Source organism: Lipophrys pholis, assembly GCF_963383615.2.
Source record: "Lipophrys pholis genome assembly, chromosome: 16".
Lineage (NCBI taxonomy): Eukaryota > Metazoa > Chordata > Actinopteri > Blenniiformes > Blenniidae > Lipophrys > Lipophrys pholis.
Window position 1 is genome coordinate 22,672,539 of NC_137634.1, and position 107,500 is coordinate 22,780,038.

At 44.9% G+C, this 107,500-nt stretch overlaps 8 protein-coding genes across 14 annotated transcripts in view; 6 read left to right on the top strand and 2 right to left on the bottom strand.

Annotated features, from left to right (window-relative positions):
- Positions 1 to 8,229: 8,229 nt before the first annotated feature.
- On the top strand, positions 8,230 to 40,647 carry LOC308121901 (glutamate receptor 1-like; the record flags this gene model as incomplete). The annotated part of the gene is made up of 18 exons (XM_080483427.1): positions 8,230 to 8,290; positions 11,633 to 11,767; positions 17,459 to 17,698; positions 20,408 to 20,592; positions 21,158 to 21,211; positions 21,398 to 21,556; positions 21,704 to 21,871; positions 22,058 to 22,162; positions 23,959 to 24,069; positions 24,142 to 24,348; positions 24,445 to 24,660; positions 24,827 to 24,950; positions 25,105 to 25,228; positions 26,296 to 26,494; positions 26,887 to 27,134; positions 32,867 to 32,981; positions 38,439 to 38,573; positions 40,438 to 40,647. Exons 2-18 carry the CDS (start codon positions 11,728 to 11,730, stop codon positions 40,645 to 40,647), a joined length of 2,640 nt encoding a protein of 879 aa, XP_080339553.1. The 5' UTR covers positions 8,230 to 8,290; positions 11,633 to 11,727.
- A 1,575-nt stretch (positions 40,648 to 42,222) lies between these two features.
- LOC308121995 (GTPase IMAP family member 4-like) lies at positions 42,223 to 49,089 on the bottom strand. Its single transcript, XM_080483575.1, has 3 exons — positions 49,050 to 49,089; positions 44,448 to 44,990; positions 42,223 to 44,140 (listed from the first exon to the last, which is right to left on the bottom strand). The coding sequence occupies exons 2-3, from the start codon at positions 44,977 to 44,979 to the stop codon at positions 43,344 to 43,346; spliced, it is 1,329 nt and encodes a 442-aa protein (XP_080339701.1). The 5' UTR covers positions 44,980 to 44,990; positions 49,050 to 49,089; the 3' UTR covers positions 42,223 to 43,343.
- A 269-nt stretch (positions 49,090 to 49,358) lies between these two features.
- LOC308122306 (GTPase IMAP family member 4-like) lies at positions 49,359 to 52,400 on the top strand. 2 transcript variants are annotated; one of them, XM_080484056.1, is made up of 4 exons: positions 49,359 to 49,418; positions 49,802 to 49,843; positions 50,456 to 50,560; positions 50,639 to 52,400. In XM_080484056.1, exons 1-4 carry the CDS (start codon positions 49,397 to 49,399, stop codon positions 51,400 to 51,402), a joined length of 933 nt encoding a protein of 310 aa, XP_080340182.1. In that variant the 5' UTR covers positions 49,359 to 49,396; the 3' UTR covers positions 51,403 to 52,400. The 2 variants fall into 2 exon arrangements, with proteins under 2 accessions (XP_080340182.1, XP_080340183.1); XM_080484057.1 differs by lacking the exon at positions 49,802 to 49,843 and having other exon boundaries at positions 49,365 to 49,418.
- Positions 52,401 to 53,271: 871 nt separating this feature from the next.
- On the top strand, positions 53,272 to 56,688 carry LOC308122309 (uncharacterized protein). The gene is made up of 6 exons (XM_080484063.1): positions 53,272 to 53,547; positions 54,365 to 54,460; positions 55,172 to 55,453; positions 55,528 to 55,656; positions 55,729 to 55,797; positions 56,065 to 56,688. The coding sequence occupies exons 2-6, from the start codon at positions 54,391 to 54,393 to the stop codon at positions 56,109 to 56,111; spliced, it is 597 nt and encodes a 198-aa protein (XP_080340189.1). The 5' UTR covers positions 53,272 to 53,547; positions 54,365 to 54,390; the 3' UTR covers positions 56,112 to 56,688.
- On the bottom strand, positions 56,376 to 69,801 carry LOC308122296 (arf-GAP with Rho-GAP domain, ANK repeat and PH domain-containing protein 1). Of its 3 annotated transcripts, XM_080484044.1 has the most exons (25): positions 69,549 to 69,697; positions 68,469 to 68,566; positions 68,319 to 68,377; positions 63,600 to 64,127; positions 63,293 to 63,470; positions 62,967 to 63,065; positions 62,742 to 62,846; positions 62,061 to 62,121; positions 61,816 to 61,936; positions 61,470 to 61,734; positions 61,033 to 61,318; positions 60,709 to 60,891; positions 60,546 to 60,614; positions 60,334 to 60,433; positions 60,094 to 60,150; positions 59,880 to 60,006; positions 59,567 to 59,666; positions 59,289 to 59,490; positions 59,162 to 59,207; positions 58,784 to 59,070; positions 57,943 to 58,152; positions 57,635 to 57,740; positions 57,397 to 57,442; positions 57,301 to 57,354; positions 56,764 to 57,194 (listed from the first exon to the last, which is right to left on the bottom strand). In XM_080484044.1, the coding sequence occupies exons 2-25, from the start codon at positions 68,564 to 68,566 to the stop codon at positions 57,117 to 57,119; spliced, it is 3,465 nt and encodes a 1,154-aa protein (XP_080340170.1). In that variant the 5' UTR covers positions 69,549 to 69,697; the 3' UTR covers positions 56,764 to 57,116. The 3 variants fall into 3 exon arrangements, with proteins under 3 accessions (XP_080340169.1, XP_080340168.1, XP_080340170.1); XM_080484043.1 differs by having other exon boundaries at positions 56,376 to 57,194; positions 57,301 to 57,442; positions 69,549 to 69,801; XM_080484042.1 differs by having other exon boundaries at positions 56,376 to 57,194; positions 57,301 to 57,442; positions 61,024 to 61,318; positions 69,549 to 69,682.
- A 4,643-nt stretch (positions 69,802 to 74,444) lies between these two features.
- On the top strand, positions 74,445 to 76,890 carry LOC308122304 (GTPase IMAP family member 9-like). Of its 2 annotated transcripts, XR_013936135.1 has the most exons (3): positions 74,445 to 74,604; positions 74,849 to 76,227; positions 76,305 to 76,890. XR_013936135.1 is itself a non-coding variant. In XM_080484054.1 (2 exons), the coding sequence occupies exons 1-2, from the start codon at positions 74,553 to 74,555 to the stop codon at positions 75,793 to 75,795; spliced, it is 999 nt and encodes a 332-aa protein (XP_080340180.1). In that variant the 5' UTR covers positions 74,445 to 74,552; the 3' UTR covers positions 75,796 to 76,889. The 2 variants fall into 2 exon arrangements, 1 of the variants encoding a protein (XP_080340180.1); XM_080484054.1 differs by having other exon boundaries at positions 74,849 to 76,889.
- Positions 76,891 to 92,543: 15,653 nt separating this feature from the next.
- Positions 92,544 to 100,624, top strand: LOC308122303 (GTPase IMAP family member 9-like). 3 transcript variants are annotated; one of them, XM_080484053.1, is made up of 5 exons: positions 92,544 to 92,672; positions 92,917 to 93,493; positions 94,028 to 95,139; positions 95,771 to 95,854; positions 96,007 to 96,187. In XM_080484053.1, the coding sequence occupies exons 1-3, from the start codon at positions 92,621 to 92,623 to the stop codon at positions 94,035 to 94,037; spliced, it is 639 nt and encodes a 212-aa protein (XP_080340179.1). In that variant the 5' UTR covers positions 92,544 to 92,620; the 3' UTR covers positions 94,038 to 95,139; positions 95,771 to 95,854; positions 96,007 to 96,187. The 3 variants fall into 3 exon arrangements, with proteins under 3 accessions (XP_080340179.1, XP_080340178.1, XP_080340177.1); XM_080484052.1 differs by lacking the exons at positions 94,028 to 95,139; positions 95,771 to 95,854; positions 96,007 to 96,187 and adding an exon at positions 100,498 to 100,624; XM_080484051.1 differs by lacking the exons at positions 94,028 to 95,139; positions 95,771 to 95,854; positions 96,007 to 96,187 and having other exon boundaries at positions 92,917 to 94,022.
- A 4,736-nt stretch (positions 100,625 to 105,360) lies between these two features.
- Positions 105,361 to 107,500, top strand: part of LOC308122297 (platelet-derived growth factor receptor beta-like) — a 12,543-nt gene continuing 10,403 nt past the window's right edge. The window contains exons 1-2 of the mRNA XM_080484045.1: positions 105,361 to 105,696; positions 106,348 to 106,419. The gene's annotated coding sequence lies outside the window, so the exon portion shown is untranslated. The remainder of the gene's footprint in view (positions 105,697 to 106,347; positions 106,420 to 107,500) is intronic.

The following is a 107,500-nucleotide window of genomic DNA, read 5'->3' on the forward strand; positions in this document are numbered from 1 at the left end:
GGCAGAGCAGGAAGTATGTGTATGTTGTGAATGTGTGTGTTTGTGTGTGTGTGTCGTAATGGGGGGGGGGGGGGGGGGGGGGGGGGGGGGGACACATTCAGACTCACTGAGCTGAAATCATGTCAGAAAAACATGGAATCAACTTTCAATGTAACGTGTGTGTGTGTGTGTGTGTGTGTGTGTGTGTGTGTGTGTGTGTGTGTGTGTGTAATCATCCTCATTTATTTGTGAACATGGCTGTGATCATCAGAGCATTAAAGAAGAAACATGTTCATATGGTACATCACACACACACACACACACACACACACACACACACACGCACACACACACGCACACACACACGCACACACACGCACACAGTAGTGGTTCTGTGTTTTAACGAGCGTGAGGATCGTCTTGTTTGGTGCTTCTGGCTCTGTGAACAGCCTGTGGACCTTCTGATCTTTGATTCCAGTGGAGAAGCTTCCAGCTCTTCAGCCCACAAACCGTTTCATTCGCTCCCCGACCCGTCATCTCCACAGGCTTTGCACAAAGTTTTAGCGAATTGGACATATATAACGACACAAAATCGTTACATTACGTATAAAAGTTTTTTCATGTATAAAAAAAGAAAAGTTAACCTTCAGTTCAAAGAACTGTCCAGAGGCAGCAGACCAATTCCAGAGAGTGAGTGTCAGAGGCCTCCTCCTGCTGTTTCTGGAGATGCACCTGGCTGCAGAGGCCTCTCCCTGTGGTGTCAGCGCCGTGTGGCCATGATGCTGGAGGCTCATCAGTTTGATCTGGCCTCTTCTTTAAACGTTGCGATGTGAAGCGTGACGCTCCGCGGAGCCTCACACCTCATTAACCCCCTCACAGCCTCTAATGGACACCGCTGCACGCTCCCGCGGCGCCGATCAGCCGTGAGGCCTCGCCGCATCACCACCGCCTCCCCTAGGTCACAGACCGCCTGAGGCTCATCAACCAGGAGCCCCCCCCCCCAGGGGGAACGCACACAGCGCCATCAGGACAGGCGATCAGGTGATCGCAAGAAGGAAATGAATAACAAACATGGAAAATATAGATAAAACAAAGAAAATGAAAAACAATGAGAAAAATTCCACAAAACACAAACAATCTTTGACGTGTGTGTGTGTGTGTGTGTGTGTGTGTGTGTGTGTGTGTGTGTGTGTGTGTGTGTGTGTGTGTGTGTGTGTGTGTGTGTGTGTGTGTGTGTGTGTGTGTGTGTGTGTGTGTTTCGTGACAGTGAGGTGAAGTTCCATGAGTCCGTCTCCATGAATAATACAATCAGCATCGTATTTGAGGGCCTTCATCAATATTTCATTCAATAATGCGATGAATAATTTGCACTAATACTGCACCTCTCCTCCTCCTCCTCCTCCTCCTCCTCCTCCTCCTCCTCCTCCTCCTCCTCCTCCTCCTCCTCTTTCTGTTTGAGGTAGATGTTCCCATCTGACACAACATATAAAAAAGTCAACCCAGAATTTAAAGCTCCTCTTTACTTCGCCACACTCTTCAGTCAAGGACTAACAAGAAGTTTTTAAGCTCTTTTGAACTCGATAAACTGTTTTTACTGTCGTTATTCATGGACGGAAATCAATATTTTTCCACAAATAAATGATGGTAAGATCTGACAAAAAGTCAAAACTGCTCCAGGATTTTTCATTGTTAGTGTTTTTGTGGAAACATTTAAAATTTAGTTCTTATCTGAAGTGAACAGTCGCACTACTGGATCACGAAAAGGGTAATAATTCCAGATATTCACAGTTACTGGTCATTTACAGCTGGCTTGAAGTTATTTTAGAGATTTGTCCAGTAAAAACGTTTTCAGAGCAAGGTTTTGGACAGGTTTAATTTTCAACGAGTACATTTTACATATTTCAACAACAGCTTCTATTAAAGCAGCTCAGAAATGCCGTTTTATTTTTAGAAACAGTGACATGTTGGAAATCCAGCCATAGTATTTGGTCATTGTCAGATCATTTCGTTATGATTCATCAGTTAGCAATACTTGCCTCGTAATGACCCGCCCTACTCTTCCTCTGATTGGCTCATCAGCCCTCATGCTGTCCAGTAAACGTTGACATTAACCAATAAAATCTGTGATGTCAGCAAATGCAAGCCAGTCAGAAACAAAGGTGGGCAGGTCATGGCTTCACCATCCTAGGAAAAATAATAGGCAATCTGGCTTGCAGATACAGCTGAGTGATGCATCTTGGGGGATTTGGAAGTTGGCGTATACTGACTGCAAAATAAGTGTGTATGCAGCACATACCCGCGTATACCGAGGAGAAGACCACTGGTCAGAGACATGTTCTCAGGGGACGTTTCTGACGAAGACGTCAAAAAATGTTAAATGTGTGCTGTAACTAACTAACTTTCCAGAGAAGGCGAAATACTAAACTAAAGGCATAATTTATTTAACTGAACTACGATGCCAACATCTACTCTTTTTCCACAAATGTCAGCTTTCCATTAAAGATGACCAGCATGGAGCCATCATGAGGGGAACAGGGGAAAATGGGCACATTGATGGTTGAGAGGTTAAAAAAAGAGAAACATCCGTAAAACTGGGAGAGGAGTTAGTTTGTTGGGTTTCTTCCTGTCATCACCCGCCCCTTCCTCCCCACTCCCCTCCTCTTCCTCAGTCTGATTTCTGTGAAGAGTTCTCCAACTTCCTCTGCCGCTGTGTGGCGGTCCAGCTGCCCCTCTTCACCATGTGAATCAGCAGCCAGCTGCAGCGCCGCCTCGGTCGGAATCCGGCCACGTGTTCAGGACGGGCGCAGACTCATCAGCCCGTCACATTTTCAAAACGCACGCAGGCAGAAATCACAAGCACTGAACACACTGATCACCTTGTCGTGTTTGAGAAAAAGAGAGGGGGGGGGAGAAAAAAGGAAAGGTAAAAGAATTCGTACACACTTCCGGGGGATTGTTCCACGACAACCTGTGGTGCATTTTAGGGAGATGAAACAACATCGGTGTCCAACCCTAAATAACAGAAACCACCAAACAGCATCTGTCGCCATGGCAACTAACTGAAAAACTGTAAAAACAGCAATAAACAACAGCGTGGTGTCTGCATACAGTATGAGCTGATATATACTGACTTGCCATTAACTGTTTAAAGAAAAATCACAAATCTCCTCTGTGTCGCTGCAGAGCGACGCTGAGAAACATTGGAGCACATGAAGGCAGCATCAGAGCAGAATCGCTGGCCCCTCTTCCTCTCTGATTGCTTTTGGTAGCAGATTGAGCTGCTGTGCTCTCAAAGCTGCAGGAAGTCTGCACACGACGTGTTTTTGGCTCCGACGGAGAAACGACTTCAGTTTGTTTCCAACTGTTTTATTTTCCGTTAATGAGCTCCGGTTTCAGCCAGAGGAAGCTGCTCTAATGACGCTTTCACTGACACTCAGAGGGCGGGAAGGATGCCACGCACACGAGTGTGTGTGTGCGTGTGTGTTTGCGTGTGTACTCAGTACAAACCAATGAATAGCTTAGCTTGGGATAGCATCCTGACCAAACACAGCGAGCCTGTCCAGAGGAGAGAAACTCCTCGCCAGGTCGAGGACGGCAGCCTGTTTTATGAGCAGCTCAATAATATCTTCATGAGTCACGATACACTGCAAGTAAAAAAAATAAACTAAACACACACACACACACATCATGTGTCAGCCTGGATCAACGCATCAACCAATGAGAGGAATTCAGACCCTACTGCACCTGTCTGGAGCCAGGAATTCTCTGTATGTTTCCCCCTGGTGGTGGTAATGGAGATGACAGCCACAACGGAGCAAATGTCAGGGGCTGGAGCTGACCATATCCGCAGATTTCTATAAGTTGCTTTTCTCTAAGTTAGGTAAGCAGGTTTTGTGTAAAAGGAAACCATTTGTTTTTTGCCTCACCCAACAGTCTGTATTCGCTGATGTTTCCTGGTGTCTGTTGTATTATCATTTTGCTCTGCCTTTGTCACCTCGCCGGTGTCAAAGGCAATGTTTTCTAGTGAAAACGCAAACATTTCATTGTGTTTTGGGTGTCCGTTCACACGACAACGGAGATTTTAAAACAATCAAAAAACTGCTCGCACGCTCATGTGCACCACGGCCGTAGTAAATAGTTATTTTACTTTCTTTGGCTCCGAAGCTACTTTATTTAGCTGCAAGGTTGCTTCCTATAGCTCCAAGACTACTTTCTATAGCTCCAAGACTACTTCCTATAGCTCCAAGGCTACTTATTTAGCTTCAAGGGTACTTTCTATAGCTCCAACGCTATTTTCTATAACTCCAAGGCTACTTATTTTGCTTCAATGTTACTTTCTTCAGCTCCAAGACTACTCTCTATAGCTCCAACACTACTTATTTATCTTCAAGGTTACATTCTATAGCTCCAAGGCTACTTGTTTAGCTACAAGGTTACTTTTTATAACTCCAAGACGACATTCTATAGCTCCAAGACTACTTATTTAGCTTCAAGGCTACTTTCTATAGCTCCAAGGCTACTTTAAGTTGCTACAATGCTACGTTCTATAGCTTCAAGACTACCTTCTTTAACTCCAAAGCTACTTTCTTTAGCTTCAATGCTACATTAAGTAGCTACAAGGCTACTTTCTATTTGTGAAGGGTCATCTCCACTATTGAGACCCCATTTTCACTACAACGCTCTTCGTGACAACACCATGTCCTTTAAAGAAAAGTGTTGCATTTACATGACAGCAGCAGACACACTGACAATGATGTAGTTAGTATGTCAGGTCACGGGAGGGCGCTGTTGCTTGTTTTTGTAATGAAAGCAAACACGTGTGCAGACAAACAATGACTGTAAACCTAGAACACGGACTGGGAGTCATGACACTACAGAGGCCGCGACTCACGCAAAAGCAGAAGAAATATTTTCCACAGCAGTGTCACCGGCTGTCTCTGCGGTGGATCATCACAAGCGTGAAAGAAAACTTACACCTTGCTAAATAAGCTAAATAAGTAGCCTTGGAGCTATAGGAAGTAGTCTTGGAGCTATAGAAAGTAGTCTTGGAGCTATAGGAAGCAACCTTGCAGCTAAATAAAGTAGCTTCGGAGCCAAAGAAAGTAAAATAACTATTTACTACGGCCGTGGTGCACATGAGCGTGCGAGCAGTTTTTTGATTGTTTTAAAATCTCCGTTGTCGTGTGAACGGACACCCAAAACACAATGAAATTTTTCCGTTTTCACTTGACAACATTGTGTAAACGGGTCCCTAAATATGACGAGAAACACCAGGCAATGATCAAGAGCAACAAGAGGAGCGCCGACACCGGCGAGGTGACAAAGGCAGAGCAAAATGATAATACAACAGACACCAGGAAACATCAGCGAATACAGACTGTTGGGTGAGGCAAAAAACAAATGGTTTCCTTTTACACAAAACCTGCTTGCCTAACTTAGAGAAAAGCAATTTACAGAAATCTGCGGATATGGTCAGCTCCAGCCCCTGACATTTGCTCCATTGTGGCTGTCATCTCCTTTACCACCACCAGGGGGAAACATACAGAGAATTCCTGTGGTGTCAGATTTCACGTTGTACCTGAGTAGCGCTCCATCCAATCACTGCATGGAAAACACGAGGTAACAAACTATACAGCTTTTTGGCTGTTGAACATGTGGTAGAACATGTTTGAGCACTTGTAGAGCATGTTGGACAAGATGAACATGTAGAACATGTTGTAGAACATGACTGAGGACATGAAGTATAATATAGAACATGTCTCGGAACACGTATGTGCAGATGCTGGGCTGTGCTGTGAGCTGAGACGTGATGAGCGCAGAGGAGGAAGTGACCCAGATTTCTCAGTAAAAGAAGCTGCAACACAATCAAAGAGGGGCTCGTTCTGCCCTGCAGAGTCACTTTGCAGTGAGAACAACGTCTCCTCCGGTCACTGAGCTTCACAGAACGACCGCAGCTGCCTCTGAGCCAGGCAGCACAACCAACAGCTCTCGCTCTTCTCCGGCTAATTAGCAGGCCGCCGTCTTACCTTCCAACGACCAGGCGGAGTCTGATCCCCATCGCTCCCAGCACTGCTATCCGCTAACGCTCACGCTGCTAACACCCACAGTGCTAACAGACACTGCTAATGCTAACACTGCGAAATTCAAGACACTTTATTTATCCCCTAGGGCGCATGTGTTTAAATGGCTTAAAGGTCTGATTGTCTTAAAATAAATACCGTATTGTTCCAAATAGGCGTGCAGTACACGAGTGCAAGCCTTGGGTTGCGTGTCTATTGAGAACGTGTGAGCGCAGGTTCAAATATTCTACAAAACACGGTAATTACATGTGCCTTTGTTGACATGGAAGTAGTTCTGCACTTGTGCAGATCCAGATTAAGGGGTCCCCCCGCGCCGACCCGACGGCGGACAACCCCCCCGCGAGACACCGCACGTGGTGGCGAACAATAAATACATAAATAAATATTATATGACCCGTGTAGAGTGCAGTGTATAAACATCAATGCAATTTTCAACAAGTAAAATTGAGAAGTACAAACGATCCCAAAATGTCCAGGAAAAAAATATATATATTCTGATAAAAGGCTGTTTAATGAACGATGGGAAGGTGAAGACATGTTTGTGCTTCGAGGAGAAAAAATGGTTTGTCTTTTGTGTTCTGAGGCGTGTCGGTTGTCAAAGAGTAAAATATAAGTCCACATTTTGACACCAAGCACGGAGCTAAGTCTGCCAAAGTTGCTCTGTTAAGTCTAACGACTTACAGTTACATTTGGCCCTATGCTCACGCTGGTGAGGCTTACACGCTGCTAATGTTTAAGCTGCCGATGCTACTAACACTCACAGTGGTATTGGTCACAGTTCCAATGCTGAGAATGCCAATACTCACAGTGCTATCCATCACACTGCTAACACTCACAGTGCTAATGCTCATACTTCAAATAATGGCATTGCTAATGCTTACGTTACTAATGCTGCAAACACAGTGCCAACAGTGACACTGCTAATGCTCACAGTGCTAGTGCTCATAATGTAAATGCACACGCTGCTAACGCACACGCTGCTAACGCACACGCTGCTAATGCACACGCTGCTAACGCATACACTGCTAACACTAAAACTGCGAACGCTTACGCTGCATATGCTAATGATGCTAACACTCAACACTACTGATGCTTATGCTGCAAATGCTGCTAACACACAGTGCTAACATTCACATTGCTAATAGTAACGCTGCTATTGCTGACAGTAACGATGACAGAAGCATGAATAAAGGGAAGCAGGAGAGGCTGGAACACCGGGGACCCGGGTTCAATTCCTAGAGACATTAGCAGGAAACAAAACTTGTTCAAGTTCATTATTGTATCTTTAACAAGTTTTCTTGAAACTGATCTGAAACCGTTTTTCTTTGAAAACAAACTTTTTCTTCACAGCAAAATTGAGGTTAAAATAGTTTTTTGTGTTAGCGCAGCCGTGTCACCGCAACCTGGAATAAAAAATAACAAACAAACAAAATAACAAACAAACAGCTCCAATTCCGACCTCGTCGCTTTGGGTTCATAACTTGTCAGTGTATAGACTAACACATATAAACACACTGTGTGTGTGTGTGTGTGTGTGTGTGTGTGTGTGTGTGTGTGTGTGTGTGTGTGTGTGTGTGTGTGTGTGTGTGTGTGTGTGTGTGTGTGTGTGTTGTGCTGACTGCACAAATGTGTCTGTGTCAGTTAGTTTTCAGACGTCTTAACAACCAAGACATATTCACCTACACAATATACACACACACACACACACACACACACACACACACACACACACACACACACACACACACACACACACACACACACACACACACACACAGGTGTGTGTTGTAGGGGGGGAGTCAGAAGGAGTCGGGGAGGAGGAAGGGGGGGGGGGGGGCGCAGCAGCTCCTCTCCGGCCGTCAGTCTGTGTGTGTCGGGACGCGGCGGCGGAGCTCTGCTGCGGCTCTGGACGTTGGATGAGACGGCTCGGCTCGCGCACGCAGCGCACACGCACGGACAGGACCGGAGCGCGCCACCGGTGGATGTGTGAGCGCGTGTCCGGGCTGCGGTGCATCAGTGGCCGCCCCGCCGTGAATGGGATTACTTCGGTGGATCCGCGTCTCCCGTCGGTGCAGCTGCTGCTGGAGGAAACATGCGGAGCCCCCCGGTGCTCCCCCCGGTGCTCCCCCCCGCGCTCCCCCCGGGGCGCCCCCCAGCTCCTGGGCTCCTGCTGCTGCTCCTCCTCACCGGGCTCTGCAGCGGCACAACTTTCCCAAGTAACATCAACATCGGTGAGTGCAGCGCTCCGGTAACCTGCGGGACCCTGCGGGACGCTGTGGGGGAGCCGCGGGGACTCCCCCCACCTGCAGCAGCCCCTCTTAACGTCACTGCTGCCGCCGGTCATCGCGCGCTCCCCGCCGTTATTCAGCTCCGTGCGCTCACGCCTTCACTGCGCCGCGTGTCAACGCCTCGAACTCCGCGAAACTGAGGTTTCCCGCCAGCATACCCCGGTAAAACCCCGGTGCTCGACGTCCCGGTCCCCGGGGCTGTCAGCAGGGGCTTTTATCAGTCTGCAGTCATTTCGAATGTTTTAATGAAGTGTGCGTAAAAACATAACAGACAGAAAAAAAACTTAAAAAAAAAAAAAAAAAAGAAAGAAAAGAAAGAAAACGTAGGATTTATAGTAAAAACAAACATTTAAAAATCGTTTTGTCTTCAAATCTTTTCTCATCATAGAAACAACAAAATGCAATAGAACTTTACATTTTAAACAATGACACCAGAATGTTTGTTCTGTGTTTATTCCTTCGGATCTTCTTCTTCCTTCTTCCTCCTCCTATTTGTTGATCCGCTGGAGCTGAAAATAATAATAATAAGACATATTTAATTCGCTTTTTAAATGAATCAGGAAACTTGAAATGCAATCAAACCAATTCCCTTTCTTTACGTGATGTAGCATTTATTTGGGTAAATTTGTCTGTGAATTAAAAAAAAAAATTGGTTTCCCTGGTGACATTTCATCGAGACATACTGTACATAAAAATCAGTCGTGTTTCATTGCAATTCTTCCAAAAAAAAAGTTCTAATTGTGCGTAATGTTCCATGATTGTGTGTCACGGATAAAGAGAAAATGTTGAGTCATTCTGACAGTAAAGTTAGAAATACTGTGTATTTACCATGTGTTATTTTACTTTCCTGTAACCAAGATTCAGAACTCATTTTTTGTGAGGAAAAGTACTAAAAAATGAGATTGTGTTTCACTGCAAAGAAGAAAAATAAGGAGCTGTTAAATTGACCGTTGGAAAGTTTTCATTAAATCTGAATGACTTCCTCACCTCCTGGAACTGGCAGGGAAGCTCTGTGGCGCCCTCTGGTGGTCAAAGTAGTCGTGACGGCAGCAATGTTGACATTTAACTGTTTGATGTAAAAACGTCAAAGTTTGATTTTTAATTGGGATGCCCCGATCCAATCGGTAGATATCGGATCGGGGCCGATATTGGTGATTTGTGACTGATCGGGAATCGGCAAATCTAAAATCGCCAATCCAAAAAAAACAAAAACAAAAAACTTTTTCACATCAGCTGCCGTAAAGCGAGCCCCGTTTGCGACCTGCCGTAAACTGCCGTTAGCAGCCTAAAGCCATTGAGTGGATAAAATGTCAGCAGTCTGGAGGTATTTTAATATTGACAACGAAACCAGTCCAGCGGCCAGTTGTACTATTTGCTTCGCCACAGTCCCGAGAGGTGGAGCACCAGAGCTTCGTTTAACACAACTAATTTGATAAGACATCTAAAAAGTAAACACAACGCGCAGAGTACGCTCAGCAAAGACGATCATCCGTGGAAAAAGAGATGACGTAATTGCCCCCCTCCCTCCCCCCCACAATTAGGGCACAACGTCACCTAATAACCACAACAATCAGGGACTAGAAGCTCCGGTTGACCTGCAGAAGCTAGAAGCAGGCGGAGCGGGGCCATAGACCTATAAAACTAGAGTTATATATAGTGGTTTATGTGCAGAAGTCTACTTCTAAATTTCTATGTGGTCTGTGTTCTTGTGCATTTTTGTTGTGTTTGGTGAGTCACAGCGCCCCTAAAGGCCTGGCATGTGTACTACATGCCCTGAAGCCTCGTGTTGAGTTGTGTTCATAGTGAGGTGTGGACGGTTTTTTAGGAGAAGGCCAGGGAGGAAAAAGATCGTTTTTTTTGTCGAGTGGATGTACCGTCAGTTTACAACAACAACTAAAGAAAAAGCCGCACAGAAGCAGCAAACTCAGTGCGGCTTTAAAATAAAGGATTTTAAAATAAAGGATAAGTACCCAGAGGGGAGCGATATGGTGGAAAAAATAACCCAGAAGGTTACGATGGTTTGAAGGGAGACTGGGATATTCTGAATAAGTTTTTGAGAGAACTATGTTCAGAGTACTTTTGTCAAACAGGTTTTACCACTTTGAAGTGGAATTAAGTTTTTATAATTCACATTGAAATGTAAAAGTTTTGTGATAATTCAGGTCAAACCTCTCAGACTGTTTTAAGTGAAACTGAAATTTAATACACAAAGAAGTTACATTGGAGCCTAAGAGCATTCATGTTTAAGATTTATTTATTTTTATTATTGTATTTGCACTTTTTTAGGACTTATTGTCAACCCAACCAGTCAAAGACACTTTGAAGTGGAATTGGGTTCTTCTGATTGGTTTTACTGAATACTGTTTATGCTGTAGTTTTTTTATAGTTTCTATGTTAGTCAAACTGATTCACTGGGTTTCATTTTAAAAAAAAAATTATTTGCCACAAAATCCAGGTGAAGTTATTTGAGTTAACATAAATAAGAGATACAAGACTGCAGAGTGTAATTGGTTTTTTGTTGTTGTTATTACTGAATAAACTTTTTCTTAAGTCATTCTGAGAAGAATTTTGATTCAATAAGTGAGTTTTACAATAATTTCTAGCTAAACAAAGCTTCTGCCAATAGTGCTTTTAGCTTCAGACATCTTAGTTGCTCCAAAAATAGACTATTGAGTATCTTTGCAATAGCAATGTGAGTATCGGATCGGGAAAGTACCGGTATCGGCCGATACTTTATTCTGAAAAATCTGATCGGTATCGGGGGCCAAAAAGTGTGATTGGGACATCCCTAATTTTTTATTTCAACCAAAAATAAATCTATTCGATTCGTGAAATCACTTCTGTAAAAAGAAAACTGGAGGAACAAACTCAACAATCATTCAAACATTAAACATCCAGAGTACCCAACATTCATGTGGACAGATGAGTTGGATGCTCTTAGGGGTGAATTTCAACTATAAAACTAGAATATGGACTGGGAGTCACGCCACTCCGGCGGCCGCCATGTTTGTTATTGTCCATTAACTTGCACATAGGCAGAAGAACTATTTACCACAGCGGCGATGTGCAGTAGCGCTTGGATAGTACTTCTGCCGTCTACTCGCGGCGAAGGGTTTCTGCAAAGTTCCACCCAAAGTTCCGCCGTTCTCAAAAAGTTGCCTTTTCCTTTCATCTCAGACTTCCTCTTGAGCCTTTGATGGTTTTTACTTGAAAGGAGATAACTGCCCCCTGTCTGTCTGTGTGTCGTCCCCCCCCCCCCCCTCCCCCCAACCACCACCACCACAGGAGGACTCTTCCCCACCGGCTCCCATGAGTACGAAGTCTTTCGGTTCGCTCTGGCGCAGCATCAGGACGTCCCCAAACTGGTGCCTCAGGTGGACATGGTGGACACCGGGAGCAGCTTCGCCATGACCTACGCTTGTGAGTGAAATTCCTTAGAACAGAAGCAGAAGAGTGTTGTGACGAGCACACAGATGCCACCAGGCAGAACGTCTTTACTTTAACAGTCGCCTTGCCGGCGTTGGGAGTTGCTCGCTGCACTGCGAACGCTCGCTCACAGGTCAGCGCTCCGTTCAGACGCCTTTCAGCAGAGGTGGGATTTGGGGGCTCGCAGCAGTAAATGGAGGCGGACTTTAAAAGAGCAGACAGCAGCACTAAATGGACCGCGGCCCCGGGGAGCGTTCAGAACCGTGCAGGAGGTTCACACTACAATGTGCTGACCTTGTTCTACTGTGAATTTACCAGCCGGCGCTCTTACACCTGAATGCAGCACCGCCGATACAAAGAGTCCCCTCAGCCGCACACGAGGCATTCAAGGGCACTCTGCCACTACGTGCGCACACACACACACACACACACACACACACACACACACACACACACACACACACACACACACACACACATAACATATACATCAAACATAATGTGCACACCAAGCAACAATCACATCACTGCATGCACACACAATGTGCACACACACAGTGTGCACACACACTTCATACACACAAAACAAAACTTGCAGACACAACACGCACACACAATGTGCACACAGAACGCAGCATGTACTCCACTCAACACACACACACACACACACGCACACCTGCACAATGGGCACGCCACACGATGTGGACACCAAACAACGTGCACACCAGATAAGGCAACATGCACAGCAACAAATACAACGTGCACTAAACAACACAACGTGCACTAAACAACACAACGTGCACGCTGAAGCCGCAGCTGGAGATCGTAGGAGCTCCGAGGTCGTGACCTGAGAATCATGTGATTCACTCTCTGCCTTCAAGTGCTCATTCTGAAGCACATCTACTCCCACTTCACTTAACAGACGTTGATAATGGCAACACACACACGCACACACACACACACACACACACACACACACACACACACACACACTGCAGCCCTGCCTTCCCTCAGATTTTCCGAGTCGTTTTGAGTGTAGAAGTTTCTTTGTGTCTGAACCACGACTCAGCAGATTTGAATCAGAAACGAGTGATTTTTCTGGGTCGTGCTCCGCGAACGAGCTTCTCACTCGGAGTCTGAATGCAGCCGTCATGCTGCTGCAGAGCTCTCAGCGCTCCCAACACCTCACATGTCAGGGACGAGAGGATGATGCATTTTTCAGACGTCCTTTGAACGTCTCGTCCGGAGAAACTGCAGCGTTCCATGAACGCCTCTCATTGCAGGCTGCGTGTGTGAGTTGCTGGTGGCGTACGTGTGTTGCGTTGCAAAACAAAACACAGTGCATACGGTACTATTTTGTACTATTTCTACAGTATCTACAGTATGTTCTGTCAGTGCATGCATTCAGAGTTTATCCTGTTTGTGCTGCTGCAGTTCAACTCAGCGTCTCCACAGTCAGACTGCAGAGCTGCAGCAGAAACACACTCCTCTTTTTTTAATGACAGTATTATTGTTATTTCCAGCTGTTACTGGCTGTTACCATGGAAACACTGGTCCACAGGTGTCGTTGGACAGTTGCCATGGAAACACTGTTTAACATTACAGTGAACAAAAATTGAATTTTGGCTCAAAAGCGTCATCTGTTACTCTTGTTATCCTCTGACGCTGACTCTGTTTCCACTGAGCAGTACGTGCCGGTATGGTACGATACGGTTCGGGTTTTCGTGCGTTTCCACACACAAAAGTTGTGGATGGTACCGACAGTACCGTACCTAACCGTTACCATTTTTTAGAACCCCTCCACATCGATACGTTTCCATAAGGAGGAGCTACAACGACCGGTCAGTGACGATCGTCACTCTCGACAATATTTAAATGGCTCATCGGCCTTAGAAACCCTCCCGTTGTTGTTCACATATGATGCTTTATGCAAACTGGTTGTTTCATTAACTCAGTTTATTGAAACGTCGCCGCGCCTGCAGCACCTTGGTCTTCTGACTGAAGGGCTTCTTCTATCAAATACTGAGAAGAAAATGTTAAAATATTAAGTAATTTCAAAGTGTCAGAATATATTTTATATGAATAGAAATGATCTTAACATTTTCAGATTTTACAGAATTTTTCTTATTTTTCAGTGAGAAAATGTTAAAATGAACAAACATTTATATTAAGAACATAAACTTAAGATTCTGATCTGATCTTCTCCTGGTGCTCCTCTTCCTCCTCTTCCCCATTCACCTCGTCCTCTTCCTGCTCCTCCTTCTCCTTCTATGGGTCCTACTCCTTCTCTTCTTTTTTGTCCTCTTCATCCTGCTACTCCTCCTCTTCCTGTTCCATGTGAGGACATGGGCCAGCATGAGGAAAGGTGAGAATGAAAATGAGGAGGAGGAGGAGGAGGAGATGGAGACGCAGCCTCAGCTGTGGACCCAGCGGCGTGTGTTGTGTTTGTCGTCTGAGAGTGGAGTTTAAATAAAACTCGGTCTGGAAGCCCGAGGAGACGAGGAGGAGGTCAGCTGGTCTCCTCCTCACTCAGGTTCACCTCCTGTCACACTCGACAATGACTAACTTTGGATTCAAACTGCCGTCGTGGACACGATTATAACTCTCCGCCCACAAAGTGTCCGTCCCAACATGGACATCTTGTCCTTCTGAGTGCAGAACGGCATAAACCTCCAGTTAACCTGTGTGTCCAACTCCCTGCTGTCAGACTGACGACCAGACAGAGACACTGAAGGACACCAGGACCTCCCACACCAGTTTGTCCTTTTCGTTTTTGCGTAAAATATTTTACATTGTCTCATAGTCTGTCTCCTGTCAAATTCTCCCTTCATATCTACAAACAGTCCCTTATTCTTTACATTTTGTACCTTGGAGCTCCAACAAGTTTAACTTGTTGATGATTCCTGTTTGATTCTTGCTAGAAACTTAAAGTAACATGTCAGTGTTCAGCAGAAGATGGTTTCTCATCTTTCGAAAGAATTGAATAGAAAACGCAGTTCTCATACACAGATTGTCTTTTACAGCCTGATTTTTTGGTCTGCGTCTGTGAATGTTTCCAGAAACGTTTTCATCTCAATTTTAAATTCTTTTTTTTTTTTTAACTGTGTTTAAATTCCGGGTTTCTCAACATAAAGACATTAAAATGACCACTAAAACTAACCTCCGATCAATATTAATATTAACATCGTCTCTCTGTGCAGCAGCAGGACAGACTGCTGGACACGAGGGAGACGTAATGGGCTAGAATTCTCCATGTGCAGCAGATGTAAGTGGATTCGCTCTCGGGGCTCATTGATGACAGAGGCGACAGATGTTCGATTCCCGGGGGTCGCACATCTGGGCCCCACCGCCGTCATGTGTGTGACCTCCACGCTGAGTCCCCGAGCTCCCTGCGTCTGTCACCTCCCGCAGAGGAGCAGCACCTCCTCCGCGCTAATGCTAAGAGACAGACACCTCGTTAGCATGATAGCGTTACCTCCGGGGGCTAGCGACTATTGTTGGCATGATAGCACCACCCGCGGGGGCGGGGTTATTTCTGGCACTTGACTGCGCGTCAGAGTTGCTTGATGGAGTTAAATACAAGCTGCAACAAGGACACACACACACACACACACACACACACACACACACACACACACACAGGAAGACAGGGCTCCACCGCACCATCTACTGGGACAAAGTGGTACTGCAGGACAGAGCAGACTGTGGCTAGTGGTTGAGCTTGTTAGCATCTCTACTTTTCTCTGTTACATTCCGATAATTAATTTTTATGTCGTCTTGGAACGGCTTTGACTTAAGATGTGAATCTTTAAAGTCACGTCTGGTTAATTGACGGATCGACATCATTTTCAAGTGAAAACTTGATTTGTGTTTTGGCAGTCCCGAGAGCCACGGAAAACACGAGTTTTTAAAAATGGTCTCAGCGGAAACGCCCATCCATCCATCCATCCATCCATCCATCCATCCATCCGTCCGTCCATCCATCCACCCATCCGTCCATACATACATCCATCCATCCATCCATCCATCCTTCGCTTTACAGCTCAGCTCCTCTTCACCTCAACTGTCCGGTACAGTGACTGTATTACTGCAGCCGCCTGCCTGAACCTGTGGCCAATGTGAGATCCCTCCTCCCATCACTTGTGAATAAGACCCCGAGATACTTAAACTCCTCCACCTGGGGAAGGTCCAGCTACCTGGAGAGGGCATGCCTTCCTTTTCCATGAGAGGACCATGGACTCAAATTTGGAGGTGCTGATCCAACTCCCATCCACTTCACACTCAGCAGCGAACCGTTCCAGTGACCGCTGGAGGCCCTCATGTGACGCCTCCAGAAGGACAGCATCATTCACAAAGAGCAGCAACGTCCACATGAAGCCCCCCTGCCCCCTGCTGCACCTCGACACCCTGTCCATGAAAATCACGGGGTGACAAGGCGCAGCGGAGTCCAGCACCCACCCTGAACAAGTCTGTCTTAGTGTCGAGTATATGGACGCAGCTCTCATACTGGGAGTACAATGACCAGATTACCCGCAGCAGTGTTCTCCGTACTCCGTACTCCCTCAGCACCTCCCACAAAACACCTGGAGACTGGATTGGCAAACTCCCTGCCCCCTCGATAATCTGTGAGAGTTTGAAGAGCTGGTTTTTCTTGTCCCACAGGCAGGATGGGCAATGTTCCTCCTTTATCTCAGGTTAGACTATTGGTCGGGGGTCTCCTCTCCAGTCCCCCCGCAGAGACTCTCCCAGGGAGGCTGAACAGTGTGATGTCCAGATAATTAGCACACGCTCTCTGGTCACCAAGGCCATGGACAAATAGTTCTTCTACACATGCAACTTGGTCGTCCGTCCACACGACTGTCCATGCACTCCCGTTCTTTATATTTAAAGCATGTTTTTCTCTGCGGGAATGTGTGTGGGGTTTGATTACAACAAAACCAACAGCACCAACTTGTGGCCTGGCATACTAACTACATTGTTTTTGCTGTTTCCGTTTAAACGGATGTCGTTTTCAAAACGTTGCCCTGCAAACATGTAACCTTTCTATTGTGCATTGCGACTATGCATCTTCACTTGAACGTTGTGGTGTGAACGGGGCCTCAGCCAATCACCGCTCCTCCTGTCAGTCACAGCCCGCGGGCGTACCTGAGGATTTCCAGGTGCTGACACGGAGACACGGAGCATGTTCACAGGAGGAGTGCTGCTTCGTCAGCAGAGAGAATTATTCTGTCTTCAGACTTAATCCCGAGCTGTGAAGCAGCGCCGCATGCGGAGTAATTAGATTAGAGCCATTGTGTGAGTGGAGGGATTTACAGCAGCTCCACAGATAAGGACGCCTTATCGTCCGTTAGCTTATTACCGAACGCAGGTTTCTGCTGCTGGCTGGATTAAAAACAAAGACTGAAGCAGATGAAACAATGTCTTTGTGTGACAGATGTGGAGGATTAACAGTGTGAGACATCACAGGCGTGTCACGGGAAGCGGAGACACTTTTATTAATATCCACCAGAAATACACTTCTAATAAAAAAAACAAGCGTCACTCTTCCTCTGACCTGGATTCTTGCGGATTCCGCCAGGACTTGGAGACGCATGCACACGTTCAGCTCCTGCTATCTGTAGAACAGCTGTGAACGTCTCGGTGGAACGTTGTCCACCACTATTAACTCTCTTGCTCCCCCTACAGTCTGCTCCCAGTTCTCCAAGGGCGTGTACGCCATCATGGGGCTGTACGACCGGCGCACCGTCAACATGCTGATGTCCTTCTGCGGCTCGCTGCACGTCTGCTTCGTCACGCCTTCGTTTCCCGTCCACACCAACAACCAGTTCGTGCTGCAGCTGCGGCCCCCGCTGCAGGAGCCCCTCATGGCCCTGCTGGAGCACTTCGACTGGACCCGCTTCGTCTACATGTACAGCTCGGACTCAGGTACGCAGCGCCGTGAGGGGCGGGGTTAATCTGGTGGTTGAGCCGAGGATAACGTGTGTGTGTTTGTGTGTTTGTGTGTGTGTGTGTGTGTGTGTGTGTGTGTGTGTGTGTGTGTGTGTGTGTGTGTGTGTGTGTGTGTGTGTGTGTGTGTGTGTGTGTGTGTGTGTGTGTGTGACCTTTATCCAAACAAAATGACACCCTGACTCGTCCCATAATTATCCCTTTCTCGTGTCACTGAGGAGACAGTACAGTCTCCTCCTCTCCACCTCTTTTCCTCCTTCTCCATCTCTCCTCTTCCCCTGTCCTCCTCCTCATACTTGTCCTCGTCCACCTCTCCTCTTCCTCCTCTGTCAGTGTGTCTGATCTCTCAGTCTAAAGATATATTTGTGTGTGATGTTTGAAGAGTCTTAAAATAAAGTGCTGGATATATTTAGTGGTGTGTTTGTGGTGGCGCGCTCAGTGATGTGGATTATGAATCTCTGCTCACACTCATTGTGTTCACAGCCGGTTTGATTGGACTCTTGTCTTTGTCCCAGTTTACATGAACAGAACTATAATCCTTTTACTGCTGGCATCATGTCTCCTCCGTGACTGTAGGGGGTGATATACACTCTGTCAGACATCTTGGGGGACACGGTCCTAAACCTTTTCCATGTCCACAAAACACATGTAGACTTTTTAAGTTTAGAGTCTCCATTACAGGCCCAGAAGAGACCTTCCGGGGAGGCTGAGAGGTGTGATACTGATGCTTGATACACACACTCAGTCCACCAGCTTGTTCTGTAGGTCTGAAGGTACAGTACCTGAGGTCTATGAGATACTTTAGAGGCATGTCAACAAAGACAGACCATTAACGTCCAGGGCCTGAAGCCTGTCCGGGCATATTTCATCCACTCCTAAACCACCAAGGAGTTCTTTCACAACTTGAATGACCTCCACAAGGGAAACAAATCAAGACCCTCTTGAAGCCTTCAGCCCTACTTCATTCAGATTCTCAAGCTTCTCCCTCTACCTCGCAACACTATCCTCATTGGAGATCAGTGGATGTCCTCTCTTGCTAAGAACAGCTTGAGCAAGAACCGACAACCTTTCCTGATGATTCCCCAGACCCTCATTGGACAAGTCTGTCCATGTGCTGGTATCTGTCTGTGGGTCATGAGTCTTCTGTTCCACCCAGGCAGTGAAGGATTCCTTCAGCTTGACAGCCTATTGAGGCTTCTTGTTTGTCACTTGTTGGTCTGGTGTTAGACGCGTGTTGACCTGGTGTTGGTCTGTTGTTGACCTGGTGTTGGTCTGTTGTTGACCTGGTGTTGGTCTGTTGTTGACCTGTTGTTGACCTGGTGTTGACCACCTCTTTTTGGTCTATTGTTTTTGTTGAGGATCCAATTTCTGACCTCATGTTCATGTGTTGTCTCTTTGTTGTCAGCCTATTGTCCTATGTCTGACCTGTTTAACGTTTGTTGATGTTGTTGTTTGTCTCTTTTTTTAAAAACTGCTGTTGTTGACCTGTTATTGGCTGTTGTCAATTTCTTCTCCAATTGTGTTTTTGTTATTGTGTACTTTCCTCCCACCCACGGTTCACACGGTTTCACATTGTTTAATGGTATTTTCCAGTGTATTAACATTTGCTTTAGCGGTGCTGGAGCTCAGGTGGAGCTCAGGTGTTGTTATTTTCCATCTCTGATCTGCAGTAAACAGCAGTTTTCTCCTTTCTGGACTCCTTGGTTCTTTTCTCAGTGATTTATCCATGTTTTGGTTTTATTTCCTGTCTTTTATTCTCTTGCTCTGTCTCAGTCCTCCTCTCCACTCTCTCCTCCTCTGTTCTCTTTTCTTCCGTTGCCCTTCTCTTCCTCCGTGTCTCCTCCGCTCTCCTCGCTCGCTGCTTTAATCGTAAATAACATGAACTCTGTATGTTTATGGAAATTAGAAGCAGAACAAAGAACAGATTAGTGTCCACATGTATAAAACTCTCTCTGTATATTTCTATTTATATCTCACATCTCTCATTATTACTGCTCTCTTTGTGCCTCTCTCTCTCTCTCTCTCTCTCTCTCTCTCTCTCTCTCTCTCTCTCTCTCTCTCTCTAACATACGCACACACACACACACACACACACACACACACACACACACACACACACACACACACACACACACACACACACACACACACACACACACACACACACAGTAAATCGCTGTGTCTGTAATTGTAGGTTGTACGTTGTCATTAACACACTTGACTGGCCGCTCTGAGCATTAGCAGCAGCTGTAAACAGCATCACAAAGCGGATGCTAACAAGCAGCTGCCTCTCTTTTAAAAGCAGAGACGACGCCTCGACTGTTCTTCTGCCTAACGAGCTGGCATGAGATGATTTCTTTTATTTATTTATTTTTTAATCGTTGCCTAGATAAGAGATGATAAGGCCTAGCTGGACCCTCAGGACACAGAAGGTATAGTGACAGTGTGACACTGATCATCCATGATGAACTGTTTGGAAACAGGTGGAGGGTTCTTGAAAAACAATGAGACTTGGAGTTCCTCAGGGATCAACTCTGGGTCCCGTTTACTTTTCTTCTAGATGAGACCAATGTTGTCAGACTAACGGAATGTGGAATCTGGAAAAGAGGAATAGCTGAAGCAAACCTTAAAAATGACTTTTAATTGATCTTGAAATGACGTGTATCTATTTGCGTGCGTCGTGCGCAGGCCTGTCTGTGCTGCAGAGGATCTTGGACACGGCGGCTGAGCGTACCTGGCAGGTCACCTCCATCAACCTGGACACTCTGACCGAGGCGTCGTTCATCAAGCTGCTGGCAGATCTGGACTACAAGAAGGATTACCAGGTCGTCATCGACTGCGAGCTGGAGCGCCTCAACTCCATCCTCAACCTGGTAAACTGGTTTTAACCTGGTAAACATTTGTCAACAAAGAAAACCTCCTTCATGAACCTGGTAATTCTTTAATACCCGGTGAACCATCCTTAACCTGCCAATCCTTTATTAACGTCATAATCTTCCATCCTGCTTGAGGATGGTTGTCGATGGGTTTTTCTACCAGTTCTCAGTGTGTCTGGTTTCTGTAGTTCCATCCATTCTTTGCTCTCAGATTTATCTTTTTCTGCGTTTTAATTTTCTAAACATGATAAAGAGATGTGGCTTATTTTTTCTCCTGAGTAAAAGACACAAGGTTACCTCTTGCTTTCCATGCTATGGATGAGGTGAAGAGGTTTAAAGGTAGTGAAGAGGAGGTGAACCGGAGGGAGTTTTTGACAGTTTCTCCTCCTCCTCTCTCTCTCCTCAAATCCCCCTCCCATCATCTGTCTGCTGACTCCTGACTTTGATGAGAGACTCTCACGCTTCTTTCTGTCCCTTTTTGAGGCCCACACACACACACACACACACACACACACACACACACACACACACACATTTCTGACTGCATTTCTCTCTGCATCAGATCGCAGCTCAGAAGAGAAACCTGAAGAATTATCACTACCTCCTGGCAAACATGGTGAGTGTGAATCTCTATTTGCCTGTTTTACACACACGCACACACACACACACACACACACACACTAATCTACACAAATAAATTAAAACAAAAAATGTGAATTATTGCAATATTACAATATATCTTGTATAAAAACAATAATCTTGTGTGTGCGTGTGCGTGTGCGTGTGCGTGTGCGTGCGTCAGGGCTTCCTGGACCTGAATATGACAGAGATTCAGAAGTTGGCTCCCAACGTGACGGGTTTCCAGCTGGTCAATCGTTCTGATCCCACTGTGGTGAAGGTCGATCAGGACTGGATGGAGTTTGACAGCAAAGACCTGAAGCTGGCACGCAGGAGGCTACGGGTACCACATTAGTACACTGTACTACACTACTACACAGTACTACACAAAAATAATGTGCTATGGTAGTACTACACAGTACTGCATAGTACGACAGTGATGTGTAGTGGTGACAGTATTACACAGTACTACTTCCTGTCCTGCTCTCAGTACACCGGCGCTCTCACCTACGATGGCGTCACCGTCATGGCGACAGCCTTCCACAACCTGCGGCGGCAGCGGATTGACATCTCTCGCCGCGGAAACGCAGGCGAGTGTCTGGCCAACCCGCCGGCCCCGTGGGGACAAGGCATCGACATCCAGAGAGCGCTGCAGCAGGTACCACACACACACACACACACACACACACACACACACACACACACACACACACACACACACACACACACACACACACACACACACACACGCATGCACACGCACGCACGCATGCACGCACGCACATACACACGTAAATCTAGTACTACCGTGTTTACAACCATATGTGTGTGTGTTTGTGTTCAGGTGCGTGTGCAGGGTCTGACGGGTAACGTACAGTTTGATGAGCGGGGTCAGCGCACCAACTTCACTCTGACTGTGATGGAACTGAGCCTCGACGGTCCCAGAAAGGTGCTGCTTTTGGTTTCTGCTCAAAATGCTTCCTGAAACTTCATGATTTCATTTATATTTTTTATAACGCTTTTAGGACATTCAAACGTTCACAGCTGTTCTACAGGTGTGAAGAGCAGAGCAGAGAGGGTTACCGGAGCAACTTGACCCCTGTAATGATTCAAAAACACAACGTCTCTGGGTCACTGACCACTTACCCGACCTGCTTCTTCTTGTCTCCTACCCAGTCTCTTGTCCCTACATGCTTTAAACGTGTCAATCCCGAAGAACAATATAGTAACTGGTGTATAGATTTCACTTATATAACGCTTTTCAACTTGAGGAGTCCCAAAGCGCTTTGCATTGTTAGTTACATTCCCCCATTAACTCACACATTCACACTCCAATGGAGGCAGTCACCATGCAGGGTGCCTAATCCATCCTTTGGGAGTAATCCAATCCTTCATTAGTGTGTATTAGTGTGTATTAGAGTGTATTAGAGTGTATTAGTGCCCCATAAACCTTCAAGCCTGAATGATTACAGACTTTGTAGCACCGCATTACGTAATAATGTAATACAGTTTCAACTCAATATGTAATAATCTGCCACATTTTGTAATAACTTGTTACATATTGCAACAGTTATTACAAAATGTGGGTTAAGTGATTAAATGCACCCTGTGGCACTTTACAGTCTGGTTTCATTTCTTCAAGAAAAAAGAAATGTCTGGTGGAAACACTAATTGGCTTGTAACTTTAAAACTCTACCAGCCACAACGGCAGCTGATCTGAAATGTTCAACCTGATTTAGAGCCCCGCATTCTACCATTGCTATGTTGGCGGGACATGAGCATGATCTTAATCTTTTTTCTCATTATTAAACATAGAACCATGTATACACATCAATGGCAAAATGTATCACATAATGCACCAAATTACCACATTTTCTTAAAAAAAAAGTGAAACACCCACATTTTGTAAAAACTGTTGCAATAACTAACAAGTTATTACAAAATACGGCAAAGTTTGTTAGAAAATTAGTTTGAGAATTTTATGACAAAGTGTGGGGTTATTATATAATGACTTAAACATTTATTACATTATTACATATTGCACCATTATCACATAGTGCGGTACAGACCTGTTGCACTTCACTTATCTCTGTGGTCATGAAGTTTTGCGAGAGACTCAGAGTATTTGGCGTCATCACAAAGTTCACATGTAGGACAAACAGGTTGACAAATGATGCCGTCCCACATCCGGAACACAACGCTCTGCAGCTACTGGACAGTTCTGTGTGTTGATTACAGCTCGGCCCGCAGCTCTGCTCCCTCTACATGCAAGACTGTGTTTGCCAATGATGCTGTAGTTTTTGTTTTGGTCTCTCACAATGAGAGAGGACACAGGGAGGAGGTGGACAGTTTGGCATCCTGGGGTCATTAGAACCACATACTGATCGTCTGTAAGACTCAGGAGCTTCTTGTGGACAAGATAGAGGCAATAGACCGTCTCCCTGGTCAACATCGTCAGGGTTTTCTACACTGTCACTGTCACTCCACACTTTCTATATTTTGATAGGAGTCTTATTCTTTTGGCCATTTCTATATTTAGTTAAGTTAAGGTTAGTTAAGAGTTTATGTTATATTTTGTACCGAATTCTGTAACTTATCTTTGTTGTCCTCTGCATGCTGCTCCTCTTTTATAAAGCTGCTGGAACTTAAATTTCCCTGAAGGAGTCATCCCAATGGATAAATCAAGTTTAGTCTAAGTCCAAGTCTAAACCGCTTGATTTAAAGTCTGTCCCTGTCTGCGCTCAGATCGGTTTCTGGAACGAGCGCAGGGGTTATGTCAACACTGCATCCTACAGACCCATCCTGGAGGACTTCCACGGCCTCCAAAACAGGACCTACGTCGTCACCACGATATTGGTAAGGAGGTGAGGGGCTGTTTCCATGGTTACCCGGTGAACAGAAGCGTAGTGACGTCCTCTCTGACCGCAGGAAGCTCCTTACATGATGCTGAAGAACAACCACGAGCAGCTGGTTGGAAACGACAAGTACGAAGGTTACTGTGCCGAGCTGGCCTCCGAGATCGCCAAACACGTGGGCTTCACCTACCGCCTGCAGCTGGTGGGCGACGGCAAGTACGGAGCCCGAGACGCCGACAGCAAGATGTGGAATGGCATGGTGGGAGAGCTGGTGTATGGGGTGAGTCTGAGGGAGGGGGTTCTGAGGGGGAGGAGGGGTATACTGTGGGGTTCACGCAGTGACAGTATCCCCCCCCCTCCCCCGACTCTCCTGCAGAAGGCGGATGTGGCGGTGGCTCCGCTCACCATCACCCTGGTGCGAGAGCAGGTGATCGACTTCACCAAACCCTTCATGTCTCTGGGAATCTCCATCATGATCAAGAAGCCCACCAAGTCCAAGCCGGGTGTCTTCTCCTTCCTCGACCCGCTGGCCTACGAGATCTGGATGTGCATCGTCTTCGCCTACATCGGCGTCAGCGTGGTGCTCTTCCTGGTGAGATAGGACGCCATTGTTACCGGTTCTCAGCTGACATCACCACACCTTCCTCCAGGGGAAACGATGGCTCACAGCTGCCCTCTGCTGGAGGAGCAGTGTTGTTGTTGCCCCCTGCTGGGGGAGAAGTGGTATTGCAGGGTAAACCCTCCGCTGTGTCTTGCAGGTGAGCCGTTTCAGTCCGTACGAGTGGAAAGGAGACGAGTCCGACGATGAGGAGGAAACTTTGCCTTCGTCCAACTCCAGAAGAGCTCCGGCCACATCTTCAAATGAAGACCCACACTCCCCAGGTACCTCACCTTCATCATCATCATCGTCATCATCATCGCCGTCGTCATCATCGCCGTCGTCATCACAATCGTCATTATCTTCCTCGTCTTCCTCCTCCTGTTCATCTTTGTCCTCCTCCTTGTCCTCCTCAGTGTGTATCTGGTGTGTCTGCAGGGTTTTCAGAGTCTCAGGTCCAGCAGAAGGAGAATCCAGAACACACCAATGACTTTGGGATCTTTAACTCTCTCTGGTTCTCCCTCGGAGCCTTCATGCAGCAGGGCTGTGACATCTCCCCCAGGTAGAACACACCTGCCCCACACCTGACACACCTGCCCCTGCCAGGGCAACTGGAACACCCTCACTTAGGGCTCAGGAGCTGCTAGTAGAGTCTCTCTCTCTCACACACACACACACACACACACACACACACACACACACAGTGCAGATCCAGAATAGAAACAGCCCCGGGCATCAAATGCAGCACTAACATACAATAAAGCCGGCAGCATGTCACACAGTCTTTGTGTCTGTTAAAGTGTGTGTGTGTGTGTGTGTGTGTGTGTGTGTGTGTGTGTGTGTGTGTGTGTGTGTGTGTGTGTGTGTGTGTGTGTGGTGGGTGGGTGGGTGGGTGGGTGGGTGTGTGTGTGTGTGTGTGTGTGTGTTACATTGTCGGTCCCGTTCCGTCTCCCTCTACAAACACGTCAGAGCCTTCGGAGGAGATCCGGTAAACCCAGAGTCATCATTTTCGATCCAGCTCCTTTAAATAATGGATGCATTAAGAACGAGGGACAGACTCTGATTGGTTGGTTTTTGTGTGACCCCCCCCCCTGCATTAGACATCGGGCCTGATTCTCTCAGATCTTATCTGAAACCTCGTAAATTACACACTCACCCAGATAGATTTTTGTGTGATGAACTAAGAATAAGTATTTAAAAGAGGGTTTTTAAGCACTTCAGACTGTGTTCATGAGCTGTATCCTACCTGTGTTTGATAGCTTGTGTTCTCTGGCAGTGATTGGCCGACGCTCCACGGGCACAAAATGAAATAAAAAAACCGTGTTGGGTGGAGGAAGTCCTCAAACATTCTGAAACATTAATGAAACTGTACTGAAAGAAAAAAAAAGCTATGAGACTGACAAATTTAAGAGTTCCTATCAGTCCTTGCTCCTCCTCTTAGACTCCTCCCCTCTATGCCAAAAGAGAGACAGAAGGTTGTCAGCATAAAAAGACAAATTGTCTCTGGAAAAGAATCTTTGTAAAAAACAAATAAAACACTGACATGAAGGAAAATCCTTTAATGAAATATTATTTCAACGACAATGCCTCCCTCCCTCCCTCCCTCCCTCCCTCCCTCTCTCCCTCTAGGTCTCTCTCTGGCCGGATCGTGGGAGGCGTCTGGTGGTTCTTCACCCTCATCATCATCTCCTCGTACACGGCCAACCTGGCAGCCTTCCTCACCGTGGAGAGGATGGTGTCGCCCATCGAGAGCGCCGAGGATCTGGCCAAACAGACGGAGATCGCCTACGGGACTCTGGACGGAGGCTCCACCAAGGAGTTCTTCAGGGTGAGCGCTTCGCTCGCAGCTGTGATCTTTGTTCCTGTGGTCTTCCTCGCTGGAGGAGAACCTGCAGTGTGGAGGCCACCCGCCTCCTGCAGCACCACAAACTGAAGAAGATGCAAACTTCAGATTTATACACACTGGTTGTTTGTTCTGATGACTTCAGTTGTATAAAACATCACGGTGAACCGAGATGTTTCATTAGTTTAAAAAGCCAAATATGTGTGTCGTCAGCATAAAGGTGTAAGTCTCTGTTGCTTCATACAACTCTTTCTGCAGTAACTTTTTAACTATACAGTGGAGTGCTGATTAATAACGTGAAGGTATCTGAAAGTGTAGAACAATCCATGAAAATTTACACCAGCAAACAAAGACTGTTCTCTGGTTTGGTCCGTCAGCGGTCAAAGATCGCCGTGTTCGAGAAGATGTGGTCGTACATGAAGAGCGCCGACCCGTCTGTGTTCGTGAAGAGCACCACAGAGGGCATGATCCGAGTCAGGAAGGCGAAGGGGAAGTACGCCTACCTGCTGGAGTCGTCCATGAACGAGTACATCGAGCAGAGGAAACCCTGCGACACCATGAAGGTGGGCGGGAACCTGGACTCAAAGGGCTACGGGGTGGCCACGCCCAAAGGATCGCCCCTCAGGTACGGCCCGCGTGTGTGTGTGTGTGTGTGTGTGTGTGTGTGTGTGTGTGTGTGTGTGTGTGTGTGTGTGTGTGTGTGTGTGTGTGTGTGTGTGTGTGTGTGTGTGTGTGTGTGTGTGTGTCCTATCTTTTTGTGGGAAACATGAGCAGAGCCTGTGAATTAGGTTTAATTAGAAACAGGGGTTCTCATGAGTCAAGTGTTTTCAGATCAACCATGAATCGCCTGTTTATCAGTCAACAATCGACTGACTTCCACAGCTCTGCAGCGCCCCCTGCTGTTTACTCTGCATCCAAGGCGAAATCACAGAATAAACCTATGAATTGTCGTGATTTAGTAATTCAATTTGATTTAACTTGTGTTGTTCCACAGGGATTGATTGTGGGACCACTGAAATGGTGATTTGCTTTGCTGAATCAGGTTGAAGCAAAGAACATTTACTTTATTGATCATATAAGAAATTTGAAAATATTCATTTGATATATAGTTTGATCAAATTAAATGATCATTTTGTCAATAAAAAAATTATTACTAAGACGAGAGAAGTGACAGTAGTATTATTTTGTGACTTTTAGATGTGGTGTTCCACATGGAATCATACTGGGACCTATTTAAATCTGATTTAAGATGCGTTTTTACTCTTGAACATCCACAACCTGTCTGCATTTTACACTGTTCACTGTGCCTGTCTGTCTGTATGTCTGTACCTGTCTGTAGCTGTATGTTTGTCTGTTAATCAGTCTCCCTGTCTGTCTCTCTCTCTCTTTGTTTGTCTTTGTTCACACCCGTCTGTGCCTGTCTGTATATGTCTGTCTGTTCCTGTCTCTCTGTACGTGTGGAGCTGTCTGTCTGTACCTGTCTGTCTGTCTGTTTCTGTCTTTTCATTCACCAGCACTCAGAGTCTCCGTCTGTCTGTCTGTAAGTTTTGCTGCTGTCAGGTAAAATCTCGTGATAGTACAAACTTAAAGATGAGGTCTCTCTCTCTCTCTCTCTCTCTCTCTCTCTCCCTCTCTCTCTCTCTCCTTGATGTCTTTTAAACTATTAACCAGGAAGTTAAACAACAAAGTAACAATTAACAAGTAACTGTGCTGTGATGGCGCCACCTGCAGGTCAGACATGGAATTAACACACAGGAGTTCTAAGTAAATGTGTTCATAAGAAAGTATTTTGTTTTGAAAGGACAGTTAGCGAGCAGCCGCATGTTTTCCGTCATCTTTGATGAAGTGAGGAGGAATCGGAGGTGAGGCCGGGCCGAAGCGTCCTGGATGATTTCCGTCCACATTTCACAGTGAGACATGAGGTTAAATGAGAAACGTGCGTTGGTGCTTTACCTGCCAGCAGCACTCAGACTCCTCTTCTCTCTCATCGGTTGCCTAGCAACACAGCCAAATATTGCATCATCAGCTTCGCCTTCGCCAAATGTACCGACGTCATAGCTGCACGATGCTCCGCCCCCATCTGTTGCTGTGGGTCAGTCGAGAGTCCTGTTCCAAGATCTGATTTGTCTTTGTTCTTTGATATATCAAGTATCTGATGGCGGCTCGCTGAGGCTGACCCACAGTCCGTCCTGCACGTCTGCACGCAGGCGCAGGTTGGAACAGGACCGCTGGTCACACACGTCATTGGTTTCCATCCGCCAACATGGCAACTCAGAACTCATGACAGAACTCATCGTCCAGCATGAAACCTTTAACCACTGGCGGACAGAGGTCAAACATACTAGCAGTAGTGCAAACCGGTGATTCTTCCTCTTACGGTAGAAAAAAATGGTTAAATAACAGCAACGACTATAAGAACGTGAATATAGAGAAAATCTGACACAACTGACGTACATCTAAAATGAATCGTTAAGTTTTATTTGTTATTTTTTCTTCTGGGGCGGGATGGGGGGGCTGGGCGTCGGGCCCCGGCTGGGCTGTCGACTGGGGGGAGGTTGGGGGCGGGTTGTCCGGGCCCTGGGGGTGCGGGGCCTCCCCCTTCCCGGTGGGGGTGCCCGCTGCGGCGCTGGGGGTGGGTCCTCCCTCTGGCCCCCTCCCCCGGTGGGGCGGGTTGGCCCCTGCTGCCGCGCTCCGGGTCTGCCTCATTCCCGGATTGGGGGGAGCGGGGTACGGGGGGGGCTCCGGGTTCTGGATGGACGGTTAACTGAGAGTGACCTCCAGGGCCTGATAGGGGTGTGCGTGTGCGTGTGAGTTGGGGTGTGTGAGTTGGGGTGTGTGGGTTGGGGTGTGTGGGTTGGGGTGTGGGGCTGTGTGGAGTGGGCGAATGAGGGGGGGTGCCCTGGCCACTGGCCTCCGGCTGGGCTCGCACTGGGCCCTGCGGGTCTCGGACTCTGCTGTCTGGCCGTTGGGTGGGGTGGGGGCTCCCTGCCCGGGTCCCCTTGCGGCGCCTTGTTTGGGGGGGTGTGGCCCCCCTGGTCCTAGGCCGGCCGCTCGGGGGGTGGGGTGGGGCAGCGCGGGGGGTCCAGCTGGGCCAAGGTCCTAGCGACGGGGGGACCCCCTCCCTCAGAACCCTCCCTGCCTTACCTCACCTTATATTACCCCACAATAGGGAAGAGTGGGGCGGTGCCTAGGTGGGGGGTCCAGGCTACTTAATTGCGGTCTGGGTCCTCCCCCGACTTTGCACCACCCACAATTTTAACCACACTTAGTCATGCAGGGTCTTGAGGGGGTAAGCCGCTTTCGGGGTTCTGCCGCTTGTCAGCGGTAGAACGCCCGGGCCCCGCTACCCCCCAATTTTAAACCGCACCATAGACACACACATCGCATCCACCTTTTCAAAACACAAAAACACACCCTTACATACATCCAACACACATATAGGGCAGGGGAAGGGCGGGAGACGTGGCTCCCCCCAGCACCTCCCGCTGGGGTCCCGCCCCGGCCCGGGGTGAGTGCGGCTGGAGTACAGGGGGCGCGCTCCCTCGGGCGCGGCGCTTGTGGGGGGGCTGGGGTGCGGTGCTCCTTCTCCACTTGCTGTTGGATTGGTGGAGGTTGGGATACCGCGGTGGCTGGGAGGGGGCCCGGCCGGCGGCCTGAGGGCGCGAGAGTCATCACTCCCCCCCCCGTTCCGTGTGTGTGTGTGTGTGTGTGTGTGTGTGTGTGTGTGTGTGTGTGTGTGTGTGTGTGTGGGGGTGTGTGGGTGTGCGGGGTGGGTCATGGGTTGGGTTTCCCAATCAAGACCCGGGGGGAGGGGTTATGGGGCGGGTGGATTATGAGGCTCCTGGGGGTGTAGAGTTGACTGTTCTCCGACCGGGGCCTGCGCCGGGCTTCGCTTTCCTGGGTCTGGGGGCGGGGCTGGTCCGGGGCGCGGCGGCTGGGGCCGTCTCTGCCTTACCGGGTTGGGGGGGGGCGGTGGGTGGGCCTGTTCCCGGGGGTGCGGTGGGACTCGCCGCCGGGGTTGGGGGGGCTCTCGGCCCGCTCGGCCCGGGGGCCCTGCTCCGGCCTTTTCTCGGCTTGGCGGCTTGGGTCGGGGCCTGGGGCCCTGTGCCCTTTGTCCTTCTCTTGTGGGCCCCTCTTGCCTGGGGGGGATTCCTCTCTGCATTCTCCGTCGGGTGCTTTTTGGGCGGGGGCGGGGCTCTCTGGGGTGGTTCGCTGGGGTCTCCCCGGGCCTGGGGGGCTTCTGTCTGCCGGGGGTGGCGGTGTCCGGGCGCGGTGGCCTCGGACCCCGGGGTGTCACCACGGGTCCCCCCACAACAGTTCCGGCCACACCCAGTGGACAAGCCACACACACTCACATACACGCACACACACACACACACACTTTCACTCCTCACGAAAGGTGCTTCTGAAGTTGCTTGTTGTCTGTCATCATTTGCTCAAACTTTAAAAATCATGTTCCTCTTTTGTTGTTGCCTCTTTGTTATTTCATGTTCCTGCTTCACGTTACTGTCTAGATAGAGCTGCTCAGGCTGGTTAAATCTAGGAAATCATCTTACTGTCTAGATAGAGCTGCTCAGGCTGGTTCAATCTAATAACAGTTGGAAAGTATTTGGATGAGTGTGATTATTGCAAATAATATATGTAGCACAACAAGGACATTGTATGTTATCCCCTTCCCCCCACCCCCCTCCCCCCTCCCCCCCTCCCCCCTCCCCCCCTCGACTTTCTTCTCTCTCTTCTCTTCTCTCTCTCTTTGTGCGTTCCCCCCCGGTCGTGTACGGCAGCCATGCCAGCTTCTGACGGAGAAGGCAACAGGAGGAGACTCCAGGTCTCTCCCTGTTGCAAGACCAAAAACTGTTCTGACTCCGAAGGCTCTCAATCACATCATATCGTTGGCCCAAGCTGCCGAACAGGACAAGGGAAAAAAAAAAAAAAAAAAAAAAAAAAAAAAAAAAAAGTTTTATTTGTTCGGAACTTTGAATTATTAAGAGGAAAAATCATCGGGTTTTTACAAAGAGAGCAGTGTGTGTGTGTGTGTGTGGGGGGGGGGGGGGGGGGGGGGGTGGGTCAATAGCATGTCATCATAATGAAAATGATGTTGACGATGATGATGATGATGATGATTATATTGATGATAATGATGACGGTATTGATGGTGATGATGATGACAATGGTGATGCTAATGGTGTTGATTATTATGATGATGAAGATGATGATGATGATGATATGGTGACCTTGATGTTTTTGGTGACGATGACGATCTTGATGATGAAGATGGTGATGATAATGATGATTGTGATGATGATGACTATGATGATAATGATTGTGATGATGATGATGATGATGATGATGACAGTGATGATGGTGATGACGGTGATGATAATCAGGGATCGTGAAATGCCAAAATGTTTTACCGGACACTGGTCCAGTCATGAGTCAGTTTTTACTGGACCGAAGTAAAGTTTGATGAAAATATTGAACTACTCCCCAAGCGTATTGTTTATTTGCAAAACTATGAAGAATAAGACAGGTTCATGGTAATATAAAGTGTATTAACATCACAAACTGTCAAAACAGATGTGAAACATAATGTGAACATAATGTGACAAAAGAACAAAAAATTCACAACAATAAACACTAAATACTTGAGCAGTAAACAACTTATCTGACGAGAATTCACAAATGACTCTGAAACCTTGTCATAATGTGAAAAAAGAAAGGCAAGTATTGAAACAGTCTGGGTGGAATTTTAAAGTTATTAAAATTTCCAGAAACAGAAAAGAACACTGCATGAATATACAAATTTATAACAATATTAAAGTTGTCTATGTATGATGCTGATTTTTAGTTCTATAGTGTAAATGTAATCTTTTTCTGGATTTGATAAAAGCCCTCATCACCACCACACAACATCAAATAACTCACAAGTTGTTTGGAAAAAGGCCACCACGTGCAAATCACCCCACAGGAACCGGAAATCAGCGCCGAGTCATGTGACGTGATGTCACCATTCAAAATGGCGGCACCCATGGACATGAAAGGCTGGGAGGTGATTCTTGGCTTTTTCAGAATGATAAATGAAAAATGAAAAATCTGGACATGAGACCCGTTTTAAGAGGATATTAACCGGAACAAGGGCCTTTTTATAGGTAATGACCGACTGGCCGACGTATTTCACGATCACTGGATAATGATGATTGTGATGATTGTGATGATGATGATGACTGTGATGATGATGATGATGACGACTATGGTTGATGATGAGAATGATTGTGATGACTGATGATGATGATGATGATAATGGTGATGATGAAGATGTCTCATTAACCCCTGCCTGCCTCTCTCCCCTCACGGTAGAAACCCAGTAAACTTGGCAGTGTTAAAACTGAACGAGCAGGGCCTGTTGGACAAATTGAAAAACAGATGGTGGTATGACAAAGGAGAGTGCGGCACCGGGGGAGGGGACTCCAAGGTCAGAGCACCCGAACCCCTAACCGCTAACAACCGCTAACCACCGCTAACCACCGCTAACCGCAGACACACCGGGTAACCAGCAACAGCTCCCCTTAACACGGCAGCCAATCAGAACTCTTGCGGATCTTTAGCCTTGTTTCCACAGTGCCCCTTGGTGCCGGTGCCGGTCCTGGTGGTGTCAGCTATCCGTAACCAGACCCATATCAGTGCCGCGTTTCCATTACACGGAGTACGGTTTGAAATGTAGGCGGGGTTATGAACGGTTGCGTAATCACGCAGGATGTGACGCCATTACACGTGGACATTTTCAAAAAAGTTACCTGATCGCTGCCGAAGAACTGATTGGAAATGGCTGCTTGCTGGGAGAACAGCGGTTGTCCCGGACCAATGAGCAGACGGCAGTGTTGAAGCTCCTCCCAACTCATATCTGGCACGTTGCGCCTGGTACCCCAAGCGGAGAGGTAGCAAGAAATGGTTACCAATGGTACCGGTTGGTAACGGTTCTGAGTCCGTGGAAACGCACAACAACCAGTTCCGACCTGACCCGTACCGGCACCAAGGGGCACTGTGGAAACGAGGCTTTTGAGAACCTCTGATCCACCGAGTGCTTCACTGATAGACAGGAGAAAAGACCTGCTTGGGAATCAAACCATGGCGCACTTGGCAAGTACGTGGCCACCGTAGGTTCCACCTCGCTCTTTGGTTTTAACTCCAATTGGCTGCTTCTGCTGACACACAAATAGCCAACATGTCCAACCCACGGGATCGTCATTTATACAGGAAATAGAGCTACAATAAGCCAGTTATCCACTTAGCTGAGTGTGTGAAGCGCTCGGTGTGACCAATGAGTTGTCTTCACTGTAACGCGCTGCCATTGGGCCCCACAATGCAACGTGTTGTCAGCGCTTGCCGGTTACCCAAAGTGATATCGTAATACACATCTCGCGCGTAGGGAGCCAGGCCAGACTGAGCTAGATGGAGTATTAACACATATCACTTTGACACACTTTGCAGTTTCTCTCTCTCTCTCTCTCTCTCTCTCTCTCTCTCTCTCTCTCTCTCTCTCTCTCTCTCTCTCCCTCTCTCTCTTCTCTCGTCCACCTCTTCTCCGCTCGCGTAGGGCGGCTCCTCCGCTTGCTTAATGCCTCTTTGAGCTGCTGCTGCAGCCCTGCTGAACAATAACATAAGATAACATGGAGGTGCATAATGTTATTTATGTTATTCCCCCCTCCTCCCCCCATCCCCCTCCCCCTCCCTCCCACGCTGAAGAATCCCAGTAAACCTAGCAGTACTGAAGCTCAATGAACAAGCCGTCTTAGACAAGTTGAAAAACAAGTGGTGGTATGACAAGGGGGAGTGTGGACACAAGGACTCCGGCAGAAAGGTCAGTCATCTAGTCACTCAGCCTGATCCCAGCTCATGTATCGGTACCCCCCAACCTCACCCCCCGCACCCCCACCCTCCATCAGACCCCAGCAGACACCCACTGAAAAGAAAAACCAGCTCCTTCATCTCCTAATGTGCATTTTTTTTGTTCAAACTTGTCGGTGGAGACGAGACACAAGTAAAGGGTGTTAATCAGAGTGAAAAATCCAACTGTTGAAGTGAGTTCGTTTCAGTTTCATATACTGACGTACACTGAAACCGTGAAAGTTTCTTTTTAATGACCGATAAATCATTTGCAGTCAACATGTTTTCAAACAATCGGAAGCAGCCTGATTCAGTAAATACTTTCAAAAAGGATTTGGACCCATTTTCCATCTTCAGGCTTAATGTTTGCGCTTTTCAGCTAAATACCAAGTTACTTTGGAGAAGTTTTGAATTCTAGTCAATTAGGCTGGTTTCAGACACTTTAAAGTCCATTTCGGTTCGTTTCATACTGATTTTCAAAATAATTGTATGCTTGTTTAAAACAAATTCTAAACCCATTTTCAGTCAATACAACAGATTTATGTTTTATTTCGACGGATCGAGACACAGTGGGATGTTTAGTTTTTTCTCAATAAAAGTGCCCAGACATGGCTCTGCTGTAGTTTGTGCTGTATCAATGAAACTTAAGCCCTGTTTACACAACAAGGTTTGAAGTGAAAAATGCATCGCTTTTGCATATTTGTTTCAAATTTACTTGCCAATCTACTGAGCATGTGCACAACAACTAGTTACTATGGCCGTAGGGCGCATGCACAGTAGCAGCGTGTCAGAAAAGTTCCATTTCATTGGCTCCGACCACAATTGATATATAAACTGACGCCCAAAACACAGGAAAGGTTTTGCGTTTTCACTTGAAAACATTGTAAATGGTCGTTAATTGAATTGAGATTCAGACACATAAAGTTAAAACATATGAAAATATCTTCCTTTCTGAAGTTTTGACAGTTTTTGAATGTTTTAAAGTCAGGAAATGTTTTCAACAAATATGGACGAGGAGCATCGCCTTTTTTATCAATTCTTGAGAAAAATAGAACATTAAAAGCAGCTTTAGAGACGTGTTGACAGTCCCAGAGCATAAACATCCAAATATAACTCTTTTAACGTGGAAGCGTTAAGGGTTTTTGTTTTCAGGATGGATCTGAGGGGCTCTGATGTGTTTTGTAGTTTTATTTTGAAGGAGTTAATAGCATCTCCCGGCGGACAAGTTGAGAAAAAGAGGATTTCTGTGACGTTTTGAAAGCAGTGATGTTTGACGAGGTTCAGAGGAAGTTCCAACTACTGACGTCTGGACAGTTCTTTTTCTTCAGTCGCTGAACTTATCTTCAATTCTAACTCTGCTTTACCAGCAGCAACATATAGAAGAAACCTTAATGCTAAGATTGAAACTCAGTCAATAAAAGTTTAAACATTCAGCTGAAGAAGAAAAATACTTTAAAAGGCAAAATAGATAAACTCTTTGATTTTATTTATTTGGCCTTTTATATTGTTTCAAATCAACACTGCAGCCTCCAGTAGAAAAATTAAGAAGATCAGATACTTGTCGCTGTTTTTTTTTGTTAGCTTATCGTCTTAGGGCGAACACGCAGGCAAGATGTTTGACGCTCTTGCAGATTTGAGTGATACCCCTCCGGTACACCGGGTGGCAGCAGTGAGTCACTCTGGTTCAGTTACTGGTTTTGTCTGGTATCCAAATCTTCTTCCGAATGCAAAAAAAAAAAAAAAAAAGACTCACTGCACCACCTGCTGGTACCTGGTGGTATTACAGGATGGATCAGACTGTGGATAGATTGATTAGTTTGATTTTCTTTTCTTGATTTTCAGATTAGATTTACAAATTTAAAGAACAAAATAAACAAACCCAGTCTCAGAGAGAAATTAAAACCACGTCACATGGAAGAAGTCTGATTTTCTCAGCCTCCGTCTGCCACCGCTAACAGCCCTGATGAGCTACCCCCCACCCCCCCACCCACCTCCATCCCAACCCCCAAACACACACACACACTGTACGCTGCTCTCCAATCTGTCGTGTACCTCCTGTTCCGAGTACCGGAGCGTGACTAAAACCAGGAAAATCGGTCTGTGGAGAGCCGGACTCGCCGCTCGCTCTGCGGCTTCACCTCGGCTGCTCCCAAAATGTCCAACCACAAAAAAGAACAGTCCGTGTGACGCTCCGGTCACCACTTCCAGTCTGAGGTTCACAGTTTCCAGCTGCTCTTTGAGCAATTCTGCATGTTCAGGCTGAGAGCAGTTCAGGTCAGATTTCACACTCAACTCAAACTCAGGTGAGACTCGTTCATATGTTTGGACTTATTTTAACATTTTTCAGACGACATAGTCATAGACTTTTATTTTTAAAGACGTGTTTTCTAATGATTTCAGTATTTTAAGGCAATTTTAGACAAAGTTCTAGTTTTAGATCATATGGTTTTGATCTAAATTCAGTTTGGTTTGCATGGTTTTATGATAGTTTTGTTGTAGTTAAAGTGGAATTTCATGCTAGTTAAATCTAGCTGAAGTCTGAATTTACTGTATTCCAGTTTTAGTCCAGTTTAACTCCAGTTTTTAGCCTAATGTTAGTCTAGTCATACTTTAATTTCAGTCAAAGTTAATTTTAGTTTCATCCTAATCTCTTTGTTTAGTTTCCTTGCAGTTTTATTCTAGTTTTCATCTAAGTTCAAATCAGTTTGAGTCTAGATTTAGTGTAATTTTAGTCTAGTTATCATTTAAGTTTGATCTAGTTTTAGTTTGTCTAACTATAATCTAGTGTTGGACTAGATTTATTTTACTTGAGCTTTTTTTGGATTTTTAGTCCAAAATTAGACCATTTTTAATACTAGTAATTTCAGTCTCTTTTTATTGTAATTGTGGTTCAGATCAGGTTCATTTTAAGTCATTAGAAGGAAAATTAAACTTTGTTTTTAGTTATGAAATAAAATTCATGACAAAATGAAGTTTGCACCTCCTCGCTCTGACCACAAGGACTTTCTATGAGATGTCACAGAAGCTGATTGGCCGAGAGTAACGCGACAGTTTGGAGATGAAAGCTGATAGGCTTACGACACATCCTGTGGGAGATAAGCCCCGCCCACCTACCCCACCCCCTCTACTTTTTTGTGTTTTACAAGGCTGCATGCCATTGGGGGAGAAAGTTAAGTTCCGCCCCCAAAATACCCTGAAAGATGCATGCCAGAGAAAATCACCAGTGATGTCACGAGAGCTGGTCAGCCAATCAGGTGGCTCCTATCTTCTTTTATTCTGAAACTGTGCTTTTATTCTGAAACTGTGAAAAGGAGATGCTTTTATTTAGTTTTCTTCCTCCTGTGTGAATTTGTGTGCATGAAAGAAAAAGGTCAGAGGTCAGAAGCTGCGACTCAGCAAAACACAGACGAGCTGATTGCCACTGGAAGCATGAACCACTTCCTGAGCACAGAACTTTCAGAATAAAATTTCAAGATGGATGGATGGATGGATGGATGGATGGATGGATGGATGGATGGATGGATGGCAGAACAAAATAAATAAAACTAAATCTAATAGTTATTTAAAATCACGCAAATAAAATGTAAGATTTACAGTTAAATATTCCAATTTTAAAAAGATTTGAACAATTAAAACAAACTATTATTTGAATTAGAACTTTTTGTATTTCAAAGTTTGAATCAAATAGACATTTTCAGGGAAAATTAATTTTTTTTAAATATATTTCCAGTGAAAATTTTGAGGTTGAAATGTAGAGAAAAGTTTTCACTTTATTCTGAAAGTTTTGACTACTTCTTGTCTTTAAAAAAACATTGAACATACAATCACCAATTTGATTTGTGATATTTTCTTCTCGTGATTCATGAATGAAACTTTGGACTAAAGTTTGATGAAATTCAACACGAGACGAAAACGTCTGTGGCGCTGCTCGGGTCGCAGACTCTGAACACTGTCGGTCAGAATGGTCCACCTTGGTCGGTGATGTCATCACGGCCTGAGTCCCTGATTGGTTGTCCTCTGACTCCGCCCCTCTGCGCCGACGCAGGACAAGACGAGCGCGCTCAGCCTGAGCAACGTGGCGGGAGTCTTCTACATCCTGATTGGTGGGCTGGGCCTGGCCATGCTGGTGGCTCTGGTCGAGTTCTGCTACAAGTCCCGGATCGAATCCCGAAGGATGAAGGTCAGTGAGCCGCACTACGGCGCCAAAGTTTACGTTAAATGTTATGCTTACGTTTACGTCAAACTTCAAGTTAAAATGAACCTGTAAGTTTCTGTCAAAGTTTGCCTTAAGGCTGAGTCAAAGTTCATCTTGAAGATTTCGTCAAAACTCTTGTAAAAGGTTACGTTAAAGTTCATGTTAAAGTTTACGTTAAAGTTTACGTTAAATATTATGTTGAAGTTAGTGCTCAAGCTTTGACGTTAAATGTTAAATTAATTTTAGGTTAAAGATTACATTAAAGGTTGTGTTAACGGTGAAGTAAAAAGTTATGTTAAAGTTTATATCAAAGTTTACGCCAAAGTTTATGTTAAAAGTTTAAAAGTTTATGTTAGGGCCACAATTAACAGTTATATTGAAAGTTACATCAAAGTTTTTTTTTATAAAAGAATTCGTGAAAGATTACCTTTAAAATTTACATCAAAGATTACATCAAAGTTTGTGTTGAATGTTATGTTAAAGGTTAAATTACAGTTGACGTTACATTAAAATTCACTCTAAAGTTTACGTAATGGTTATGATGAAGGTCACGTTAAAGTTACATTAAAAGGTAAGTTCTAGTTTGGGTCAACGTTTACGTTACAGGTAATGTTAAAGTTTACATGCAAGTACATGTGAAATTTTCTGTTCCAATTTGCTTCAAAGGTTTCATCATAGTTCACATTGAAGTCTTTGAAGTTTACACCAACATGTTGTACTTTAGGCTCAAGTATACGTTAAAGTTTAAGTACATTTATCCCATCAGATAAATAACTATAACTCTTCAGGTAAATAAAGGTCAAAGGTTTCAGGTCATGTGGATTCCTGGATCAACCGATTGATGTTATTGTCAAATTGTGCGAGGAGGATCTGATCGGGAGCTGCAGAGCAGAGTTACCTGCACTGCAGCTCCCGATCAGCCCAGAAAGAGCGAATCATTTACTCCTGTCTTAATAAATTATTAATATTCAGCCATAAATATTCCATCAGGACCTCCTGCAGCCAAACATCCTGCACACTGTGAGGCTGCTCGGTTCGGTTCTGCTGCTCCGATGGTCAAACATGTTTTATTTAAAAAGATTCAGCAGTATTTACTATTTATTCCACTTTCACCTGCAATGTGCTGGGATCTCTGCGAGGGAGGTGCTCATTCAGAGTTTGCCTTGAAGTTATCGTGGCGAGCTTGGAAGCCAAATTAGTTTACCTTGACATTAACGGGAGTTAGCGTTGAAGTTAAGGGAGTCATCACCCGGAAATCCGGGTTTTCCCATGTTAAAACGTGTGTATTGGTGTCGCACCTCAGTTGAAACTTGGAGTTTGAGTTTTCTCGTTTGGCCTCTTTGTTCGAACCACAATCGCCCACAAGGGGGCGCCTGCCAAAATGGGCGATTTCGATTGTCGTCAACACAGGAGGCTAATATCATAAACCCACTTAGCGGCTAGCCACTAACCGCTAACAGTACTATTATGAACTTTGAACAATGAGATCTACAAACAAGCCCGTATTTCATTTTAACTCTGCGTTGCTGCATTGTAAATGTTTCTAGACTGCTACGCTTTCGCCATGATTGACAGTTCCTGCAGCCAATCAACATGCCTCTAACATCAGTACCAGACATAATATCTCATGTACTACAGCCAGAGGAAGTGGCGGTCAGAAGGAGCTCTACTGTATATTGGTATATAATTATAGAACAGCAGGTGAGGACTCCTTTAAAGGAGTCAGCCTTGACGTTAACTAACGTCATTATGCACTAGTGGGCGTGTCCCCGCGCAGCAGCCAATAGAAATGACATCACTCTGTATCCGTTTGATTATTTCCATAACTCCACCTCTCCTCCTCCTGCAGGAGCTCATTGACGCTGCCATGATGAGCACCAGCCTCGGCGGCATCGCGCTCGCTGGAGGTGGAGGAGGTGTGGCTGCGGCGGCAGCGGCGGCTGCCGGGGGGTTCGGAGGAGGTGCAGGGGGAGCAGGAGGAGGGGAGAACGGGCGGGTGGTGGCTCAGGGTCTACCCTGCATGAGCAAGGCAGGCGGCCTGGGACTGACCTCCATGTGATCCGATAAGAGGCCTCTGATTGGACGGCATGCCGCTGTCACTCGGAGGTGGAGGAGGAACGAAAGGAGACATGTTTTCAGGCTGTCAGCAGAACTCTGACCACCAGAGGGCGCCTGAACGCACCACCTGCAGGAAGCGCCACCGGGCTGCAGCACCTACTGACTCCATTCAGAGAGCACCGCCTCAAACTGACCTCCTCCTCTTCCTCCTCCTCTTCCTCTGCAATAAGTGACCCAAGGGAGGAGACACAGGATTTTTTTTAAAGAATCAAACTGAAATGCACCTCCTCTCACACTCCTACTCCTCCTCACCTCCTGCTCTTTTCTCCTCTTCCTCCTCATACTCTTCTTCTCTCCTCTTCTTCCTCCTGCTGCTTCTTCTCTTTCACCTCCTCGCATCACTCCTCTATCTGTTCTTCTCTCCTCCTGCTCCTCACTGTCAGAGGACTTGAGCATGAAACTTTTTTTAAACACTTTGATCAGACACCTGCAGGAGGCGCTGTTCCTCCTTCACATCAGCGGCCTCCAAATGTCTGTGTTTATTTGTTTGTTTGTTTTGGACAAAATTCAACTTATACAATAAAAATTATGAGGAAAACAAATAAGATTCCAAGTGGGGAATAAAAAGAAATATATATATTTATAAGTTCAGATTATGTTCAAATATTCAACAGAAGAAAAGTTTTTTATGAGGCGAGTTTTAAAACGAGACGTGTGACATTTACTCTATTTAAATACAAGTTTATGAACAAATATCTGTCATCAAATATTTTATCTGCATTCTTTTTTTCGATCAAAGTCAGGAATTATTTTTTAAAAACAGTTTAAATCTGTGAAAATTAAACCACCTGGGATTGTAATACTGCAAAAACCTCAAGCAACAATAAAATATTAGACAACTTTTTTTTATTTAACTGTAGAAAATAACCAAATGATCTTTAAAACAATTTTTAGTTAATATTTAATTTGTAAAATGATGTCAAAAATTTTTATTTAACTCTACAGAAAATATTCAAAAAATATTTTGAAATGCAAAAAGAATTTTTTAATGTATTTAAGGTAAAATATTTATTTACAAAACTGTATTGGAATCAATCAGTTGATAACACTATTATCTAATATACCTAATGAATTTGAATGTTGCATCTATTAATATATTCTCTTTTTCACATTCAGAGAAAAGTATATTTAAATGAAATCCACAGCTTTGTTGGAATCAAGTCACAAATAAAATAATTATGAAATTTGGATTTTACATTTTAGAAATTCAATATTTACTCAAGAACAAAACAAATGTGTCCACAAATGTTTGTTAAAAATGTGATTAAGTTGGAATAGATAGTTGATAGTAAAACACTGAAATTATTTTCCGGGAATAAAGTTTCTTGCTTTGTCATTGGGTTGCAGTTGTGTAGGCGGCCTGCAGGGGGCACTGTGCTCTCCTATGCTCATATTGTTTCACATTCACATTTTTCAAGTTTTTTTTTTTAATTTGTTGTAAATTGTTATAATGTGCCACCACAGACAAAAAACCCAAAGAAAAAACTAAAACAAAATAGCAAACAAACCACCAGCTGTCAAAAGAAATCCTTATACCATTTTTATTAAAAAAAAAAAATTATTTTAACAGAAGATTTGGAAAACCACATTGTTTTCAGTTTTGTAAAAAAAACATATACATATCTTTTTTTCTCATGTATATCTGAAGTTTCAGGAATAAACTGCTCAACATGTTTGAATCAAACCAACAAAACCGTATTTGTTTGTATACAGGATCGTCTACATTCCTCTACTGTTTTTTACAAAGAAACTTTTAAAAGGAAAATTATTTATAGAAATTAGTTACATTTTAAATTTACTGAAACAATCTATTTGGTCTGTACATATGCATTTAATCAAATGTTATTAGAAAACAAAAATTGGAGTGCTGTTCAAACCCATAAAATTTCAAGAGAAAAATATTTAAATCAAATAAATCCAAATGTATGTGAATACTGACAATTTTATTTAAAATTACATTGTTTGGATTTATAATCACATTTTACATTCCAGTTAAACTGAATTTTTTTTATATTTAAACATTCATCAGAGAAGATGCAAATAAAAAAAAGCCATCATAAACCTGTAAAACGACAATAATTGAAGTAAATGTATACATAAACATTTTTCACAAAAAATCAAAACGGTGAAAACTTACAATGAGGAAATAACATTTGAAGAATCATCAGACACCAATGAGCCAATCACAGTGCTGCACCAGACTTTGTGGGCGGAGTCTCATGTGGTTCCAAAAGCTTTGCTAAAAATGATGAGAACAGCGGGAAATAAACAGTAAACCTATCTTTAAACATCTCTGAAAAAAAAAAAGAAATACTTCCCATTAATCATTCAGGTTTCACGGTGAGATGACACAAATCATTTGTTCCACTTTAGAAACAGTCCCTGTTCAATATAACACAGTGGTGCATCACAGTTCACCACCAGGAGGCAGCGATACCACACCTCTAACAAATCTGTCAAAGTTTGGACTCTCAGCACGCACAACACAAGCTTTTGTTCAGAGTACTGGTCATACTGGATATCTGCTTTGGTTTTAATTGGGATCTGATCGGAAAGAAAACCTGAGGGCTCACCATCATCCACATCCACCCTCGCAGCTCTCAGAGGAAGAACGTATCAGTACTGACCAAATCTGCTTTATTGTGGTTGGGGGCATTGAATAGAAGAGAATAGAGAACGAATAGCTTCAATTAGTTTGGTAAAGAAGAGTTTGAGCCGCTGAAAAAAGGAGGGTCTTTCCTCTGGCGACTCGTCAACAGACATTGGATGAATAACGGACTGACTGGAGTCGATCTCTGAGCGCCGGGGGAATCCCCCACAGTGGAGTTCCACAGTACGACAGGGTTCTCCTCCGTTAGCAGCGACGATCTCGTCCACTTTGTGCAGGAAGTTTCGGACCTGTGTCCGGTCTCTCCTCTGGTTGTTGTCGAATACGCAGTACCTCCCGGCACACATGGCCACCAGCTCAGAGACAAACCTGGAAGATGTGATCTTATCGTCAATATGGCCTTCCAGCTGGTCTCCGTGGGTAAACAGCACCATGGTGTACCGAGCTGCTTCCTCCCCAAAGAGTTTGGGCAGATTGTTGAGCAGCACGCAATCTGCCTCAGTGACCCGCTCAATCTTCACCACGATGACGAAGGCGTGGATTTCAGGACCGGTCCTCTGCACTGCTCTAAGGATGCAATCGGCTACGACGTCAGCGGGAACATTGCAGTCAGTGAGTCCAGGAGTGTCCAGGACCACCAGCTCTCGGCCCTCCCCCACCGCTGAATGATGCTCACAGGCAGCAGTGACCGCCTCGAAGCCCGAGCCAGACCTGAAACTTTCCCGGCCCAGGAGATTGTTTCCCGACGAGCTCTTCCCGGCTCCACACATCCCCAGCAGCACCACCTTCATCTGCTCCACACCACCAGAGACCACGGCCAGATGACCTGTAACAAAGACAACACACACCTTTACAGATAGAGGACCGCCTGAGTCTCACAGTCACACCCAGGAGCCCACCACTTCCTCGCTCCCTCAGGTGTGCCTCAAGTCCAGAGGTGCTCCGGTCCTGCATGTTAGTGACGTCCCTCTGCTCCAACACAGCGACTCTAATGAGCGTCTCGTTTCCTGCTTCATGCAGAGTTTCAGGATGTCACATCCTCCGGATTCAGGAGTGTTGGAGCAGGAGGACTTTGAGAACATGCAGAACCATGGAACTCAAGGACCAGGATTACAGACGTTCTCGGCAGGTACCTGACGCCTCCAGCAGCTCTCGGACCTGCTGCGGACCCCCACTCCTGTTGTTGAAGGCCATGTAGCGGTTTATGAATTGCCTGACGAGGTTGGGCAGAGGACCCTCATCGTCTTCATAGATGAAGTCATCGAGGGTTGTGTCCAAGGTGTCTCCAGAGCTGAAGATCAGAAAGGCCTTGTTGTGCCTCTGTTCACCGATCACCCTGAGGGCGGCCTCCACCGCCCTCTCGTGCTCCTCTGTGAACCGATCCACCTTCACCACCACCAAGAAGAGGCAGGATCTACGGTACGGCTGACAGAAGGACCTGATCTCCTCCTCTGCGCCCGGGCACAAGATCCCTGGAGTGTCCACCACTGAGACCTGCCTGTCAAACACTGTTCCTGAAACCTCTTTGATCTTTGTTGTCACGGACTTGAACGAGCGTTTGGACTGAAACGCCTCTTGTCCTAAAATTGTGTTTCCAGTGGCACTTTTACCGACTCCAGTGTGTCCCAGGAGGACCATGGTGAGACGATCCTCCATGGCTGACATCCTGCTGCAACCTGCGGGAGAAGACAGAAGAGCAGTTCATTACAGAAGTGATGTTGTCTGAGCTGAGAGACGCAGCCTCAACTCACCCAGGGTGTCACCTCTACGTTTTCCACTTCAGTTGTGTCAAACTCATTTCAGTTCAGGGAGACTACAGGAGCCAGACCGAGTGACATGACAGGACAGTAACATGCAAACAGCATGAAAATGCTTGCACCTCCGTTAGTTTGCTTTGCTTTCACGCTGCACTTTTGAGAGCGAACAAACCGCCTGGACAATGTCATGCAATGACAGTAGCTGCTCATTTGAGGGCGCTATCACCCGAAACAAACACTGACCAGAGAGGAAGAAAAGTATGACAAAGTAGAAACCCAAAGGCTTATTGAAAAAGCGGAAATCCCGCCTCTTTAGCCGGCTAGTAGCTAATAGTTAGCCACAGTAAACCACAATATATAGTCTTCAGACCAGGTATCGATGAGTCTTCCTCTACTTCACGTCTGCCCACGAGATATTTTCCAACTTTTCCTTTCTGTGGTTGCTTCTGATTTGCTCGGTTAGCTTTGTTTGTTTACCACCCAGAATGCACTGCACTCTACGTCACGTCCTCGCACTCGGTCCGCTGATAGTCCGCGACATGTTCACACTGTCCGCGGAGCAGACCACAGTTCACTTGCAAGTGATCAGAGTCCAGGTGAGCTTTCACACACGCCCAAACGAAGCAGACTTTCTCTGAAACCAATTCTGGATCGGACCAAACAGTTCTGGTGTGAGCCAGAGACGTAGGTCCCGTTTACATGACAATGTTTCAAGTGAAAACGCATCATTTGAAAACGATGTCTGTTTACACCAAAACATTATATAAATATTGAAAATGGTGTAGTTTTCATGTAGTGCCACTAGTGGGTGCTGTTCTTATGTAGTAAAACCACATCAAAGCTTCTTTAAACTGACTTTCTTTGTCCTTTTGGCCAACTCAGTGTGGAACATTTAGTCTGCAATTGTTGTTGTTAAATAATGTCGCGGAGAGGGTCACGGGGTTATCGGGTTAAATGGGGGTGACCAGGCGCGTTAACACATAGGGTGACCGGCGGCTCTAGCCTTCTGACTGGTCAAACAGGGTTGGAAATTTACTTAAATTTAAATGAAGAATTGGATTAGCATCTATTGGTCTATTGGATGAAAAAAAAAATTTACTTATTAATTGCACAATTTTCAGTAATTAATTGCGATTAATCGCATTTTTTTCCTACTGTAGACTGAAGCTTGTACTGGATATTTATTCAGGGAAAACCACTGAATTAATGTCAACACATAGAGACGATATTGAAATTCAAAGACTATTTTTATAACGTCCTTTTAGCTTTGCATGAAACTGTTTCTCTCCAACATTAGCAAAATAATAAAATCTAAAAAAATTAATAAATAAACATCTAACAGAAGTCTGGGTTTTGTTTAGTGCTGTTCCACCACTTTGAGAATTTGAATATTTCTAGAAACAAAGTTGTAAACTTATCACACACACACGCACACATACAATACAGGAGAGCCAGAGAAAGAGGAGAAATTCATATTTCGCCTGCAAGTATTTCCTCCAGTTTAAGCAGTTTGGTGGCTCCTGGTCAGCCAACATGGCAACCTGCTGTTTTGCTGTGGTCGTTAAATTCAGCTTTACAAAGTAAAGCCAATTACTTTCTCAATCTCAATCAGTCATCAGGAAACTTTTGCCTTAATATTATTCATTCATTCATTCATTTTCTTCCGCTTATCCGTTTCCGGGTCGCGGGGGTGACAGTCTGAGCAATGTCACCCAGATCGCATCGCACCATTTAAGAACCTTCCTGCAGGTGGTGACGCCCGGCGTGGGACACGAACCCACTACCCTGAGATTGTGAGTCTCATGCTCTACCAACTGAGCTAGCCAGGGGACGCCTTAATATTATTCCACTCGGTATTGTGTTGCTGTGTGGTCACGGTGCTGCGCCCAGAGACGCTGCACATGCTGCTGCTCCAGTAAGGGAGTTAAAAAAAAACTGAAATAAACAAAACTGCATTAATTATGTGAAGAAAAAAAATTAACGAGTTAAACGTTTCAAATCAATTAATACAATTAGCGCATTATATTTGACAGCACTAATATATATATATATATATATATATATATATATATCTATATATATATATCGGACGGCGGTGTAGCCGGCTAGCCGTTTAGCTCCAGCCCTGGTAAAGTTACTGCCGAAGCTGATAATATAATATAACGGCCACCAAGCCTCACCTGGTCTCTGAAGTGAAGTCCTCCAGTGAACCAGGGGTTAATCATGATGAACCTCCATCACTCCACTGCCGTCTACATGTGTGGGTTTTTCAACATCACATGCTTCTCCATACAAGATCTCTGTTCAGGATCAGCTGATCTCCAGCGGAAACGTCTAGGTGACCTAGAGCAGTGATTCACAACCAGGGGCTTGGTTTGTTTTTAAAGGTAGGGGTGTCAAACATAAGCCAGTGGACCAAAACTGGGTCGCAAGAGGCTCCAATCTGGCCACACCAAGTTAATTGTAAAAATCTCAAATAAAACTGATTTATTATTTTTTTTTTACATACATAGAAGCAATGAACAGAATTAGAGCTGTATGCATCTTCTGGGGTGAAAAACTGGCTGACAAAAGATTGAATCTTCAAGCTGAAGTGTCACCAGACCACCAAACACCCCGAGATGGACTGTAAACCCGAAGACTTTATCCTCAAGAGAATAAGAAGTCATTGTTATAGAAAATAAAGAAACTATTTCACATATAGGGTATTAATAGGCTGCTGGAGGTCGCCTGGGTTTACGAGGGTAAACATTAGGGTCCCTCAAGTAAAAGGTTGGAATCACTGATCTAGAGGAAGACTGTCAGGATGAAATTGGACAATTCAGATAATTCATGAAGGAGAACAGCTCAGCTATTTCACTTCTGATTCTTGTAAGAGGAAGGAGACATCAGTCCGTTTCCACATGTTGACACTGAGATGGTGTGATCAGGTATCGACTCGTCACCCTGAACAGGAAGACGCCCCCACAGCCGTTGCTGATTTACATTGTATTGTTTTTGTCTTTTCCAGACGGCTTGACTCATCCAGTAAATGCAATGACAAAAAGCAACTGGAAAAGACAAAGACAAAACGGGAGAAGCATTGACAAACTGGAATAAGCAAAGACAAGATAGAAAATGAAAGTGACTACCTTTGTATATTTTTTGTATTCTTGATTCTCTTTATATTTCCACATTTATCCATTTATCCACAGTCTGAGCACATTGCACCGATTAAGAACCGTTCCTGCAGGTGGTGAGCCCACGGGAAGGTGGCGCCCGGCGTGGGACACCAACCCACTACCTTGAGAGTGCGAGTCTCATGCTCTACCAACTGAGCTCGCCGGAGGTACTATTTCCACATTTATTTCCTTTTAATTTTGGCACTCCTGTGATTCCATAATCAGAGTGACGTTCTCAGAAAATGGACTTTACCCTCCTAATCAAAGACTCTCAGGCAGGAAAACAAGGAAGAGTCCTGGTGTGTGTGTGTGTGTGTGTGTGTGTGTGTGTGTGTGTGTGTGTGTGTGTGTGTGTGTGTGTGTGTGTGTGTGTGTGTGTGTGTGTGTGTGTGTGTGTGTGTGTGTGTAACATTCTTGGACTGCTGTAATTGTGAACATACTAAACGTTAAGTTTGGGCAAGTCGCATAAGGGGGTCCCAAAGAAAAGGACAGCCCAGGGACCCATGATGACCCTAATCCTCCTCTGGGGGCGATGACGTCATCAGTAAAACAACAACAACAACAACAACAACAACAAACACTGTTTTCTGGTTCCTAATGCGCAGAAATGTTCGGTTCCATGAAACAGCATTCTCGTGTGGACGAGGCCTGAAGCTGAGCTGCAAATGTTTAACTGGGGAAAACTGAGATTCAGCAAATCACAGCATGGCACTTCCTCTCCTTCTCGCCCTCTCACACACACTTTAACACAACATGTCGACAACGATCTCAAATAAACAAAACAAACAAACAAGAACAAGCAAACAAACATACAAACCTGAGAGCAGGGTGCGGTCGCCTCAAAACACTTTCGATTTGATATATATATATATATATATGAAACACATCAAGTTAAAAAGAAATGAGACGCATCCGGAATAGCTTTTCAGAACAAAATCCACCATTGGGTTAGAATTGAGCCATGTAGTACCGATGATTCGATGAAAGTCAGACAGGAAAGACTCGGATTTCATTTAGACACACACACACAGACAGAGAACAATATATTTGTGTGCGGAAATGTCGATTTATTTTCAATTTGATCTCTCCGCAATCCAGTTTTATTTTGTGGACCGGAAGTAGCTGCATGTGTGTGTGGCGTTGAAGTGAAACGAAAAGGCAGTGATGGCGGCGGCTGACGGCTCCGGTCAGAATTTCTGTTTGTTTTAAGCTCTTGGACAAAGTTTCTGTGTGTGTGTGTGTGTGTGTGTGTGTGTGTGTGTGTGTGTGTGTGTGTGTGTGTGTGTGTGTGTGTGTGTGTGTGTGTGTGTGTGTGAGAGAGAGAGAGAGAGAGAGAGAGAGAGAGAGAGAGAGAGAGAGAGAGAGAGAGAGAGAGAGAGAGAGAGAGAGAGAGAGAGAGAGAGAGAGAGAGAGAGAGAGAGAGAGAGAGAGAGAGAGAGAGAGAGAGAGAGAGAGAGAGAGAGAGAGATGGGGGGGGGGGGGGGGGGGGGTGCTCCTGTAATTTTTTTCTTCTTCTGTCAGACAAGTTGTTGTTGTTGTTGTGTAAACAAACGTGTTTCCTGTGAACAGTGGCACTGAGAAGGAGGCGATTCAGCAGGGATGTGATAATAGGTGAGAAACCTCTGCAGTTGAAGCACATTCCTGCCTCAGCTTGTTTGCCAGTAGAACCTGGAGCAGAGTCTGGATGCAGTCTGATGACTGTTGTCTGTGTGAGCGGGTGGGCCAGTGTTTCACATTAACTGGCTCCCCTGTCAGCTGGTGAATTACTTCCTTTAGCAGCCCTTGTTTCTGGAAGGAACAGCAGATGATCAAACAGCCAAACTCAAATTACATCAATGGTCCAAACTTCACCTCAACTTTATTCAACTTTTTAAGTGATGATCTCAAAACTGTTTGCGTTCCTTTAACATCATCATGTGATTACTGTGTGTTCAAGTGCACCTCAGCTGCAACGCAGAGAAGCGCCGGCGGATATATGAATGTGAAAGTGAACGTTATGTCAAAAAACACATCCTGATACATATTTTTAGGTGGTTATACTGAAATTCAGGAACATTTCTAGTGGGTATACCTGCATATCACGTAGACAACACCACTGCTGTCCAATGACAGTGGTCAAATGTCGATCCGTCTTAAAGGAAGTTGCACACCGGTCGACAGGGGATACCACTTAATCCGAAACACCCCATCAGGATTCATCTTGTTGTTGTGGGTCTGCTGCAGATTTCAGGCTGGTGCTGGTGGGAAAGACCGGAGCAGGGAAGAGCTCCAGCGGAAACACCATCCTGGGAAGGGACGCCTTCAGAGCAGCAGTCAGCCCTACATCAGGTAACACACACACGCACGCACGCACGCACACACACACACACACACACGCAGTGTTTCACGGTCTTCTCTCGTCGTCAGTGACCCGTGAGTGCAGTAAGGAGACGGCGGAGGTCTTCGGTCGGACCCTGGCTGTGGTGGACACTCCCGGCCTCTTCGACACTTCACTACCTACGCACACCATAAAGAAAGAGATCTCCAAATGCATCAACATGTCGGCGCCGGGGCCCCACGCCATCCTGCTGGTCGTCAAGGTGGGGCCCTTCACAGCAGAGGACCGGGAGGCCGTGAAGCAGGTGGAGGAGATGTTTGGAAAGGATGCTTGGAGGTACACCATCATCCTGTTTGCCCAGGATGACCCGGAGCCCACTGACTTCGACAGACAGCTGCAGGAGGCGGGGCCTGAGCTCCAGAAGCTCCTGGACAAGGCCGGACGCAGGTTCCACCTCCTCAACAACAGCAGGACCAACGACCGGGCTCAAGTCCTGGATCTGCTGCAGATGGTGGAGCGCATGGTGTCTGCCAACGGCGGAGGATGTTACTCTAATGACACCTACCAGCAGGTGGTGCTGATGCTGGCTGAGAAAGAGTCTCGGCTCAGAAAACTGTATGAAGAGAAACTGGAAGAAGAGGTCCAAGCCATCAAGTCCAAGTATGAGAAGAAGCTGGAGGAGGCCCAGCAGGAGCGCCAGCAGCTGGAGGAGCGACATCAGTGTGAGCTGGAGGAGCTGAGGAAGTACTACCGGGTCCTGGAGGAAGGAGCCCGCCGCCTGGTGGAGCGGACCACCAAGGAGGACCCCGTGGAGGACATCGTGAAGTTCTGTAGCACACTGAGACTGAACTGATGCTCTGGTATGCTGGTGTCATAGCGTTCGCTCTGACCCCACCCTGACCCCACCATGACCCCACCCTGACCTCACCCTGACCCCACCCTGACCCCACCATGACCCCACCCTGACCTCACCCTGACCCCACCCTGACCTCACCCTGACCCCACCATGACCCCACCCTGACCTTGTCTTGCTGCCTTGGGGGGGTTGTGGTTATATGAACTACCCTATGTGTACTGTAGACGGAGGGACTGAGCTTCCTGTGTCTCCAGCTCGCTGTTAACGAGTTTATCAGTCACACTTCAATCATGTTTAGCATGTTTTGTTTTTTTGATCGAACTGTATTAATCCCTTTTGACCAACTTCTTTACCGACTGAGCCTGGGAGCTGGTCGGGACAGAGGGTCTTTCTCAGGGACCCACGGTGCATGGTATTTTTTTGTCGTGTTAGAGGAAACCAGAGTACCCAGACACACGTGAAGAACTTGCAAACTCCACACAGAAAAATGCCCGGGCCAGTATTTAGACATTCTCACTCTAACCACTGCCGTGTGTGAGCCCCGGACCTCTTTAGCATGTAGCATGTAGCATGGCTCGGGGCTACTGGATTCACTGAGTAGTGTAACTAATCAGTAACATGCTGATCCAAATGTGTTTAAGTTGCCGATGTACGAACAATTTTTCTCCTCTTGAGATTGTGACTGAACGTAGCTGTTACTTTAGTTATTCTCATTAATGTAAAGAAAATCCAAAGCGCTCGTCGTCTCTTGTGTACACACTGGTGACGTTGCTAGCTGATGACATCCCATAATACTCGCCAGGTTCTATCAGAGATCTTTCACGACTACAGGTCGGAGTATTCTGTGCAGTATCGGACCCGGTACCTGATACTGGTATCGGTGCATCCCTCACAACTGCTTTACTTATGTGTAATGACCTCTAATGTGAAAATGATCAATGATGTAATGATTTTGGGCATTTCAAGGTAATAAACACAAACATTTTGCAACTTTTTTTGATTGTCTGGTGATTAAATCATTGAAGTAGCATTTAAAAGAAAATATTGTTTTAACTGCAGCCAATAAGGTAAACAAAAGATTTGTTGGCAGTTTGCCATCAAAAACATGTATAATGGATGGTGTCGTCGCCATATTCACCCATTGAGGATACATACTATGCAGCAGTCTTTTATTTATGGTTGGATTACTATTTATTCCATCATTGGTATTTTGAATGGTCAAAATTATTTAGTTTTTGCCCTTTATTAGATTATTGCTTTGTGCTTGTGGAGAAAACAACCTGCTCTTTTTGTCACCTAATGTTATATTAATAACTATATTATGAGTTTATCTGCTCACTCATTTGGTGGTGTCAAACTTTAGCAGAATCCATTTCAAACTCGCATCACATCGATATCGAACAATATGGTGAAAATGATGGTGATGGTATTTTTTGCTGCACCGACCAGATCTAGTCCCGGTGCTCATGTTGTTGACGCCTGTGGAGTTTCTCGATGGACTTCAGCTTGCAGTTGATTGGACAAACTGTCCGACTGAATCAACCAATCAGCTTTCAAGGTTCAACATCGGAGGGGCAAACACTGCCCCCATCAGGTCAGTCTGATCGCCACACCACGGCCCCCAATAGGTTGCTGAGTGAAGTAGAACTGTGTGTCAGCAGATTCTCAAATTGTGTGGTTCCCTGTGGCTCACTGATCAAAACAATTCAATAAACAGCCGTTAAAAGCCTCACACAGGCTTACTCATTAAGAGTTCTGTGTGTCTGTGATGTTTTCAATCAATAAACCAGCTGCACATCTTCTCTGCTTCATCGTTCCGTTTGCACAGAAGCTCTCACCGGTTGACCCCAATAGTCTCAGCTGGTTACCGTGGTGCTTTGTGAAGACCGAACGTGTGCCACAGTGTGAGAGCAAACAGACGATCTTTTGAAAAAGGTCTTTCTATTATAGCTGCAGGTTGTTGTGGTTGTCTGACGCTTCCTGTTGTCAGTTTCTCTTCCAGTGTCTGCCGCTCAGTCTGATCCCTCACGGAGGGCTTCAACCAGAGGACTCTCACACGGGTACGACTTTTGTTCCGGATCCACTGCCGGGTTCTGGTTCAGGGTCCTGCTGTCGGATCAGCTGACCAGTTTCTCACTGAAGGTAAAGATCGTCAGGGTAACCGGGAGTCTGAGTGGCACCGTCCACCGACTGAACAAACAAAATACCAACGGAGTGAGATTTTATTGTTTGGATGATGCAACATGTTCTTCTTCTTTCAAAGTTTTGTTTATGATTCGTAGTCTATTCTGTTCTATTCTATTCTATTCTATTCTGTTCTGTTCTGTTCTGTTCTGTTCTGTTCTGTTCTGTTCTGTTCTATTCTATTTTGTTCTATTCTATTCTATTTTATTTTATTCTATTCTATTCTATTCTATTCTATTCTATTCTATTCTATTCTATTCTATTCTATTCTATTCTATTTTGTTCTATTCTATTTTGTTCTATTCTATTCTATTCTATTGTCGATGTGCGTCTACAGGAAAAACTTTGTACTGCATCCTCACATGGTTACTGTCACCATGACGATGGTTCGGTTCAGTTAAAACGAGTCGTCTCCAGAGTTGTGATTGATGACAGTCTGCTGAACACGGAAATGGGCGGAGTCAGTCCCACCTGCCCGTATCTTATAGTGCGATGGAAGAGATGGAACTCGTTCCAAGTCTGTAAAGTTAATGTAACAAGGTGTTTTTTAAGCTGCAACTACAGTCTGTAAAGTCACAGTTATGATCCATAAACATATAGCTACTGTTCCAACATTACAGCTGTGAGTCAGGGAGCAAGACTTCATTTGCCAATCAGCCAATCACCTGCGAGGACTGACCAGAATAATACCGTTGGGGAAAGCAGGGCAGGACTGTGTGACAGACTTTCAAGACAAGACAGGAAACCACTTACAGTGCCCATTTCCTCCTCACAGTGACTGCCAGCTGAGGGGGCGGAGCCATGCCGACCCCGGTCCTGATGACGACAACGATGATGATGACGATGACAATAATGGCGATGAAGAGTGAGGGTCAGTGACCTGATATAATCCCTAAATGACAGAGTGATTTTCACTCATAAGGAGCCAGTCCGAGAGCATTATGGGTAGTTTTCTCACTGTTTAAACCTGCTTGATGAGTTTTGTTTTATTGTTATCAGGTTCTAAATTATTATAGTTCCAATTCAAACAGTTTCTTATCAATGTGTTTGCGTGGTTCCATTTTTTGGAGGTTCTGTGTGTGTTTGTACTTTTAAGTGTATTTTCGATTGATATTGTGATTTTTTATTTTTTTCATTTGTTTTGTGTGTTTCATTCAATTCAATTTATTGATATAGCACCAAATACAACACAGTCATTTCTAGGTGCTCTTAACAGAGAGAAACCCCAGAAATCCATGGTGGTGTAGTATGATCCAGTCATGTAAAGGGCACATCAGGTTATTTCCTGCAGCCGGAGCTTTTGTTCACGCCTGTGATGTCATGACGTGACCTCGTACACACGCCAGTGTTTTGAGATGGATGGCAGGAACGACGCAACACTGGTCGGTGCAGGAAACAACGATTCTTTTAAACATATTTAAAGACTTTAAAATAGGGGAAAGATGTCTTTATTCAGTGTTCATGTGAACGAGACCGTCTGATCCCAGAATCTGAAACAATTCAATCAGAGTCGCCTCATAAACACACGCTGCCGTTTTGTGTCAGTTACTGTGTACTCACGTATGTGACCTCTGACCCTCAGCTAAGGTCGAGGAGGTGCGGGCGTATAGTGGTGAGAGCGTGCTGCTGAACTCCGGCCTGCACACTGAGCAGAACTCTGACGTGCGCTGGACCCACAAACGCCTGCTGGTGAACTCTGATCACACGTCGGAGTGTGACGGCGAGCGCTGCGAGCTGGTGGGAGACGGCTCGCTGAGGTTGAACCGCATCACCAAAGAGTACGCCGGAAACTACAAGCTGGAGTTGTTCAACAGCAGCAGCGGCAAACTGATGTACGTAAAGGAGTTCCTGCTCCGGGTGGATGGTGAGTACACCGCTAGAACTACTGAACAGAACTGAAAACGGAACAGGAAGTAAAAGCAGCTGGTTTCTGTTCAGACTCCAGCCGGAGCTCCGCCGGACCCCCTGTAGCTGCCTGCTGCTCTCTCCTGCTGCTGCTGCTGCCCCTCCTCATCATACTCTTCGTCCTAAGGAAGAGGAGGATGAGTAAGAGGCACCCCATCTCAGGTACACACAGACACAGGTAGAAACACACACAAACACACACACACTCATGAGAAACCTGCTCTGCTACTTCAGATCAGATGGAGAACGTTTACGTCGAGATGCACCGGAGCAAGATCAGCCAGGAGGAGGACGGACATGATGGTACGCTCTGTGTGTGTGTGTGTGTGTGTGTGTGTGTGTGTGTGTGTGTGTGTGTGTGTGTGTGTGTGTGTGTGTGTGTGTGTGTGTGTGTGTGTGTGTGTGTGTGTGTGTGTGTGTGTGTGTGTGTGTGTGTGTGTGTGTGTGTGTGTGTGTGTGTGTGTGTGTGCGTGTGTGTGTGTCTGAGAGACCTTCACTTTGGTGATGTGTTGGTTAAACTCAGTTGAAGTGACTTAGTGACCAGTTGGTGGCGCTCTGTTCTCTCTGCAGTAAGCTGCCATCCTGCCGTTTCCACGGAGACAGATATCTACGTGTGACCACCGATTGCAGCACAGCTCGCAATCCCACCTGTCACATGGACCTCATGTCAAGCTGAAACCATCCTGAGGTCTGGTTCTCCAGGTTCTCCAGGTTCTCCTGGTTCTCCTGGTTTTCATTGGTAGTCCTGGTTCCTGGTTCACCTCAGTTCTTAAAGCTCATTCAGTCCTCAGAAGGTCAGATATCATGAGTTCTCACAGAAGGTGAGATAATAATATTAAAAACCATCGAGCGGTGAACAGAAGAGGACACCACCACATAAGGACTTTGGTACATTGTTGTTTAAGGATTTCTGTCATTTCAGATCATAAATTCATAAATTCAACATCATATATGAGCATTTCCCTTAATGAGAACTAATTATTGATTTGTATTTGTTGGTCTAATCTTCTGTTTACAGTCTGATTGTTTCCCAACAACTGCAATAAATGACAACATAACATCTGTGATGAGAAGCACGTGAAGGCCTCCAGTTCAGAAACCTCCTCATGGTGACTTCGTGTTTTTGATTTATCTTTGTAATCTTCTGAGTTTAAAAACCTTTGGCAGATCAAAAATAAAAGCCTTTCTTTGTCCACGTGTTTCCCTAAAGCTGCCGGCTTCATGTTGACATGACGACCACCGCTGTGGTTTCATCAAACAGCCTCACATCTCTGTAATAACTTTATTGTTCAGGTTCAGATGGCAGTGACTTCAGGCAGCCAGCAGGGGTCCTCACAGTAACAGCAGGAGACTTTAATTTCACATTCCAGCATTTCACCTGTACAGAGTGACTTGATACTAACATAGCAGGGGGCGCCACCACTGCACAAGACAGGAACACGTTAGCCTTGTGTGATCCTTTAAACTGAATGTAAACACTACAGACAGAAGCTGGAAAAAAAACAAACAGTCGCAATAGGAAACAGAAGCAACGTGTTTACATCTTTGGAAAACGTCGCAAAAATTTCAATCAAAGTCTTTCACTTCATCTCGAGAAAAAACAATAAAGTTCCTGAGTTTCATCACAGGAAGGTGTTCTCCTCCTCTATCTCCTCCGCCTTGTTCACCTCCTCTTCCTCCTTCTGGCCCAAGTCTGGAGTCTGCAAAGACACGGGGTTGGTGGATCTTTCATGTGTTTTCTCTTTTGTCTCTCGGGTGATTTTCACGGCTGTTCCAGGTACTTCTCAGGTGTGTTTCAGTGCTCACCAGGAACAGCAGTGTGTGGTGGATGATGAACTCTCTGGTGAGCTTGATCAGGTCCTGGTTCAGACCCTGAAACAGAGACGGGACCAGGACCATAGCCAGGTTATGAGCCGACATCTTGTTGACCTGTGAGAACACCTGGATCCTGAAACAGAGGGGGCGGAGTCAGTGCATAGGTAAACAGGTGACTGTGTGTGTGTGTGTGTGTGTGTGTGTGTGTGTGTGTGTGTGTGTGTGTGTGTGTGTGTGTGTGTGTGTGTGTGTGTGTGTGTGTGTGTGTGTGTGTGTGTGTGTGTGTGTGTGTGTGTGTGTGTGTGTGTGTGTGTGTGTGTCTTACATGTAGAAATGTCCAAACAGTGCGTTCAGTGTTGCTCGGTTGTCATCAGGTAGTTGCCGTAGTAGCCATCTGTATTTTTTAAACCTTTCACCCTCATCTGAAATCACTGGTAGAGAATATAGAGTGAGTACTGCAGTAGTACTAGAGGATCCACTGAAGCGTATCTGTGTGTACTCGTGTAAGGTTCTTTTGGGTGATTTGCGCGATCATATGATTGAGCTGCTCAGATAAGGGACCCATCATTTGAGCAGCGTAACTGGTAAGATCGCGCCCATCACCCAAACACGCCGGACACTTGTACTTCTTACCTGCGGCTTTCACCCACTGCGGCCTGAGCTCCGCACTGACCAGTGGCTGCTGCTGGCGGACAAATTGTTTGAGGGAGGAGCCTGCGTCCAACACGCCCTGCTCGTTGCTCTCCAGGGGGGCGGTCTTTGGCGATGTGTTCAGGGCTTCCACGATTCGGTTGACTTTGGAGGTGATGCCACAGCGCCGGTATACACCCTCCACCTTCAGACCTACAAGATTGAAACATGATGGATGGATGGATGGATGGATGGATGGATGGATGGATGGATGGATGGATGGATGGATGGATGGATGGATGGATGGATGGATGGATGGATGGATAGATAGATAGATAGATAGATAGATAGATAGATAGATAGATAGATAGATAGATAGATAGATAGATAGATAGATAGATAGATAGATAGATAGATAGATAGATAGATAGATAGATAGATAGATAGATAGATAACAGTAGAAGGTATAAAATTGCACTGGGTTTGTGATAGATTATAAATATACATCAGATCTGTCTCGTGTCAATTGATGCAACAGCTTCCTAACAAGCAACCATCGCTACTGCTGCTCTCACCTGATATCTTTTGAAAGTACTCGAAGACACTTACGTTAACCTGAACACACCTGAAAATCTCTGAGTGCCAAACACCTATAAGCACCTGCATCCACCTGAAGTCATCTGAACATGCTTGAATACACCTTCCTGCACCTTTCCTTCCTCTGAAAGCCTTCCCGATGTTGCATCGCTTCATTCGAACACTGTTTCTAATGTTTCTCATGGACATTGCAGTGTTATGAACTCAGTGCTCCAGACGCATGAGCTCAGTGTTCCTGTGAACTGACCGAAAGCCGTGATGTGGGAGATGCAGCGCTCGATGGCAGGCGGCACCGACCCACTGGACCCTGCGTCGATCACCGGGTATAGACTCTGACGAGACGAGCTTTGACTGGCTGCTGGGAGAAGCTGTGGAGCTGATTTCTGATGGATTACTGGAGGATGCTGTGGAGCTGTTTTCTGATTGGTTGCTGGAGGATGCTGTGGAGCTGTTTTCGGATTGGCCAGAGCCTTCTCCAGGTGCTGGAACCAGGTCTTACAACTGTAATGATCTTGAAAACGCAGCGACACACTCCTGAGGACACGGAAAGTAATTTGAACTGGAACGTCATGCAAACATGCTGATGCTGATTCAGCCAATCAGAATAAAGTTATATGCTGCTCACTTGTCTGCCGTTGACAGAGTGACGATGTTTTCAGATGGATCCATTTCTAAAAGAAGAAAACATCAGGAATACTTTTCTGGACCAATCACAGACCAAAGTTGTGCCTCCTGATCTATATGCAGGTTACCATGGTGACTGAGCATGCTCAGTTGGATCCGCTTGATGTCCTGCGAACCTCTGTGGATGGGGTAGATGCTCACTTCATCCTCCCATAGCAGTGACCATGCATCTGAATGGTGTGAGGCCCCACCCACTCCAACCACAAACACCTTACTGACTGCTGATGCACCGCCCACTTCTGCATAAGACACGCCCCCTGGGAGAATGACCTGTTTGAGGAAAGGAGGGGGGGTTGTCACTTGATCATCTTATCTTCCAATCAGCTGTGAGCGTTTTATCAGGTACCTTCAGGATGTGGCTCAGGTGCTCCAGAAGCCCATCCCTGTCGTCAGCATTACAGATCAGGTTGCCGCTCAGCGTCACCAGCTCAAACTCCTGCGACGGTCTGAAAACAACGCTGCAGCTATCAGAAACAACGACGTCCAGGGAAACGTAAACAAACACCTGGATATACCAGGAAACACAGAAAGGAACAATCACGACGAACCAATCACCAGACAACATCTGGAGACACCAGGGCGAATCTAGTGACCCAAACCGACCGGGAGACAACAGGGAAACAAAATGAACCCCAACAGTATCAGTTGTGTGTGCCTACCCATCTCTCAGGAAGACTGAGCGAACTTCTCGCAGGTCGAGAACATCGCAAGCTGCTGAGTCGTTCTCTAACGAGAACAGGAAACGATCATCCTCCAGTTTACCATGAAGCTCCTCCTCCTCTTCACCTGGACAGGGACCAAACACACACAGTGATCATCACACAAGTGCATGAGAACAGTGCAAGTATCACTGAATCCACCTTATCCACTTACCTGAGCGAGAGGAGTCGTGTCTCCTACTGACTGACTGGGGCTGGTATGGAGGAACCTCTGAACACACAGACAGGTGAGTTTCACACCTATGCTACTACAGTGTGTGTGTGTGTGTGTGTGTGTGTGTGTGTGTGTGTGTGTGTGTGTGTGTGTGTGTGTGTGTGTGAGTGAGTGAGTGAGTGAGTGAGTGAGTGAGTGAGTGAGTGAGTGAGTGAGTGAGTGAGTGAGTGTGTGTGTTACCTGTGTACTCATTGATACGCAGTAGTTCAGTCTGCAAAGCCTGATTGGCTCTCTCAGCCAGCAGGATTGGGGCGGGGCTCTGAGGGTCTGATGGACATACCTGCACAATGGTACAAACGTGAGTGTGTGTGTGTGTTTGTGTGTGTGTGTGTGTGTGTTGGGGGTGGGGTGGGGGGCATGTTAATCAACAAGGTAAAGTAAAGGGTCTTCACCTTCACTCCTGAACAGATCAGAGACATTGTTTCCTCCACATTGTCACTGCAAACCACCTGAAGCAGCCTCTGAAACACGCCGCCATATTCATCATCTTCATTTTCATCATCATCATCATCATCATCATCATCATCATCATCATCATCATCATCATCGTCACACCTGTTCCATCATGGATGGAGATGAGCTCAGAGGATGTACTCGTCTGTAGCGCCCCCTGCTGTATTTATCCTGGATGAAGTTTGACCTCTCCTCATCCGTTGCCTCTGGACAAATTTGCTCCTGCAGCGGCACTGCTGGAGCCCACACCTGATTGGCCAGCTGGTTTCCGTAGGCAACAAAGAGCTGGGGGGAAGTCCAGGGGGTTAGAATGCCCACGCATTTATTGACACCGACACGCACCCACAATTTTCGACACCACACTCTTACAACCCCACCACCACCACCACCACCACCACCAACTGCAACTGTTCCTACCCCCCTCACCTGCAGCAGAGGTTCGGTCCAGGCCTTGGTGTCCAAGGTGAGGCTTCGTACTTTGGACAGGTTGCTGCTCAGAGCTCGGTGATGACCAGCACATTCGTGGCAGATCACCAGCAGCAGGTTGATGGACGCCCAGTCAGGATCCGTGGCGCCGCAGTCAGCACACACTTTGTTGTGGGGGTTCTTCCAGAGACGCTGCGTCACCTGGCTACAGGACAGAGCGTTGTGGATGGTGGTGGACAGACTTTCCAACCAGACGGAAAGCTCCTTCGATGAATCAAGAGACAGGCTGCAGGAAGTAACAGAGCCACAGACAGGACAGGATGTCAAAACAAACCTGTGATTGGAAGCCAGCCCTCACAACCAAATGAACAGCAGCAGGAGAGAAAGTCTGACAGGACGAGACAGACGGACAAGGGAGCAGATAGACGGGTGCGTACTTCAGTTTCTTGTACGGGGTGGTCAGGCTCAGTGAGTGCTTTCCTGTGCTTTTGACTGACGCTACATTCAGGGGGATTGCAAAGGAGGCTACACCAAGCTGGAAGCTCTCTTTGTTCGGGTAAATCCAAAGGTCATGACCCCAGACAGCAGCATAGGCGCGGCTGCGAGGGTCCTTGATTGTGATTGGTCCATGCAGTTCTGAGGAAGCAGGGCTTTGCTGGCCTCGGCATGCCAGCAGAGACGATACCCAACCTTCTCCAACCTCTGAAAAACATAGAAAAGAGGAAATATAGTGCAGTAGAGTGCAACAGAGAGCAGTAAAGTCTATCAGAGTAAAGTTCTTACCCTCATTGTGAGCCATGAAGTCGTAGTGTTTCTTTTTGAAGTAAACAGAAAATCTGCCTTTGTCCTGTCTTTTCACTCTCGTGATGCTGGAAACATGGAACAGCAGCTCACTGAACCGGTCCTGTCCAACAAAACAAACACACCTTTCACACCACTGAAGCAGACACATTCAGACAGAGGGGCAGTTGTGTGCATTGAGGCAGATGAACACAGTGAAACAAGTGTGGAGGTGACCGACGTCTTACGTTGCGTTTCTTCCACAGAGACATCAGTTGTCCGTCCAGAGTGACCCAGAAAACCGAGTGTCTGTCAAAGAAAGACAGAAGACATCTTTCTGTCATTGATGCAACCGACACTGTACATTCCTACCGCCTCTATTGTCTGTGTTGACTCATTTACACAGTGAGGCGGCGGGTTTACACAGGAGTACACGTCTAAGGGCCCGTTAACACGACAATGATTTCAAGTGAAACCACAAGACTTCTGTTGCATTTTGGGGGACTGTTTACAAAACGGTGCTCTTAAATACTAAAAACACCACGTCGTTGTGGAAATACGCTGCTATTGCACACATGCACCACAGTTGTAGTAGTTGTCCTGCACATGCTCAGTAGATAGACAATAACAACAAAGGTGACCTCCAAGAGTGTCATTACTCCCAGTCCAACTTCTCCTGGGACTTTTGTCATTGACAGTCAAAAACAGCACCCACTAGAGGCGCTACATGAAAACTCCATAATTTTCAGTGTTTTTGCTATTTCTGTGTAAACGGACGTCATTTTCAGAACGTTGCCGTTTAAACACAAAAGTATTCTGAAATGAAAACAGGAAAACAATGCGCTCTTGTTTTAAGCATTGTCATGTAAACATGCCCAAAAATGTATGACAGTTGTATGCAGTGACACAGTTGTATGCGTGGCTGTTACCTGAAACCTTTCCACATATCTAGCCAGCTGGCTCGTACCACTGCACTCTGAACAGGTGATATCCTGTTCCCTCCTTTCTTCCGTGACACTCGGATGGTCGCTGCCCTGCAAAGCAAACATGTCTTCACACTCACTGACCACCAGTGGGCAGTAATGTTACTCTCTGACCATAGACAGGCAGTGATGTTACCCTATGACCACCAGGGGACAGTAATGTCTCATTACCTGGGGATTTTCTGCCTCTCAGGCTTCCCTATTTTGCTGCCTTTGCGGGGCGGGGCCAGCGGCACTGAGATCACATCACTGGGCTGATTGGACGAGGTGCTGTGAACACACACACACACACACACACACACACACACACACACACACACACACACACACACACACACACACACACACACACACACACACACACACACGTTTGAAGATCAGAAACAAACTGCAGTGTGTGTGTGTGAGAGAGCCAGCAGTGCTTGTTTGTATACAATATATATATATATATATATATATATATATATATATATATATATATATATATTGAAGTGTACCTGTGTGAAGCTGGAACTTCCTGCACTGGTCCATCCTTTCTTTGAGAGGCGGGGCTTGTCCCTGCATCCTCTTCCTCATTGGAGGACTCTGTGTCAGCTCCTTCTTGATTCGTCCAAGAAGACAACACTTTGATATATGAGTCCTCCTCTTTACTGGCGAGACGCGTCAAGTCTGGAACTAATGACAAAAGAGAGCCAACTTAGACCACGGACAGACTGATGATAGACTGAGAACAGATTGATGACACACCAAAGACAGCTTGAAGTCACACTGAGGACAGACCAAGGACAAACCGATGGCAGATACCTGATTGGACACGTGGTGATGAACCAGTGTGAGCATCCTCCGGAGCGCTGGGCGTGTCGTCGGGAGGGTGTGGAGCCGATGGAGAGGCGCTAGCTGCTGGGCTAGCTGCTGGGCTAGCTGCAAGGACCTCTGCTAAACCCGGTATGTTGGCAAGTGAGCTAACTACTCTGTCAAAGCTAGCAGCACCTGAACCTGCTACAGGTGCGCTAGCCACAGGTGCGCTAACCACAGGTGTGTTAGCCACAGGTGTGTTAGCTGCAGGTTTGTCAGAGGGGGCGGGGTCAAACGCCGGAGCACTGGGGTTGGCCGTAATGCTTGCTGCATCGGCTAGAAAAGGGATGTTAGTTGAGATGATGTCGGAGATGCTGTCTAACGTTGGCGGGGCTGCGGGGGCCGACGGGACGGCGGGGTCTGAGTTGGCGGAGCCACCAATGGTGGCAGCAATTCCAGCTAATGATGGGATGTTGCTGATGATGATGTCAGTGACACTTTCCAATGTGGGCATGCTGGAGGGAGGCGGAGCTTCATCTGAGGACACAGTGACAATAGTATCATCATTAGCTACGTGGCCAACAACGATGTAGCGTCTTCGTACAGTCAGTGGTTCAGTTCAACCTGGACCTTTTTCTAGTTAAGCTGCTTTGGGCTTAGACTGCTGAGAGACCTTTTACTGCACTGGGCGTTTCCTCTTTCTCACTCTAGTTATATTTCACCTTTACATGTCACTGATATTCTGTCTCTCTGTAGTAGGTGTGTGTCTTCTGCAAAATGTGTCATATTTGTGAAAGTGTGTGTTGCGTGTGTCCGTCGTCTGTCCGTCGCATCCATGTATCTGTGTGTGATTTTAAGTTTGTGCTTTATCCTTTATCCTTTTAGCTTCATCCAATCAGTACATGGAGAACACAAGCAATAATGCATGTAAATCTCTCAGGTGAATACTCCTGCATGCTCACACTGTCACTTATGTTCTTCTTAACTGATCAACTGTGAAAGCTGGACGTGCCATCTGAGTAGACAAGTTGTGTTTGTGATGCCGCCCTTGTTTGCTCCTCTGTGCTACCACTCTCTGATCACCCGATCTGTACATGTTTACCCTCCTGAGTCCTGAGAGTTTGTCCTACATGTCTGAACGAGCACCTGGGTCTCCTTTCATGCGTTGTTATCTTTGTACCATGCCCTCGCTTGCTTTTTACCAAATCCTGGACTGTCCCTGTTATTTCCCGTGTGCCTCTCTCGACTATAAACAGACTGCTTTTACTAAATTTGTCTGCCTTGTCACGTATTTCGTCCTCTTCCTGAGTTCTTCGAAGCCTCCCTCCATTTCTCCAGACACCATTTCTCACCCTTCTTCTCAATCCTGTCGTTGTTTGGATCCACTTTAACTGAGAGGCATCGACAAGGAGGGCAATCGATCACTGGTCAGCCTGAGCTCCAACACTGTACGATGCGAATGCACTCTCATACCGACTGAGCTGAGAGCTGATCCCCTTCTTGTCCAACATCAAACAGCAGCATACAGCAGCAAAAAATCATTATCGCCAAACTGGCAAGTCAATAAGAAACACACAGAAACTCACAAAAATAAAGAAAATGTGATAAAAAAAAAAGAACTAATGTCAAGTGACATGAGAGAAGGCCATCAAGAGTCCATCAAGAGTCTCAAGTGAATGTTTACAGTTGATTTTCGACAGGTGGGTGTTTATATGAGGGCCTTCAGCGTTCATCGGAACTTCTTGCTGCTGAGTGTGAAGCAGTTTTGATGTGGATCAGCACTTCCAAATCTGAGTCCATGGTTCTCTCATGGACCTGGATGGCATGCCCTCTCTAGATAGAAGGGGGGTAACCTTCCCCAGGTGGAGGAGTTATCTCGGGTTGTTATTCGTAAGATTAGGCACAGATTGGTGCAGACAGCTGCAGTAAATCAGTCGCTGTACCGGATTGTTGTGGTGAATATTCACTATTATTCGTCATACACCAGGTCCTGGTGAACAAAGGCTTCATTCTAAGGCAAGGCGATGCCATCATGAATGTTATCCTGATGAAGTGACCACATGGGTAGATATTGCTGAGTGTATTGACACATGCCTGGTCTGTATTTTACAATTGAAGGAGACAATTAATAAAACCCCACTGAGACTGCCAGTGTATCACAATGCAACAACACTCTGTGTGTCTTTCATCAGTGTTGTTTTCTCAGTTTAGCTTGTTTTCAAGAATCCAGCTTAATACTACGAAGTACTACTAAGACTAAGTACTACTAAGACTACTAAGTACACAGCCGTAAACTTATCTTTAGTTTGTTAGGCAAGTGGTATACGAACAAACACGAAAATACTCTACATTTCAGTAAATCTTGATATCGAGAGTAAAACCACCGCATTATTTTTGTTTACATGACATAAACACTGTGATCTACTAGTAATGAAGTCATTGTAGGTACTACATTAGTCGTGTGTGTATCACTGCCCAAGGTATTTAATATCTTTTTCAGCTTATCAGCTGTTTTTATTGCCCTTATCATACTGCATTATGACAACACTGAACCAATTGTAACAACAAAGAAATACAAGAAATACAACTATTAAAGCTTCAATTTCATAAGGAATCTCAACTAATTGGTACTTTCCATGTGTAACACGAATATTGCATCTGATCTGTAAAGCAATGCTCTCTATTGAGCAATCAGTCTACATCCAAACACACAGGACAAAGGCTGGTTTTGGGTAATGAATACAATATTGTTTGACCTCTGATAACTATGTGAAATTGTTGAAAAACTGTATAATATGGGAGGGTTACACTTTAGCAATGCAAGAGCAATCACAGATTTCTGACCTCCGCCGTGATTTAGAACCCAGGATTTGATATGGATCACCACCAAAACTTAATGAGTTCTTCAATCAAAATGCACATGTGTACCAATTTCCATGAAGCTTCGCTCATTAGTTTTTGACATATTTTGTTAACAGACAAACAGATGAACACAGGTGATTTTAAAACCTTCTTGGCGATGAAAATAATGTCAAGAGCTGAGGTTTATAGTAAAATTGTTAAGATTAAATGTTAATAATTCACAGTCGATTTTACAGTAAAGTATTTACTTTTGATGTTCACAATTAAATGTTTCAAAATGTTGTTTACAGTCAATTGTGTTAATGTTTACAGCTGCTGGCTATAGAAGATGTTATCCATGTTAACAGTTTATATAATGTTGTTGTTGGCAGCTGTGTGTTATGTGTATTTTCTTCCTCAGTGTGGACTTTCTGCTCCAATCAGACGTCAGAGGACAAACTGGTTTGTGATAATCAGAGGGGTTTTTGTTTTTTTTGTGCGTGACAAGTGTTCACCTGCTGGAACAAACCGGTTCTCTGTGGAAACACATAGAATGAAAATAACCTCATCTAAGGTTTGAACATGACTCAGAGGTTGAAGAAAGTGTTCATTTTGAATGTTTCTCCAAGGATTTTTAGATCTGAGCAGTTTAATCTCAGTGCAGCTTCACTCAGGTTGTTTCTGATGAAACGTTTAGGTTGCATTCACATTGCGGATTTGCTGCCTGAATCAGATTTTTTTGGCCGTGTGGTGAAACATATGTTATCAAGTGGCCCATATCTGATTGTTGCGATGAAACTTGGCAACAACATCATAAACATTGCTCATGCAAAATTATCCAGATAGTCCTGGATTTGATGACGTTAGAGATGCAATGCTAAGAAATCTGATCAGCCCGGAAACGGCTGTCACATTGGAGCGCATCCGATACAGATTTGAATTCTTTCCTCATTTGAACGATGCCTGTATATGATCTCAGAATATCTGAATGAATGCATCTTTTTCCTGCTTCAGAAAAAAAATCGGGATTGGGTAATATGACTCTGAAAGTGTAAATTCGCCTTTAGTCCAGCTCGGAAGTCAATATTCGCAGTGAGGCCTTCAATGATCTGTAACAAACTCATGTTACATTCACTCAACTGTAACAAACATGTTACATCCACTGAGCTGTAACAAACACATGTTACATTCACTGATCTGTAACAAACATGTTACATTCATTGAGCTGTAACAAACATGTTACATTCACTGACCTGTAACAAACATGTTACATTCATTGAGCTGTAACAAACATGTTACATTCACTGACCTGTAACAAACATGTTACATTCACTGAGCAGTAACATGTTATAGTCACTGATCGGTAATAAAACATGTTGCATTCACTGATCTGTAACAAACATGTTACAGTCAGTGAGCAGTACATTTTATATTTACTGATCTGTAACAAACGTGTTACAGTCACTGAGCTGTAACAACCATGTTACAGTCACGGAGCTGTAACAAATACATGTTACATTCCCTGTGAATGAGCGATCATTTATGCAACAAAACAGCAGATCCACATGGGTTTCTCATTTCAATCAGGCAGACCTCAGGACCTCCCACCTCAAGCTACAGCAACATGCGAAGCTTCCTATGATAGACGGAAACATCCTGGAATTTGTTTACCAGACTCACAAAGAAGATTAGAAAGCTGCCCTCCCTTGTCCTCCACTCAGTTCTCACTGACCTGGTTAAAAAGGACAACAACGTTGTGTGTGTGTGTGTGTGTGTGTGTGTGTGTGTGTGTGTGTGTGTGTGTGTGTGTGTGTGTGTGTGTGTGTGTGTGTGTGTGTGTGTGTGTGTGTGTGTGTGTGTGTGTGTGTGTGTGTGTGTGTGTGCTACCTGTGTTCAGGTGGACTCCATTGGAAACAGCAGGATGTGGATTGTCAATGATCGTCTGTCTGAAAGACAATAGGTTACAATGATCCCTGACCCTCGATCTTTGATGTTACTAGTCTGCAGCGATCTGATTCTCCCTCCAGGTGAGCTCACCTGTCTTGAGAGGGGACGGAGCTCTGGCTGTTCCTCGAGTAGCAACCTCGAGGGTTTGGGACGGGAGGTGGCGGTCGAGGGGGAGGAGGAGGAGCCATCTGAGAAGAAGAAGTGGGAAAAATTTGGTCCTGTTTACGGAAAGCTCTTGTTGTGTTATGGGCATCCTTTTACACTACAACAGTTTAAAGAGCCACTCAAAACTGAACTTTTTCAAAACAGTTTCAAGGTGGAAGCTTTTGAAAATGATCTGTGTGAGCAGGGAAAACTGAGCTTTTCTGAAGTGCTGCTATTGCTCATGCGCACTATGGTCGTCATAAATGGTTCTGGACATGCTCGAGAAGAACTAAGAGTTAAAAGTGAATGTGGTGTGTGCTGTTCAATCCTGAATTTCCAGGTGTATCTCGAATAAAGTGAACATTTCCTCGGCCATCATCTGGATCAAATATGGAGACACATTTTTGTTTTTTCTTACAAACAAACAGCCGATATCAAGTCGACCAAAGTGATGAAAAAAGACAGTTTAAATGAGCGTCGATATTTACAGTGTACTCTTCCTAGTGTTCCCATGTCTGCAGTTTTATTATCAAAGCACCCACTACTGGCCCGACAGGAACACTACATAGGTATGAGCATTTCTGTCATTACCGTGTAAACGGACATTGCTTTTAAAACGTTGCAGCATAAATGTGTCATATGTTATGCAACCAATTATCTTCCATCAATCTGACTGATCCTGATCCTGACATTTAACTGAACCTGGTGCTAGTCCTGGTACTGAATTAAGAGTAAAATTAATAAACAAACTTTAATTACAATAAATGTGATTTACATAAATACATATTATTGCTTGACGTGCTTCAATGAGCTTTACATGATTCATTTCTTATGCGCACGCACACACACACACACACACACACACACTGGGATTAACAAGAACTTCTTTGCAGTATCTTCTTAACGTACTCCAACCAAATCAAACCATTGACCTTTAGATTTGTGGATTGTAAAAGGAACTAACTAACTAACTAACTAACTGAAACGATCCGACACACAATCCATGAAGAAAATACTTTCTCTTACCTTGATGGTCTGCGCCTGTAACAACACTTCTGTGTTTTCCTGTGTGAGCGTGTGTGAGAGTGTGAGTGTGAGTTCACCGGTGTCTCACTGGCTGCGCGAGACGACTTCAAGTGTGCGTCTGCAATCATAAAATCGGAAGCTGTGTGTGTGTGTGTGTGTGTGTGTGTGTGTGTGTGTGTGTGTGTGTGTGTGTGTGTGTGTGTGTGTGTGTGTGTGTGTGTGTGTGTGTGTGTGTGTGTGTGTGTGTGTGTGTGTGTGTGTGTGTGATCAGACTGGTTTGGCCTGCTACAGGAATTTAGGGGTGTGTGCCAATCTACAGAAACTTTCTTCCCGACAGTGATTATTCAACTTCATCTGACTCAGTGGAGAAGTTACTGCCTGTTTTTTCTCCTTGTTGATCACCAGTGTGTTTTCACACAGTCACATTACAATAGATTAGCTTTCAGAATGACTTCAGGATATAAAAAAAAAAAAAAAAGTCTGATGTGTTTTCTGGTATCAGAGAAGCATAAACACTAAACATAGGATATAAAAACAGTTCAACTCCAAAATATTCCTCTATTTCTGAGACAGTCCTGGAGCAGTACACCTGGAGGATTGACATTGTTATCAACACTCTAGTGCACCAGCGATGGCAGCGGATGAGGACGCCGAGGCAGGCGAGCCGGTGTCGGACTCTGTGGAGCGACAGGTGGCGTCTTTCCTCCAGTCCAAGCAGGTAGAGGTGGAGCTCGTGGCACCATGAAGGCTTGTCACGGAACAATGACACACTGCGTGTCATCACGAGGTCTGTTAACAGAAAGCACTGCTGCTGAAGAAAGAGCAAATGCTTACATGTCCACTTGCCGACGTGTCCTTGAGCAAGACACTGAACCCCAAACCACTCTCAGTGGGTGGATCGAGCATGCGTTGAATGGGTGAATGGATTCAACAGTGTAAGGTGCTTTGGGACTGCTACATAAGGGAAATCCATTTCACATTTATTTTACATCAATGAACAATGAACTGACCAAGGTAGAGGAACGATCCAGTCTCGACCTCAAACTGCAAGATCTTCATCAAACTGAGCGACACGCCAGAGAAGTGGCAGGTACCAGCAAAATATGCTTCCCATGACAGTATCACTTCTGCACAGAAAATAAACCAAAACACCAAAAAAAGAACCATGACCACTCATTTCCACAAATTTCCACCCAGTTAACCAAAATCAATCACAGCAATGTCGATATGTTTACCAACAAACCGGAATTTGCAGCCATCAATCTGCGTGTGCTTCACTAACTGACGTCATATTCGAAGTCTGCTCGCAAGGATTTCTGGGATATAAAAGATGGCTTCACAGCAGATCAAGTGAAAATATCAACATTTGACGGCTTGAGCCCAGAAAAACGGCCCGACTTTCTCAAGGAAAGAGTCGTCAAGCCACGAGAAAAGTCTGAAATGTTGAGAAACTAGTCGTTGATTGTTTTTCACAGTGGGAATCGAGATTGAGTCCACAAACGGGATCTTGTGTACAACGCTTTGGGATAGTTCAGGAGTTTCCGTCAAAAAACCAGAGGACATCCCACAAAATTTAAATGCTGAAAATACACGTATTAGATGATGTACACCAACAACTTAAAGTGTGGATTTTGGTAGAGCAACTTCAAGAGCGAACTCATCTACGCACATGACCTCTGACCGAGGACTCGGATAAACATACAAACAGGACATAGATCCAGGAAGCAACTTCTACAGTAATGGCAGTGATGACTGCTGATGTTACACTGTTAAACCAGACATTTCAACAGTCCTCACGCTAACTTCAACAGCACTGAGGAGCTTTTATTACAGTTCATTGAACCGCTCAGTATCATCCCAGTATCGGAGGGCTGGCTCAGCGGGAAGAGGAAGACGTGGACTTTGAACTGCTTAATTACATGAACAGGGAGGGCAAACCTGCTTGTGACTGTGCTCCGTTGACAGACCGTAGCTTTACTGACCTCAAGCATACCGACATAATAGCGGATTATTAGTCACTGACATTTGCAATTGCTCAGCAGTGTTACTGTGCACGACAACAGCTACAGAAAGAAAACCAGAACAGAGGGGATGATTGTCAAGAGGAAAACAGAACTTCCATGCAGAGACTCTATGGAGCTGCTGCTCCTCCACAGCCAGTTGAGGAGATTCCTCTGATCAGGACGCCCCCTGCTGGTCTGTCATCAGAGTTTTACCAGGTACGTTCCATTGGGAGGAGACCCTGAGGTGACTCAGAGACACAAAATGTACGGGTCATGATGATGATACTTTCTTTGTATAGCACCTTACATACACAAAATGCTTCAAATTGGATAAAACTAATAATGCGATGAATTCTACACATGCATGATATTATATTAGTCAATGGTCATTGGCCATAGAAGTCAACCCGACCTGAAATGATGTTTGCTTCTTCCTTCTTTACTTTCAGACATGACTATTGCTTGTGTGCCTGTGTGGAATGAGTGAGTTTATACAAAGTGCAGCTGTAGGAATATTCAATTAAATTCAATTTTAGTTATACAGCACCAATAACAGCAGAGCCGTTGAAATCATGGCTGTTCCACATGAGCAGCAGGAGACAGTGGAAAGAAGAACTCTTCAAACAAGAAGAAAGCTGTCGGGTCAGACTTCCTGCTGCTCTGGTTGGATGTTAGAAAGAGAGAAAGGGACAGAACTTCCAGTTCTACTGTCAGAGAAGAGAAAGAAACAGAAAACAGACACTAAGAAAGAGAGAAAGTATTACTAACAAGTGATGTTTTTACATGTCCTTTTTATTCCTGAGGAGGCGGAGGGGCAAATTTGTTTGAGCTATCACGCAGGTGTGTGAGTGAACGATAACAATAGTTTATTCTGATTCTGAGTTTATTCTGGTGAAATAGGACCATGAAGAGACCAAAGAAAGAAACTTGGCACAATGAAATTCTCCCAGCAGACTAATGGCACTTTTCCACTAATTCCTCCTCAGCCTTACTCGACTTGACTCGACTGGCAGCGACCCGCTCCGAGTATCGGGAGGTCTCTGGGCCACGGTGTTTTGGATTAAACTGGTTTCCCTGTTAACTGGTGACCGGCTTTCCCCGAGTCCCCTTTTCACAGCAGATGTTAAAATCTGTAGCTTTCCTGGTGAATGCTGTTTAACCGCACTACCGCTTATCGTTTGTTGGTCTTATTTTAACATCAGCTGTTTGCTGATGGCTGGTGGCAGAAGTCACAAGTTAACAGGGGCACCAGTGAAACCGAAACACCAGGCGTTGAAGCCTGATCGAAACAAATCAACTTTTTGTAATATTATTAATAGATTTATAACACTATCATATCAATATAATTTATTATTTGAGCTGAAATCCAATGCATGTTCGCTCAGCATCATATCGGGGTGATTACTTGAACTTGGTCGTACTAAATTGTAATGGAGAACGACCGAGGCTGAGTCGAGTAAGGCCGAGTAGGAGTTAGTGGAAAAGTACTATAAACCTATGGCAGCTTTACTACAAAATGGTTTGTTAAAAAAATGTAATAATGTGATGTCGTTACTTGTTAAAGATGATGTGTCTGTGGGGCAAATACCTTCTCATCATTATCTCAGGACACTTAGATGAGACAGAACCAGAAAAGAAATCACGGGAGTATCAGGAAGTTTTACGATTGTCTAATCTTTACAGAGCCAGAAGTTCCATTTACAACTGTATTGTGTTGGATTAAAACCAGGATGCATAGAAAGATCAACTCCAGCACAGCACTCAGACCACTTTGTAATGAGATTTGTTGCCTTGCCTCAAGTTATCATGAATTTATTTTCTTAATTGATTTAAATTGTTCTCAGTTTGATTTCTCTGAACTTTGACTGTTAGTAGGAATTTGCTGTAAGCTCTACTGAAGAGAAAAGTCTTCATCGTAACCTTAAAAGTAGAGACTGTGTCAGCTTCCTTAACTGAGACTGTGATCTGGTTCCACATGAGAGGAGCCTGATATTGCAACAGGAAGACAATGAAGCAAAGTTAAAATTGGAATGATGTGATGTGTCCTGCTATTTCCTGTTAGTGCTCTCTCTCTCTCTCTCTCTCTCTCTCTCTCTCTCTCTCTCTCTCTCTCTCTCTCTCTCTCTCTCTCTCTGCAGGATTTTGAATCAGTTGAAGATGTCTTAAGCAGTTATCTGGACGGATGATTGGGAATTACAACAGTCTCCTCTGGAAGTAACAAATGGAAGGATTACTTTCTCGCCATCACGCTGAGTCAACATGTTTCTGATCTGAGAGACATTAGAGGTGAAAGAAAGAAGTAAATGTTGGAGGCACATCACGTTAATCTTAAGATCATCTCCGGCACTTTCATCTGAGTGTGTTGCCGTCATGAACGAGCTCTAATTTGCCTAAATCTGAGTGAGATTTGCAAAACTTACATCTGAAGAAGTTACCCCAGTGTGTGTGAGCTCGACATTACTTTTGTTTGCCTGAATCTGAGTCTATTTTGGCCTCATTTGAACTCGTTCCATCTTTCAATGGCAGCAGAAAACTCGCAGGGTTTGGTCTCTGTTAGTACCGATTCAAACACGTTGAATTCAACAGTTTGAACAATCTTCCCTTCCTGTTCTCATCCCACCTCTCTCTACTGACTTTTTAAAAAACAATTATCCCTTTCGTGTCTCGCTTGTCTTGCTCATCATGCAGCATTAAACATCCTGACAGAGGGGAGGGAGGTGGAAGTGCGGCTTTTCCCCACAGTGTCAAAAAAACCCACTGCAACCGGAGGAGGTTCCCATGGTTGTGTAGCTCATTTGTTTGGCGAATCTTCTACCCTCATGTGGGGCTTTTTTTTCTCAGCACTGACGTCACCACAGGGGCTTAAAAACAAACCAGTCTAACAAGTTCCCTCATGATCAGAGGGTGGCACAGAACAAAAGCTCCGAGCTGTGAGAAAGACTGCAGTTTATCAGAAGACGCATAACAACCAGACCGACGCACAGAAAACAACCAGATCGACATGTCCTCATACAGCAGCCAACACCCGATGGCGGCCCAGCCGTTTCTGAAAGGTGAGACTATTTCCAACGCCGTGCTCTGATGCAGTTTAAAGAGAGTGACGCTCCGTCTCAGAACTGGAGTTTTGTTTTAAGCTGCACAAGTAGCAGCAACACTAGAAGTACATGTTCAGGTGGAGGTTGTGGTTGAAGTGGTGGTGCCTCTGAAAGTGATGTATGTTCTTTAAAGGCCTCATTGTGGGGCGTCAAATGAAGATGTGGGAATGTAGGATTATTAATGTCAAGATGTCTGTCACAGGTTTTGAGGAGCAGCATCTCAGGATTGTGCTGGTTGGAAAAACTGGATCTGGGAAAAGTGCGTCAGGAAACACAATCTTACAAAGACGAGCCTTTACAAGTGAGATGACCCCGACTGGAGTGACCGAAGTGTGCAAGAAAGAAAGAGGAGAGTTTGAAGGCAGCGCTCTGGCTGTGGTCGATACTCCTGGACTGTTTGACAGGAGAATGGCGAATGAAGACGTGCAGAGAGAGATCGCTAAGTGCATTACCTTTGCTGCTCCGGGTCCTCATGTCTTCCTGGTGGTGATCCAGCCCAACAGGTTCACAGACGAAGAACTGCAGACTGTCAGAATCCTCCAGGTTTTGTTTGGGGAAGAAGCTGCAAAGTACATGTTGGTCCTGTTCACCCACGGAGATGACCTGGAGTATGAAAGGGTTTCCGTCGAATCCTTCTTCAGTAAGGATCCAGCTCTGTCTCGGTTCGTCCACCAGTGCGGTGGAAGATATCATGTCTTCAACAACCGAGACACGAGAACTTCTCAGGTCCGAGAGCTGCTGGCGAAGATCTTCCAGATGATTCACAGCAACAGCAGAAGGTATTACAGCAACAGAGCCTTTGAAGAAGCCCACGTGGCTGTGGCTAATGCCACGACAGAAATTCTGACAAAAAACCCAAATATGGGTCGCTTAGAAGCTCAGACTATAGCTGAGAGTAACAACGGCTTTATTACGGGGGTTCTAAGTGGGGCAGCTGGAGTGGCTGGAGCCATTGGTCTCGGAGCGCTGCTTCTCTGTAATATAGAGGTCGCAGCTGTTGGAGCTATTGTACTCTCCAGTGGTGAGGTGGCCGCTGGTGTAGGAACTGCTCTGGCCCAGGCCGGCGCTGCAGCCGCTCAGGCGGGAAGCGTTGTGGGAGCTGCTGCCATGAAGATGGTGATGACAAAGACACCCTGTGTTATCCAGTAATGTTCCATATGTTGGGACTCAGCTACGTCTCTTTGATGCTTCACTAACACTGACCGCCGCGCCCATTCTCACCCCCTGAAGGTCGAGTCTCCCTTGAGTCCCATCACATCTCTTCTCTCCAGGTCCCTGTGATGACCAGGACAAATAAAACTGGACACGCATTTCATTCTGTGGCTCGCAGACTGGAACAACTATGACAAAGATCCCCAGTGGCATCATGGGCCAATATAACTTTTTACTAAAGAAAATTACAATAATAGTTTCGCAGCTCTGCAGTTTTGTTATTATTCCAATGAATCACTGATGATGTTGGTTCCTATTATTTTATGGTATTTGAACACACCATGGCCTGTGATTAGCTGAGAGGTGGGTCAGGTGCATGAGCATAAGGAAATGGACTGCCCGTGCGTGCGTGCGTGCGTGCGTGCGTGCGTGCGTGCGTGCGTGCGTGCGTGCGTGCGTGCGTGCGTGCGTGCGTGCGTGCGTGCGTGCGTGCGTGCGTGCGTCAGTTGGAGGAGAAGGAATGAAGGAGCAGCCAGTCTGTTCAGTTCAGTAATTAAACAAGAAACTCGTCCTACAATAGTAACGCACAGTGACATGGATAAGTAACTTTAATGTGAGTACTGGTTTGTTCATAGTAATGTGTTAGATTACGCATTACTGAAAAAAGTGGTCATATTAAAGTAACACGTTACTTAGTAACGTGTTACTTAGTAACATAGTAGCATAGTAACTTAGTAACTCAGTAACTTTGTAATGCATCACTGGGTCTCAAGCTGTTTATTTTCACCAGAGTGGGTTGATATCAAGTAACTGAGGTTTTAAAAGAGGTGAAGTTCTGGGATTTAAAAGGGCTCAATAGGTATACATTTAAATCAATCAATTAACCAATCAAAATGTATTTACATAGCACTAGATCTAATAGAATGCTCTGAAACCAGGTTTGTGGTGGGGCGGTCATAATTCTGGTTGTGTGTTTGTTGTGTGTATAACTATATTCTTTGGAGGATGTGAGTGCGCAGGATTATGTGTTTGTATTATTTTGGTTGTTAATAAGAATAAAGACTAGTAATGAAAACAAGTTTCACTGAGCTGAATATCTGCTTCGCTTTGTTCTGTTTTACTATACTCCTAATTAAAGTATTCATTTCCTTTTTTAATGATGAGTTGGAGTCGGCCTGGGCCCGGTTGTTCAAAACTCAGTTATCGTTTAACCAGCCGTTAACTTTAACAGCACTGTTATCTTCTTGTTCAAAAGCTGGTTAACTTTAACTAGGTGTTATCTTGATGTTAAAGATGTCTTGACGTCACCTCCAGACCTCCACTAACTTTTTAACAGTGGTTAACTGTCACCGTGGCGTTCACTGGCAGCGCTGCGTTCATGATACCAGTTCAACAAAGTAAGGATAGGGTTGTTGGGATTTATGGTTGGTTATTAGCATTAAATTACTGTAAGTAATAGATTACTGAAAGTAATAAATCACTGGAGGTAATTTATGAAAATTTTAAATTATTAATGGAAGTAAACGGTCATTTACTCATTAACAACTCCCAAAGTAATTGAGCAATTACTTAAAAAGGGGGGAAAAATGAATAAATTATCAAAAATAATTTATTAATAAAAAATATTAATTTGCATACATTTGTTATTTATGTAATAATAATAAATCGGGGCACCACCAGATAATCTGGAAATAGCTAATACCAAAATATCAGTCTCGTTTGTAAAAAGTTTATTTAAGTTCGTTAATATTTCTGCATAAAATATAACAATCTTAAATAGAATGGAAGGTGTGAGATCCGAGCACAGACTGTTACAAACCAGTGAATTGTCAACAATAAATACACAATAATCACCAAGAAGCGTACAATTCAGCAAACAGGCGTTTATTAATAAAAATGTGTTAATAATTCAATAATTCAGAAATCATCTCATAAATCAACACATTCAATTAGCAAACAACATCCAACACAGAGATCTAATCTATTAAACAGCAACACTATGTACAAAGAGTGTGTGTGTGTGTGTGTGTGTGTGTGTGTGTGTGTGTGTGTGTGTGTGTGTGTGTGTGTGTGTGTGTGTGTGTGTGTGTGTGTGTGTGTGTGTGTGTGTAGATGGTCTGGAGTTAGTGGGTGTAATGACCTCAAACGACCACCAGGCAGAGGCAGACGTCGGCGGGTCAATGCGGTGACTGTGACGACCACTAGGGGCGTGTGGCGGCGCGCAGAGGGAGAGCGCAATGACTTGATGTGTCCACCAGGTGGATGTCAAGAGGGATTGCGATGACCCACGCGACCACTAGAGGCATTTGACTCGCTCTTTCTGGGGACGCAGCGGTTGCTTAGCGACCAGATAAACAAGACGTCCGTTGAGCGCGAATGCGCGAGGGCGGTCTCGGAGCGAGGCAGTCTACCGAGGGCATAACGAACGGGCGGTTCCGTTGGCCCGGTTCTGAGCACCGGAGTCCTAAGTGGAGGTCGGGACCTGCAGTTAGGACTCTTAGGATCATCAAGGCAGATCTGGCCTTGCAGCAGGTTCCATGCAGTTGGCGTGTGTGAGCGTATCTTGATCAGATAAGGGTGCCTGGAGCTCACTTGGACCTCTGGTTCTGCGGTGGAAAACCAGAGTCCTGGACTTGATTGGTGCGTGTGAACGCGCGTACACAAACATATGAGATGCTGCGGCCTTCTGAGCGGCACATTGAAACACATTGCATTTTCAACAGCACATCATTCTAACTATTCTCTGCCCAGACAAAAGCTCTCACCGTCCGTGGTTTGGTGCTGTTGGTTCTGTGGTAACTGGTTGTTACCGGGTCTGAATTCAGGACTCAGCTGCAGGAGTTAGACAGCTGAGAGGGTGATTTTGGAGAGGAGACGATGGCTCTGGTCTCCAGAATCTCCCAAAAACAGGAAAAATAGAGGAAAACAGAAGATGTAGTCCAAACTGGGTCCTGCTCGTCCAGCAGGCTGGCGTTGGTGGTTCTTTTAGACTTACTGGGTGCTCTCTTCATCATCCTGAGGCAGAGACATGTGTCTCCCTCGAAGGTTAGATTGAGAAGCCGAGAGAATTGGGAGAAAGTGAGTCCCACCAAGTTGAATTTTGGACCCCTGTGGTGTTTGGGTCAGGTTCGAACATTCTCATTGGCCACTTCCGGGGTCTGGCTCGCTCCCCTGCTGTTTTATGGCCTGTTCATTGTTGCTGGTGCTTCTCCTTTGGGGGAGAATGCTTGGAGGAGTTCAATGGAATCTTCAGCCCAACAGGGTGGACCGTGGAATTAACTTTGCTATAAGTCAATACTCTAATGAAGAGTTATGCCTCTACAGGGCCATACAGAAATAAACAATAATAACTGTAATACTAATTATTAACCTCAAATTAATAACTGGAGACAACAAGTTACTATCTGGTTCCCTCGTGTATATTTTTTCACCAATGTCGCCTCGATCCCATCATATTTGCTGTTATGGAGCTTTGATATCAAATAATGTGGAGCACATTAGATATTGACTGACTGTATGACAGGACAACACCAGCTCCGTCATCACTACAATATTAATCCAGGTAATTAATTTGTGGCCACGAGTAAAGAATCTTGAGGCCAGAGATTAAATTATCTAGTTCCCTCGCTTTATTAAATTTAGGTAATGACTTATTATCTCGTTCCCACGCATTATTTTTTTCTCTCCGGCCACTCGGGGGCTACGTACAGTCCACTTTCTATATCCTTCTCTCGGGTCAAAATTAAAACAAGATGAGGCAACATGATGCCGTCGATCCTCCAGCTCAGTTTTCATGTTTCCACTTTAATATCCTGGTAGCAGCGTAGTAACCGCGCCAGAACTCTTCTCTCCTTTCCCCTCCCTCTCTTTCATTAACCCGTTCACGCGTGCCTGCGTGTCCGCTGCCGCTCGGCTTATCTTTTCCAGATAAGCTCACATAGCCACATTAGCATCCGAACTGCTAACTTGTGCCGCTAACGACAGATCATCAGATGTCTGACTGCATGTTCCGACATCCAGTTAGAACCTTTTTGAGGTCACGTGACCTCAAAAAGCATCTCCCAATCGCCACGGCAACACTGCTCGGCGGAAAGCGACCGGACTGCCATTTTGGCTCTTTGAAACCGCATCAGAGTAGCCATCTTGGATGAGGATCCCAACTCATCCACCGGACGTTCGAGGTCATTACACCAGGGGTTCTCAATTCCGGGCCTCGAGGGCCAGTGTCCTGCATGTTTTAGGTTTCTCCCAGTTGCAACACACCTGAATCCAATAAGGGGCTCGTTACTTGGCTTTTTCACTAGCTAGACGATGACATCAACATCAGCTCGAGGTGTGCAGAAGCTGGGAGAGAGCAAAAACGTGCAGGGCACCGGCCCTCGAGGCCCGGAATTGAGAACCCCTGCATTACACCCACTCGCATTGACTCTCCGACGTCTGCCTCCACCTGGTGGACGTTCGAGGTCCCTACACACTCATCTCCAGACCACACACACACACACACACACACACACACACACACACACACACACTCACACACACACACTGTAGCGTCACCAGGGGATGTCCCGAGCTGCAGATGACAGGGACGGGAGACCAACGACACCGAGACAGTTCTGGTTTTCAAACAAAAGATCCGGGCTTTATTCCTTCCCATACCGGGCAGTTAATCCAAAAGAAAAACAGAAAGATCTTAACTCAAATCCAGGCTTTCAAACTACAGCGTCCTTTCTTAGCCTCCAACATAAACAGTCCTTTCCAAAACGTCTTCCTTGGTTGTCCAGAGCCCTTGCTTTTCCCTGCTCCAGCCCAGCTCTCTCTCCTCTCCCTTCCAACCCTCCCTCTTCACTCAACCCCAATCATGGGCACCTGACAGCCTCCGGTGTGGCTGCAATGCCTTCTGGGTGCTGTAGTCCCCTTTAGCAGCCATTTTGCCATTTTCTGGTTCTCTGTGGAAGGGAATGTACCTCCCTTCCACCACACAGCCTCTGGTGATGCCACAACACACACACACACACACACACACACACACACACACACACACACACACACACACACACACACACACACACACACACACTCTTTGTACATAGTGTTTGCTGTTTAATAGATTAGATCTCCGTGTTAGATGTCATTTGCTACTTGAATGTGTTGATTTATGAGATGATTTCAGAATTATTTATGAATTAATACATTTTGTTAATAAACGCCTGTTAGCTGAATTGTACGCTTCTTGGTGATTATTGTGTATTTATTGTTGACAATTCACTGGTTTGTAACAGTCTGTGCTCGGATCTCACACCTTCCATTTTACTTAAGATTGTTATATTTTATGCAGAAATATTAACTAACTTAAATAAACTTTTACAAACGAGACTGATATTTTGGTATTAGCTATTTCCAGTTTATCTGGTGGTGCCCCAATTTATTATTATTACATAAATAACAAATTTATGCAAATTAATAATTCTTTTATTAATAAATAATTTTAGATAATTTATTCATTTTTAAGTAATTACTCAATTACTTCAGGAGTTGTTAATGAAAAAAATGACCGTTTACTTCCATTAATAATTACAATTTTTCATAAATAACTTCCAGTGATTTATTACTTTCAGTAATCTATTACTTATAGTAATTGAATGCTAATAACCAACCATAAATCCCAACACTGTATTGTGTTGGATTAAAACCAGGATGCATAGAAAGATCAACTCCAGCACAGCACTCAGACCACTTTGTAATGAGATTTGTTGCCTTGCCTCAAGTTATCATGAATTTATTTTCTTAATTGATTTAAATTGTTCTCAGTTTGATTTCTCTGAACTTTGACTGTTAGTAGGAATTTGCTGTAAGCTCTACTGAAGAGAAAAGTCTTCATCGTAACCTTAAAGGAGACATATCATGCTTTTTTTTTTTTTTTTTTTTTTTCTTTTGCCCTTGTCCTGTTCGGCAGCTTGGGCCAACAATATGATGTGATTGAGAGCCTTCGGAGTCAGAACAGATTTTGGTCTTGCAACAGGGAGAGACCTGGAGTCTCCTCCTGTTGCCTTCTCCGTCAGAAGATGGCATGGCTGCCGTACACGACCGGGGGGGAACGCTCAAAGAGAGAGAGAAGAGAAAAGAGAGAAAAAGGTTGAGGGAGGAGGGAGGAGGGGGGAGGGGGTAGGGGGATAACATACAATATCCTTGTTGTGCTACATATATTATTTGCAGTTATCACACTGATCCAAATATTTTCCAACTGTTTTTGGATTAAACCAGCCTGAGCTGCTCTATCTAGACAGTAAAATGATTTCTTAGATTAACCAGCCTGAGCAGCTCTATCTAGACAGTAACGTGAAGCAGGAACATGAATTAACAAAGAGGTGACAACAAAAGAGGAACATGATTTTTAAAGTTTGAGCAAATGAGGATAGAGAACAAGCAACTTCAGAAGCACCTTTCGTGAGGAGTGGAAGTGTGTGTGTGTGTGTGTGTGTGTGTGTGTGTGTGTGTGTGTGTGTGTGTGTGTGTGTGTGTGTGTGTGTGTGTGTGTGTGTGTGTGTGTGTGGTTTGTCCACTGGGTGGGACCGGAACTGCTGTGGGGGGACCCGTGGCGAGACCCCGGGGTCCGAGGCCATCGGGCCCGGACACCGCCACCCCGGCAGACGGAAGCCCCCCAGGTCCGGGGAGACCCCAGCGAACCACCCCAGAGAGCCACGTCCCCGCCCAAAAAGCACCCGACGGAGAATGCAGAGAGGAATCCCCCCCAGGCAAGAGGGGCCCACAAGAGAAGGATAAAGGGCACAGGGCCCCAGGCCCCGACCCAAGCCGCCAAGCCGAGAAAAGGCCGGAGCAGGGCCCCCGGGCCGAGCGGGTCGAGAGCCCCCCCAACCCCGGCGGCGAGTCCCGCCGCACCCCCGGGAACAGGCCCACCCACCGCCCCCCCCCAACCCGGCAAGGCAGAGACGGCCCCAGCCGCCGCGCCCCGGACCAGCCCCGCCCCCAGACCCAGGAAAGCGAAGGCCGGCGCAGGCCCCGGTCGGAGGACAGTCAACTCTACACCCCCAGGAGCCTCATATCCCACCCGCCCCATGATCCTCCCCCCCGGTTTTAATTGAAATACCCAACCCCTGACCCACCCCCCACAGACACCCCACAGGGCCCCCACCCGGCCACCGCGGTGTCCCAACCTCCACTAATCCAACAGTAAATGGAGAAGGAGCACCGCGCCCCAGCCCCCCCACGAGCGCCATGCCCGAGGGAGCGCGCCCCCTGCATCCCAGCCGCACTCACCCCGGGCCGGGGTGGGACCCCAGCGGGAGGTGCTGGGGGGAGCCACGTCTCCCGCCCTTCCCCTGCCCTATATGTGTGTTGGATGTATGTAAGGGTGTGTCTTTGTGTTTTGAAGAGGTGGATGCAATGTGTGTGTCTATGGTGCAGTTTAAAATTGGGGGGTAGCGGGGCCCGGGCGTTCTACCGCTGACAAGCGGCAGAACCCCGAAAGCGGCTTACCCCCTCAAGACCCTGCGTGACTAAGTGTGGTTAAAATTGTGGGTGGTGCAAAGTCGGGGGAGGACCCAGACCGCAGTTAAGTAGCCCGGACCCCCCACCTAGGCACCGCCCCACTGTTCCCTATTGTGGAGTAATATAAGGTGAGGTAAGGCAGGGAGGGTTCTGAGGGAGGGGGTCCCCCCGTCGCTAGGACCTTGGCCCAGCTGGACCCCCCGCGCTGCCCCACCCCACCCCCGAGCGGCCGGCCTAGGACCCGGGGAGCCACACCCCCCCCAACAAGGCGCCGTAAGGGGACCCGGGCAGGGAGCCCCCACCCCACCCAACGGCCAGACAGCAGAGTCTGAGACCCGCAGGGCCCAGTGCGAGCCCAGCCGGAGGCCAGTGGTCAGGGCACCCCCCCTCATTCGCCCACACAGCCCCACCCCCCAACACACACACACACACACACACACACACACACATCAGGCCCTGGAGGTCACTCTCAGTCAACCGTCCATCCAGAACCCGGAGCCCCCCCGTCCCCCGCTCCCCCCAATCCAGGAATGAGGCAGACCCGGAGCGCGGCAGCAGGGGCCAACCCGCCCCACCGGGGGAGGGGGCCAGAGGGAGGACCCACCCCCAGCGCCGCAGCGGGCACCCCCGCCGGAAAGGGGGAGGCCCCGCACCCCCAGGGCCCGGACGACCCGCCCCCAACCCCCCCCAGCCGACAGCCAAGCCGGGGCCCGACGCCCAGCCCCCCCACCCCACCCCAGCGGGCCCAACCCCCGCCCAGGACAGAGCCCCCCCCACACCCCCGCCCAGGACTCCCCAGGCCAGGCCGCAGCCCCCCAGTATAGACGCTAGGACCCCCCCGAGCCCACAGAGCCACCAACCACCAAAGCCACGACGCCCCAACCACCGACGGTCCCCAGAGCCCCGGGGTGGAGCCACCACCCCCCCACAGGGCTACATGGTGTATTTAATTATTGGAGACCATGTGGACTCAAATTGTGTCAAATGATTTTTCCTACAAGCAGACATTCTCTACAATGTGATGTGGTCTAGAAGTAAGTTTTTAAATAACTTTATATTCAGATTACTTTTGGATTTCCAGTTCATGAGGATCGCCTTTTTTGCGACGCTTAGGGAAACCAGGAGCATGCAGGACTCATTTTTTTCTCTTTTAATTTCTGTGAGATCTCCTAACAAGCAAAGTGAAGGTGAGACCGGAATTGGGTAGCCCAGGCATAACGATAAGTCTTCACAAATCTTTTGCCAGAACGTTTGGACTGGCGTACACAGCCAAAGTGCGTGTAAATAGGTATCGGGGAGATCACCTGTGCAGTTTGAACATATGTTAGTGGGAGTGAGCCCCATCTTGAACATCCTTTGTCCTGTGTAATGAACTCTATGAAGGACCTTGTATTGTATGAGCTGTATATTGGGGTTTTTGCTCATTTTGAATGTATTTGTACAGATTTCTGACCAAAACGTTGGGTCTCTGTTGATGTTGAGATCTTCTTCCCATTTGAAGGTGGGAAGGGATATTGAGATATTTGAACCTGACAGGATTGAGATAATTTTAGAAAGAGGTTTAGGAGCTGAGATCGTCAGGAGATTTGTCACTGTCTGAGGTAAGTTCAGGTTAATCTGTTCTAGTTTGAACTTAGTTTGTATTATTGACTTAAGCTGAAGATATTCCAGATAGTTGCTTTGACTGATGCCATATGTTTCTATTAGCTCATTAAATGGAATAAAAGAGTTATTGGAGATAAGTTGTTCTAAGTGTCTTATTCCTTTATTTTGCCATCTTGGGAAGTTTATTGGTTTCTTTCTTTGCAGGATGTCGGGATTGTTCCAGATGGGTGTGAGTTTGCAGGGAATGAGTGAAGATCCATTTATTTTAAGAAATTCCCACCAAGCTGTCAGCGATGTGTTTATATTGATGCTTTTAAAGCAGCTGTGCTTTTTAATGACAGGACTGAAGAAGGGAAGATCTCTCACTTGGAGATCTTCACAGAATGTTTTTTCAACGTCTAGCCAGCCTTCATCTAAGGGTTTCTGATTGATCCATTTTACAACATAAAGTAGTTTATTGGCCAGATAGTAATTATAAAAATTTGGGAGTTCTAAGCCACCTTGGTCCTTGGTGTTCTGTAGTGTTTTTAAACTTATACGTGATGGTTTATTTTTCCATAAGAATTTTGAGACATGAGAATCAAGAGCGTTAAACCAGGTTTTTGGTGGTTTTGCTGGGATCATTGAGAAGATGTAGTTAATTTTAGGCAAGACCATCATTTTGATTGTTGCTACTCTCCCCATAAGTGAAATTGGGAGTGTCCTCCATCGAATGAGGTCCTCCTCTATTGCTTTAATAAGGGGGGTGTAGTTTAAGTGTACCAAGTCTGAGAGTTTGCCTGAGACGTTAATGCCGAGATGTTTGATGTTCCCTGGTTTTAGTGGGGTGTTCGGTGTGTGCTGAAATGTAGAGTTGATAGGCAAGACGACTGATTTGTTCCAATTTATAGAATATTCTGAGATTGAGGAGAATCTATCTATTAACCCTATTGTTTCTGGAAGAGAGGTCTGTGCGTTTTGCAGGAAAATTAGCACATCATCTGCATAGAGACATACTTTATGTGTTACATTTGCTGTTCGTATTCCTTTTATGTTATTGTTCTGTCTGATGGCTGCTGCTAGTGGTTCGATAAAGATTGCAAAGAGAGATGGTGAGAGTGGACACCCCTGTCTGGTGCCTCTCTCAAGATTGAACCTTGAGGACATTTGGTCATTGGTTTTAACACAGGCACTGGGTGAGGTATACAGTATTTTTATCCAGGAGAGGTAATTTTCTCTAAATCCAAATTTCCGTAGTGTAGCAAGTAGAAATTTCCAATTTACCCTATCAAAGGCTTTTTCTGCATCTAAGGAGGTGATAATGGCTTTTTGTTTATTGTGGTGGCAGTGGTCTATAAGATTAATTAATCTACGTGTATTGTTAGTGGAGTGTCGTCCTTTAATAAACCCAGTTTGATCTGGGTGTATGATGTGGGGTGTGATTTTTTCCAGTCTGCTTGCTAATGTTTTACTAATTATTTTAAGATCTGTATTGATTAGTGATATCGGCCGATAGCTAGATGGTAGTGTGGGATCTTTATCCGGTTTTAGAAGAAGACTGATATTTGCACAGTTCATATGTTGGGGGAGAGTTGAAGATTCTTTAATTTCCTCAATTATTCTGAAAGAAATAGGTGAGAGTAAAGACCATAATTCTTTGTAAAATTCAGTGGGGTATCCATCAGGTCCTGGAGCTTTACCATCAGGCATGTGCTGGAGAGCTTCCTGCAGTTCTTCAATTGAGATGGAAGCTTCTAGACCTTGGATCTGTTCTTCTTTTAATTTTGGTAGGTCAACTGTGCTCAGAAAGCTCTCTATTTCAGATTGTGAAGGGTCAATTTGTGAAGAGTAAAGTTTTTTGTAGAATTCTCTGAAGGTATTGTTTATTTCTTGTGGGTTAAAGGTGATTTTACCATTTTGAGTTTGGACTGAGGGGATCGTACATTTTTCTTTATTTCGTTTTAACTGATTGGCTAAAAGTTTGCAGGATTTATTACCATGTTCAAAGTTCTCCCAGCGTAGTCTCTGCAGTTGAAATTGTGTTTTATGTTCAATTATTTTGTTTAACTCTATTTTCAATTTTCTTAGTTCCAGTAATAGGCTGTCGTCTTTGCAGGCAGCATGAGCTGTCTCCATGGTTTTGATTTTATCTTCCAGTTCTTTCTCCTTTATTTTTTCCCTTTTGGTCTTGTATGAGGAATAAGAAATGATTTTACCTCTCATGACAACTTTAGCCGTCTCCCAGAGGACGCAGGGAGAGACACCAGGCAGGTCATTTGTTTCTAAAAAATTTGACCATTGTTTTTTAAAGAATGTGCGGAAGTCTGGATCCTTAAGCAGTGACGTGTTAAATCTCCACTGTCTAATAGGAGGGGTGATTGTTCTATTAGTAACTGTCATAGTGACAGGTGCATGGTCACTGATAGTAATGGGGTGAATCTGTGTGTCCAGGATGTCTTTAATCACTGATTTACTCACCAGAAAGTAATCTAAGCGCGAATAGGATTGGTGCACTGCTGAGTAGAAGGTGTACTCTTTAAGGGTGGGATGAGAGGTGCGCCAGGCGTCGCAAAGACCATAGTCACTCATGTACTGCTGGACTATGTCTGTAGATTCCCAGTGTCGGGTGTTTGCTGCTTTACTAACTCTGTCTACTTGTGGATTGAGGGCGATGTTGAGGTCTCCTCCCACTATCAGTGTTTTATCAGAGTGTGTTGAGAGGGTGGTGAAGAAATTATGATAGAAGGAGGGGTCATCAACATTTGGGCCATAGATGTTTGCGATACACATCTCTATGTTCTGCAGAGAGATGTGAATAATTATAAATCTTCCCTCTGGATCTGTGATTGTGTCTTTACAAGAGAATTGTATTTTATTGTTGATTAATATAGCTACGCCTCTCTGCTTGGAGTTAAAACAAGCTGAGTATGTGTGAGGGAATTGTGGTGATATCAATTTGTGATGTCCTGTTGTAGGTGTGTGTGTCTCTTGTAACAAGACAATGTCTGCCTGTAGTTTGTTTAAGTATTCAAAAACTTTTTGTCTTTTTATTTGCGTGCCCATTCCTCGTACATTCCAGGTGACAAACTTGAGCGTGTTCCTCGCTACACTCATCTTCTAGGTGGGTTCTCTAATGCTGTATGTGTGGGTGTGTGTGTGTATGTGTCCGCGTGCGTGCGTGCGTGTACGGGTGTGTTTGTATGTGTGTGTCCGCATGTGTGTGTGTGTGTGTGTGTGTGTGTGTGTGTGTGTGTGTGTGTGTGTGTGTGTGTGTGTGTGTGTGTGTGTGTGTGTGTGTGTGTGTGTGTGTGTGTGTGTGTGTGTGTGTGCATGCGTGAGTGTGTGCGTGTATATGTGTCCGCATGTGTGCGCGACTATGTGCATGCGTTTGTGGGCATGCGTGCATCTTTGAATGTGTCTGTCCGCATGTGTGTGTGTGTGTGTGAGTGTGTGTGGATGCATATATCTGTGCGTGTGTACTTAGGATCCCTAAGTCTGACTGGCTATTCAAACGTAGGAGTGTGTGTCTGCCAATATATGAGTGTGCGATATCGTGACAGTTGGATTGTGATGTTGAGGTTTTAATGTAGTGAAAACAGTGGAAATGTATTGTTATCAAAACAAGGGAGGGGGTGTGGAAATAGAAAAGAAAAGTGAGAAACCAAAAACAGAAAAAGAACCAATTCAAACCCATAGGTGACATTTAGCGGTGACGTAACGAGTGCTTTTTTTTTTTTTTAAATAATATCCCAGTGCTTTTTTTTTTTTTTTTTTTTTTTTTTAATATCCCAGTGCTGACAGTGCAAGTCCATAATAATTATTACTACAGCAATATAGCAAACATCGTGTATATTAATGATGTAATATTAATTCGCTTCGCTTTAATATACGTTGTTCATGATGTTCACTGATGTTACTGTTAAACACTTACCTGGACCTGAGTAAACCTGTGAAGTGTGTGTGTTAGAGTGGTTATACTCAGCTTGTGAGGACCATCAGTACAGCCAGGGAGTGACGGCGGGGTCTCGGAACAGCTGGCCGTTGACATAGAGCCTGTCCACGGTGATGACGGCTCGGGATCCCTCAGCGATTAACTTCTTTCTTACCGGAAAAAGCAGGCGGCGGCGGTCCAGGATCTCCTTCGGGAACTGGTCGTTGACGCTGTAGTCCGTCCCTCGTAGTTCCCTGCCGCGACTCTTCACCAGCTCTTTTTGTTTGAAATGGTCAAACTTGGCGACGATGGGCCGCGGGCGCTGGTTGTCCTGTCGTCTTGCTCCCAGGCGGTGGACGCGGGCGAAGGTGATCTTGCTCACGGTGTCGGCTGGCAGCTTCAGGCTCACCTGCATGAAGTCCCGCAGCGACGTCTCGGCGTCCTCTTCCGCACGCTCAGGCAGTCCCGCGAAGACGAGGTTGTCCCGCATGCTCCGACTCTGGAGATCGAGGATGGACTCCTTCATCTTCTTGTTGTCCTGCGTCAGCCCGGTCAGTCCTTTATTAAGTGACTTCACCTCGTCCCGAAGTCCCTGGTTCTCAGTGGTCAGTTCCACCACCTGCCGCTGGCTGAATTCCAGCGAGTCCCGGAGAGCCTGAAACTCGCGGTGGAGCACCTCGACCAGGGCGAGCCGGGCATCGAAGCTGGACAGCTTGGTGTTAATGCTGTCCAGGATGTCCTCGAACTGCTTGGACGGCGAGGAACTCATGGGTGGAGAAATCTCCGGACGGCTTCTTTTAGATGAAGCAGCTTGAGGTGTCTTTGGCATGACGAGACGGTCGAAGCACTCGTCCAAGTAAGCTTGAAGATCGTCGATGGTTTCTTCTTCCAGCGTTGTGGGTGATCTTAATTTTCCTTTTGTTATTTTGTTTTTTTCCTTCCGTCTGACGGAAAAGTTTGTACGACAAGCAGGGTGCCGCCATGTTGGATTGCACTCGATGACGTCACACTCGAATTACTCACTGCGCATGTTCCCTATATCCACATATCATGCTTTTAAATCCTTCCTTTTTACATATAAATCATACAGTTGTGGTCTATATAAAGCGGAACTGCAATGCTTGGGTCTGAATTCCTCATTATTAGAGCTCCACAGGCCCCTTTTCTACCCCTTTTCTGATGTGCTTCTGAGAGCAACTCGTTTTGGGGCGGTCTCTTCAAATGCAAATGAGACACTTCATACCCCGCCTCCTCTCCAGGTTGCAGAGGTGACACTCGGTTCAACGCCACCCTGTTCGGCCATCTTTGTAGTTTGAAAGAACAGATACAATTATCTAGCGGCGCAGAAACTTTATATTCACACATTATTTACAAAATGTCAACAACGGAAGATTTGTCCATCCAGCCATACATGTTGGAGCCAGAGTCGGACCCGGCGGAGCGAGATGAAAATGACGATGATGCACCTGAAGAACAACGTCTTCATATGGATGTAACGCAATGGTGTGTTACTATATTTACACTAACTTCTCCATCCATGCCCACTACTACAATACTGCCTGTATTACAACGACTATTTAACACAGAAGTTACATTATAATCTAAAACGAGCACACAGCGCTAACATATGAAGACGGTGCAACTGCTAATGCTAACAAAACAATGACAGGGACGTCTTATCATCACACTTTTTAGCGTTATATACAGCTTACCGAAGTGCTCTGTTCGTCGTCTCCATAGATAGAAGGAACTGACCGCTCAATCAGACCAAGTCTTTCGGCAAATCCTTCTTTATACTGGCGGAGGTTGCTGAAGCATTCTTGAAGTGCTTCGCGCACACAAAAATGACCTTACCCACAGATGTGGGTACATTTCTGTGAATAATAAAACTCAACCAGGCACTTCGAAAAGGTTCTGATGCTGGGAGACGGTGTAACGAAGCTTGTGGGTTACTACATCCAACAACCGAACATTTCGACTTATCCTCTCGTAACTTCGGCACCCTTAGGTTGGACTACAAAATCGCAGCGAGAAACAAAAATGGCGGATTGCTCGAAGTGTCAATGTCCTAATTTGGCAGTTCCGCCGGGAATACTGTGACGTAATAGTTCAAAAAACGTAATAGAGAATAGAAAAATCGAAACGGATCGCAAAATATGACCAAAACAGAATATAAAGATATCAACGGAGCACCTGAAGAGACTACTTTGAACTTTTCTGTACTTCTAAACACTCTAAATATACAACAACATGCATTTAAGGGCTAAAAAAGTGGATTTAGCATGATATGTCCCCTTTAAAAGTAGAGACTGTGTCAGCTTCCTTAACTGAGACTGTGATCTGGTTCCACATGAGAGGAGCCTGATATTGCAACAGGAAGACAATGAAGCAAAGTTAAAATTGGAATGATGTGATATGTCCTGCTATTTCCTGTTGGTGCTCTCTCTCTCTCTCTCTCTCTCTCTCTCTCTCTCTCTCTGCAGGATTTTGAATCAGTTGAAGATGTCTTAAGCAGTTATCTGGACGGATGATTGGGAATTACAACAGTCTCCTCTGGAAGTAACAAATGGAAGGATTACTTTCTCGCCATCACGCTGAGTCAACATGTTTCTGATCTGAGAGACATTAGAGGTGAAAGAAAGAAGTAAATGTTGGAGGCACATCACGTTAATCTGAAGATCATCTCCGGTACTTTCATCTGAGTGTGTTGCCGTCATGCGCGAGCTCTAATTTGCCTAAATCTGAGTGAGATTTGCAAAACTTACTGTCAGGTGTGGTGTGTGGAGGATTCAGTCGCCGACAGGACAAGGAAGTTAAGTTTAGAAAAAAGAGTTTATTCAGGTGATCTCTCCAGCGGACGGGCAATCCTCGGAGAGTGGCGTGGAGGCGGAGGTTGACGTCACCGGGCAGCGATCTCCCGAGCAGGACAGAGCGGGGCACACAGGGACTGCACAGGAGAGTAGAAAACAGATAACTCCCAGTCACTTAGAATACGAAAAACAAATGGTCATACAAAAAGCTTGAGGGGCCGAGTCAAAGTACCGCGGGGATAAACGTGACGATCTGGCGATGAGAGCCTGGAAACCCGGGTCCTAAATACTGGCCTCACTCATCGGTTTCAGGTGAGCATCCTCCTCCGTCCGCTCCACCTACGCACACACGCCCACACACACAAATAAAACAAACCCAGCAGTATACACCTGCGAAACGTGACACTTACATCTGAAGAAGTTACCCCAGTGTGTGTGAGCTCGACATTACTTTTGTTTGCCTGAATCTGAGTCTATTTTGGCCTCATTTGAACTCGTTCCATCTTTCAATGGCAGCAGAAAACTCGCAGGGTTTGGTCTCTGTTAGTACCGATTCAAACACGTTGAATTCAACAGTTTGAACAATCTTCCCTTCCTGTTCTCATCCCACCTCTCTCTACTGACTTTTTAAAAAACAATAATCCCTTTCGTGTCTCGCTTGTCTTGCTCATCATGCAGCATTAAACATCCTGACAGAGGGGAGGGAGGTGGAAGTGCGGCTTTTCCCCACAGTGTCAAAAAAACCCACTGCAACCGGAGGAGGTTCCCATGGTTGTGTAGCTCATTTGTTTGGCGAATCTTCTACCTTCCTGCGGGGCTTTTTTCTCAGCACTGACATCACCACAAGGCTTAAAAACAAACCAGTCTAACAAGTTCCCTCATGATCAGAGGGTGGCACAGAACAAAAGCTCCGAGCTGTGAGAAAGACTGCAGTTTATCAGAAGACGCATAACAACCAGACCGACACACAGAAAACAACCAGATCGACATGTCCTCATACAGCAGCCAACACCCGATGGCGGCCCAGCCGTTTCTGAAAGGTGAGATTATTTCCAACGCCGTGCTCTTATGCAGTTTAAAGAGAGTGACGCTCCGTCTCAGAACTGGAGTTTTGTTTTAAGCTGCACAAATAGCAGCGACACTAGAAGTACATGTTCAGGTGGAGGTTGTGGTTGAAGTGGTGGTGCCTCTGAAAGTGATGTATGTGCTTTAAAGGCCTCATTGTGGGGCATCAAATGAAGATGTGGGAATGTAGGATTATTAATGTCAAGATGTCTGTCACAGGTTTTGAGGAGCAGCATCTCAGGATTGTGCTGGTTGGAAAAAATGGATCTGGGAAAAGTGCGTCAGGAAACACAATCTTACAAAGACGAGCCTTTACAAGTGAGATGACCCCGATTGGAGTGACCGAAGTGTGCAAGAAAGAAAGAGGAGAGTTTGAAGGCAGCGCTCTGGCTGTGGTCGATACTCCTGGACTGTTTGACAGGAGAATGGCGAATGAAGACGTGCAGAGAGAGATCGCTAAGTGCATTACCTTTGCTGCTCCGGGTCCTCATGTCATCCTGGTGGTGATCCAGCCCAACAGGTTCACAGACGAAGAACTGCAGACTGTCAGAATCCTCCAGGTTTTGTTTGGGGAAGAAGCTGCAAAGTACATGTTGGTCCTGTTCACCCACGGAGATGATCTGGAGTATGAAAGGGTTTCCGTCGAATCCTTCTTCAGTAAGGATCCAGCTCTGTCTCGGTTCGTCCACCAGTGCGGTGGAAGATATCATGTCTTCAACAACCGAGACACGAGAACTTCTCAGGTCCGAGAGCTGCTGGCAAAGATCTTCCAGATGATTCACAGCAACAGCAGAAGGTATTACAGCAACAGAGCCTTTGAAGAAGCCCACGTGGCTGTGGCTAATGCCACGACAGAAATTCTGACAAAAAACCCAAATATGGGTCGCTTAGAAGCTCAGACTATAGCTGAGAGTAACAACGGCTTTATTACGGGGGTTCTAAGTGGGGCAGCTGGAGTGGCTGGAGCCATTGGTCTCGGAGCGCTGCTTCTCTGTAATATAGAGGTCGCAGCTGTTGAAGCTATTGTACTCTCCAGTGGTGAGGTGGCCGCTGGTGTAGGAACTGCTCTGGCCCAGGCCGGCGCTGCAGCCGCTCAGGCCAGCACTGCAGGCGCTCAGGCCAGCACTGCAGCCGCTCAGGCGGGAAGCGTTGTGGGAGCTGCTGCCATGAAGATGGTGATGACAAAGACACCCTGTGTTATCCAGTAATGTTCCATATGTTGGGACTCAGCTACGTCTCTTTGATGCTTCACTAACACTGACCGCCGCGCCCATTCTCACCCCCTGAAGGTCGAGTCTCCCTTGAGTCACATCACATCTCTTCTCTCCAGGTCCCTGTGATGACCAGGACAAATAAAACTGGACACGCATTTCATTCTGTGGCACGCAGACTGGAACAACTATGACAAAGATCCCCAGTGGCATCATGGGCCAATATAACTTTTTACTAAAGAAAATTACAACAATAGTTTCGCAGCTCTGCAGTTTTGTTATTGTTCCAATGAATCACTGATGATGTTGGTTCCTATTATTTTATGGTATTTGAACACACCATGGCCTGTGATTAGCTGAGAGGTGGGTCAGGTGCATGAGCATAAGGAAATGGACTGCCCATGGGTTTGTGTGTGTGCGTGTGTGTGCGTGTGTGTGTGTGTGTGTGTGGGTTGGAGGAGAAGGAATGAAGGAGCAGCCGGTCTGTTCAGTTCAGTAATTAAACACGTAACTCAGTAACGTGTTACTTAGTAGCATAGTAACTTAGTAACTTAGTAACTTTGTAATGCATCACTGGGTCTCAAGCTGTTTATTTTCACCAGAGTGGGTTGATATCAAGTAACTGAGGTTTTAAAAGAGGTGAAGTTCTCGAATTTAAAAGGGCTCAATAGGTATACATTTAAATCAATCAATTAACCAATCAAAATGTATTTACATAGCACTAGATCTAATAGAATGCTCTGAAACCATGTTTGTGGTGGGGCGGTCATAATTCTGGTTGTGTGTTGGTTGTGTGTATAACTATATTCTTTGGAGGATGTGAGTGCGCAGGATTATGTGTTTGTATTATTTTGGTTGTTAATAAGAATAAAGACTACACTCTAAGAAATGTTGGGTTATTTTTCAACCCAACAGCTGAGTTAAGACTGTTGGGTAGTTTAATTGGGTTGTTTTCATTAAGTTGGGTAATCTAAGAACCCAATTTGCTGGGTTATTGTCATTGGTAGTTGGGTTATTAGCTGTTGGGTTGTAATTTCCATTATACTGTGTTGGGTTATTTCGGACTACCCAACATGTTGGGTTGACGATCGCGCATGCGCGACCAACAGTAATGTTCCTCCCAGGTGACACCCACTCATTCGACCACCAGGTGCGAGCAGTGCCCGGATGCTGGATCGGAAAAATCTCGCTACACCAAGACATACTGAGACTCAGCTCTTTACAAATCAAGGTTTGTTACGTGTGCACTATTGTTTCACCACATTGTTTAATTTATATGAATAATATGTATATAAAGCTTATTGTAGTAACCGTGTATGTTGGTCATACGAATGGTTCAACGTAATATGAGCGTGTGTAGCAGTGATTGTGAGCTACATAGATACATGGAAGCCTTTGCGGCCAGGGCTTTAGGGAATATGAGGTTTAGATGTGAGTTAATGACGCATCAATGAGCAACGTTACCATCTATTGGTAAGTCAGCAAGCTGTTAGCTAACGTTATTAGCATGCACAAACTCCATTTCATTAAACGTAGCAAGTTAGCATGTTAGCCTGGGCACTACGTAGCAGTTTCGAAGTAACTCGAGTATATTTGTTTTAAAGTTAGGAGGACAACGTGAGGTTTTTCATCAATTTGGCTTCCATATATAACAACATAGCTAGCCAGTCCGCGCTGTATTAGCCAGCTTGAGTTTGCCGAGGCGGAACCGGTAACTTTCTAATTTGCTCAAGTCTAAAAGTAGTTTAAAACCGTAGAGAAGTTAATTGTTACGACAGTGAAAATGCCTCTGATTTAACGTTACTGAATGAGTTATTTATGATACGTTTGTTTTATTTTAATTCTTTGTGTTGGTTTTGCAGTTTGATTCTCCCACCTCATGGATGATTTCGTGAGATCCAAATTGATTGAGTGGCAGCTTCCCGGGATCATTGACAGGTTTAGTGGTAAGTCAATTTAAGTTGTTTCAATGTCACATTATTTTATTGGTACTAACTTGGTAGCCACTACTATTATAAATAAATTGACATAATATTATAATATAATATTGACATATTATTTAAATGACCTTGTTTCTCAATTTGTCTCCATCTTTTAGATTGCACAGGACTTTGCTATCCTTCACGGTGAGGCTGCCCCAAAGCTGTTTGAGAAGTGGGTTCCTCTTTATGCAGACAAGATAATAAGTCTTGTGAAACGCGAAGGGAAACTCACCGATGTGGATGAACGGAGAGGCCACCATTAATGAGTCAAGAAGAGCATTCATGGATGTGCTACCTGTAAGTAATTCAACTTTGAGCATAAATCAAAACATAAATTCATTTAGAAACAACCCCAGTTGTTGTTTTAAAAAGTTGGAAGGAAACATTCATCTTTATATAACAAAGGGCATGGTAAAAACGTTATATCCTTGGAATGAGTGACAGTGCAACGTTAGATAATGTTACTCATTTCACAAAGCACAATTCTTAAAAGTTATAACTCGCATAAGAAGACTGCACATGCCGCATGATTTCATTGTTAAAGGCACTACGACAAACATTTTTTTGCTTATTAAATAAGTCTCATCTGGATGAATCTTTGTTATTCACACTTATTAAAGTGCCTTGTGAAAGTATTCATACCCCTTGAACTTATACGCCCCTTGTCATGTAGCAACCACAAACTTAAATACTTTTTATTGGGGTTTTCAGTGATCGACAAACACGAGGGTAACACACATTTGAGAAGTGAAACAAAAATGATATGATACTCAGTCCTCTGATACAGAGGGGGTTTTCTGGGGTGTGTCTCTACCAGCTTTGCACATATACACACTGCATTTTTGTCCATTCTTCTTTGCAAAACAAAACATCTGTGAACTGCCACCACCGTGTTTCACACAGTGGATGGTGTGTCCAGGTTCATGGTGGCAGCATCGTGTTGCGGGGGGCTTTTCTTCAGCAGGGACAGGGAAGCTGCTCAGAGTTGATGGGAGGATGGATGGAGCTAAATATGAAGCCTGAATCCTACTGAGGATCTTTGGCAAGATTTGAAAACTGCTGTTCACAGATGCTCTCCAATCTGACAACTGGAGCTGTTGTGCAAAGAAGAATGGACAAAAAATGCAGTGTGTAGATGTGCAAAGCTGGTAGAGACACACCTCAGAATACTTTTAGCTGTAACTGCAGTGAAATGTGGTTCAAAGTATTTAGCCCTCTCTGTATTAGATGACTGAGTATGATGTATAATTTTTGTTTCACTACTCAAATGTGTGTTACCTTGTGTTTGCCAATCACTGAAAACCCCAATGAAAAATATTTGTCTTTGTGAACAGACAAAAATGCAGTGTGTCGATTTGCAAAGCTGGAGGCACACCCGAGAAGACTTTAGATGGAACTGCAGTGGAAGGGGGTTCAACAAAGTTTGGTAGGAATGGGTTGAAAGAGCTTGAGTTGTGAGCTAATGATACTTGCTTTGCCCAAGTAGCGATACTTACCTTATCTATTTTATTTCTCATCATAGGTCGGAACCAACATGGTGGAATACCTCGAGCAGGCAAAAACGACGAGATGATGCCCCCATGTCGTCCTGCTGGAGAGCGGGACGCACTACTCGCAGGCATTTTCTGTGATCTCGGGGAGGACAATTGAGGCCGAAACAGCCCTTGCAGCAGTGGATATTTGTTTTAAAAGTTTTTATGTTTTTGACTTGCACTACTCAAAAGAGTGCACGCCAACATGGCAATTCCTCCAAAGCGTGGTGTTTGAACTGGAGGGAACCGTTTCACCAGCAGTTGGCTTCCTCAGGAGCCAGCTTCTATCACTGGCCTCCAGTTAGGCCAGGACACCGTTTCGTCTGTAGATATCGTCCTACAATTGTTTGTAGATATTGTTGTTCTGAAAAGATTGTCATTGTTCCCTGTTTTTTTTTAAATTACAATTACAGGAATTTTGTTCATTAAAATATTTTTGTGTTCTGTAAATTGTGATAAATAATTGTTCAGAATTTTTTTTTGCAAAATTGTTCATATGTTTAGTATCTAAAAGTTTGTGTAAATCACTGTTCCCTGTTTTTTAATAAAGTTTGTTAATTTAAATATTTTGTATTTGGTGAATTTTGAATTGTAATAAATATTTATTCTTAATTTTTTGTGTCAGAGTATATTTAATCAATAAATAGACAACAATATTATATAATTACAATAGAATATTAATAACTAGAAATGAGCCTATGGTTGGGTTATATAAACAACCCAACTGATTGAGTAGAAAGAACCCAACCGTATAGTCAAATTGAGCCTATGGTTGGGTTATATAAACAACCCAACTGATTGAGTAGAAAGAACCCAACAGTATAGTCAAATTGAGCCTGTGGTTGGGTTATATAAACAACCCAACTGATTGAGTAGAAAGAACCCAACAGTATAGTCAAATTGAGCCTATGGTTGGGTAATATAAACAACCCAACTGTTGGTTTAAAGAGGCCAACCCAACTTGTTGGGTCAAAATAACCCAGCATGTGTTCTGTCCAATAGTTAACCAGTGTTGGGTTAAAAAATAACCCATGTTGGGTTATTTTTAACCCAACATTTTTAAGAGTGTAGTAATGAAAACAAGTTTTACTGAGCTGAATATCTGCTTCGCTTTGTTCTGTTTTACTATACTCCTAATTAAAGTATTCATTTCCTTTTTTAATGATGAGTTGGAGTCGGCCTGGGCCCGGTTGTTCAAAACTCAGTTATCGTTTAACCAGCCGTTAACTTTAACAGCACTGTTATCTTCTTGTTCAAAAGTTGGTTAACTTTAACCAGGTGTTAACTTGACGTTAAAGATTTCTTGACGTCACCTCTAGGGATGGGAATTGATAAGATTTTTCCGATTCCGATTCTAATTTCGATTCCGTTTAACGATTCAATTCTTTATCGATTCCCTTATCGATTTTTTTTTTTTTTTTTTTTTTTTTTTCTCTCTTTTTTTTTTTTTCTTTTTTTTCTTTTTTAATTATTATTCTTTTTTTTATTATTATTATTATTTTTAAAAAGGAGAATTAACAGGTAGATTACTAGGGGTGGGAATTGATGAGATTTTATCAATTCTTCTAACAATTCCTGAGTATTGTTTTGAGGGGAAAAAAAGTAGTTTTACTTTCTTGTGCTTTTTGTTAAGGGATTTTCAACACATAATGATCTAATACATAGACATACAGTAGTAGACCTCTACTAGATTGTGTATGTCTACACAGTAGACATACTCTAGTAGAGCGTTTAATACTGTGACAACTAGGGGCGCACACATAAAGCGAAGATCTACTAGCATATGTCTACGCCGTCGGCTCCTTGGAGCAGACATTCACTACACGGGACAGATTGACGGCAGAGTTCATTTATTAAAAGTCCCTCATTAGTAGGAGAGAACACGGAGAGAACATGAAAACTCCACACAGAAAGGCTCCTGCCGGGATTTGGACCGAGACCTTTTTTTTGTTTTAACTTGGACCTTGTGGCTGTGAGGCGAGAGGCTGTGGACTCTGTGGATTCAGGACTTGGTGAGTGAACATGTATTAACGTATCGTATTATTTAGTCGTTTATCGTCTCCCACTTTAGACCTTCTTCCTCCATGTTTTCTCCTGGTTGTAGGAGGTCTGCGTCGCAGTGTGTGACGTCATGCAACGTACTGCAACGCGACTTGACTTCGTGCTGGGAAATGAATAGACCTTTTTCACACTTCCGCGTTTTAAACCGGATGTGGTGCTCATTTACTTCCGGTGGCTGTCGCTTTAGCGTTGGACAGTGACGATAATGGTCAGTCTCGACGCGGTTGTTTTTGTTATGTTCCTGCTTGCTCTTGTGGGGCAAGAAAACAACCATACCTCTCTTACCACGCTTTTCCCACGGACCCGGGCTAAAGGAGGCAGTGAATCCAAGCTATTAGGAGGGATGAGGGTCTGAAATTCTGCATAAAGCCAGGGAGCACTTTTGTATGCAGCCAGTACTTCACCAGGAGGATGTTGTCAGCGGATCCACCACCAGTCGCCTTAAAAGTGGAACTGTTCCATGTCTCTTTCCCTGGAATGACTTTATTGCACCACCTCGGAGGGATTCTGTCTCTGGCTCAGAAACGGTAGCTTGTCCTCTCACAGCAAGCCAGGCTGAAGCTGCTACTGCAGACCACCATTATGTGGCTCATCCACCCACAGGTAAATATCTAAGATGGTAAATTGCATAAGTTTGTCATATAAGATCAAATATAACTAATAATACAATTGCAGGACGCGTTGCAGCACCAGTGTGTAGATCTAGACCATCTAGAGATCAAATCAATGAAGGATACATATACTGTATTCTTGTACCTGGACTCACACAATGTGTTGATCCACAAGGAAATAATGTCACAGGAGCTCAATAATTAAACCAATCGTGCTAGTCAGTGAAAATGAAAACAAGACGGTTTCAATTTAATTTTACATTTAAAAAATAAAGTAATGAAATTATTAGAAAAAAATGAATACTAAAACGTTTTTAACATTGTGAGTTATTTTATAGTTAGATCTTATTTATATAGTAATGTATTTTATTGTATGATCTAATTTTATTTTTTGGTTTCACAGGTGCACTAGATGAAATTCCCATCTGAGAGTGTGTTCCGGATCTTCTGGGAGTCCATTGCTCCATCTGCATCCCGCCTCATATACTGGACCAGAGCACAGACAGTTGAAGATGACGCCTGAACCCAGCGCTGCCCCAGAATGCCTTGAGTTTTAATGTTCTCCTTTAGGGTGGCTGTGGGCATGAAGGAGCAGCTTATTGCTGACGTGTTAGACACTATTTACAGTGATTTACACAACTTGAGATTTAATGTTCAAAACACAAAGTGACAAAGGGTCATTTCTACATTTTAATATGATCATTACTGCATTGAAATAAACACATTGATGGTGTTGAAGTAAAACATGTCCAGTTTTGATTTCATCTGGTAAATGAACGATTCATCACGCCACTCTCACTCAACAGTTATTGTTATAAATGTGTCAGTGACAAAGTCCCACCATTCCAATCCAGTGATTACCAGCTGACCCTGTACCTGCCAGTAGTATGTGTGTGAACGCCTCAGACTTGTGTGGCCATCCTGAACCTTGAGGTAAGCAACCTGGGTCACATCATTTGTTTTGGACGAACTCCAAAGTTGAGAGGCAATCTAAAATGAAAGCTATGAGTGGTTGGGACTCCAGTTGGCATAGTTTTTCTCCTGATGTCAGGATGTCGTGATCAGGAAGTGGTCCTACAAACACATGAGTGACATCATCACAGTAAGTTAAAAAAAAGGAAACATTACAAGCATAAAAACATTAATTACCAATAAATGATACCTGTTTAAGCTCTGTACAGCGTGGACTGCACGCATCTGTTTCCCCACCACCACCTCACTGGCAGGTTCAGGATGGATCCTATACAAGAAATAAACAAATATGACAAATAAATAAAGGGACAGGTGAGCAATTTGGTCGGACATGGAGGGATAGATTTGTGAGAGCTAAGATTTTTACTTAAATTGCTAAAACTACTACGGAGATTGTCACATACTGAATGATATTACAAAAGGAAAACAATGGTTCCACTTTTTTTTACCTGTGTTCTTGGTCTGGTCCATCTGTGTAGATCACTTGTGCAGGTCAGTGCAGGAGGAAGCGTTGGCAGCTGGAGCTGGGAGGAGTGAGCAGTCTGATCCAGGAGTTCAACTACATGGTCGTTAAAGCCTTTACCAGCTGCACAACTACAGGAATAAACCAACAACTCAGCTTGTCAACACCCAGTGAGGTCTAAAACAGAGAAGTGTTTTAGCACATATATAGAAATTAACACTTGTTAAAATATAATTAGCTTTAATCAACTAACAGAATCCAGAGCAGCAGAAGATAAATAGTAAGCGCTGCGTCATACAGGAGTTGTTCATCGTACATGAAGGTTCTTCAGCTCTCATCTATGACAGCTGATACTATCTGATACTAAAAGCATGCAGAAGCAAAGCAGGGTTAAGGTTAACATCTGGCATCATCATCATAACTTTCCCCTATCATAATAGCAAACACATATCAGAATGTAAAATATCATTTAAAAGTCTAGATCATGCCTCCAATAAGTACCTCTAATAATTAAGCAGACTAGATGAGGCTTCTCACCATGTTTATGTTCATCATATGTTGTAGCTAGCAGTTAGCTCACTGAACTATGTCTTTCCTTACCTTGATAGCTGTGGATATATTCTTCATGGATGAACTTATACCCTTCTTCAAGTGTATTTGTTCGTGTATTACCCGCTGCGATGGCCTTCGCATCAGCAAATGAAAAAGCTGGCAAGTTCAGGAGCGTGGGTGAAAAGATAAGGTCCATTTTCAATGAGACCGGCACAAACAGGAAGTGATCGAGCACCACAAGACGCTACTTCCGGTTGTCGTGAAAAAGGTCTATTGTTAAGAAGAATCGAACACATATAAGGTGTACGATTCCGGTGGAATTGATCAATTGGAACCGGTTCTCAGTCAGAACCGGTTTTTGATTCCCATCCCTCGTCACCTCCAGACCTCCATTAACTTTTTAACAGTGGTTAACTGTCACCGTGGCGTTCACTGGCAGCGCTGCGTTCATGATACCAGTTCAACAAAGGAAGGACAGGGTGGACCGTGGAATTAACTTTGATATAAGTCAATACTCTAATGAAGAGTTACGCCTCTACGGGGCCATAGAGGAAAAAACAATAATAACTGTAATACTAATTATTAACCTCAAATTAATAACTGGAGACACCGAGTTACTATCTCGTTCCCTTGTGTATATTTTTTCACCAATGTCGCCTCAATCCCGTCATTGATCCCAGATCAAATAATGTGGAGCACATTAGATATTGACTGACTGTGTGACAGGACAACACCAGCTCTGTCATCACTACAATATTAATCCAGGTAATTAATTCGTGGCCACGAGTAAAGAATCTTGAGGCCAGAGATTAAATTATCTAGTTCCCTCACTCTATTAAATTTAGGTAATGACTTATTATCTCGTTCCCACGCATTATTTTTTTCTCTCCGGCCACTCGGGGGCTACGTACAGTCCACTTTCTATATCCTTCTCTCGGGTCAAAATTAAAACAAGATGAGGCAACATGATGCCGTCGATCCTCCAGCTCAGTTTTCATGTTTCCACTTTAATATCCTGGTAGCAGCGTAGTTTGTCATGTTTTATGGTAGTTTTATAGACCAGATAAAAACAATGCGCCGCCGTCCACCACTATGTCATTTTCGGTAACCGGTAATGCTTAAGACATAATGTGGAGGAACGGAGACTTGAAAGTGGGCGTAGGTTGGGCGGAGCAGCATCAAGGACGCTAACGGTGTTGTAAACCTCACTGTTAACTTTGATGGCGACGTTAGCTAACGGGATGACTAACCATGTTTTAAACAACACATATTTAATGGTCGGTTTGCTAACAGCCGGTTAAGGATTTAACCGGATAAGGATTTAACCTTTTAGGTTAAACAGCCGGTGGTTAAAATAACCCAGTTTTGAACAACTGGGCCCCGGTCTCTGGATGGTGTCAGATCAAATCAGAACCAGTTTGTGGGCTGCAGTACCATGCACAGCCAACAGGGAGCCCTCTTCTGTCTGTTTCTCAGGTTTGGAGGCTTTCAGGAAGCTTTCTCTCCAGGTGAAACTACTTGCTGTAAAATGTCTCTTTACCGCCATTATCACTGAGAATTATCCAGCCTAGCGGGCCAGTTCAAACCAGTTCCAGCCAGTTAAAGTAAATTTAAACTAGTTCAAACTCAATTCATGCACCCTTTGTTCTTCTATATCACTTCTTCCTACCTGTGGATGCAGACCCCTACGCTAAGAAAATATATTGTAATGTTTGTATCGTATCAATATAATTATTGAAAAATACATAAGGAATTGACGCTTTTCATATGTTGAAAAATGCATGAAGATATATTTTACTTGTATATTAAAATATATGTATTAATGTATTCAATAGACTTCCAAATATACATGGATATTGACATATATTTTAAAACAGATGTAACAATATACTTAACATGTAACATTTCAGAATATAGATATTCACATATTAGCATATACAAGTTAATATGTCTAAAACTGATTAAAACATAGCTATGTATGCATATATAAAATTAAAAAAAAGATGCAGACCAATGGGTATTCAATGAAACATCTTTAATTCCTTTTTGAAAATAAAGTATGCTGTTTATCAACTATAAACATTAGTACACATGAATACATCAATATTCGAACATGAAAAATCTATCTCATTATCCTATTTAATATTGGCCTTTCTTAATCTTGTTTTCACCGTCAGCAACCTCTAAAACCATTTTTAGACCAAATATTTGTAGATAAAATTACGGATTTCAAACTACAAGTACATCATGTGCCCCTAATATGCTTTTAGGGGTACCTTATAGAATATAGTTGGTATATTAAATTGAATATGTGTCATATTTTAATCCAGTGGTTTAATGAAAATTACTTGTGTTAATAAAACGTATAAATGAATGTATGGAGTATATCTATCTATTTATCTATCTATCTATCTATCTATCTATCTATCTATCTATCTATCTATCTATCTATCTATCTATCTATCTATCTATCTATCTATCTATCTATCTATCTATCTATCTATCTATCTATCTATCTATCTATCTATCTATCTATATATCTATATACACACACACAGAGACACACACACACACACACATATATATATATACACTAGTCTGGGCCATTTTACAGGTGAAACCGGTCTGAACCAGTTTACAGGTGAAAACCAGTCTGAACCAGGTTACAAGTGAAAACCTGTCTGAACCAGTTTACAGGTGAAACCAGTCTGAACCAGTTTACAAGTGAAAACCAGTCTGAACCAGTTTACAAGTGAAAACCTGTCTGAACCAGTTTACAGGTGAAACCAGTCTGAACCAGTTTACAGGTGAAGTCAGTCTGAACCAGTTTACAGGTGAAAACCTGTCTGAACCAGTTTACAAGTGAAAACCAGTCATCATTTAAAACTGGATTTAACCAGTGGTTACTGGTAAGAATCAGTAACAACAAGAATCACCAGAGATCCGAAAACCTCCTGTTTCTTTGTAACACTTTGATTCGATTCAAACATTAAGTAAAAGTACTCAGAAATACTCAGGTGCAGTAATAGTACTGCAATACATAAATACACTATGTGTACTGTTACCTCAGACTGCTGTTGATTGATCGCATATTTTTGACCTCCTCACTCACTCACACACGCACACACACACACACACACACACACACACACACACACACACACACACACACACACACACACACACACACACACACACACTCACACTCACACTCACACTCACACTTCACTTTACTTAATGAAGCAGTGAAAACCAGAAACAAACTGCAGTCTCCCCGTATGTGTGTGTGTGTGTGTGTGTGTGTGTGTGTGTGTGTGTGTGTGTACTTCCTTACACAGATTGAAAACAGACATCTCTCTCTCTCTCTCTCTCTCTCTCTCTCTCTCTCTCTCTCTCTCTCTCTCTCTCTCTCTCTCTCTCTTACCCCCTCCCCTTCTCTCCCTTCAGCTCTGCAGACTCTCTATGAGTCCATTTGTTTCCACTCGTCGTTCATCTGGAATGAAGTCAGAGACGAAGACGAGAGAGGAAGAGGAGGGAGGAAGAGACAGAGAGAGAGGGAGAGACGTGAGGACGAAGGAGGATAAACAGGAGAGAAAACCGGATCTGGAGAAAAAGGTTTGGAAAATCCTAAATCCTTTCTCACTTTATGGGTTCATTGTTCCAGGCAGTGCTGCTGTGTAGTAGTCCTACACATACTACAGACTAAAGGTACCACAGAGTACAAATACTGCACAGAGTAACTGAGTACAGATTGGATATTCTACAACGTCTGTGAGATTTTCTTTCTTCAAACTGTTTTCAGTCTTCCAAAGATCACAGTTTACTTGAGTCCCAACATTTTCAGCCATGTTTGTTTTGAAACTCAACTTTTTATAAGTTAGGTTTGTAGGTACTACCTGCTAAACATATACATAAAGAGCCCTACATAGAGTGGAGTACATATGGTGTGATGTACTCCAAAAGTCTTTTATATATAAAGTGTCATTCTTGAAAAAAGTTGCATGTATCAAGAGTAAAAGATTGTCTACTTTGAAAGTGTTGCATGTATAAAGTATTCTATAAATATAGTGTTTGAAGGTGTAATTTGTCATACGTACAAATTGTTGTCCATATAAACTGCACAGTGTCTAAAGCATGGATTGTTCAAAGTGTCAAACATAGAAAGTAATGCACAAAGTGTTTGAAGTGTTGCGCGTACTGTATAAAGTATTGGACGTATAAAGTGTCATACGCAGATGACACTCACCTCTGTCTGTCTTCTCACAGCCGTCACTCATCCTGTTTGAACCAATCAGGTGGCAGAGAGAGCCAGCGTCGCCATGACGGAGTGACGGACAGGTGAGACAGTCTGATGTCAACATAGGTCCTCAACATCCTCGCAGAACTTTTCTGCGCCACAGAGGCGCAGGCAGCTGCCGGGCCCCGATTGGCCGCGCCGCGCCGGGCTGTGATTGGCCGGCGCTCCAAGCTGCTCCCAACAGGAAATATTTTCCTGTTTATTTTCTTCTTCGGTGGTGGCCTCACATTCCTCCTGCACGCAGAGCCAGGCCGCTGGTTGGCCGGGATCCCAGGAGGCCGCACTCCGATTGGACGGCTTCAGTCTGTGGAAACAGTCAGAGACTCGGAGGAATGTGTTCACGTCTGTTAGAGGCATCAGAGAGAGAAGCCATTCAGCAGAACTCCTCTGGAGTACTGCACCGAAGTACTATTCTGGTCCTGTTAAATCACAGGGCTGCATATATTGATGAAAACACGAACTGCACTGACTGACTCGTGTCCACACTGACACAGAATATGGACTATAGACCACAGCGGGGAAGAGGGAGGGAGAGAGAGAGAGAGAGAGAGAGAGAGAGAGAGAGAGAGAGAGAGAGAGAGAGAGAGAGAGAGAGAGAGAGAACAGACTATACTGTAAAAGGTTGGCATGATGGAGCCAGGGCTCCGGCTCTTCTCAGCTTGGGTAGAAAGCAGAGATGTCGTACTTTCTTGGCCGGTGATGTGCTGTTGTTGGATCAGGAGGAATCTTCTGTGACGAGCACCAAGTTCCTGGGTGTGCACTGATGTTTATTTCATTGACTTATTATGGTCTTGACTCATTACATCTTCAGCCTGTATGTTCCTTGTGAAATTCTATTTTTTAAACAAGATTGCGAGAGAAATACAATTTCAGTTCCACGTGTAGCAGAACCGACAACAAAGTAAGACTTTAAACTTTACAGGCTACGGGAGACAGAGAACTCAGGCTACAGGTGAGTAAGACAGGACAGATCACAGGACAAGGACTGAGGTCAGAGCACACACTAATTTGCTGCCATAGAAATAGAAGGACAGAAGCTGACTGCATGAAGAAATCTATCCCAGCAGCGGTTTTGTCTAAACTAGAAGCTTGTCAGAGGAAAGTTTCAGGCCTGATATATTA

Excerpts from the sequence above, each read along its gene's own strand:
- LOC308121995 (XM_080483575.1), bottom strand. The coding sequence starts at position 44,979 with ATGTCAGCCATGGAGGATCGTCTCACCATGGTCCTCCTGGGACACACT. Across the intron at positions 44,141-44,447 it reads AGAGCTGCTGGAGGCGTCAG|GTCATCTGGCCGTGGTCTCT; the intron begins GTACCTGCCGAG and ends TCTTTGTTACAG.
- LOC308122306 (XM_080484056.1), top strand. The coding sequence starts at position 49,397 with ATGGCGGCGGCTGACGGCTCCG. Across the intron at positions 49,844-50,455 it reads CAGCAGGGATGTGATAATAG|ATTTCAGGCTGGTGCTGGTG; the intron begins GTGAGAAACCTC and ends GGTCTGCTGCAG. Across the intron at positions 50,561-50,638 it reads AGCAGTCAGCCCTACATCAG|TGACCCGTGAGTGCAGTAAG; the intron begins GTAACACACACA and ends TCTCGTCGTCAG.
- LOC308122309 (XM_080484063.1), top strand. The coding sequence starts at position 54,391 with ATGCCGACCCCGGTCCTGATGACGACAACGATGATGATGACGATGACA. Across the intron at positions 55,454-55,527 it reads GTTCCTGCTCCGGGTGGATG|ACTCCAGCCGGAGCTCCGCC; the intron begins GTGAGTACACCG and ends GTTTCTGTTCAG. Across the intron at positions 55,657-55,728 it reads TAAGAGGCACCCCATCTCAG|ATCAGATGGAGAACGTTTAC; the intron begins GTACACACAGAC and ends CTGCTACTTCAG.
- LOC308122296 (XM_080484042.1), bottom strand. The coding sequence starts at position 68,566 with ATGGCTCCTCCTCCTCCCCCTCGACCGCCACCTCCCGTCCCAAACCCT. Across the intron at positions 61,735-61,815 it reads CTTCATGGCTCACAATGAGG|AGGTTGGAGAAGGTTGGGTA; the intron begins GTAAGAACTTTA and ends TATGTTTTTCAG. Across the intron at positions 58,153-58,783 it reads CTCCCACATCACGGCTTTCG|GTCTGAAGGTGGAGGGTGTA; the intron begins GTCAGTTCACAG and ends TCAATCTTGTAG.
- LOC308122304 (XM_080484054.1), top strand. The coding sequence starts at position 74,553 with ATGTCCTCATACAGCAGCCAACACCCGATGGCGGCCCAGCCGTTTCTG. Across the intron at positions 74,605-74,848 it reads GGCCCAGCCGTTTCTGAAAG|GTTTTGAGGAGCAGCATCTC; the intron begins GTGAGACTATTT and ends TGTCTGTCACAG.
- LOC308122303 (XM_080484051.1), top strand. The coding sequence starts at position 92,621 with ATGTCCTCATACAGCAGCCAACACCCGATGGCGGCCCAGCCGTTTCTG. Across the intron at positions 92,673-92,916 it reads GGCCCAGCCGTTTCTGAAAG|GTTTTGAGGAGCAGCATCTC; the intron begins GTGAGATTATTT and ends TGTCTGTCACAG.